The sequence below is a fragment of the Lygodium microphyllum genome, chromosome 16, assembly GCF_053477565.2.
Source record: "Lygodium microphyllum isolate KBCC chromosome 16, Lygodium_microphyllum_v1.1.10, whole genome shotgun sequence".
Taxonomy (NCBI): Eukaryota; Viridiplantae; Streptophyta; class Polypodiopsida; order Schizaeales; family Lygodiaceae; genus Lygodium; species Lygodium microphyllum.
Genome location: NC_141150.1, coordinates 144522050 through 144666228, shown reverse-complemented (window position 1 = coordinate 144666228; position 144179 = coordinate 144522050). Strand labels below are relative to the sequence as shown.

Sequence of the window (144179 nt, the reverse complement as noted above, 5' to 3'; positions counted from 1 at the left end):
GAAAATATTATCACCCGTTTTGGCAGCCCCCTTGAGCTGGTAAGTGACAGAGGTACTCATTTCCTTAACAAAATCATGGAGGAGCTGACATAGCTGTATAAGATCCGCTATCGCAAGTCCACTCCTTATGACCCCAGAGCCAACGGCCAAGTTGAAATCACCAATTGCATCCTTTGCTTGATACTGACAAGAACGATTGCCGCATATCATCGCAACTGGGATGATCAACTTAAGAGGCCATCTTGGCATACAAAACCTCCCATAAGGCAGCTACAGGATAGACCCCTTTCTAGCAGTGTATGGTACAGAAGCCGTCTTCCCCTGCTGAACTGGAATTTCCCTCTTTAAGAGTGGTAGTTAAAGAACGCTTGGGAGATGATGAGTCACTGCAATGCTGCCTCCTACACTTGGAATGTTTGGATGAGATTCGGCGGATGGCCCTATAGTGTATGAAAACCACTCAAGCGCGACACAAGGCCTATCATGACAGTTTCATCAAGCACAAGGAGTTCAAAGAAGGTGATCTTGTCCTGGCCTATGGTTCAAGATTTGGCAAGTTTCCTGGCAAGCTTCAACAATGGTGGATGGGCCTGTATAAGGTACTTACGATCAATCCTAATGGCTCTGTTTAGGTGCAAATCATTGATGCCTCTGAGGATCCTTTTCTGATCAATGGCTATCTCTTGAAGGAGTACTTCCCTCTTTGGGGATCTTGACGATCACAATCGACCTACCCTCTCCCTTTTGGGCATCGCACTGTCATTCTCTTCATGCTTTTGATAGCCCTTATAATCTTCCTCATGAGGCGGTCTCGTTCTGCTAGCCCCTCACAGATACCTCTCAACCCTACCTTGTTCTCTTCTCGTGTGATCCAACAACGGTGGCGAGGTTGGTCCTGACACATGGTATTTCTACCATTCTCTTTATTAAAGAAAAAGAAAAAGAAAAAGAAAAGAGAGAAAAAAAAACAAACAAAACTATTATGGGAGAAAAGGAAGAAATTTCGTGTCATAACAGGCCTCTTTCCAAGAAAAGGTGGAAACACCCTTGGGCGAGAAGCTGACTAGGGAAAAGGTGGTAACACCATGTAGTTCAAGATAGCTGACTCACCAGCAGAACCTTTCCAGTAAGTAATTTGAAGCCACCTCCCTTGGTGCGCTGTCTCTGCAATATCAGTCAGTCTTCCCTTCTTAACAGACGACCTTTCTTACAAATCATTGAAGCACCAGACTTGTTGGCTGCCTCCCTGGGTATGCCTCGTCTTCAATATCCTGATGACAACAACAACCGATACGATCTTCATCACTAACCCCTTAAGTGATGTGAGCTTTCATCCTAACAGGATGGGGGACGTGAGTATGGGCTACCCTTTGTATCTCTCAGTGAGCATGAGACAGAGGGTGGGCTGAGTGACTAGTCTTTCCCTTCAAATCAAATGCGAGGTGAGATGTGCGACTTGAGTGTTGCACGCATGGGATGGGCCTCTCAATGCACAATGTACGATCTGTTCCTGTGCTGCACTACACCATAAGGCTCTTAGGCCTTCCTTTTTGCACTGTATGCCGGCATAGGGCGGGATGCACAGTTGTACCATCAAATGCACACAAGGCATACAACCTCTGCACAAGTGACAGTGAGGATTACATCAATGGATTTCAAGACCGGGTTGCCCTCCTGGATCTTGTTGAAATGTCTATTCCTGAAGCTATTGAGCTTAAGGAGCAACTGAGACAACTGATAGAGCCAAACCAGTATCAAATCGATCGTACAAAATGTCTATTCCTGAAGCTATTGAGCTTAAGGAGCAACTGAGACAATTGATAGAGCAAAGATTTATCCGCCCAAGTAATTCACCTTGGGGAGCGCCTGTTCTCTTCTAGAAAAAGAAGGATGGAACACTTAGACTCTGTATTGACTTTAGAGGACTAAACCAGGTTACGATCAAGAACAAGTATCCCATACCTAGGATAGATGAACTTTTAAATCGCCTACATGGGGTCAAGGTTTTTTCAAGATTGATCTAAGGTCTGGATACTATCAAATTTGAATCAAGGAACAAGATATCCCAAAGAGAGACTACCTTCAGCACTAGGTATGGTCATTATGAATTTTTGCTCATGCTATTCGGATTGACTAATGCCCCAGCCACATTCAACTGTCTAATGCAAGACATCTTTTGACCATATCTAGATGATTTTGTGCTAGTATTCTTTGACGATATACTAGTATACTCCAAATCAATAGAGGAACATGAAGGTCGCTTAAAGATTGCCCTAGTAACACTGAGTGAAAATCAACTCTATACCAAGATGAGTAAATGCATATTTCTTAGTGACAGGATTGAATATCTTGGATACATTGTTTCCGCTAATGGAATCTCAGTAGACCCTACCAAAGTAAAGGATATCCTATAATGGCCAATATCTAAGACTATAAAAGAAATCTGAGGATTTTTGGGATTGACAGGATGGTACCGAATCTTCATCAAAGATTATTCGCTCATTGCTGCACCCTTAAAAAATATTTTGAAGAAAAATACAGTAATCATTCATCGAGCATCAAGAAAGCTTTGATAAGCTTAAAGAAGCTGTAACCACTGCACCTGTACTAAAACTCCTTGATTTCAACCAACCATTTGAGGTGATCACTGATGCAAGTGGATTTGCAATTGGTGGGGTGCTAGTACAAGAAGGAAAACCAGTGGCCTATACTTCTAGAAAATTGAAGCCCTATGAGTCCAACTATGCCACTCATGACATTGAGTTGCTCATAGTAATCCATGCCTTGAAACTATGGAGACACTATCTATTGGGAAGGAAATTCACTTTAGTGACAGATCATAAAAGTTTTAAGTGGATCTTCACCCAAGCTAACCTAAACATTAGGCAAAGAAGATGGATAGAGATACTGCAAGAGTTTGATTTTGAAATTAAATATTGTCCAGGGAAGGACAACATTGTTGTAGATGCCTTAAGCTGAAAAGCCTTTCTTAATAGCTTTGTTGAAGTTCGAAGCTTAAGAAATGTATCCATTCCTAATAACCTTGTACTCGAGCTTGTACGCCAAGATATTTCTCAGGATAAGGAATATGAAGGACTCATGGCTAAGGTACTTCAAGGAGGAAGCTGTGACAAAGAAAGGTCTAAGATTAGGGATTATCGTGCTAGCAATGGTTGTCTATATTATCATGATCGCCTTTGTGTTCCAAAAGGACTAGAAGTGAAGGCCAAGATATTATGGGAAGCACATGACAACTCCATTGCAAGACATCTGGGGTATACCAAGACACTCAACGTAGTTCATAAGAGCTATCACTAGCTAGGATTGAAAAGGGATGTATTAAAGTATGTAACTTACTATTGCTTGACTTGTCAAATAGTCAAGGTAGAAAGGATCAAGATGCCTAGAGAGTTACAACCCTTGGACATTCCACAAATGAAATGGGAGTCAATAAGTATGGACTTTGTTATTGGATTACCTACTGTTCTTGGTGGATATGATTCCATCATGGTAGTGGTTGATAGATTGACAAAAGTTGCACACTTTCTTCCAGTCAAAACAACCTATAAGTCATCTGACATTGCTCAAGTCTTTATCAATGAAGTATTTAGGTTACATGGATTGCCAGAGAGCATAATCAGTGAACTGAGACTCCAAGTTCACCTCTAAGTTTTGGACTTGCCTATTCCAAGCATTTGGAACGTAGCTATGCTTCAGTACTGCTTATCATCCTCAAACTGATGGCCAAAGTGAGAGGGTGAACCAGACCATTGAAGATATTCTAAGGTCTTATTGTGATAAAGAACTGAGACAGTGGATTGAACGTCTACCTTTGGTGGAGTTTGCTTATAACACTGCCTTTCAACAAACAATCAAGATGTTGCCATTTCAATTCTTGTATGGGTAAGAATGTCCTACACCTCTAAACTTCTCAGATCCCACTCTCAATGTAGAGGCTTCTAAGGCTATGCTTAAAGAGATGGACTAACAAATCCAATTGATCCGACATGACATTCAAGCTGGTCAAGATAGGCAAAAGTCCTATGCAAATTTTGAAAGATCCATAAGGACATTCAAGGAAGGTGACATGGTGTTTCTAAGGGTAAGGCTAGAAAAGAGCTCATTATCCTTGGGGAAATACAAAAAGCTTAGTCCAAGGTATTGTTGACTATATGAAGTAATCAAAGTAATGGGAAGGCATGCCTACAAGCTTAAATTTCCACCTCATCTCAAGATTCACAATGTATTTCATATAACCCTACTGAAACCTTATGGACCAAACCCCAGTCATGTGCTTAATGACAAACAAATAGTCATGCCTACCCAAGGAGTTCTGGAAATGCAACCCAAGAAAATTCTAGATACAAGGGAGAAATCTCTAAGAAGTCAAATCCTAAGAGAATACCTAGTACAATGGAAGGATTATTCTGAAGAGGATGCCACTTGGATTGACGAGGCAACCCTTATGAAAGAATACCACCAGTTTCTCTCGAGATGAGAACATCTTAATTTCTCTAAGGAGGGAAGAATGTAATGTCCCCATTACTTAGTTTATTTTAATAAACAATGTGCATATACATTCCAAAAATTGATTTATGTTGAAAACAAAATGGTAAAGATTACACATTTTTAAAACTAGCTCTAACTATGAAGATAATTGTTATTATTAATGAGGTATTATATACCAGCTCATGGAAGGAAGGCTTGGGAAACCCTCCCAAGACAAGCTCATTAAAACTATGTTTGTAGTATAGAACAATAAAAAGAACTAGCCTAGTGGATAGTCACTTGGTAGTTAAGTGCACTTGGGTGACCACATTGCCGAGATGGGTGACCTCATGAAAAGCTTTTCCTACACAACTAGTGGAAGCTTCTCACGCGCAACCAATGGCGCCAATGAAGCCTTCATAGCATGTTGCCAAGTATGCCAAGGTCTATGCCTTGGTCACTGCCTTGGTCATTGCCTTGATCACTGCCTTGGTTGTGAGCCTTGAAGTGACGCCTACTCGACAACGTGCCGCATCTCCACACTACGTTCAAAAAATGGAGCCCTCTCTCTGATATCATCGAAAATGATAAAAGCAAGCGTTCCCTCTTTATCATTGATGATGTCATCAAAATGCTAAAAGCAAGTGTTGTCTCTCTCCCCCCTGTGATTACTATATAAACGGAGGTAGAGCGTCACGTCAGAACAACAAACCATGCAGAAGTCTCTCTACTGTTGACGTGACAAAGCTCTAATGCAATCAACTGAGTCTCTCTCTCTCTCTCTCTCTCTCTCTCTCCATACCTATGTGAAAGCGTTGCTCAAATCCATTAAACTTCTTTCACAGCTCCCAAGAGACGTTGAGATGCTGAGCGAGGTTATACTTGGAGAGCTCCCCAATGTGAGAAACTAGTCATTGTTGAGGAAACTCAACACGAAGCTAAAGCACAAGTGGAAGTTACCCCCGAATCCATTCAACCTAAAGGACCGGTTATTCCACAACAAACCGAGGTTGCGGCCATAAACCTTAATCACGATGGATGGCCGAACGAAGATAATTAGGTTTAGTACATAAGAAAAGGAATACTTTTAAGCTACCTACAACTTCCTAATTTTTCTATTGCTTTTTTGCATCTTACGATAAAATGAGAGATAAGTTAGTAATGTTAGAAAAGCCCATAGGATAAGTTTGTTACATAGATTACAATTAGTTAGAACGTACTTTAACTTATAAAAACATGTTAGTATTATCAATTTCTTTTTAGAAAAGAACACGGGAATTGACGAGGGGGATATATTCTATGTATCATATACATTGACAAGTGTGTTAAAAATGTTTTATGGTTATAACTATTTTTGGATTTGTGAATGATGAATTATGTCTCTTATGATTTCGTGCTTGCACAGCCGGACGAGTTGTGGATTGTGGTGGTTCAGGACATTGGGGTCCCCAACCCAATGCTCCCTAACACTTTACGGAGTGTGGAAAAACTCACTTGTAGGTGGGGGTCCTATGCTCCTAAGGGAGGTAGGTGTTTTTGGTTTTTAAGCACTCGAGTACCTGAGAGGGCAAAGGGCCAAGTGATAAGTGCCACTGCTATATAGGATGGATCTTGAGGCTCAAGGAAGCTTAGAGGGGCTATGAGCTAGTAAATTCCTTGTTCATTGCGGACGGAGTGCGATCACATACAACCCAATCCCGAGGGATTGGAAGGTCCTATCCTTGGACGGTGTCTGTCTATGGAAATACGGTTTTGTTGGTTCTACTTGTTATTATGAAATAAAGTACCCGATTTTTGAATTGTTTATTATGTGCTAAAGATTCAGTTTAATGAATCCAGTTTAATGGAGTAATAAAAGGAAGTTGTTTTTTGTATGTCCAAACAACGTGGTAGTATGCTTTGCTAATTAGAAAACTAAAGCAAACCTAATCAAGAAAAGTGGGAGGCTTCAATCCTGATGATTGAATGCCTGCAATGGCTCGGTGGACTCGATAAGTTGGGTAACTTTCCAATAGTAGATAGAGTTGATTAAATCATGACCCTCCCAATATTGGTAGGATTAGTTACAAGGTTTAACACTGTTTTAGGGGCTAGAGATGGGATTTTACCTCATGGATAGGGGGATTGAGTTATACTCTCCCCCATCTCTCACTTTCTTTGAACCAAGTGCGGTTTAAAACCTCACTCATGCCTTTGATTGATTACAAAGTGGTATTTCTTAAGTGGACGTTAGATTGCTATTAGGGGCGACTTGTCCTCCACACTTCCCCTGTGAAGTAGAATTGAGATTCCAATGTTTAACTAAGTCCTAGGTTTTCCATGGGGAGACTGGATGGTGATGTGCATGGATATGAATTTTGATCGACTACTAAGAGGACTCCTCCAAGTCTGTTGGAGGAGGCACCTCACAATTGACAATCATAGTAAATTTGGACACGAAAAGATAAAGTTGAATTCATAAACATCAAGCATTACATACAATTATGGCCACTTGACATGGACATTACATATAACTATGGCAATCATAGTAAATATGTTTCCATTACCACTTGAAGTTCAAAGTTACAATAGAGAACCCACTTAAACCCTTAAGAGTAAAAATATTAGATATTTATCTGATACATCTTATATGCTTTAATTATTTTTTATTTTGGATGGGCATTACTTGTTATTGCTCATCCATAAATATTTTTCCAAAAACTTTAGAGTTCCATATAGATCGACAAATTTTTAGGTTGAGAGTTTGATGAAAAGTTCCATGTTATTTTACCATTCTTACGATTAGTTGGAGACCCTTGGATTGGCTTTGCATCTTGAGTTGAACCTTGCTGTATAACCAATCGAATCTTTACTTCAGTATAATGACCCGAATCACAGACAATCAATCTATCTCAACGGTGCCTCGAGCTATACTATCTTAAAGCTTATCTCTATGAGCTAGCTCAGGAGAGGGTCCCATGAGAGCACGATTATCTTTGTTTTTACCGTGTTGATATTAGAGCCAGACAGGACAGAAAAGTCTTCATATGTTTGAAGGAGCTCTTTCACCAAGGGAGACATGGTCCTTGTTAGCTCGAAGCATATGTCACTACCCAAAAATATGAGCTCAAAGTCCAACCATTGATACTATGGACCATACCAAATGACCTAAGTTCTGAAACAATGTCATCTACAATGTATCCCTATCAGAGAGCATCTATGTGCACAATGCCTTTCATGCTCACCTTTTGTTACATAGGTTCTACCTAGATACACAGTGGGGGTGGCACATTCCATTACTCCATTCCAATGGCCCCCTTGAAGTCAAGGCAATCCTTTGGTTCTAGGAGCACAAGGGTTACCCCAAGTATATCCACAAGTGGAAAGGGCACCCTCTCAAGGAAGCCACTTGATTTTTAGAGATGAACATGCTTGAAATTGTAAGCCCATGCCCCAAAGCCCTAGTGCTCTACTAATGGTAGCCCCTCTTTATTCAAAGCTATCCCCTAGAAGGTCTTTATGAGACCCCTTTCTAGAAACTCTACTAATGAGAGAGAGAGAGAGAGAGAGAGAGAGAGAGAGAGAGAGAGAGAGAGAGAGAGAGAGAGAGAGAGAGAGAGAGAGAGAGAGAGAGAGAGAGAGAGAGAGAGAGAGAGAGAGAGAGAGAGAGAGAGAGAGAGAGAGAGAGAGAGAGAAAATATAAGCCTTTGGTACCTCAAAACCTCCTCACTAAAATCCCAATCCCCTAAATCCTCATTCACTCCCCTAAAACTTAGCCCTTCCCTCTCCTCAAAACTTGATGAAAACTCTCATCCCCTAAAACTCATCTACTCCCCTCAAATTCAATTCCCATCCCCCCAATCTAGTCTACCTCTATCAAAACCTAACCCCCTTGGGTCTTGTTGTTAAAAACCTCCTCTACAAATCCTAATCCTAGAAACCCTCATCTATTTCCCTAAATCTCAGTCCACTTCTCCCCAAAATCCTAACATCCTCTCTATCTCTGTCTCTGTCTTTGTCTCTCTCTAAAAATGAACCTTATGGAGCCAATTTGTACATGGCGTCCACCAATATATATATGCGTATGTACATACATACATACATACATACATACATACATACATACATACATACATACATACATACATACATACATACATACATACATACATACATACATACATACATGTATGCATGTATGTGCGCGCGCACACACACATATCTTCCACCCCCCTCTCGCACTAGGTAGGTGAAGAAGGGATGGCTTGGATATATTTGGTATGGCATGTATCAGCTTTTGGCTATGCAAGTGTTGAGGTGGAGATTGTGAACTCTCTCTCTCTCTCTCTCTCTATCTCATAGTGGTTGTTAAGAGGAGGAATAGGCCTAGAAATCTTTGGTAGGGTCCATAAGAGTCGTAAGATCTTTTAATTGTGTGCGAGCTTGAAGTGGTGGATGATCTCTCTCTCTCTCTCTCTCTATTAAGAGAGAGAGAGAGAGAGAGAGAGAGAGAGAGAGAGAGAGAGAGAGAGAGAGGCTTATAGAGAACATTAATGTCCTCCATTTTTTGACATGGTGGAAGCAAATCCCTCTCAATGCTACTTCTTATTTACACATTTTAATATTAAAATAGCTTCTTGACCTACCGTTTTGAACTTTTTATTTCCCTTTCTTTAGCTTTGGTAGCATCATATACATTCATTTGGCTTTTGACTACCCAATGGTACTTGTAAGTCAAAATTGTGCCATCCTTGAAATAGTTGGGGAATTGTAAGAAGTCATCCTTCAAGCAATAACCCTGTATTAAAAACCTGGAAAGTGCAAGAGGTAAGCCTTCAACGAATGTCTACAATAACCAAATTAACATTTTTTAGTTATCTAGGTTGAAGTTCATATCTTTGTTTTCACCTTGACTTTGGTGACTCTATATTTGAATAAATGCACATGATCATCATGTGAGCACTCCCTTTTTGCTGAGAGGAGATGGACTAAGTGTACATTGGAGATTTGGTTGTGACATGCTTATTTTTGCATTGCTCTAGTTAATTTGGACTTTATGCAGTACACAATCAAATTTACAACCAAATTCCAACCAATGGCTATAAGACAAACAATAATAAAAGTCAATGATTGGAGAAACATGAAGCAAAAACTCACCAATAAGTGCATACAAGTACTACTTCTGATGAGCCTCATATATGGAGCAAGAAATAGCTCCATAGCCAACCATGATCACAAAACATGAATGCTCAATGGCACCTTGAAGGGGATAAGCATTCTCAATTGTCTCTTTGTATTGGTCCCCACCACATGAAAGATGTGGAAAAATCTTCCATTAACATGTATATAGCTCTAACTTATAAACGATCTTAACAAGATAATGCTACATGTGATTATTGAAAATGTACTTGACTACTCTTGAAGAAATAAGTTTCTTTATGAAAATATTGTGCTTAGTTAACAATCATTTAGATGTTGTGCTATTTCTTACTTGCGATAGTTAACAACCATTTAGATGTTGTGTTATTTATTACTTGCGATTTCATTAAATTAAGCTTCTATACTAGATTGTGCATTGTTTAATAGTTCATCAAAAGCAAAACTTATAAGCGACCTTAGGAAGATAATGATACATGTGATGGTAGAATATATGCTTGACTACACTTGAAAATATAAGTTTCTTTATGAGCATTCTTGTGCTCAATTTAACAATGATATAGATGTCTCATAGATGTTGCATCATTTCTTGCTATATCATCATTAATATAAGTTGATATTTCATCATAAATAATTTGTAAGTGATCCTAAGAAGATGTATAAGTGATGTTAAGAAGATAATGGCCCATGTGATGGTAGAAGACATATTTGACCAACTACTCTAGGAAATATTTTCTTTAAGAATTATTGTGCTCAATTTAGTGCCCATTTGAATTCTTTCTTACTTATTGTAATAGCATTAATCTAAAATTCTATTTCATTATGCATAGTTCATAAGTGATCTTAGGAAGATATATTAGGTGATCTTGAGAAGATAATACTACCTAAGAGATACTTGATTACACTTGAAAGGTAAGTTTCTTTGTATGAATTCTTGTGATCACTTAGTTATTTATTGCTTGTAACATCATTGATTTAAGTTTTCATTTCTTAATGCATAATCTAAGAATTCATCAAAATTAGTCTCATGTACCTTTGATTTAGGGTGTCTTTTTAATTCTGTGATTCCTATTTGTCCATAGCTTATGTTAATTCCATGGCTTAGGTTTGTAACTTATGTCAAAGAATTTATGAGAATTTTATAGATGAAGAATTCAAAGAATTAACATTCAATGGAATTGTACTATGGGAAATCAAGAAATGTATGTTTTGTTATTCTATGGTATAAGAACCATTAGAATGGTCATATGTTAAAGAATTTATGCCTCTTTAATGATTTGTAAGTAATGATAACATGTAAATAAGATGCATGCACAATGAGTTTTGTGTCTTTTCTTGTAATGGATATTTAAAATTATGAGTAATCACAGTAGGTGATAAAGATCTATGTGTAATAACTATACTATGTTTGCTCTTTGCTCATAATGGATACCTAAGACTAGTTGTTCCTACAACGCTTATAGCTAGCCATTTAAATTACACTCCATGGATCATTTTGGGCATCATATTTCTGGGAGAGGAAGTATTTTCCCTCAATAGGTTTCATCATATACTGGCAACAATGGGGGAATAGCAAAATGGGAAGAACCCTATAGGGTTACTTATAGTATGACAATTACATGCCCTCCTCATAGCTAGATATGGAAGGCCTTTCTTCATATACAAACATGATGGATGGGACACTAAATGATTTTCAAGAAAATACATCTTTATAGGACCATTCTATTGTTGAATTAACTACCTCAACTAGGAAAATGGGCTCAATGGAGTCCCTATTGTTAGTTCTAGTTCATCTAGGTTGGAAAATGTGCGAGGGTCCAATGTTATGATAATATTACACACATATTATGAAATACTATGAGAAGATGTACACCTATGTTAAGAAAGGGGGGGGGGGGGGGGGGTTTGTGCCATAAGCCATAAAAACACTAACTTTTGTACTTAATCATGAGATTCAAGGGACATATTATGTTGATCAGGTTCATAATAAAAGAGAGACCCCCCAAAGAAACAAGATAGAAAGAGAACAAACTCGTTGACAAAGTTGTCTTAGTGCCATCATCATGGCAATTGTCTATCTCTAAGGATGCCATTTTTATTCTATGCCCAAAGTGGTTCCAAGGCCTGTTGATGCTGATATAGGGAAAGCAACTATTTGTGAGGACATAGATAATGATTTGGTATTAAGGAGCATCTCAAATGGAAGGGAAGGAGAAGCCAATCAAGATAATGGGCTAAAGGGGCAAAAGATAAAGGAGACAATTAAACTAGAGATAGAGAACTTGAAACTTGTGTTCTCATGGAGTAGTAGCCAAGGGTTTCAGCCTGCTGACGTGCAACATAATGGAATTTTTTGAAGGGAAATGGATCATGTTTGAAAAGGAACATTTCAAAAATAAATAAAAAAAGTAGAAAAAATGTTAGAGGTCTTTGCAAATGTGCAACTTTGCATAGTGCAGATGTTCTCTAGACTTTCACCATAAGAGTAAATAAGTACTTTTTGGCTGATTGTCATCAAACAAGGTAACATTACTATTTTTTGAAATTATTTTTAAATTTGATTTGCAATCTTTTTGATAGACATTGAATGAATAGAAAGAGAGAAGTAGTGAGAGGAGAGAGATGGTAAAAGATAGTTCTAAGTTTGCATGTTTACTCATATAGTATGGATGATGTTATGCTTTTCTTCTACTTGAACATGTGCATCCAAAATTCCTTTTGATAGGAAATGGTGAAATAGGGAGTACAAGATGGATTAATCTATGCTTTAGAATATTTTTTGGCTTTACCATGCATTTTTGCTTACAAATACTACAAGAGACTCTCCTAACTATGGGTCTTTCTTGTGGTGGTGTTCCTTTGGCAAGTAATGCTATGGTAAGGACCTCATTTAGGCCTATGGTGTTGGACAATATTGAAAAATTGGCATATGTACTATAAAATATCTAACAATAGCTTCTATCTATTGCATATTTGCTCACATAGGATGGGTCATAGGGTGCTTTTCTTCCACTTGAACATGTGCATCCAATTGCTTCTGGTAGGAGATGATAAAATGGGGTATATAGGATAGATGACTCTATGCTTTAGAATGTTTTTTGTATGTATCATGTACTCATCCTTGCAATTACTACAATAGGCTCTCTTGAATATGGATCATTTTTGTGGTAGTGTCCCTTTGGCAAGTAATGTTATGGCAATGACCTCATGTAGACCTATGGTGTGAAATAATCTTAGAAATTTGACATAAGTATCAAATACTTTATGAAATGGGATATATGATAGCTTCCATCTGTTGTAGTCCCAAATAGAGATCTCTCTAATGATCATTAGATACAACTTATTTCATGAGAAGCCCAATCTCTAAAGATTTAGCACTTGCATGTGTCTTTTGATGCTTTGCTTATGGATACTTAGCCAAAGTGATTGGATGCACATTAATCTTCTAAATAAAGGCTCACTACACCTTTGCACTCAATGGCATCATCTTGAAACTCACTTGCAACTTGGGGTGCACATTATTAATCTTTTAGATAAAGGCCCAGGACACCTTTGCACTAAATGGCCATCATCTTGAAACTCACTTGCAACTTGGATAGCTCCACTTTCTCATTGATCCCAACCATGGAAAACAAGCCAAAGTTTTTTGCCCATTGAGTGTCACCTAGTTTTTCTTAGAATACCAACCATTTGCACAAATCAAAGGGTTCTCTTTTGATTGCGAATAAGAAAATCAATTTGATTCTATTAATACCACGGGTTGCCTTGAATAGATATAATTTTTGAATGTGGTTAGCTATGACAGGTAATGAGTTCAAATGTGTAATGAGCCTTTGTCCAAAGGATCCATGTTATTAGATTTGAAAAATCTTATTGTGAGGGTTGGTAAATTCAAGGAGTGGCATCCTACGCAAACATATTGAGGCACATAAACTTGCTTTCCCCATGTGGCACGATGGTCCCTTGAGGCCGTAATTGCGGACGACAGTAAAAGACTTGTAACTTACAAAAGGAAATGCAATCATGGCAACTTGCCAAGCTTACTCTCCCCTTTCTAGTTTTTTCCCATATCCACATGCATATGTTCCTTTCTCATTTCTAACTCAATCCCTTTGAAGCGGAGGAGGGGGAATGCGATGAGATGCATTAACTCATGGTTGGCCAAGTGGACAAAATGTTGAGTGCCTCATCTCAATTTGATGATGTGCCATGCATCAAAAAAGTTGCCAAACCATGCTTCAAGGGGAAGGCATGCAATTGTGGGTGAGGACATGACTTGGGTGCATTTCCAATCTATTGTTTGGAACTTGTTTGTGATCAAATTGAGAACTTTCACAAGTTATTTGACTTGGACATGGGGAATGAGTCCTTGCACACATGCTTATAGAAATTCAAGCATATTTTGTGCACAAGATGAGGCCCTTGGACCAACTTGTAGATATTGCTTTATATACTTTGAAATTTTTAGGTTGGCATCATAGACAATGAGGTACCCTGCAATCCTCTTGACTTATTGGCAAGTGTCTACCGGTATGCAAAGAATTTCAACAAATACTTTGGCTATGAGGAAGGGTGGCCAACAATCCGTGAGTAGTTCCATAGGGTGTGCCCATCCTCGCTTTAAAAAAGGATGGCAAGGTAACAATGAATGCTTGAAAGGTCACAACTTTTTGCACACCATTGGATGTCACTTTCTTGGGAGCAAGGATTATCCATGAAATGAAAAGGCAAAGATGAGATCCAATGCATTAGTAAGTATTGTGGAAGCTCTAGGTATGGCTTTTGAAGTTTAGCAAAGGATTGCTTTGGTAATATAAGTAGTTTTCCAAGTTGTTTAGTGAACGAAGCCATGCTTGGTCCACATGATTGTTTTTAGGTCATTATTTTTGTTAACCCTTAGATGAACAAGGTGGAAAATCTAGAAAATATAAAGTGGAAGATAGGGCCAAGGCAAAAGTGAAACGGAAGATGAAGGCGCGCCAATAAAAATATGGAAACACAAGAAGTGCAGAAAAGTCCTAAATCAAGGAGAAAGGTGCACAAGAAAAAGCGCAAGTCAATACTTTTGTAAAAGAGCACAAGGCGCATCGTGATTTATTTTAAGAGCGTCAGGCTCTCACCCGTGTCAAGATTGTGGGAGAGAAGGAAGGAGTCTCACTTGTAGCTTTCTTGCTTGCACAATGGGGGAATACACATAGAGGTGGAGGCTGAAAACAGTTTTTCCTCTTCTTAGTTGTGTAAGCCAAAAGAACTCTAATACAAAGAAATAGAAGAACCCTATATATGGGTCTCAAACCAAACTCAACTAACTAAGGTGGCATACTAAGTGAGCCACGAACTAGAGTAGATAAGGATAGCTATCATGTAGCTATTATTCATGGGCGGTGTACCAATCGCATCTACAATTGACAAGTCGGTGACATAAATGCACAACGGTCACCCTGGCATATCACGAGTGGAGCTCGATATCTCAACAACCCGTGCAAATTATAAAAGTAGATGGGGCGGTAGGAAGGAAGCTAAGAAGATAGGAGGACAATGGGAAAAAGGGCCTAGGCCATAGCTGGCCATGTAAAAGAGGGGATAAGGGGATGACCACCCAAAAGGGATTTAGGGCTTTGTATATAAATTTGAAAAGTGAATGAGAAGCTTATTCTTGTGTGTGGCTAAAAGTAGCTCTCTTCTTCTTCTTTTTCTTCTTCTTGTTCTTGCTTGCTTGAGCTTGAGCTTGAGAGAGGGAGTGTGAGAGTGTGAGGAAATGAGTGTGTGAGGGTGAGGGACCATGGTGGAGAAGCTCTCCATCTTCTCTTCTCTTCTCTTCTCTTCTCTTGCTCACGACAATGGAGCTTGGAGCGTGGACCTTGAGGATGGAGCTTGCTTGAAGCTTGCACTTGGATCGTGGAGCTATTAGAGTGCTCGGGAGAGGAGGCAACTTGATCAGACATGGAGGTAAGCTCACTACACTCGTAGAGATGGATAGCACGTCGGTTATGTGAGAGGTAGCTATTAGTGCTTAGCTTGGAATGCTCGAACAATAAGCGGTCTATGGGTCTTGGCAGTTGAGAGCTTGAGCTCACCTCTACAGCTTTAATTAATGGCTAAGATGTTATAGTGTTGTTCAACATCAGTTCTACTCATAATTTTCTTTCTTGTTGATTAGTATAAGAACTTCACCTACACATAGCACCCACTAATGGTGTATATTGTGTGCATAATGCAAGGCAGTCATGTAGCTATCTTCTAGCTATCTCATCGTCCACTTTTAGACTAAACTTGTGTGGCTACTAAGGCATCACATAGCTATTAGAAAACACCTCAACCATATGATCTAATGTTCTATGAGAAGAGGGAAGTCAGGTATATCAAATAAAATGACATAAGCGAGTTCATGTTATATTTGGATTAAATAATTCCAATGTTAGTGCACATGTAGATTAGTTATAACATGAACTTGCTTATGTCATTTTATTTGATATACTTGACAAAATTCCATCGTCTCATAGAACATTAGATCATATGGATTAAATAATTCCAATGTTAGTGCACATGTAGATTAGTTATAACATGAACTTTCTTATGTCATTTTATTTGATATACTTGACAAAATTCCATCGTCTCATAGAACATTAGATCATATGGTAGAGGTGTTTCCTAATAGCTATGCGATGCCTTAGTAGCCACATAGGTTTAGTCTACAAGTGGAAAATGAGATAGCTACAAGACAACTACATGACTATCTTGCAAATGAATTTGTGGATGCATCTATCCTTATCACCCAAAACGATGGCACAATGCACTTTTGTAGTGACTATTAAGGTCTCAAGAAGGTGATAATAAAAAATAAGTATTTGATGTCTTGGAAAAATGACCTTATTGATCAACTTTATGGCACAATTATTCCACCAAGAACATGGGTAATATCACATACAAATAGTTCCTAAGGATGTCTTGGAAATTGTGTTTTATATGTGATATGAACATTAGCAAAATTGTTGGTCCTACCTTTAGGACTAACAAATGCTAACACAACTTTCTAGCACACGATGAACAATTTATTTTGTCCATATCTCAAAAAATAGGTAATTGTTCCCTTGATGATATACTTGTCGATAGTAATTGATTGGAGGAAAACACAAACCATTGGCATATCATGTTACCTCTCTTAAGGTGAGAGTGTTTATTTGCAAGGCTATCCAAGTGCAAATTTTTTCGTGCGGAGAATTTATACCATAGACATGTTATCTTGATATATGAACTTAGGATCATTTTTGACTAATTTCTATATTTCTTTCAAGTCTTGTTGTCAAACCAATCCTCATGTTGGTAGGACTTGGAAATTAGTCCAAGATGGACCTAGTATCCTAGCAAGATGTGGTGGTCCAAATGCTAGAAGGTTGGCTACTAAGAGAAAGATGATGGAGAAAGATATCCCATCAGAAATGATTATTGTTTAACTAAGCCAAAGTGTGTATGCTCGATATATGGAGGAAAATTCTATATGAATGTCATGGTGTACAAAGTGCAAGACACCTGTTAACCCTCAAATGAACAGAGGTGGAAAATCCAAAAAATCTGAAGCAGAAGACAAGGCCAAGGCAAAAGCGAAACAGAAGGTGAAGGCATGCAAAGAAGAATTCGGAAGCGCAAGAAGTGTAGAAAAGTCTTAAATCAAGGAGAAAGGCGCACAAGAGAAGTGCAAGTTAATACTCGTGTAAAAGAGTGCAAGGCGCACTAGGATTTATTTTAAAGAGCGCTGGGCTCTCACTTGTGCAAATTGTGAAGGTAGATGAGCGGTAAGGAGGAAGCTAGGAAGATAGGAGGACAATGGAAGAAAGGGCCTAGGCCACGACCGGCCATGTAAAAAAGGGGATGACCGCCCAAAAGGGATTTAGGAGTTTGTATATAAAGTTGAAAAGTGAACGAGAAGCTCTCTTCTTCTTTTTCTTCTTCTTCTTCTTCTTCTTGCTTGCTTGCTTGATTTGTGCTTGAGAGAGGAAGTGTGAGAGTGTGAGGGAGTGAGTGTGTGAGAGTGTGAGGGTGAGGGACCGGGGAGGAGAAGCTCTCCATATTCTCCTCTCTTCTTCTCTTCTCCTCTCTTCTCTTGTCTTACTCATGGCAATGGAGCTTGGAGTGCGGAGCTTGAGGATGGAGCTTTCTTGAAGCTTGCACTTGGATCGTGGAGCTACCGGAGTGCTCGGGAGAGGAGGTAACTCAATCTGGCATGGAGGTAAGCTCACTACACCCGTAGAGATGGAAGGCGGGTCGGCTATGTGAGAGGTAGCCATTAGTTCTTGGCTTGGAATGCTTGAAACAAGAAGCGGTCCGTGGGTCTCGGCGGCTGATCGCCTCTACATTTTAGTTCTGTTGCCGGGACCAACGGATTCAAGCCTTGAGCACTTGCAGCTTTGAATCGAGCATTAAAGTAGGGTTTTCCCCAAACTGGTACATAAAGTAGGTAGGTAGGAAGTGAGGGAGTTTGAAGAGGTATTCGATCTCCTTAGCAAGTAGGTTTTTGGTTTTTGGACTTGGGAAAGCATGATGGAGTAGTGTAGGTATTTCCCTTATGATTTTTTCTTACATTTAGGAAGGATAGGAGCAAAACATTGGAGCACACAGTAGGGTTTTCTGTTGCTGTATAATGGGCTGAAACAGGAAAAAGAAGGGCAAAAAATAAAAATTTGGGCTAAATATTAGTAAGGGAAGCAAGATTAAGGTGAGTACAAGCTTGGGCAGGGTGATGAGGGGCCAGGAGTGGCAAGAAATGCCACATTTTGCATTGCAGGGTTTCAGGAGAGATAGAGAGGGAGAGAGCTTCATTGCGTGGACCTGCTTCGATCTTGTCATCTAGGAGTTATTTGCCCAACACAGGTAATTCCACACCTTCCTCTACATGAGTAGCTTGGATTTGGAGATGCTCAACAGGCAGGAAGGCCTCGATCGCTCCATGTGACAAATTCTTGGAAGTTCGATGAAAAAACGCTTCGCGCTCGGCCCGTCCGAGTGATGGCGATTCTGGCTGAGTCCCAGAATCGGCCCTCGGACCACTCGGCCATTCGGTCCTTGGACCACTCAATCCATTTGGCCCTTTAGTATTCGGCCCTTGGCCAACTACACTTGGACACCTTTCACTCGGCTCGTCCGAGTGAAGCATTCAGACCACTTGATACTTGGCCCACATGACTCGGCCATTCGACCCTCGGCCAACTTGGCCAATCCCATTCGGACAAGCTATCATTTGGCCCTCGGTCCACTCAGCCAATCCCATTCGGACAAGTTATCATTCGGCCCTCGGCCCACTTGGCCACCGGGCCTTCAGTCCACTCAGGCACTCAGCCCTCGGAAAAACGCACTTGGACAGATCAAATTTAACATTCGAACCAATTACATTTGGCCCTCGGCCATTCGAATGGGCCGAATCGGGCATTCGGCCCCTGCAATTCGGACTTGTTGGGTTGAATTTGGATTTGTTCAAAATTCTAACCTGTAGATTGTGAAACCAACCAGAGACCATGCAGAGCCAAAAGCACATCATAGATCTATTACTAAACTGAAATCTAGAGGAAGTAGTTCAAAACTTGGCTAGGAATGGTCCTTCAAATCGCACATGGTGGTTATTGTAACAGCCCTGTGGGTTGGGGGGGACTGCCCCCCCGAACCCCCACAGAGGGGGCTCTACCTGTCAAGATTGTGGGAGAGAAGGAAGGAGTCTCACTTGTAGCTATCTTGCCTGCACAATGGGGGAATACACACAAGGGTGGAGGCTGAAAACAGTTTTCCTCTTCTTAGTTGTGGAAGCCAAAATGAACTCTCTTACAAAGAAATAGAAGAACCCTGTATATATGGGTCTCAAACCAAACTCAACTAACTAAGGTGGCATGCTAACTGAGCCACAAACTAGAGTAGATAAGGATAGCTATCGTGTAGCTATTATTCAGGGGCGGTGTACCAACCGCGTCTGCAACTAACACGTCGGTGACATAAATGCACAACGGTCACCCTGGCGTATCACGAGTGGAGCTCTATATCTCAACACTCCCCCTCGAGCTCAATCCCAATTCCTGCACACCAAGCAGGTCTCTGAACTTGCGCAGCTTCTCTGCGCCCAATGCCTTCGTGAATATGTCAGCTACCTGATCCTCTGTGCTGACATAAACTAGATCAATAAGACCTAGTAAAACCCTCTCTCGCACATAGTGATAATGCACCTCAATGTGCTTTGTTCTAGCATGATAGACTGGGTTATTTGCCAAGTGTATACTACTCATGTTGTCACAATAAATGACAACTGGCCCATCTGTAGACTGATGCATATCATAAAGTAGCTTATGCAACCAAGCTACCTCACATGCAGCCATTGCTGCACCCCTGTACTCAGCCTTTGTGCTCGACAAGGCAACTGTAGGCTGTTTCTTGCTGCTCCAAGTGACTGCAGCACTCCCAAAAGAGAACACATATCCATTGGTAGATCGTCTATCAAAAATACTACCAGCCCAATCAGCATCAGTGTATCCATGCAACTGTATCTGAACCCCAGTCTCATAAAATAGTCCATACTGCAATGTGGACTTCACATACCTGAGTATGCGTCTAGCCGCATCCAAATGTGGTTTCCTTGGAGCCTGCATAAACTGACTTACCAATCCAACAGCATAGCTCAAATCTGGCCTGGTAATAGTCATATAAATCAAGCTTCCTACTATGCGTCTGTACATAGTAGGGTCTTCCAGAAGCTCACCTACATCTGTGCTCAGCTTCACATTCTGCTCCAAAGGAACTGAAATAGGCTTACAGCCTGTCATCCCATATTTGGACAGCATGTCCAATCCATACTGCCTTTGCAAGAGCTGTATCCCACTTGGTGATCTAATCACCTCAATGCCCAAGAAATAACGCAGCTCTCCCAAATCCTTCATCTCAAACTTCTGCTTCAATAGCATTTTCACATGAAGGATATCTTCATCACTGTCACCTGTCATAATCAAATCATCAACATAAATGACAAGTAGCATAATACCTTTCTTTGTTTTTCTCACATAAAGTGAGAAATCTGCCTTGGAAATCTGAAAGCCAATAGTGACAAGATACTGTCCTATCTTGTCAGACCATGCTCTAGGTGCTTGCTTCAAGCCATACAAAGCTTTCTTCAACCTGCAAACAAACTCAGGATGAACAGCATGCACATAACCTGGTGGCTGCTCCATATAGACCTCTTCTTGCAACTCACCATGCAAGAAGGCATTCTTTACATCCATCTGATGTAAATACCATCCCTTTGATGCAGCCATAGCAATGATTGCTCTTACGGTTGCCATCCTTGCAACTGGACTGAATGTTTCTTCATAGTCAATGCCATATGTTTGTGCATACCCCTTGACTACTAATCTTGCCTTGTATCTGTTCACAGAACCATCAGCATTGTGCTTCACCTTATAAACCCACTTACAGCCAATTGCATTCTTACCTTTAGGCAAAGGCACCAATTCCCATGTAGTGTTTGCTTCCAAGGCATCCATTTCTTCATCCATGGCTTTCTCCCATTTTTCTTTTCCCATGGCTTGCTCAAAAGAAGTGGGTTCTGGTTCCTGTATCACCTTGACCATATATGCATAGTGAATGGCTGTAAATCCATCATATTTCAGCCTATCCACAGGATACCTAACTCTGGTAGACCTGCGCAAAGTGGGTTCACTCCCAGGTGCTCTCAAAACATCCCTAGTCTTCCTTACTCCAGGTGTAACAATAGAAGGAATACCCAACTCATCATCAATGCTCTGTTCTGAGCCACTGGATTCTCCATCCACATAAGAGTGACTTGCATTCACATCAAACATGGGCTGATCAACCTTCTCTTTTCCTTTTTGTGATACCTGCATACCACTATCTGCATTACTTTGAGAAGATTCTCCTGATCTCAATCTGCCTGTCCATGGCGAAGAATGTGAATCACTGCTAGAGGACGCTCCAGGTCCACTAATATTTTGTGACTGCTGCTGTGAATTCTGTGCAGCATTACCATTTTGTGCATCTACATCATCAATCACATTTACTGGTTTATACCAGCTACTCATCTCATCAAAAACAACATCTCTGCTCACTGTAAACTTACGAGTAGAAGGGTTATAGCATCTATACCCTTTTTGCTGCAGAGAGTAACCAATAAAGATGCACTTCTCAGCTTTTGGATCCAACTTGGATCTCAACTCATCTGGCACATGTACATAGGCAATGCAACAAAAAATTTTCAAATGAGAAATATCTGGTTTCCTACCAGTATACCTCTCCTCTGGAGTCATTCCATGTATTGCTGCAGTGGGAGTCCTGTTCATTATGTAGACTGCTGTAGCAACTGCTTCAGCCCAATAAAAATCTGGCAGGTCTTTTTCATTGAGCATGGCACGAGACACCTCTCCAATATGTCTGTTTTTTCTTTCTGCAATTCCATTTTGCTGTGGGTTATGACTGCATGAATATTGCTGCTTTATGCCATGCTCCTGCAAGAACCTTGCAAACTCATTTGAGAGGTACTCTCCCCCTCCATCTGACCTTAGGCATTTTATTTGCAGACCTGTTTCTTTTTCAACCATAGCTTTAAGAGTTTTGAAATGCCCAAAAACTTCACTTTTCTTTTTCATAAAATACACCCAAACTTTTCTGCTATAGTCATCAATAAAACTGACAAAATAATGACAGCCTCCAAGAGATGCAGCTTTAGTAGTCCACACATCAGAGTGGATTAATTCCAATGGCTTATTACTCTCTTGAACATGTCTAGGAAATGGTTTCCTTGCCTGTTTTCCAAACTGACAGGCTTCACATACCTTATGCATTTCTGCAACCTTGAATTTTGGCAAACCTGCAACAATATTTTGGGCCTGCATTGATTTAAGTCGCTGTACATTAACATGACCAATGCGTTTATGCCAGATATCAATATCTGCAACTACACCGGTCCCATGTGCAAACATTGCTGCACTCAATTCAGGCATGTCTGCATCCAACGTAAACATTCTGCCCTTCTTCTTTCCTTTTGCTATCAAGCGACCTTTATTTTTCATATCCTCAACAAAGCATCCATGAGGATTAAATCTGACCTGCAAGCCCTGCTCAACCATTTGACCAACAGAAACCAGATTCTTGGTGATATTCGGGACATGAAATACATCGGACAGGTATTTCTTTTTCCCATCCTGCATAGACAAGGGAATTTTTCCAATCTGCACAATAGGATGTGCAGTATCATCACCAGTCTCCACAAATCCTGGTTTTTCCATTTTCCTTGCATCCTCCATCCATTCTGCATGACCTGTCATGTGGTTTGATGCACCTGAGTCAACATACCATACATCATTGCTTTCTTCTGCACTTGTCATAGAATTGTTCATGTGCTGCACCATGAACAAATGCTCATTTCTGTCATCACCTTGTCTGCTAGAAGATGCATAATTCCCTTGTTGCAGTTTTCCATTCATGATGTCATTCTGCTTTTTATAGCAGTATTTAGCCATATGACCCATTTTACCACAGTAGTAGCATTCAACATTACTGTTTGCATTTTGACCTCTTTGCCATCCACCACGACCTCTTTGGCTCCCCCTGCCTCTAGAGTTACCACGTCCTCCTCCGTAGGACTGGTTTTCTTGAGTTTGCTGCATATTTTGATTTCTACCACGGCCTCCAAATCGGCCTCCTCTACCTCTGCCTCTACCTCTTCCAGCATTTGAGTAGAAGACAGCTTCTTTTGAAGTTCCTCCTGAAGAAGATGCACCACCATTTCTCTGCTCCTCAGAAATTAGAAGAGCAATCAACTCTTCAAAATCAGGAAATCTTTCACGGACGGAAATGGATGTCCGAAACTGCGCATAATCCTTTCCTAGACCATTCAAGGTCACAGAAACTAAATCATCATCTTCCACTGGCGACCCAATGGAAGCAAGTGCATCTGCAATCTTCTTCACCTTCATGTGGTAGTCATTGATGCTCATATTTTCTCTTTGCACATTGTGCAACTCTTGCTTGAGCTGCATTTTCCTGGCTTGCGTATTTGTGCTATACATCTTTGACAGAGTATCCCATGCCTCCTTTGGCGTACTTGCATCCTGAATATGCACAATCATAGAGTCGGAAATGCTGATAAACAGCCAATACATAACTTTCCTGGCTCTCTCATGCCATGCTTTAAATGCCTGCATTTGCTGTTGATTGGGAACATCAGGAAGAACTGGTTCTTCTTCATTTCCTGCAACAAATTCCCAACATCCTTTTCCCATAAGGAAATTCGTCATTCTAAACTTCCATGCTTGGAAGTTGTTCTTGTCAAGCTTTTCAGTGACAATCTATGAAAGAGAATCAGATGCCATTACAGAAGACTGCAAAAAATTCTGTCACTGCAAAAACCACAGCTTCACCCTCACAAGGGAAAATCTGCAAAACTGGCGGAAGTGGTATTTGACCACACAGTCACTTCCTAGTGACGATTTTGCATCAACAGGCAACAGGGATGATTTTGTAGCTCCCAATGTCTTTGCGCACAAGCATACAATGCAATGTTTATAGTAACTATTCACCGACTTGTAGAACAGTGGCTTCACAGCATAAAACTGGGCCTTTTCCTGACTGCGTGCAGAAAACTTCGGCCTCCAAAACAGGCCCCGAAATGGCCTCAAATCAAAAAAACAGGGTCGCCCCGAAATGGCCCCGCAGCATATATTGCCCTCTTGCTTCACCGCGAAGGGCGTCTCAACCTGAGACAATGCACTCCTGCAATTTCCGGCTGTGCTACCTGCAGAGATCTGCTCCCAAAACAGAAAATGAAAGCAACACTGCTCCTCTTACCAGAACACCGCGAGCTTGGCTTGCTTTCTTGGGCTCCTTACCACGAACAAGGCTCTGATACCATGTCAAGATTGTGGGAGAGAAGGAAGGAGTCTCACTTGTAGCTATCTTGCCTGCACAATGGGGGAATACACACAAGGGTGGAGGCTGAAAACAATTTTCCTCTTCTTAGTTGTGGAAGCCAAAATGAACTCTCTTACAAAGAAATAGAAGAACCCTGTATATATGGGTCTCAAACCAAACTCAACTAACTAAGGTGGCATGCTAACTGAGCCACAAACTAGAGTAGATAAGGATACCTATCGTGTAGCTATTATTCAGGGGCGGTGTACCAACCGCGTCTGCAACTAACACGTCAGTGACATAAATGCACAACGGTCACCCTGGCGTATCACGAGTGGAGCTCGATATCTCAACACTACCCCCTCCACACCTCCCCCAAGTAGGCTTGAGAGAAAATGCACACCGTGATAGGTCCTCCAAATTAGATCTCAGTGTGGTAATGGCTCTATACAAGCACAAATTCTCACTTGCAAAACAACAACCAAAAGCCCATACCCAAACAAAGACAAACAAAGACCCTAGAACCTCAATGGGCCAATCTAGCCAACAAGGGCAAAAAGGCCACACCACAAAAACACGTCTAGGTTACATTCAGACTGCATCTAGTCAAAGCGGAATGGAACAACATCAAGCTACAACTGCAAGGAAGAAGTTAGACATGACAGTCCTAACAATAGATGCACCTTGAGTAGCACTGCATTGACGATCCAAGACATCAGTGGAGAGTCCACATCTGGTCGTGTAGCTGGGGACTCAAGGGCATTTGTTAGAAGGCTTAAATTTATAAGCCAATACCTCAAAGATGAAGACATAGTACCGCCTGCTTATCTTAGGTTCAAACTCATCGCAAAAAGAGAGCATAGTATCGATGCTCTCATTGATGAAGGGGCAGATTTTAATATCCTGACCTATGAAGCATGGACTTTGCTAGGCCAACCAGAGCTCACACTGACTAATGCAACTATTAGTCCATACGGGGGACACCCACAAGCACTCATAGGAAAGTGCAAAATCCTTGTAACTATTGAAATTGAAAGCTTGCCTATCCTATTCCATGTCCCTCCAAATAGTGCTAGTTGTGGAAAGGAAACCCTCCTTGGACGACCCTTCAAAAGGGCAACCAAGTGTGAGACTGACTATGTAGCACAGAGGATACACTTGACACTACCAGGAGTGAGGATAATCACAACCTTTAGTAAGGGTGACCTCATCAAACCTCAAGGGAAAGATAATGAACATTTTGACATAGCAGGCAAGTCTAGTAACAAGAGCAAGGACTTGTTGGAGGAGTTGATACAAGCACATGTTGAAAAACGAGAACCAGTGAGTGAGGCCATGCTTGAAACAAGAAGGCCAGGAGACAATGCCAAGGATGGTCTTTGGACTTACAAATATCGTAGAAGACCCTAAAAGAAGCCCAAGCCTTATAGACAAAGGTATCGATGGAGAGCCATCACAATGCCAAGATGGATATCCAAAGCGTTGCTACGTGCTCAAGGGTATTACGTAGGTAACCGATGGATTTGGATACCAAAACCCCCTGCTAAACCTCCTCTATCAATTGAAGGCCAGATCGTATCAAGAGCAAAGAAGCCTAGGAGGAAATCTAAACGAAAAGCCAAGTCTCAAGTCAAAAACATTGGAGTGACCGAACCCCTTACGATCAAAATCAAGAAACCAAATGGGACTATGGGAAGGGTAGATCCTCAGCCTAGCATGCTTGACAAGCAGATATTAGATGTAATTGTTGAGGGTAAGAAAAATCCACTAGTGCCTAAGGAGCCTTTGATTTCCCAAGAGGATAACAGACAACATAGGCACAACATTGCTCATGGCAAGGTTAAATGCTCAACAAAGCAAATGGCAAAATCATCTGACAGCCACGAGCAAATCTTCTAGCCAGTGTCAAAGCCACGTAGGAGTCCCAAGTCTCCTACACCCTCTTTCCCGAAATGGACACAGGAAGCACAACAACAGTCGTCAAGTGCAGTTGCTCAATCCCAATCTCTATCTCCATTTAAGCTTCTAAATGTCCAAGAGGTGGGACATGACACCATGTGTAGCTCTCGGCCCAAGGATATACCTATGCAATCTAATGTGACTAGATCAACTGAGGCTCGATCTGCATAAGTGAATGCTCAAAGGGCAACAAAAGACACACCCACTTTCGATCTACCTGAGGACCTGACACCGCAATCTACTAAGAGTAGCAAGTCCACTGAACTAGCCGTTACTACTTCCAATTAGGAATCACAGTAGTCACAGCCTTTGGCCATGACGATGCCCCTTGCGGAATGTGTCCTTAGCAATTCAACCATGGAAGAGGTTCGCAACCAACATCCTTGGCACCTTCAGCACTACCAAAGTACCTAAAGCCTAGGCTTGAGGAGAAACCTCTCAAAGATGTGGCCAAGGAGATGGCGCATCTAACCAATCAACCTCGCAAGACTGTTCAGCACGTCGTAGCTAAGTCCCATGAGAACACACCAGAGAAAGAGAGTGCTAAGGCCCAACCAAGCACACCAATGGTTGACCTAGTTCAGGGTCCTGAGTCTTTGAGAAAGACACCTTTATTGCCCATGAATAAGAGGAGAACACAATGAACACAACGACAGTTACAAGTGGTTGTGAATGCCAAGAAGATTGAGATCAAGACCACGGAAGAACTTGGGAATAAAGCATTGAGTCCACCCACCCCATTGCCATCTCCCCTAACAGTGGTGAAACCTTAGAAATGTCAATGTGTTCTGATAAGTCAAAGCAACCATCACCATCAGCGGGGCAGATGCTTGCAACACTCAATCCACCGACAACAGAACTTGCATTGACCAATCAAGAGTGGATACAACACTGTCACAACAGGGTGACAAATCTATACCAGTCGTATCCAAGGAGAACCATGACGCAATAACAACAAAGCTTCAAGAGACACATGGAAACCCTGAGGACATAAGCAATCCTAGAGTTGATTAATCTTGCTCATCTAGGGATGAGCCCCCAGCTATGCTAAAGCCTAGGAAAACTCCTAGAAACTTGCATGAGATAGCAACCGAGCAAGCCCTCATTGAACATAGAAGTGCCACATAATGCTTAATGGAGTTGGATGCTAAACTCAAAGTATTCACACGTGTCTACGTCCTTGCAAATATGGGTGCATTCCCCAGGAAGCAGCTTGGGAAATACTTGCCATTTCCCCTATCCTGGGAATAGTAAGAACATCTTGATGAGCATTATGATAGGCTCCTACATGAACGCATGCAACTCATCTCTGATGAGGAAGCCGATGAACTATGCTTAACTGTGACATTCAATGATGTACTCTGCCAACCAAATCTCTTAGAGATAGAGCAACTAAAGCAAAAATCAGAGGGTCGAAGTCAATTTGAAAAATGTTGGTTTGAAAACTGTGTTATAATGGCCGAATTGGGAGCCCAAATTATGACGGTGGTCTCAGAGGAGTGATTGGCCAAAATGGCAGTCTCAAAGAGACCCAACATATGTGGCACCGACTTCCTTTCGAGTACTGATTGCCATTCAGGGTATGGACTTAGCCGGAACTAGCCAAGAGAACTCTCTGGTTGATAAGGTTCTCACTGAGGAGGAGTTACATGTTGCCAGTAGCCTCGGACAAGGTACCATGCTACTCGATGTTGCAAAATATCTATTTTTATTGAGTAAGTTGCCACGAGTACTGGATGCGTGTGCCACACTCCAATACAATCCTGAGTTCTACAATTGGTTTTTATCCCCACGGTGACATGGATTCGTAAATATGTATATAAATAAACAATGATTTTTGTGACCCTGTATAGATAATATCAACACACACAAGCAATGATAGTCAAGCGCAGGGAGAAGAGTTGGGTTTGACAAGCTGAGCTCCTCAGGTCCTCCTCTCACCACACATCTAGAAGTCATGTGACCATTCTCGCCTCCAGGTGGAGGGCATGTTACCCTCATTATTGCCATAGGAAGCCCTGACCAACATCTATGATGGCGTAGACGGGGCACCATCCCCTTCTATATACCTTTTCCCTTTTCGGTCTATCCTTTCGAGGACGAGCCCTGCTCCACTCCATGACAACCAGTCCATGCAACTTAGCATAAGCCAAGATCTGTTAATGGCTGGAATACGCCCCACAGTCCAGGCAGGAGGAATATCATCACGGGGGCCGTCCCTCTACAACAAACACTGCATGCCTCAACTCGCCCCTCCTCATATGCGCTTGATAATCCACGGTTTACTCCCTTTCATGCAAATAATTCTATCCTGCCTCAAAGCCTAACCTTGATTCACATTTTGCAGATTTTCCCATAGTAGCCATCATGGAGCACACAATGCAACTGGCATGCAAGGAAGCTCTCCTCTGTAGAAGGGAGCATAAGGCACAAGTGCCTCCACCAGAGCGATATGTGCCTACCCTTAAGAGGTACACACCAAAAAGAGACCCTAAGCGACATTGCCCCAGATGCATGCCAAAGACTTCCCAGGCCAGGAGAACAAAGGCTCAAGGGCATGCCCGGGGGGTGGCAACCTTAGCCGTGCAGGCCCTCACCAGATGCTCAAGCACTAGGTGCTCGAAAGAGGAGAAGGTAGCTAGAAACAAGAGGAAATTCGACAAATTATTAAAAAACATTCTTGAAATAGCTGCGGCCCAGGGACTACATTCGGGTCCCGATCGATAGCTTCCCTGCCCAGCCTGATAGGAGCCCACCACTAGCACATCCCCAGTCATTTGATCACCCAAATTCACCCCGCCTCATACAAATAGAATAGGCCCTATGTTGTATAAGCTACTTGACAAATGCCATCTTGTCATAACTTTTTGTCCTTAAGTGGTTAAATGGATAGGCCCCCCAACTGTACAAACCTCCCTTACTACTAATCCATGGCATGTCTTTAACAAGCGCCAATGATATGTATCACAACCAACACCATAGGATTTTGATAAAGTAATATCTTTTTGATAAGTCACATGCATCACAGCACAAAACCTAGGGGTCCTCAAATTAGGTACGCCCATTGACCTTGGTCGACTGGCTCCATCCCTAGTCCCCTAGCCCTCTACACATCCCCCACAATTGTTCAGGGAACATCAAGGGTAGGACATACCTAGGGAGCTTGTCTCGCCTATGGTTAGACCTGTCACCCAGACCCATTTACACGATTCCTTTTTGCAATCCGCCTTCGTATCATTGCAATCGATCGTGGTAAGCACCACACGAAGGGCTATGAAAAGTACACCGTGCTTGTCGAGCAAACCCAATAGCTACCAGCTATTGAAAGTTCGGTGTCAATGTGTTCAATTATGCTACATCGTGCTGTCACAATGCAAAGGATGTCTCATACATCTTCATGTGTACTTCTCCTCAACATGGACAACTTTGCTTCATCCACACATTGTTATGAGGAACCAGATCCGCGGTCTTTTAACTACGTAATATCTAAGTATGCACGAGCACTCACATCATATCTGCACCGAAATATATACATAGTTTGGGTCCTCAAGTGCAGAACAATACTCTTAGCTTGCTTAGAGTTTGACATGTCTCCCAAACTAATCAAACTACGTCTTGTGCACGATAAGAAGACTAGCACTACCCTTAGGGAGAGACCACATATGAGAGGTTTTCAATCGGAGGTACTAAAGACTCCATCAAATACATCGTCAGCTCTTCATCATCACTCAATTCTGACCTCTTGACCATTCCTGTCATGCAAGCCCATCAAACAATCAGCCTGTGTAGAATCCCACAAACCACCACCTGTGCCAGTCCCCAACGCAATTCCCAACAACGAACATCCCTACCCCAACTCCAGCCACCCTACCACCAGCCACCCACGCCAACAATGTGGCCCCAACAACCTTCACCTTCCCACCACCAGAAATCCTCTAAGGCAACCATAGATGTCCTTACCACCCAGTCTTCGGTGCATACTAAAGCTTGCTACACCTAGGGCTGTGAGTGCCATGGGACTGGTACTCGTCTAGGGGGGGTAATGTTAACCCTCAAACGAACAAAGGTGGAAAATCCAAAAAATCTGAAACAGAAGATAAGGCCAAGGCAAAAGCGAAACGGAAGGTGAAGGTGCACCAAGAAGAATTCGAAAACGCAAGAAGTGCATAGAAGTCCTAAATCAAGGAGAAAGGCGCACAAGAGAAGCGCAAGTTAATACTCGTGTAGTAAAAGAGTGCAAGGCGTGACATGATTTATTTTAAAGAGCGTTGGGCTCTCACCTGTGCAAATTATAAAGGTAGATGAGCGGTAGGGAGGAAGCTAGGAAGATAGGAGGACAATGGGAAAAAGGGCCTAGGCCACGGCCGGCCATGTAAAAAAGGGGATAAGGGGATGATCGCCCAAAAGGGATTTAGGGTTTTGTATATAAAGTTGAAAAGTGAATGAGAAGCTCATTCTTGTGTGTGGCCAAAAGGAGCTCTCTTCTTCTTCTTCTTCTTCTTCTTGCTTGCTTGCTTGCTTGAGCTTGTGCTTGAGAGAGGGAGTGTGAGAGTGTGAGGGAGTGAGTGTGTGAGGGTGAGGGACCGGGGAGGAGAAGCTCTCCATCTTCTCCTCTCTTCTTCTCTTCTCTTCTCTTCTCTTCTCTTGCTCACGAAAATGGAGCTTGGAGTGCGGAGCTTGAGGATGGAGCTTGCTTGAAGCTTGCACTTGGATCGTGGAGCTACTGGAGTGCTTGGGAGAGGAGGTAACTAGATTGGGCATGGAGGTAAGCTCACTACACCCGTAAAGATGGAAGGTGCGTCGGCTATGTGAGAGGTAGCCATTAATGCTCAGCTTGGAATGCTTAAAACAATAAGCGGTCCATGGGTCTCGGCGGTTGATCGCCTCTACAACACCCTAGCATATACCCAACTTTGGTCTTGGTTAATTGACACTTCTATTGGCTACATATGAAGTCTTTGGTGGAGTCTTGCATGTGTTAATGCTTGCAATCAACTTGACAAAGTGAATGTCACAATTGAGGGGAGATGTTGTGTCCTTTATAAATTTTGATAAGAAGTGATATAGTATCTTCATGGATTTTGTAGTAGGATTACTTTATATGAGTTGAGGTCATGATATAATTGGGGTCGAAGTTGACTAATTGATAAAGAATGTTTTGACTCATTCCACTAAAGATGTCATTAAAAGCCATTAGTTGGTTGTCTATTTGTCAAGCATCTTTATGAACATTATGTTTTGCTAGAAGAGATAATAAATGACCATGATCTTGAGTTCATTGGCCATTTAGGATGAACATGCTTTCAAAAATTGGAGAAACAACAAGTACCCATGTCATCTTCAAAGCACCTTGAGACTAATAGATAGATTGTAATAGCAAATGAAATTATGGCGGATATATTGTATGCATGGCTTTGTTAGAGAATCTAATCAGAAGCACTACCTTCCATAAATTGAGCTCTCTTATAACAATGCTACATAATCACAACTAGTTATAGCCATTAATACTAATATGTATAGTTATGAGTTGAAACCATCAAGTATTGTTGAGCTCAAGGGAGTCAAAATGCAATTTGTAGTTGATGTCTTGCATCACATGCAGAAAATATTACTAATTGCAAAGGAAAGAATTAAATAATCCCTCAAAGTTGTACCATGTTTTATACTAATTGTTATGAGGGAGACAATAACTTTTGCAAGGAAAAGGATTCGTTGCCTCATAACTTTCAAGGAATTAACAATAAGAACTTGATTCTTTCTTGTAAGAAGATACAATACAATAATATATTTCTCAATACAAGATTCATATAATGATGTTTCCAACAAGACTAGGTTTACAATATGAGACAAGGCAAGATCTTGATACAAGACTAGACTAAATACAAGACAAGACAAAAAAAATGGAGATATAAGTCTTAGAGAAAGTTGGAGAGGACTTGCCTAAAAAGAGGCTAGTATGGCTATTGCAAATACCTCTCCTTCCAAGTCACAATCTATAAATGTTGTGTAGGATACAAAGTGGCCATTTAGTGCACAATGCAATTATGACCCTTCCTTACATGATTCTTATATATTTTTTGCAAATTCAAATGTATGTTACTTTGACACTGGTGCCACTAAGCATATTACTTCTCTATACGATTTGTTCACTTCGGTTGACCTTTCCCTAAGGGTGGTACTACCATATGTGCCAATAACTCCTCTTATTCTTTTAACAAATCTAGAAAATTTGTGTCAATAATCACTATTAATGGCTACATTTCTAGACTTATAGATACTTTTTATATACCATAAATTAAGAAGAATTTGTTGTTAATTTTTGCACTTGTCAAGATTGGCTTGATTGTAAAGTTTGTTGTTGATGATTGATAGATGTATAGTTCATGATCTCTCTTGTGGTGATACAATTATTGGTTCTAGTTCCCTATCATGGACAAGCTCAAGAATTATAGCAAATGTGTGGAACACATGGAATTTGCAATTGTAGATTCCCAAGCAATTTTAGATGCAAAACTTTGGCATGCATGTTTTGGTCATGTGAATGTTGCTAGTTTGTTATGCTTGTAGAAGTATGGTATTTTTTCTTCATTAGCTACTCTTTAAGGACCTAGAAGATACATTTGTGAATGCCACATATTGGATAAAATGCAACATGCTTCATTTTCTAAAGTTCACAAACTACAACTTGTAGAGAATGATGTTTGTCGTCTAATACAAATACCATATTTTGTTAACACATGTACTTCATGACCATTCATGATTACTCCAGGCATGCATTGATATATAGTTTGAATGCTAAGTTTGAAGTATTTTTGTGCTTTAAGTAGTGTGTTAGTATGGCTAAAAATTCAGTAGGATGTAAAGTGGGCACTCTCCATTCTAATCGAGGGGGAGAGTATATATCTAAGGAATTTAATGTATATCTAGTTGAATGTGGGATAAAACACCAATGTAGAATATTGTATACACCACAAAAAAATGGTGTATTTGAGAGAAAAGATAGTTCTCTCATGGAGATGGCATGATGCATGTTTAAGGGTCAAGCTTTGCCACATTGTTTCTATCTTGAAGCTATTGTGTATGCAACCCATGTACTTAATAGTACATGTCCCACTAAGGCAATGTAGCCCATCACTTCGTATGAGGCTTGACATAGAAGGAAGCCATTTGTTTCTCAGTTATATGTTTTTGGTTCCTTTGCTTGTCCTTTACTACCAGTGCAATAACACAAGAAATTCGATGATAAGGCTATGAAATGCATTTTTGTTAGGTACAATAATGAAAGAAATAGTTAACCATAAATGTACATCCCATGTTTTCATGCAAACGAGGCCAAAAGGGGGGTGAAAAAACTAAAAGTATTAGCCTAAGAATCACCTATCATAAACATAAATTGTTGATAAAAGTGCGGCCACCCTTACTCAGACTCCCATATGTCATCCATGTCATCAAGTACACTAATCATAATATCCATATCAACTTGAGACATAAATTTCATCAACTACCTCATTAACGTGACTTTATACCGCCCCAAAGTGCTATCGAGTCATGGTGCCATGATTGTTATGCATTTTTGTTAGGTGCAATAATGAAAGAAATAGTTATAAATGATACAACCACAAATGTACATCCCATGGTTTCATGCAAATGAGGCCAAAAGGGGGTGAAAAAACTAAAAGTATTAACCTAAGAATCACCTATCATAAACATAATTTGTTGATAAAAGTGCAGCCACCCTTACTCAAACTCCCACATGTCATCCATGCCATCAAGTACACTAATCATAATCTCCATATCAGCTTGAGACATTGATTTCGTCAACTACCTCATCAATGTGACTTTCAACTGCTGCAAACTTGGAAGGTTGATACTTAGAATACATTCCTAATGCATTTAGATTGTATCTCAAGGAATGTTTGATTTATTAGAAGGGAATGTTTATGATTGTGTTTTGTTATTAGAGTTTGTACCAATCAGGTTGAACTTGCATACATCTTAAGTCTCCCTCAAGGCTAGTTGCAAGAGCCCTTCACCAAGGGGATGTTCTTTGTCTGTCTAGGATGCTAATATCAGCAAGACACGAGAGGTTTTTCCTATAGGGATTAGATGATAGCTAGAAGACGAAGAGGGTCGAGGGGGCTCTAGCTAACGTAAATCCCTTGGGAGTTTAGACTAACCCCTTGCAAGCCTGAGACAATTCTCTCGAAAGGCCCTAATGCAACTAGGATTGGTGATTTCACATTGGGGAGAAGTCCTATATTGACAATTGATCTAATTTGATAAAACAAAGCTATCCAATTGAAATAAAAGAATTGGCCTTTTGAAAGGATTGGCTTCAAATTGTTTTTATGTCATATGACTAAATTATGTGAATGACCCTTTTGCCTAGCATGTTAATTAAGAAACCTATTTCTATGTGTCAAAGTAAATGTGATGGGTAATTATATAACTAAGCAAACCCATCATAAAAAGGGAAGCAAGAGGATGAATCCCTAATGGATCCATGCTATGGTAGGGTGATATCGATGAGCCAAGAAGTTTCCCTGAAAGCAACAAATTAGGAGAAATTAAGAAAGATTGAAAGTTGACCATCAAAGTAAGATTATCATAGATCTTGACATTGTGTCCTTTTAGGGGACTAGGATGATACTTTGAATTATAGGTAGGGGGTTGATGCATTAACTCCTGCTTATTTCTCACCCTCTTTGAACTAAGTGTGTACAAGTCTACTTTGATTTGGGTGGATTTGCACAAGTAGATACCTATGATTGATGCTACATAAACTATTAGAAGACCTTAATATTATCTAGGAACCTTTTTTTCAGGTTGGTCCTCGTGGGAATGGAGCGAAACTTCCCTTGTGAGGTAGAGTTGAGTGATCCTAGGTAGGAAAGTTCATGATATTCCAAGAGAATTTTAGATGGCATCACCTAGGTCTGTCTCTTGATGGTGGGCTACTAAAATTGTGGCATCAAGGGTGCATTAGATAGACATGTCACATGTGGTATCAAAGCAAAAAAAAAAAAAGCTATAAAAATTAGATAAAACTATTTGCAAACCTAAATATGGTGCAATTGATGAACTGATCTCTTGTGAAAAAAATTGATTTGTAGCTAATTAATGATGGGATTTTTCATATGATGAAGCTTGGCAAGGTTCCTATTGTTCCAAGCTATGTTTACTTATATTATCCACTCCCCATACTTCAATTGGCACGATCATTTTATATGGATCATAGAGCACATGTACGATTATTCTCCTTTGTACTAATAGAAGCATTGGATGTGAAGCGACGTATACTGCTTTATAAATGATGACTGCCTCACCTATATGTAAAAAAAAATCTTAACAAAATAAAATGGATGGAAGATCTCAAGATTGTCAAAAGAAGAAGAAGAGCCCATGATGGAGAGTGAGATGGAAGGAGAAACATCCCATGCTACCCTCAACAAGAAAGGACTGAATCACCAATTTTTGATGATGCAAACCTTGCAAACCTTGCAAACCTTTAATAAACTATGAAATCACACACTCTTTTATTTCACCAAAATGTTCAAGGAAGTTAGGAAAAGAAACTACACATGCATCCAAACTTTTAGTAGAGCTAGCCAATGGAAAAGAAGTCATTTCTTCACAGTAGTCTAAAAAGGTGGAATTTGATTCCTAGTGTGACAAGCCCACCAACATGAGGTTTTGTGTCATGAACTCAAGTGCTTATGAATGTCTTATTGGGATGAAAAAGAAGTCATTTCTTCACAATAATCTAGAAGGTTGGAATTAGATTACAAGTGACAAGCCTACCAACATGAGGTTTTGTGTCATGAACTTAGGTACTTTACAAGTGCCTTCTTGGGATGGATTGGCTAATCCCCAATGATGCCCACATCCATTTCAACAAAGGCTAAGTCTCATTCTCAAATTTTAAGGGAAGCCAAGTAACTACATAGGGTGAAGCTACAAAGTTGAAGATTGTGTTGGCTAAAGCCTCACATATTGTTGAAGGCCTAATGAAAGGTTTGCCAGTTTACTTAGTTAATCTCAACAAAATTAATCACAATAAGGAGTTTGAAGTATAACCTTCTTAGATGAAGGAATATGTAGACATCTTTCTTATAAAGTTGACTGAACTTCCTCATAGGGAAGTTGACCACAAGATCAAGCTTATGTTAATAGCTGGACCAATGGGGTGAAGATGCCTTATCCTTGAGGACATTGATTTGAAGGAGTAGCTTAAATAGTTGTTAGACCAAGGCTATATCCAGCCAAGTAACTTGCCATGGAGATCCCTGTTCTTATCATAAAAGAAAAAGGACAATACCTTCTATCTTTACATAGATTACCATTGAACTAGGTGACAATTACTGATAAATATCCAATTTCTAGGATCGACAAGCTCCTTGATAGGCTTCAAGGGCCAAAATCTAAGAAGAGAATTGTAGTAGAGCCATAGCTAAGGTCAAAGATGTACAGAAATGGCCACCTTCAAAATTATTCAAGTATGAAGCTTTGTAGGCCTAACTAGGTAGTATGGAGTTTTCATTATCAAGGGCTATGCCTTAATAGTTGCATCCCTCACTAACTTGCTTAAGAAGAAAACTTATATTTTGTGGATCCCAATTGAGTATTCCAACTTTGAGAAACTCAAGAAAAGTCTTGAGACAACTTCTATTTTAAAGCTTCTTAACCTAAACCAAGAGTTCGAGGTCCTGAGGCAGATGCTAGCTTTGTAGTAGCATTGGTTTTGTATGCTCATGTAGAAATGCCATTGGGGAAGTTTTGAGGTCTCGAAAATGCCTTTTAGGGGATATAGAGAGAGTGCTTTAGACCGATAGGAGCAAATCCTCTGTAAAATGGAACTTTATTTAAAAAAGATAAAAATTTATTTTAAAAAAGATATATGCATAATAATATTACAAATTTGTATTATCAATATTTACTTTTAGCCTCTTATATTTGTGATTATAACATTCTTTGCATTAATGGCATACAGTCTCAGCCACTTTTATTTAATGATATATCAAGATTAATTATAATGATATTTTTAATCTAAATTCAAATGAGTAAAAAGCTTGGCACTCATTTTTTTCCCTCCTTTATTTCATCTCTCTCGTGTTTTTCCCTCCTTTGTGGTAGCCTAGTTCTCTCTCTCTCTCTCTCTCTCTCTCTCTCTCTCTCTCTCTCTCTCTCTCTCTCTCTCTCTATGCCATGGATACAGAAATTCAACCTTCAATAAGGTCTCCAAGCTCCCAAATCACATCCATATCAATGTTTAACTCATTCCAAATAGATGGAAGATGGATTCCTACTATCATTAGCAAAGGCAATTGGATCACCACGCAACATGAAAAACATGGGAAAAGACGAAGATACGATAGCTCGTTCATCTCTGCTTGTAAGGGTAGAATCCCAAATTTCAAGCTTGAAGTAAATAAGAATGGCATAAAAGAGGTACTGGTGCAACATGTGTTTATGTATAGAGAGCTATATTTGGAACCTAGAACTTCAAATATTCCAATGCATGGACCAAATTGTAAGAATTTCTTAAAGTCATTATTAAACTTAGTTTAAGGTTTTGTATTTTAACATTTGTTTATCTTGTAAATATCTATCCCTCTAATCTTGAGGAATGGCAACCGGTCAAGTCTATTGTTAATGTTATTGTTGTTATGCATGGTTTGATTGGAGAAGAAATATACATGTTAAAACGAAGATAGAACTTGCAGAGAATGGAATATTCTTTATGACCATTCTTATATTGTCCCCATGTAGCACAGCTAATGGGGATCAATATTCCCCTTTCTTTTGCAAGATTTTTCAAGCTTTGAGTGGCCTTTGCCAAGTCCCAGCTACTAGTGAGGGCTATATATGTAAAATATTTTCTAAGATACAGAGATCATTAAAGCCTAATATCCCAAGTAGACTAAGCAAAGTTACTTTTTTAATGTCTGTTAATATATTTATTGATTTCTTTTCTAATGCTGAGATAAGAAGATCAAAGGCCATGATTTCAGTAAGGAGACTAACATATGATCATGTCATATAATTTGTTGATGAAGGATGGGACACTAAGAAGAAGGAAAATTTATATGTAAGATAGGCTAAGACTCTATAGCTTGTAAATATATGGTTGCTACTCAAAATTTCATCCTTAGCTCTTATTATAGTAGATGGCATTATGTTGGTGGTAGTCTAGTTGCTTTAGACCAAAATTTGGATCCTATAGTGGATCTTGATGTTTGGTTCAATGAGGACATTATTGCAATCCTAAAGGTTAGACTGTCATGTATGCTACATCAAGTGAGGATGGATTTATACAATGAAGATGTTGAACTACCATGCTCATTTGTGTTCAAACTTAATAACAAACAATTAAGTTTTTCTATTATACTATATTCACTTAGATATATATTTAATTCCACTTTCTTGATTTACTAACATTTGAAACATATTTTTTACAGATATCAATGAGGAGAGAGAATAATATACAATGCAAAGATATTGAAGAAAAAATCACTTTACTATCAATATAAAGTACATGTACAAATTTTGTGACAAATTTTTGTCAACTATCTCCATGACTTATACATACAAGGGCTTACAAGTAATGAGGCAAATCTACTTCTTTTTTCGAGGAATTTTCTTAGGAGAAGGGGCATCCTTTCTAGGAGTCCTTTTGCCTTTCTTTGATGCTTTGGTTGCCTTAGGCGTTGAAGGCATAGCTTCACTTACTATAGTTACATGCACCTCCTCTCCGTTATTGTCCAAGCTCCCACTCCTATTCGTTCTTGGTTTCATACAATTGACCATTATGTTCTTCATGACTTTTTTCCTTATATACCAAACATGCTCACTTGTATAGCAATCCCTTGAAAACTATCATATATTTGTAAGAAAAGATTTTCAATTCATTACTATTTTCTACAATGGACTATATTATTATCATTAATGGACTATTTTGCAATGAGCCTCTATCTTAAAGTTTAGTATCTTTCCCATTACCTTTAGCATTACCTTTACAAGTTTATCATCATTGAGATAAATAAACTAACCAATGGCATTTGTAATTACTCTCCAACCACGAGTGAGTATCACCTTGATGAGGACATTGCAACCAATAATATAAAGTAAAACTATGAAACTTGTTTATGGTAGTTTATAGAATAAATTTTATTATTATGTTCTAACCATATTAATCAAGACCTTATCACAACTTGTCTATATTGCATTGCTGCAAGTAATTAGAAGGCATGGGAGGCTTTTTCTTTAGAGCTTCAATCAATCTTTTTAGAGCTATGTACCAAAAAGACAATAAAATTTAGAGTACTTGCAAAAAAAAAGTCAATATCAAGGAGACCCTAGATTATATAACTTACAACTTAGCATTTCCATGGCTTCCTTTCAAAGAATTGACGAGGAAACATTGCTTGTCCACACAATTTATTCCAATTAGGCTCCAATGAGAACTGAAAACAATAGTACTTCAATAATTTATCACAACAAAATCTCATAAAATCTAACAGAATATCAAATTACTTACTTTTCATTGTATGGAACTAAAAGGAGCTCCAAAGTATCAAAGTCAATTAGATTGAACCAATGATCAAATGCACTTATATCAAGCTCACTCCTCATATAATATGAGATAGATGGATCAACAACCTCAATTTTTTGTTGTATAATAAAGGGGAGCTCATGCATTACACACTTAGCAAAGGAATGGAGATAATGAGAATAAACATGAAAAACTTATTACTAGAAAAATATTGTAAGTAAAATTTTTTGGATATATTATACCTCATCTCGACAAGAATAATAGAGTTATTTACTTATCTCATTTTATTCTTGAGGATTTGAATACCTGAGAGTAAAAAAATATCATATCAAATATTATGTTAATATCAATTAGATAAAAAGTAACAGATATTAAAGCCCTCATGATCAGCCCTTTCAAGAAGGGTAGAGAGCTCTTTTTCAAAAGATGGTAGCTGCTATGCTTCCTTTTCTACCTACTCTTTTGTGGCATTTCCCTCTTTCTCATATTGCCTTGTGTATTTTTCATGGGTGACATCTTCAACCTTAGGATTGAGATCATCTTTCTTTTTTCTATATGGAGGCACATTTAAAATATTGAAAGTCTTCTCATCAGTAAAGGGGGACTAGCTCAAGGACCTTTGAAAATTTGTATCTCAATCTCCTAAGAATTATCATGTCTTTGATAAGCCTTTGAAAGGACAGTTTTGAAATTGCACTATTGAGAGCCTTCATTGCACTTCTAATCTCCTTCAGGAATCTAACTCGCTATGAAAACTTTCTCCTTGGCTTTGATATCCTTGGAAGTTTAGAAGGCTTGGAGGATTGATGGATCTTTGAAGCATGGCCTCTAGGATCAACTCTCTACTTTCTTGTAGTAGACTTAGTTCTAGCCATCTGAAATCTCCTAAAAAAACAGAAAAAAAACTTAAAATTAGGACAAACCCCAGTCAAATAAGTAAAAGGTTGACATAGCCAAAGATCTTATGTTTTCATAGTTGTTAGCTTGATGTATGCCATAGTTGCTATACGTCTTTACATTGCCTATGCAATGGAAGTGATTAACATGTATTTGACAAACCTTGGTGAAAAGCATAAGAAGACAATATAGAGTATTGTGAGATACTTGAATGACACTAGTGTTTTGCTTCAAAGTGCATGATAACACTTGCATAAGCAGAGTTGACGTATGAAACATGAAATGTAGATCTATCCATGAGAGAGAGCCATTGTTTTTGCATTTCATACGTCGAAAAATAAAAAATTCGTAAATGAAAAATGATATAAGACTAGCTAGGATTTGTCAAAGAAAATTACATCACTATAGAGAAATAACAACTAGCTAGGATTTGTCAAAGAGAAATATACATTACTATAGAGAAATGTCTTTTTTTAGACTATAGAAAATAGTGTGCATTATGGGACCTTGTATGTGATAAAATCTCACCTTGTGTATTGGGTATTGGAAAATTGTGAGTTGTGATGAAGCTGCTTCATGCTAGTGAAGTTGGAGCAAAAAAGGAGCTTAATGGTTTGAGAATTCTTTTTAAAAGGACCTTTCCTCGAAGTATAATGTGAAATTTACTCCACACACATGGCAGGTATACCGTTGTCACCTTGAAACTTGTGTCACACATCACTGACCTTTTCGAACATTATAGCACTTTTATGGCATTATTTTTCGAGTGAAAGGGAAGATTTTTTAGCTTATAAATAATACATGTTGTGAAGCCAAGTTAGGTTGTTGTTTACCAAAAAAAAAATTCTATACATTTTTTCTCTCTCCTACAACTATACTTCGTATGCCAAGAATACTTGTGCTCTTGACAAAACTAGTTTATGATCACAAATCAATACATTTCCAAGGTAATAAACTTCTATTGGTTCTCTTGTACACGTGTTGTAATTTATTCTTAATTCTGTCTTTACTTTGTGTTGATTTTTCCCATTGTTGAATGGTATATTTTGTCGGATGAAACATGATAAGACTCCAAAAATCTCATCTGACCTCTATAATCACATTTCATAAGCCATCAACTCATAAATCACAGATGCTGGATTAAATGCGAAAGATGATGCCACGATTTGCTGCTTGGCTACTAAACTTGCATTTCATAAGTCTTAAACTCATAAATCTCCATATTAAGAGCATATTTAAAGTGGTGTAGATTGAAAAATATATTGCCACTTTTTATTGAGCCATTTTGAAGGCAATTAGGACGTATACAAATCTAAATTGCTTATTTGGATGTAAGCAAATATGGATTGGTTCTTTGTATTTCTAAACTTGTCTCATTGTTTCAGACTTTGGTTCTATGAGTAATCAAGATGACTAAAAGGAAGATTTCTCTAGAGGAAATGGAGGATCCATGTGATGAGAAGCTCATTGATTTCCTCCATGCAACTAGAAATTCATCTAGATTCAACTACATCAGTGATATGCTGAATGTTTCCTTTGATTTGTAAAAGCTCTTGAAGAATCTTGAAGAAAATTTGAAGGATTATAGGGAGTGTTATGATAGACGTGCAAGGCCTAGAGATTGAGGGATTTGTCCATACCGTGATGTAGTGGAAGCTACCAATGCAACTAGAACAACTTTGCAAACAAGGTTTAGCCTCATTGATGAGGAATTCGAGAAGTGGGAAGTAGATTGCCCTTTTCATCAGAATCAACATCAATGTCTTCTTGTCCACAAGGATGTTGGATTTCTTGTATAGCTTCAGTATATGGACAATTCTTCTTTAGATACAATACAAGAGAAGAAGACAGAGGATATTGTAAGTAAAGATAACCAGGTTGAAGAGAAGGGGGAAATGTTTTAGGAGGATGTCGAGAACCAGCTAGTGCAGGGATTTGATGTTGCTTTGTTTAAAAGTGAGGATATTACACAAGTGGAAGAAAATGAGATATAGTTGAGTGTAGAGATTGAAGAAGGTCCTCTTGATTGTGTCCCAACATTTCCCACTTACCTCATAAAAAGAGATATGCATTGCTAAGTGCTATTTAATTCCTTTTTAATCTTAGAGAAGATTACTGCTTAGCAATCCTTATAGGATGGGGCCAAAATTATAAGAATTTTATAGATTATGAACATGAATTGCTAGCAAGTCTTGATGTTGAGGGAGGGGATTTTCAAGACAGCTCTATAGCCTTGCACTCATGTATTAATTAGATTGTGAAATATGAAAAGGAGGGGCTACCTACTATAGAAGAAGAGTTCTCACACGTTCAACAGAGACTTGGTATTGATGATATAGGGTATGAAGAGAAACTGAAGTCTCCATCAGAGGAGAAATCAAAAAGTTCAATAAACCTTTATGATGATAGTCTTCTTGAAGAAGATGAAAACCCTAAGGTATAGAAGATAATTTTAAGATATCCATTGAAGTTTATATTAGAGTTTGTTATACATTATAGACAAATATTATAGGATATTTATCTATTGATATCTTACACTATTGTGGTTTATTGTGCAGATAGAAATTGAAGATCCATACAACTTTCTTGGAAGAGCCAAGGGCTCAAGGCCATTGAAGCTTGACAAAAGTTGAGACCTTGGTCATTAGATTGGAAAATTAAATAATCAAACAATTGTAATTTATCATAGCAGGCTATCAAGTTCTCCAAGCTTGTCAATGATGGCTTTGAAAGCTATCTCTAAGGTGATTGGATCCCAAGTTGTCAACAGAGGATCAAACAAGATAATTTTGGTGGAGAAGAAAGAAGTAAGGGTTTTTGGCTTTATGCTTGGGTATAGTGGATCTAGGGCAAGATACTTTGGAGTTCTTGGCTCTTATTTTCTCTCCCATATAAGAGAAGCCAAGAATTTGAAGCTCCTTCTAGGCTATAGGAAACAAGAGTTCTTAATATGTAGAGGTCTTATTGAGTGGGATGAAACAAAAGATTCCTCTAGAGGCCCTAGTGTGTTGCTTGAAGCTAAAGACTCTTCTACAACAGAGTCAAACTAAAAGATGTCAAGGGTTTCTTGAAACCCATCTTTTTCCATCTCTTTGTCTAGTTTGTAATCATTGTGAAAATCTTTGCTTTGCACAAGAGTTTAAATATTCCTCTTTTCTTCTTTGGGTGAAAATTTGTATAGTCCTTGCCAAAGATGATGTATTACATGATGTGGTTGTGTCTTTGAGCTTGAATTTGTGCCAAATTTGTCTATAGAACCATAGGAAAACCTCTAATAAACTAGTTTCCTTGTATCTTCCACCTCCATGTCTTGTGTGTCTAAAATATTTTGTTCTTGCTTGATAATGTGATTTTTTCATACCTTGGATTGACCAAATAAATAGAGATCCATATTTCTTGATAAAATATAGATCATGGTTGTGTAAAATAAAGAAAGTTAATAAAAAAACTTATATAAGTTAGATAATGAAGAGACATACATATACAAGCTTCTTACCATATAGTGAGTGAAGTGTTGATCACCCCAAGCTTCTGTTTTCGATTTGAAGTTTTGAAGTTCAAGTCATGTTTTCTTTTCCACCTTACCCTCTCCCCCCTAGGAATGATGAAAATCCTTCTTAGGATTGGAGGATGAAGGGTTAAGGAGGACATGAAGCACTTGATTATCGTGCTTTATTTTTTCATGAGCCAAGCATAAAACTGTGGATTATACTTTAAGTGGGTGTAATTGTCCATGTTTCGAGGCCTAATGCCTATTTGCGTAATGTGGGTTAGGACATCGCTTAGGAAGTCTCCAGAGTTCATTCTACTAATAATGTGTAATTCTTCGTGAGTAAGGAGTCGATCCAAATAGGGATGGGCCATGACATGTGCCTCTAAAGGTTGCTTGTGCTTGATGGCCAAGACTTTGAATGAGGTAAGAGCCACATAGGTAGGGTTGTACTCAGTGGTTTTGATTGCGTATCTTTGCTCGTCAGAGTCAGCTAACCGCTCCAGCTCTTCTAACTCCTAGCTTGTCGTAGAGACTTTGCTCCTGCTATAGGATGTGAGTAACCTCTGTTTAAGAGCTTACTCTTGAGAAATCTCACTGTAAATCAAGGCTTTGGTCACCTCATGAATCTTGACGAACACGAGCTCATATTTCTCCCAAGTGCATGCCAAGGATCGCACTTTCGTTGCTAATGTCTCATCGAGTAGGTCTAAATCCAACCGTTCATAGCTCCTAGCTAGCATGGTGAAGGTGGCATCCAAGCATCATGCAAGTGATTAGGTCCTCCCTTGTGTTCATGGTGAGGTTCGAGGCCAAGGAAATGATAGATCTACGCTCATAGGAGGGTCTGAGGCCTACAGGAGATTGGGGTTTGGCTAGACTGCATAACTTAGAAACTAATGCCCGCATCATGAATTGGTCAGTAGGGTATTCAGCGGCCACTTATGCAATGGGTTGGTCTTGGGGATCAGACAATGCACCACCTTCTGCTCATGGAGCAGTTGGGACACTCGGAGTGTCGGGTTGAGTTGGTCTAGGGGGTAGCTGGTTTTGGTTTTGGTCTATAGACTCGTTGAGGTTCTATGGATTTGGTGCTTTTTTAGTCAATTGGTTTCTCATTCTTGGCTACCTTATCCTTTTGTGGAGATGGACTGGAGGGCCTGGGTGGAGGGACATGTGTGTCGCTCATAGTCTTGGACAACCAAATTCAGTTGTTGCCTTCATAGTAGCCTTGGGCATGCAATAGGTCTTTGGGTACCCATCGCGGCTTGACCGTTCGTCTACTTCTGTAACGCCAACTTTGTCTCCCCTAGGCCTAGGGCATGATGTTCTGTGGTTATGAGTTTGTACGATTTGGCTTCTAGACGACTACGGTTTAGCGTTTGGACACCCATTTGAGTTGTTGCTTAATGGTCTTGGGTGTGGCTCCCTTGGGTTGCGGCTAGTTTATTTTGGTAGGGTGGAACAAGTCACAAAACCCCCCCCCCCCCTTTCCCTTAGACCTTGTACTTGGTTCCTCTACCAATGGCACTGCAAGATGCGATGAAGCCACACTACCCTTGTTGAAAGTCGTCACTTTCCGAACATTTGCAATGGCGAGGTGAATGCGCTACGAGTCATAGTCGACATTACAGTATGCATTTTTTTAAAATGTTTGTCCTAGCAGTAATTCCTTACTAGTGGCCTTGGTGTTAGGCATTATATAGAAGATCATAGGTAGGCTTTTAGACTTGATAGAGACCGCTATTTTGCATTTTCCTAATAGTTGGTAGGACTATCCCCCAAATGGGTTGAGTTTGGTGTTAGTAGGTTGCAATTGTTGGGGCTGACCAATGAGGGTCCAATGATCGTGTGCAAGGGTATTAAAGTCAACTCCCTCATCAATACGTGCATCAAAGGCATGTGTCTTTTGGGTAGTCACTGATATGCGTAGGTAGGCAGGTTCTACCATTTCCTCATCCTCGTCCTCTATCTTAGTGATGGTGGCTACTCTTACGTTAACAGGGGGTTCTAGCATTAGACGCTCATTGGTGGGTGCATTGGTATTGGTCGATTGCTAGAGCTCATGGCCATCATACAGAGCCGCACTGATGGTGGGATCCTACTCTTCAGCTGTGGCAATTGAGATTATATGACTTTTTGGGACTCACCTGCTACCCTGGCAGCTTGCTTATAATCCTCCCCTTCATTTGAGAACAGTAGATTGATGGTGGCTAACACATGCATCCAATCCTACTCGTCGGGGCATGGGATATACTTTGTTAGTGGACCATAATAATTCCTAACTTTTGAGTCTCCTTTTTCAAGATAGTGGAGATGGTGTCTAGGTCGATCACCATGGTTTTCCAAGTATCCATCTTGACTCTTACAACCTCCACTCTATTGTCCAAGAACATGAGACCGTTGTTCCAATCTTCTATCACTCGTGCATTTTGTATCCAAGGTTGGTCTAGCAGGATGTCGTAGTCCACTCTCCTCATGACTATGAAGTTCACTAAGAACTGGACTTCCACTATCTTTAAGGGCTAGTCTTTTAGCATAAATGGTCTGACCTTCATTTCGTTAGCCAACGAGATATTAAACCTTGCAGTCTCCATAGGTGGGTTATCCCAAGCTTGTAGGACTACATGGATGAACACACTGACTCAAGCTCCCGTATCTACAATTCCCTTCCTTGTAATATCTCCTAATACATGCAAGACTGCATGCATCTCTATGCCTTCCAAAAGGCATTTACATGCAAAGACTTAGGCCTTGAGTTCAAGGTTAAGCTTGGTATGTGTGTTACTATGTCATGGTCATGCAAGTCCGTTACTCCAAGCTCGTCATGTCATTCTATCCACTGCTTCAACCCTTGCCATAGCATCGGGTTCTGCCTGAGCAGCTCTCCCAGAGAGGTAGGGTCATAAGGGCTGATATCAATGTCATGAGTAAGTTGCCATGTCGCCTACTTTTCATTAGGCTCTACGCTCTTTTGCCAGTGTTCTTGGGCAGTCTACCCACATGTGGCATCTAGGGTTTGTCCACCATGCGATGCTACATGGGGTGCCGATGCATCTCTTGATTTGAACTGAGTAGGCAAGACTAGTGTGCTCACACTAGAGAGCTCATCAATCTCATATTTGATAATGGGTTTTGCATCTTTTAGGTGCGCTTGGGCTTCTCTCACCTACTCCTTAACCTTATCCACTACCAATTGGTACCTCAGATCAGGATATTCTCCAACCTTAACACTTTTCTTTTTTGTTGTCTTAGGAGCAGATGTCTCTACTTTTGCGTTTGTGACTTGCTTCCCCTTTGGTAATGTGGTGACACTGTCCGTCTTAAGTGTAATCTTCGTCTTAGCCCTCTTTTTCCTTCTACGACTTTTCTTCCCTATTGAAGCTGTATCGAGGTTGCTAGGTCCTGGTAATAAAATACCAGTCCTTGCTTATGCTCGGGTCATGACATTCAGTGGAATTGGTGTGGCTTCACCAGCAAGTGTTTCAACTCCGAACAATCCCAATCGTACGGATATCACGATAGCCAAACTAGTGGAAGATTTCTGTCTGGGGCGCACTTGGCGAACAAGTGGGTGATCCTACACTTAAGGCATCTCAGGTCAGCCTTCGCTCGATCATCTTGCTCCCTTTCAGGGCATCAAGATGAGATCTGTCTTGGGTGATTGCAAGTTCAACATGCGATGGGTTCCTGGTTCTATCCTCCTAGACCTCCACCTCTTCCCCTACCCAACATCATCACCTGCACTGGTTTGAAATTCATCAAGATGGGATTTTCCTCTTCGTTGTACGAGACATAAGGTTTTACATATGCTTCGTCCTTGTTCAGCTCCTCTACATAATGTATCAAAGTATTGCTCAATGGATGGATCACGATGGGTCTAGGTATCCCTATGGGGTTGATGTCCATCCTAGGAACAACTAGCTTTGAATCATTGGATGCTGGGAGAGCTAGTGGAGCTTCCCTTCCAAAATATAGCGGTCTACTTCCTAGGTAGTAAGGCTGATGGTATGGTTGTGAGTACGGCAATTGCCTCAGTAATTGGCAATGCATTGCATTATAGCCAAACCTATGGCAATTGACACATGGTCTAGATCTAGGATCCATGCACTTGACCAGAAGGGTGGTTTCCTCCGCAATGCATGCACTACACATGAGGTTGTGCAGACCTTCTCATCATCTCTTAAAGCCTAGCCAACTCTAGCTTCACATTTGCCAACTCCTAGTTGACACTCTTTCCATTGTCTTGGGTGCTTTGATTGAATCTTTCACCAATGGTCATAGCCCTTTTTGAGATTCTAGAGATAGTGTTATCTCGAGTTATGGGTCTCGAGCTCCTCTCCTTAAGTAAGTCATCCACTCGTATGGCTTCTTCGAAGACCCTAGCTAGCACATCCCTTTGCAGGGTTAAGTTGCCCACCAAGGCCTTGTAAAGATCTTCGCTTCAGATCCTGCTTATGAATACCATGGAGACCGCTTGTTCACTAGGTCACTCTGCGACTGTGATTGTCTGAAAGAGACTCTGCAAGTAGGTGACGTAGTCTCGGGTATCCTCCTTGTCCTTTTGACTAACGTTCATCAACCTGATGATAAGGTTATCAAAGTATCCCGCCTCAAAGAATCCCTTGATAAAGAGACTCTTGAGGTTATTAAAGTCATTGCATTCGGCATTGTCTAGACTATTGTACCATGTCTGTCCTTTGTCTCCTAGGTAAAGTTTGAAAGCTTGTGCGCATTGAGCAACGTTCGTGAGGTCGTAAGCCTTGCATACTTGCTCAAAGTGCTCCACAAAGCTATATGATCATTATGGGGATGATACTTATTGAGTTGATTGCATTCTTGGATAACATATGATATTAAATGCTATATTTGTTACAAAGTCTATTGATATTAATTTTATAGAATGAGTTTCGTACTTGATATCTCTTCAAGTAAGAGAATAGCCTCTATGACTTCTATAAGATCTAGACTAGATTTCTCTACGATTGTGATATTGCATCGCCTTCCAAGCTTCTTATCCATATAACATACAAAGAGTCTAGAGTCAAAGTGTCTCAATGTGATGCATAAATTCTTACTAACAACATAAAACTTAAAGTAGTCTCATACAAGGAGGAGCCTTTAAAGAACTCTTGATTTTCATCTAGCCACATGATCCCTACTGTGGTTTGGGCGTACATGTTTCTTGAAGATAAAGCACTATAGAGCTTTGGACTTGTAGCTTCTTGTTAAGACAACACTAAACAATCCACCCAACTCCTCCACAATACAAGCATAATCCATGAGAGCATTGCTATTACTTAAGCTAACAATGGTTTGAATCAAATCAAATCAATCTCTATAGGCTAGGTACCATTTTGTTGTTTACCTCAAGAAATCATTTTTATTATGATATCTTAACTTAATGAAGTCTCACGATGCCTTTCTTGGCATCTCTCAAATAGCCAATTACCACATTCTATCGCTTGAGAAATAAAGTTACTTACTGCATGATACTATAGCATTGTTAGCAAGACATCCTTCACATTATCATTCAATCCCTAACAAAATTGGCCCTGTACGCTTTGATTTGGCCCGGTCATTCAATCCTGCCACATAAAACATTATCATTCAATCCTGCCACACAAAACATGTACGCTTTGATTTGGCCCGGTCAAAATTTTTAGGTGGACTAACCTTTTGCTCCGTCCTATAGCTAGAAGGGCGGCTATACAATGTCAAAGGGCCATAACCTTTGGACTTCACAATTTGAGTTATAAATGACAAATCATGCACTATTGTTTGGGTATTGAAGTCTAGCTGGAGATGAGAAAGACCTTCATTTCTCAGCAAAAGTATAGGGGAGATCTTGAAAGCATTTGACACATTCAATTTCAAGGAGATAGCTACATGTATGCAGATCATTAGAAAGTTATCCATTGAGGTACTTCGTACTCTCATCTATTTGTGCAAGAACATGGCCGATATCAATTTTGCTGTTTGGCCTTTTGAGTAGGTTCTCAAACAAGTCATGTGAGAACATTGGAACGTTGAGATGTGGGTGCTCCAGTTCCTGAAGGAAATTGAGACTGCAAGCCTCTCCCACTCCCCTTACCCTATAACTTTTGATTTGGAAGCCAAGTTCAAAGTTTACACCTGCAAAGAAATAGAAATTTCTGTAAAGGACTGTATGACAATGGGGAATTAATAGCTGTGCTAAGTGATTGTGATCGAGTTCATGCACCTTTGTATCATCTCTTGTTGTTCAGCTGAGTGTGTTTCTGCTGTCTGATGTTGCATCTGAAATCACATAATCTGACGTGTTTCAATTTAGCCAGTTGTGATTCACAATGACAGCCACCTCTGACCCTGTCTAGGCTGTTGGAAGAGAATGAGGCCGCTATTCCTAGGCAAAGCAGTCACATAGAAATGGTACTCACTTTGCCAGGAAACTGTCTCCAAGCAAGACTCCCAACACCCCCCGCCGCGCGCCCCCACCCCACTTTTTTTACTGCACAACAAGGTCTCCAGTCTTCTAAAAAAGACCACTATGTTGAGGACTTAACCCCTTGACTCCACAATCGACATCAAGGTCTACAGCATTTGCATTTCCCAGATTTGCATCTTACATCAGTTTCACATTTGGGACATCATGAGATCTGCCTACAGAGCTACTGCATTTTCAAAAGCCCTCTATCCTGCTTGGTTTTGAGCTTTCCAGTCTACATGTAACCCACGAAATATGTGTTTTAGCAGTTCTAGTCAGCACACAGCCCAAGTACACTTGCAATTTCTGCAGCAGAAAAAACTGCTTGCTCCAACTGTATAAGATCTTGGTCTATTGTCCTGTTCACTAAAACCACTTCATAACCAAGAGCACATTTTCGTCATGATTGAGCAGATTGTAATTCCAATAATAATGTGAACTGGGTTTCCCAAGGGATGGTGGACTGCCGAGGCTAATCCTTTTCATTGCTGTGATCTGCAATGCTTCAAGATTGTCCTTTTTCTTTTGGGTTAAACCTTGCTGCTTCTGCTGATCTGCTGTGATAATTACCAGGTCTGCATATGCTTTCATGCATTCTGCATTGAAAAACTACTAGTCAAACCAAAATCTTTATGTGTGACAAAGGTACTAGGATATTGCTTAGCCCCATCTTCTTCTGTACCTTGTGGGTCAAAATCAACACAAGATATCATGTTGATGCAAACAGTCTGAACGTGGATACAATCCATCTTATAGTGGAATATCTGATCTCTCTGACTGAGGCTCATGAGAAAGCTCATAGAATGATGGGAAAACTATTTGAACTGCTTAACTATTACAATGGGTGGAACCACTCTTCTGCCTGTAGCTCTTAGCTAGCCCCCTTGAAGAGATTAATATGGCTGGACTACTTATGTGGAGGGGCTGATTACCAGAGTTTGGGGTACTACCCCTTTAGCCAGAGTAATTTCCTTTAATGGTGGCTTGCCGCTCAAAAGCTCCCATCTAGGGATTGACTATCCAATTGGCCAGCTATCTCTTCTGTCCACATTTCTATTTAGAAGTTGAATCAGTGTTTTATTTGCTGTGGAACTGGCAAAAGATTGGGCCAATCTGGAGAAAGGTGCAGAATGGATTTTCAGAAATGCATTTGAAAGGATTCTATGGGTTTTTACCAATATAAGTAAAGTCAACAAGACGAATTTTTAAACCTTTCAGGGGAAAATGAGCCCTGCCTTTCTGAAGCCATTTGTGATGCTAGGAATTGAGAAGCTTTCAGATCTGTGCCATGCTTTGTGGCTAGTGCTCTTTGGCATATATGCAAATCGTTTCATGAGGTGGCCAAAATTTATGGGTTCATTTTGTGCCAATGCTTGTGGGAAGGTTGTGATTCTCAAGCTATCTAGCTCAGTCTGAGCTGTATTTTGCTGCTTGGTACGGCATTGTAAATGTAACTATTTAATATATGTAAGAAGCTGGGAATAGTTAGAATGCTAATAATATGCCATGTCACATAGACACTGGTATATAAGGAGAGAAGTTGTAATTTTTCATATCTTTTGGCAAATCAATACATCTTACAATCTTTCTCTCCCTTCTTGTTCCAAGCTTCCATGGCTTCTTCATCTTTCTTGTCTTTCTCTCTAATTTCTAGTCTTTCTCTCTCCTCGTCACTCTATTTCTCTCTCTCCCTGCACTCTTTCTCTCTCCTCTGCAGTCTTTCTCTCTCCTCTTTCTCTCTCCCTAGTTCTCTCTCTGACAAGTGGTATCAGAGCTTCAGTCTTTGATCCATTATTTTCTTCCATTTTCAGTCCTATTTTCCTATTTCAAAACCAATTTCAGACAAAAATGGTACAAGACAGTGACTAGTGGAGTGCTGCAGGACAACTACAGTTAGCAAGTGACTACATCTGGAGATATCCAAGGTCAGATATGGCAGATAAAGGCTTAAATGGCTGGACATCACCAAATTTTATGCAAAATTGAAGGTAACTAGGGTAAAGGATGGTTAACCGGGTTTAGTTACAGACTAAACTACAGTTACTTTTCAAAAGAGAGCTTCTCTTCTCTCTCCTTCAAGCTTTTGGCTGAAGCTTTCATGGTGGATGCCAAGATTTTCACAAATATCTCTCTCTATGCTGAACATCTCACTACTAAACCATGGGGCAAGGATTCTTTGTGTTCTAAGCTACAGGAGGAATACCAGGCTTGAGGATTACTGAGGAATATTGGCCAGGAAGCAGCCCGAAAAATGCCCCGAAAAATGCGCTGAATTCCCTGCTCAGCCTGCTCCACATTCTCAGTCATTGATCTCAGCTCTTAAAGGACTCATCAAGCACTTGATTGGCAACAATCTTCAGCCTCTGAAGCATCCTGATCAGTCATTCTCTTGCTCAAACCCTAATACACAGCAGGGCAGCCATAGCCACAGACATGGAAGCTCAAATTTCTCAAAATTTTGGACTTCCCCGACCTTCAAGGCTTCTCTAAAGCTGAATACAAGCTGGATAGACTTCAAGATTGAAGACATTGAAGAGATTTCAGCCCATGCATGTCAATGAAGCTCAAATGGAAGGATTATTTTGAGGCTTTTCATGAAGGAGCTTGAATCTTTGAGGTTCAAGTGTTCAAGCAAGGCTGGAGTATTGATTTTTCAAGGATTCCATTATATTGAAGCATGTATGGACTGATTTCATGGAGATTTCAAGCTTTATGATGGATTTATGATGGAGTATGAAGAACTTTTGCATCAACGGGGTTGAAGCTGACATCCATCATAATTTTCAAGCTTAATGGAGGTATTTTCCTTTTACTAATATCTGAAATCTCTCAATAATCCTATTGCTAATGGCTTTCCACTTGTTGATGAGAGGTTATTGATCAATTAATTCACTGGATTGATCAATAGATCAGAGAATAGTATTAATTTTCTTCAATCTCAGCCTATTTCATTGAATTCCTTTTGATTCAAACCATTACTCATCATAGGTATCATTTGATCAGCTTGATGCATAACCTTGATCTGTTTTGTTGAAATTTTTTCTTATCCAAGCTGAAATATTGTAAAAGGGTAAGTACTAGCAATCAGTGAGTCACTGAATTGCATAGGTGAACCCTTCTCCCATCTCAAGTTCTTTTATCTCAATCAATTGCATCTCATGAAAGGATGAATGAATATTTTTGGAATTGCATATCATGCTGCTTGCTTAGCACACTAGCCTTTGCCATGTTGATATTCCCACCGAGGAAAAAGGTGGATGCCGGGGGAGATAGTGGGACAAAAGAGAGGTGACCCTCCCTCACTATCGAAGATCCCGAAGGGGTGCAACCAACCGACCCGGGGGGAACTTTGCCCACCTCCCGGTGATTCGGAGCCCGTGTAGGGAGCCCGTCCTGCCGTTTTATCCCTCACACAGGTACAGCGAGTGGAGAATTGAAGATTGAAGACTTTCCAACGACTCAAGTACCTACTGGACTAAAACAGGGTAAAACAGGGAATTTACAGGTTACCCACAGGGTATTTACAGGTGGATAGAGGTACACCCTTTGTTACTGAAGCACAGGTGCAGGTACTACAGGGTACCCACAGGTCCTATATACCCCTTTGCAGGGTTTGGTAGCCATTTGAGGTTACTCTCTTACATTACAAGGTCAAAACAGGGCACTTACAGGTCTAAACAGGGTGCAGGACTGGACAGTTCAGACTCTGAAATTCAGTTACAGAATTTTCTGTCCTAAACCTGTTATAGCGTGCTATAGCTCATCTCGATGAGGGCATTGTTAGCTTCGATTCGCACAAAAAAGTTTTGCAATCGGAGTTTTCTAGCCAAAGTTATAGCCGTTTTACTGACAGGGGGTACTGCAGGACTGCACTAGTATGGCAGGACATAAAGGCAAAAATAAGGTCCAGGAGGACTATGCACAGCAAATCAGGGATTCCATGATGGATAGCGCACTTCAAGAGAACCCTGAAGAGCCTCAACAACAAGGAGAAATCAGTATACTCACTGATACCTTGTGTGCCCATGAATTGAGACATAGGGAACGACATGAGGCCATCTTGTCAAGAATGGAGCAGATGGTTCAATTTACTGATCAGACCAAGGCTTCTATTGATAAGTTGGTAGAATCCGACGAACAACTCATGGCACAAATTGCAAAATTTATGCAGTTGCAAATGGCATCAAAGGAAGTTAATGAGAAAGCTTGTTCAAACAGTGGCCCTTCAGTCTCACTTCAGCCATCTAACCAGAATGGTCATGGAAATGGGATCATTGGAAGAAGAGGCATTCCAAATAGTCAGTATGAAGTAGGAGAGGCTTCACAAAGGCATGATGACTATTTGGGCACTTTGAATGGAGCTAATACTCAAGCTTTTGGACTGCATACTCAGAATTCTAGGGGTGCTTTACCAACAGGAAGATTACATGGTAATTCTCAGCCACCTGTTGGAAGATTTCAGTCCCAATATGGAGGTTCTGTACTTGGAAATCCTGATCAGCCAGTTTTGGGACAGCAACCCTTCCATGATAGAGAATTCAAGGACAAAATTGTTTTATCCAAATTCAATGGCCAGTCATCTTCACCATCAGAATTAGAGGAATGGACCTCTAAGATGGAGTCTTATTTTGACATATTCCCTAAAACTGATGATATGAAGATACACTTTGCCTCCTTGCACTTAGAAGGATTTGCCCACACTTGGTGGAGGTATATCAAAAAAGAGAATGTACTTATTGAGAATTGGGAAGCTTTCAAGGCACTTATGGCTGAAGTCTTTGTTTCACCTCTTAAAAAAGAGAAGTTAGAATGAAGATGGTATGGTTTGGAACAAAGGGGCCTAAGTGTAAGAGAATATACAAACCAATTCCTCAACTTGATCATGTATGTGGAAAACATCAGTGATGAGGCCAAGTTACATAAGTTTATGTATGGTTTAGAACCATCCTTGTCAGCTGATGTTATGGCGCAAAATCCTACTTCACTTTTCAAGGCTATTGAGCTTGCAGAGCGCTATGGAAGAAAGTATAGGAAAGAGTCTTCATTTCAGCCAAGTTATGGACAGCCAAGGACTGTTTTAAAGCAAGGGCAAGTTGGTAACAATTATGGTAGCGCAATCATATGCCTAGTGGGAGCTTACGGATACCAACTTATCCTCCATTTAATACTTCTAGGCTTCAAAGCAATTTCAGGACAGCAAACAGTCCAAAGGTTGAATTTAAGCAAGGTGACAATAAGCCTAAGTCCACTTCAGCCATTACAAATTCCAAATCTATTCCCATGGATCTTTACAAGGAAAGAAAGGACAAGGGCTTATGCTTCAAATGCGGAGAAAAGTATACTCCTGACCATGCTTCAAAGTGTGTATATAAGAATGTCAAGCCAAAGCTTCAGAGTATGCTAGTCTTTGAGGACTTTGAAGATGACATAAATGAGGCTAATGTAGTGATAGACAATGCTGAAAATGAAGATTTTGAGGATGATGGTGGACAGGAGTACTTTTATGATCCATCTGACTCTTTTCCTTTTGATCCAAGCGGTGATATCCCATTTGATCCTGGTGGATTTTGTAATGAGTTGCCTGCTGCCACTAATTGTTCTATCTCTATGGATGCTTGGACGGGATCTAAGAACCCTAATACACTTCGTATGAAGGGAAGCATATGTGGAAAGCCAGTGTTCATCCTGATAGATAGTGGCAGTACCCACAGTTTTGTCAATAAATCCATTATGTACAAGTTGAATTGTCTTCCCACCGACTTACAACAGCCCATTAGAGTACAAGTGGCTAATGGTGAAGAGGAAATCAGCACTCAGATTTGCCCACAGGTTTCTTTGCAAATGGCTGAAAATTTTGAAGTCAAAGTAAACCTGATCACTTTGGAAATGGGGCCCATAGATATTGTACTTGGTTGTGATTGGTTGATGACCTTAGGCAGGATTACTATGGATTTCTCACAGTTATATATGGAGTTTTTCTCCAATGGACAGCTCATTCGTTTACAGGGAATCCCTAGTAGATCTCATTTTCAGCTTATCACCATTCAACAACTCAAGAAAGAGTACAAGAAGCGCTCACAGATATTTGTATTGCATTTGAACAAAGAAACACAGGATCAGCCCAATAATTCAGCAAACCATCCAGCCTTGACAGCTCTTCTTGAGGAGTATAGAGATTTATTTGAAGTACCTACTTCATTGCCTCCTAAGAGAGCGGTGGATCACCCCATTGATTTGGAACCCAACTCAAAGACAATCAATAAGCCACCTTACAAACTATCAAAATGTGAACGAGAGGAAGTAGCCAAGCAAATCAAAGAGCTTCTTGAAATGGGATTCATTGAACCCAGTTCTTCACCTTATGCATCCCCAGTCCTGTTAGTCAAAAAGAAAGATGGATCTTTCAGAATATGCATTGACTACAGGGATCTCAATAAGATAACAGTGAAGAACAGGTATCCTATACCCAGGATAGATGATTTGCTTGATGAGCTTAAGGGGGCTCGATTCTTCACGAAGATTGATTTGAGATCAGGGTATCATCAGATTCGCATGAGAGAGGGTGATGAAGTCAAGACTGCTTTTAGGACTGATCGTGGGCTCTACCATTTCTTGGGGATGCCATTCGGCCTTACAAATGCTCCAGCTACCTTTCAAAGCTTGATGAATAAGATTCTGCAACCTTTCCTCTTTCAGTTTGTCCTGGTGTTCTTTGACGACATTTTGATCTATAGCAAGACTTTACAGGATCATTTGTCGCATATGAGGAAGGTTTTTGATGTGTTGAGATATCATAGGCTTTTTGCTAAGGAGAAGAAGTGTTCTTTCATGCAGACTGAAGTGGAATACTTGGGACATATAGTTAGTGAAAAAGGAATACAGGCTGATCCCAAGAAGGTGCAATGCATAAAAGATTGGCCAACGCCTACTACTACTACCTCTCTTAGAGGATTTCTTGGTCTATCTTCATTCTATCGCAGATTTATAAAGCATTATGCGACAATTGCAGCCCCTTTAACTGACAGGTTGAAGAAAGAGGCTTTCTTTTGGGATGCTCTTGCAGATAGCAGCTTCAACCAGTTAAAGGAATTACTTACCTCTGCTCCTATTCTTGTATGCCCGGATTTCTCTAAAGAGTTTACTATACAGTGTGATACTAGTGGCCGTGGCATTGGGGCTGTTTTGCTTCAGGAGCATGGAGTAATTGCATTTGAAAGCCGTAAGCTTACTGATAAGGAGATGGCCATGAATGTTTATGACCAGAAAATGTTGGCTATTCTGCATGCAATTAAGAAATGGCACCATTACTTATATGGCAGCCGGTTCAGAGTACATAGTGATCATCGGGTACTCAAGTATTTCCTTACTCAGTCAAATCTCACTCCAAAGCAAAGACGATGGGTAGCAACATTACAAAATTATGATTTTGATATCACTCATACAAGGGGCAAAGATAACATAGTGGCTGATTCTCTTTCTCGTATGTGGGCCTGCAAAGTATCAGCCATGACAGAATTACATAGTGATTGGATTGAAGAGCTACAAGAAGCATATCTCTTAGATGAGGAATTCAGCCAAATCTTTCAGAAATTACAGCAAGGTCTTATGGAAGAAAACTCACATTACCAGCTTAAAAATGGTCTTATTTGGTGGAAGGGCAAGATTGTTATTCCCTCTACTTCTTCTTTCAAGCGAAAAATTATGGAGGAGTTGCATTCTTCACCTTTAGCTGGACATTTGGGAGTTTTCAAGACTTATGACAGGATTAGCAAGAGCTTTTATTGGAAAGGACTGTGGAAAGATGTCAAGGACTTCGTTATGAAGTTTATGCCTTGTCAGCAAAATAAGGATAGCACCCATAAGCCAGGAGGTTTGTTGCAGCCATTGCCTATTCCTACGGGTAAATGGACTCATATTACTATGGACTTTATCACTTGCTTACCTACTACCAAGAAGGGGTGGAATAGTATTTATGTGGTGGTTGACAGACTCACTAAAGCAGCTTATTTTATCCCAACAAAAATTTAGTTTACTGCTTCTCAAGTGGCCAACCAGTTTATGGAGCATATTTTCAGATTACATGGATTACCGCAGGTGATTGTCCATGATAGGGACTCAAAGTTTATGAGTAACTTTTGGCAAGCGGTATTTACATCTATGGGTACTAAGTTGGCTTCATCTACGGCTTATCATCCCCAAACTGATGGACAGACAGAGAGAGTTAATAAATGGTTGGAGACTTATCTTCGTCATTTTTGCTATGATGTCCAAACTTCATGGGATTCTTGGTTACACTTGGCTGAGTTTGCTTATAACAATTCCACTCATGAGAGCATAGGAGTTTCACCCTTTGAGGCTTTGTATGGTTACAAGGTGCCCTTGCCCACAGTCATTTTTAATGACAAGATCAACCCTCATGGGAAGGAAGAGTTGGAAAGAATGCAAACCCTTCTTCAGCAATGCAAGGTGAATCTAAGGAAGGCTCAAGATCAGATGAAGATGTATGCTGATGAGAAGAGGAGGCCTTTAGAGTTCCAGGAAGGAGAGCTAGTTTTATTGAAGGTGCCCAAATCTAAATACTCTCCAATCCCTATTATGGTGATCTAGTGGATTTAGTTGATGAGCTGCCACCTATTGATGAAGATGGTCTTGTTCAGTACATCCCAGAGGCTGTTATAGGTCAGCGCGAAAAGAAGCTTCGATCACGTTCTATTGTGGAATATTTGATTAAATGGAGAGGTTTACCCTCTGAAGAGGCTTCTTGGAGACCTGATTCAATATTGGATGAGTATCCATACTTGAGGGATACATTGGTGGCTGAAGCCTATTGCTTATGGAGCTAGTATTGATGCAGACTGGTTCAGGACAGCACGCTGTTTTAGAACAGTTTTTGTCGTACTTCATTTTCAGAATTGAGCTATCTACATGAGCTTAAAGTACTCTTCAAGAGCTTCGTTTTGATATGTGGTACATCTCATTTGGACACTTCTATCAAAAGTTATGGCAGATTTAGTCCAGCAGGGACTGTTATTTCAGCAAGCTGTCTACTTTCTTCTGGAACTATTTGTTGAAGATTCTATCGCTCCATTTGCTTCTGAAGTTCTTCAAATCATGTATATATTTGGGTCCTCTTTCTGTTCTTCAAATTCAGCCCTTGTAATGATAATTTTTCATTCATTTCCCATTTGTAAAGCTGTAAAACAGAGTAGTACTCTGTTCTATCCATCTCTTCTTTAGTTCTTTCTAGATTTGTTTTTTAGGGCAAAAACTTTTGGGAAGGGATGGATTGTAAGAAGCTGGGAATAGTTAGAATGCTAATAATATGCCATGTCACATAGACACTGGTATATAATGAGAGAAGTTGTAATTTTTCATATCTTTTGGCAAATCAATACATCTTACAATCTTTCTCTCCCTTCTTGTTCCAAGCTTCCATGGCTTCTTCATCTTTCTTGTCTTTCTCTCTCCAATTCTAGTCTTTCTCTCTCCTCGTCACTCTATTTCTCTCTCTCCCTGCAGTCTTTCTCTCTCCTCTGCAGTCTTTCTCTCTCCTCTTTCTCTCTCCCTAGTTCTCTCTCTGACAATATATCATTAACCCGTTACAAAAAATAAATGCAAAACCATATGTAAGAGGAATATATACCCCCTAACTTTCTAAACGATGGGGCACTCTTCTAAATTTTCATTTGCAAACTAGGGAGGTTGCTCAAGCATCAAACAAACAATTCTAACAAACTTCACAAACACAATGATCGGGCATATGAACCCGCATCATATGTTGTGTGGTAGTGGATGGCCATGTGGAATTTTCTAGAATGGATTTAGAAGTCGTGATCATATCTCTCTTTTACATGACATCCACAACCCCTCACGTGTACCAAGAGAGCAAGTGCTTAAGTGGTGAACAATTTTCCACAACAGATTCAGAAATTGTGACCATATGTGTTTTACTTTGGCATCCACATTGACAATGTTGCTTGAATGTCTACTACATGTAAACTCAAGTATCTATCAAGAACACATTATCCAAGTAACCTTTGCAAGATTGTATAGGTCCTTTAGGTGATAATATGTTATATTGTCCTCATAGAAATGTACAAAGACAATGGGCATTCACATCGACAATGTTTCTCAAATGTTTTACTACACAAACTCAATTTACGTTTTTCTACCATAGTTTTTTGGATAAGAAATAACCTTCACAAGACTGTGAAGATCCTTTAAGTATGTGAATACCTCATAATGTCCTTATAAGAATGTACAAGTACTATGTTTCCGCACTATCTTCTCAATTACATGCAATATAAGAATGTTACACTATACAATTGCCATGTTATGAATGCTACAATTATTTAAGCATTGACTTGTGGATGGAGCTTCTATTAGTTGATAAGTCAACATTTGGCACAACAGCAACGCCACCATCAATGCCATTTGACAAAATGTGCTGCTTAATGCCACCACCACTTGTAGGTCTGCAAAACCAACATAGAGAGGAAAAAGTGTTCAATCTGAAAGGCATCCAACAATTAGTGCAAGACCACACAAAAACACTAGCTTAGAGCAATAGATATAACATGTGGAAAGAAATGTAGTTATGAGTCCGTGTACAATTCATCAAACACTGCTACATTAGACTTTCTTATAGAGCAAATTTGTGTACATATTATATACTTGTCTAGAGGGAAAGGCTACATGGTTTTGACCAATCTAGAGAGTTTTCCAAACAAGAATATGCCACCTTGCCCATTCCTCAAAGAGATTGCCACAACTTTCTTTGGTGGACACACATACACACATTCATGGAAAACTTGAAATTGCAAAAGAAAAAAAAGATATTGAACTTACATGCCGACAAGAACCTTAATTGAGTCATATGCAAACCATTGCATTGCGACCACTGGACCAACCAACATGATCCGAAGTGGCAAACTTCTTGTGAAGAGCCCTCGCAACCCAATGCCCTTAATAGCCTATGGAAAAAACACAAAACAACCACTAAAGCCACTTTCTTGTTTCAGTGAAACGTGTATGAAAGCTGAATACCTATCACAATTATTTCAATGGAAAAAGAGTTTATTGGGTCTTGATTCTCTTATTCGAGGTCTAAAGGAGATTATACTATACTCATGTAAAAGAGTTTATTGGGTCTTTATTCTCTTATTCAAGGTTTAAAGGAGATATTACTATACTCATGTTTGCACTTAAAAGTAGTAGAGTAAACCATACTCTGTTTATTTGAAGGCCATCTCAAGTATTTAAAGGTCTTTGCTTGCTTGGTCATGGCTACGAGTGCCTTGCGCACACAGATTTAAATCCACAAAGCTTGAAGGGAAAAGCAACGACATTCTTAAATGACATCATGTTAACTGCACAAAACACAACAGTTCTCAAAAAAATCTCTACTTGGAGTAAGATATTAGCTACTGCTCCTACCATTGTGTTTGAGTTAGCTTCAGACCAAAAATGTTTTGGCATATAATTTTCAACCATCAACGCTTGTGCAACTTCTACAATATGCCTATTTTTTCTTTCCGCGACCCCATTTTGCTGTGGGATATGCCTGCAAGTAAACTGTCCCTTTATCCCACGAGACATCAAGAAGCAACTAGACTCATTAGAGCGGTATACTCCCTCTCCATCTAATCTCAAGCACTTAACTTTTAAGCCTGTTTCTGTTTCAACAACAATCTCGAAAGTTTTGAAGTGCTCAAATACATCACTCTTTTCCCTTATGAAAATATCCCCAGCTTCCTTCAACAATCATCGATAAATGTGACAAAATATTTATTACCACCAAGAGATACGTTATATGTAGACCCCAAAATATTTATATGCACAACATCAAGTATATTTCTTCTCATATCTTTGTTAAGCGAAAAAGGTTGTCTGGCCTACTTACCAAACTAACATGCTTTACACACTTTGTGAAATTCTACAACTCTAGAAGCATACAATCTTGTAACTAATCCTTTGGATTGCATTAATTTTATACTTTACACATTGACAAGTCCGATACGTTTATGTCATATTTCAATGTCTGCGATCACTCCTTTCTCTGTAGGATACATAGCAACATTCATAGCAAAAATTCCAACATCTAAAGTGAACGTACGGCCAACTCTACTTCCTTTTACGACCAACTTATACTTATCATTAAAGTCTTCTACAAAACAACCTTTTGCATTAAATTGAACCTACAGCCCTTGCTCTACCATTTGAGTAATACATCTGATAGACTCTTTGTCTGGCCATCGTGCAAGGACAAGAAAACCTTTTCAATGTGTAAAATTGGGTGGCATGAATCATCATCCGTTTGCACATAACATGGGTTCTATAAGTTCCGCATCTCTTCAAACCATTCAGCATGACTGGTCATATGATTAGATGCACCTGAATCGACGTACCATATATCATCATGTGTCCCCTTTCCTGTAACAACATTCATCATATGTTGCATAGTAAACAAATGCTCATTTTTGTCTTCATTCTGTTGTGAAGACGATACATAGTTTCATTGTTGCAATTTACCACTATGGATATCATCCTTCTTAGCATAACAATGAAATAAGGACAAACAATAGCAAAATTTTTAGAACTTATATTCTGCCATCCACCTCTTCCTCTAGGGCTCCCCCTGCCTCTAAAGTTTTCACGGCCTCCTGAAACTTGCATTTCACCAAATTGTTGATTTAACGTGTTTTGTTGGTTATCACCAATATGTCCCATACCATGGCCTCTTGAAGAGGATCTACCACATCCCCTTTCTAAACTTGAGTAAAATGCTTGGACTTGTTCACCATTTCTTTTAGGTGAGTCACCCGGCATATTGATCTCTTTGATAATCATGAGAGATACCAACTCATCAAAATTAGGAAATCGCTTTCATATATATACACAAGTGATAAATTATTTTCAAGCCTTCTCATTATTAAGGCCACCCAAAGTAGATGAAATGAAATCATCATTATCAAACATTGCATCAATTGCTACCAAAGCATCTGCAATGCTCCCCACCTTCAAAACATACTCATTGACAGATACTTTCTCTTTCTTCAAAGTATTTAACTCTTACTTGAGTTGAATATTCTGTGCCTTTGTATTTGATGAAAACATGTTCTAAAAAATTATCCAAGCTGCATGTGAAGTTTTTGCATTCTTGATATGCCCTAGCATAATATTATCAATGATTGCAAATAGCCAATATATCACATTTTTGTCCTTTGTATTCCATTCTTTTCACACCTTTAATTCATCTACAATTACACGGTTACTCAGCTCTAGCTCATTTTCTTCACCTAAAACAAACTCATAAAGGCTCTTTCCAATAAGGAAGTGCATCACACTGAACTTTCATGATGGGTAGTTATTATTGTCCAGCTTCTCAATAATGGAATTTCCACTGTTTTTTACTATTATCACAAAAATAATATAAAATAGCAAACAAGTCTTCTGCAATCTTTCACAACAAGTGCACAACAATACACAAAGCAACCTTTTTCATTGATCGCTCAACAACATATATAATCTACAACCTGTTTGCAAACAAAACTTATGTTTGCTTCTTGGCAAATCCCTTAAGACTTACAGAGTTGAAATCTATAACCTCTGGACCCACTTTCTGCCGACACAACTGAAATTGCAGTATGCTCTAAAACTATTGTCCACAACCTTGCGTATCTAAAACGGGGCTCGAAACGGTCTCACATGACCAAAAAGCCTGTAAGACAGTCCTAAAGGGCTAATCTGCAAAATATACATTGCTCTACTCACACACCAAATCTCACAACATTCTAAGATTTTCACTCTGCCATGCTTCCAGTGCCTCCATAGGCACTATCCAAAAGAAAGAGTGGAAGAATGAAAAAGTTTATTACCTGTTGCTTGCTTGCTTGAATCCTTGCTTCTTCTCCTTCACTTCAATCTTCAAAACCAGCCTCTGGAGCTAAATTTGTTTTGCAAGGATCAAGGTGAAGGCCGATTCCCCAAGCAAACCAAGGGGCAAATTGGTTTGAAGGCTTGCTGGTCATTTTGATAGCAAGTACCACTTGGACTAGTGGAGGAGATTGTTGAATCTCAGTTTTACTCCATCCATTTGCAATTTAAAAATACCAAAAGGGGCACCAATTTTGGGGTCAACAAGCTATCCAATGTCCAATTTACGTGAATTATTTACTTGCTGTAATTATTGTTAAGCTAGGTCATTACCACCCTATCCGAGGAGGAAGGCTGATTTCACTTACTAGATAGGCGACATATTTCAGATCTAGGCATGGCACATGCACATTACCAAGTAGGATGGATACTTTCCATGCATTTCACAGCAGGTTGGCCACTATTTTATCCAGGCAACACCTTTTATTGGCAAGTTGGCTGCATTGCAGAATTTGTCTAGTCCAAGCGGTATTACTGCTGGTTGGCAAGTCTTGGGCATTGTTGGCTCTATATAACCTCACTCTCCACCTTTCCCACTATCATGCTTTCAGTCTTCTTGCAACCGATCATGATTGTATCATCCTGTTGATCATAGCTCTTTCTCTTCCCAACCTCAACATGATTCAATGCTATCCTCCTTTGCATGCGAAGCTAGTAGAGAAGAAGAGAAATGCAAGAAGACAATAAAGAGCTTGTTCCCTTAGTCCCTCACTCAACACACCTCTCACACACTCTCTCTCTCTCATTCACCTTCAATAATGGAAGCAAGATGATAGAATAGAAGAAGTGAATAAAAAACTTCAATAGTTGCACTGATAGAGCTTCCACAACATGGATGTACCAAAAGGGTAATTATAATTGAGACCTCCTACCCTTATACAGATACAAATTAGGGTTAGGTTGCTTCTCTAGGACAGTGCACCGTTTTAGGGTTAGGATTTGTGCCCCACTTTGTGTTTTAGGGTTTCCACCACTATAAATTAGGATTTGCGCCCTCTTTTGGGTATCCTACCTCCTTTGTGGGATCCAGGCTGGTTAAACCAGATCGTGTTCCAACCTGCATTTATCCTCTTCCTACTATTGTCGGCTATTGGCGTCATCAGCAGACCCTGCTGCATTCGCTGTACCAGCACTGCCATGACTCAGCCAGATCTGCGTTTTGTTGTTCCAGCCTGTTGCCCAATTGCCATGTCATCATATGATCAGCATTTTGCTGATTCTACCCCTGACTACTTCATTAAACACTGATCTAGCCTCTATTGAGCTGCATTTTCTGCCTAACATCTCCAAAGGCTGTCTACTATGTTTTGAGATCTATCAAAGTCCAACACTCTCTCCTGCTCATGTTGTCTGCCTTGGCCCTTGAGACATGAGAGTTCGAGGGTGAATATTTCACCTTTGCATAGTGTATTTGCTGCATTCAGCATTGTACATATATTCATTCATCATTCATTCACTATCTTCTTCAGTGTTCATTGTCCGTGAGTTACCATAACCCTAACTATGTTCTTTATCAATTTGTGCTTTGTCATATGATTGTGTTTATTATCTAGAGACAACATTTCTTTACATGGGATTAGAGCAAGGTCCTTAGAGAGCTGAAGATCCTCTTCATCAATGAAGACAAAGAAATGTTGCGCTATCAATAACACACTCAGATTCCAAAAACTTTATTTTTGGTTGTGCCATCCGAAGGACACCACTATCTTCTCCCTCCCTTTCCAAGTTTTCCACATCGATGCTATGGCTTCTCCAAAGACAAAAGCGCGGACCAGTGGGTGCTCCTACTATGGCAAGAATGGTCACTCTACCAAAGATTGTCATTATCAACCTTTGCTCCCTCCAGTTTCAGAGAGGGTCCCTACTCATCGTGCCGTCCTTCGCACATCTTGACAAAAAACCTTTGCCTTCTTCCTCTTACCTTGTAAGGGGTGGTTGACATCATGCTATCATCTCACTTATTGATCTCACCTATTGTCAACCACCCCTTTCTCTTCCCTCGGAAGGGGTGGTTGACATCACACTGCCATCTCGCCTATTGATATCCAAGAATTGCAATTTTTACCTCATTCAAGGCCTTCGATGTTTCAACCATAACTTAGGGGTTAGGTCCTCATATTCTCACCAGAATAGAATGTGGACCTAGTGGGTTCTCTCTCGAGGTCAAGCTTAAGGCATGCCTATGCAACTTGGTCAACATTGGAGTCCTCTCCCGAGATTGAGTTCCAAGCACTACGAGCTCATCTTGTTTGTTGTTCTTTTTTACACGTTTCCTTTTAGGTGGATTACTTGGATTACTGAGTACCAAGTCTCTCTCTCACTTCTATCAAGGCACCTTTTCTAGGCTTTAGAGGGGGTGTCAAGAAACCCAGGTCATTAATTTTATTATTTCCTATTTAGGTTTCCATTTACAGCCGCCAAAAGGCTTTATTTGTATCATGTATTAGTGTTTGGCTGCCACCTGAGAGAGTGGAGGTGCCATCCTAAACACTTTAATGACTCATGTGCCCATAAATAAGACATGGGCATCCATCACTCTATACCTCATTCTTCAGCCAGCCTCCCTTGTCATCAACTGTTGATCTCCATCTCTGCAATGCCTAGGTGGATGCTCCCTAGTGGGAGTGGCCCGTGGTGCCTTCTAGACCTATTTGTGTTGAGAAACCACTTCTTCCATTCACACAGTTCATTTAGGGTTTCACACAAACAGCCCCAAAAAGAGCTGGTGTCCACATTTTGGTCACTTTTTTAGTGGGTACCCACATAGTGGTGCGCCACCCTAGACAGTTTATTCCTATAAATAGGCAATCACTTCATTCACTCTTCACTCGTTCTTCACTCCTCTTCCTCCGTCATCAGACACCCTTCACTTTTCTCACCAACCCCTTCCACTACCCTCACACCCCTTCAAGAGGACATTGCGGTTCGTAGCTCGTGGCTACTTTCATCCTTCTTCTGCTCCAAGCACCATATTCTAGTATCATGCCTTGCATTTGGGGCATCTTCCACCTGGCATCACTATCATCTGATTGGCATTAGCACCCTTCATCAAGATCCACCTTCACCTGCGTTTTTCAATGTGGAGATCTTCTCCTTGCCTGGCGTCGTCATCTCCAGCTTGGCGTCAACATCCTAGCCTTTGGCAACAGTCTACATCACCGAGCCTCAAACATTTCATCACTTGTCTATCATAAGGGCTGTTGGGATTTTCTTTTTGCAGCCTCGCTTCTCCTCCATCACTTAACATTATTCATCTATCACAGGGGTTGTTGGGACCTACTTTTTTGCAGCCTGGCTCCTCTTCCATTACTTGCCGTTACACGTATCTCACAAAGGCTGCTCGGATCTACGTTTTTGCAGCCTCGCTCATCCTCCATCATTTGGCCTCATCATTATTCACTTGGCATCAATATCTGGGCTGCTCTTGCGTTTGACGATTCCGACACTTTGGGATTTGCGTTTTGCCGCCTGGTTCACTCCTCGGCATTAGAGGACTGCCATTCGCTCCCTCGACAAATGGTGATCATCTTCCACATCTCCGATGGCATCAGAGGACTGCGGTTCGCTCCCTCAATAGCTTCCCTTCACCTTTGAGTGATTAACTTGGTAGCCCACTACCCGAAGGACTGCACTTCACTCCCTTCACTGTGCAGATTTCCCACAGGTGCTACTGCTGCCTGATTCAAACAAGACAATGCAGTTATCTTTTGAGCTTCAGCTCTGCTGTATCAACTTTTCTTCTCATAGCATGATTCAATGCATCATTGCCGTGTTCTTGTGTTTCTGAGTTTCTCTTCTCTCTCTATGTTTGCCGTATACGTGTTGTGTTACTCTCTACAAACCCTACTATCTCTCTGCACTATCGTTTATTTTGGCATAGTGTCAAAGCATACCTATTATTTTTGACATGGTATCAAAGCGCAGGAGCTCAGAGAGCTAAAGACCTTTTCATTAGAGAAGACAAAGACAGGTTGCAAGTTTGGCATCATCTACTGAGTTCCCCCTTCATTTCCAATGCACTGCTAGGAGACAAAGATACCATTCTCTTCCTCTCCCACCCATCCTCTCTTTTATAGATTGATACTTCGGTGCTATGACTTCTTTCCAGGAAAATGGACAGACCATTGGGTGCCCCTTTTCTGGCATCATCAGAACCCCCACTAATACTTGCCGCAATGAACCTTTGCTTTCCACCCCGCCGGGGTATATGCATCTTCCCCTCGACACTCGTTGTGCCACCTCTCTCTTTTGGGCCACAAAGTCCTATTCTACATCCGCTTTCAAAATTTTATGCTCAAGGCAATAAGACGCAATCGATGTGCTCTAAGCACTTTTGAGCCACAGGAGAATCAACTGGTACCACGGCCTTCTCGCGACCACCGCAATGCGCTACAGAGATTGCTTCTAATTCTTCTAGGTTTTCAAAAATGACACCTCAACAACCCGTGGTTGTGCAGTCCGCTCCCCCAAGAGATAGTGACTATTGGCTACTGTCCCCTCCGCAATGCGCTCCTTTGCGAGATAGTGGTTGTTTGACCCCTTCTATTACTTCGACTCCGCAATACGCTCCACTGAGAGACCATGATTGTTGCCCACTCTTGGCTCCAACCTGAGCCTCCCTTTTCCCCACCCTCGACTACTCAGGTTCGAGGAGCTCTTCAATATCTTTGACACCCCAGATACCTTCTTTTACATGACCAACGGCACTTCCTTTGTCACTAGATGATTCGGAGTCCGTGATCCACGAGTTTTTAGATTCCCTCTCTCTCATAGAGGGGGATTTAGAGGGGGCTGGCTAGACTCTCTTCGCCCTCAAAGGGGGCGCTTTCACCTCCACCCTCAGGGGAAGCACCTCCTCATCATGCAATTCATCACCTACCACTTACTCTTTTGGGATGGCTGTCCTCGGGCAATCATTTCTCCTCCTAATACCCAGGATCTTTAGGTACCGCCTAGATCGGGGCCTTGGAGATTTAGCCGCCCACAACTTGGTGACGAGGCCTTTGACTTCCTTCTAGCATGGAGTTACAGAGCTAGTGGCTTCTCTCTTGAGGTGGAGTTAGGGTCTACAAGTCATCCCATCTACTATTTCTTACTATAGGTTACCTTTCAGGTGGAAATCTTGGATCTCCGAGATCCTGTTCTTCTTCGTCGTATCTATCTATCTTCACTCCTCTTTCTTCATCCCTTTTTGGGCCTTAGAGGGGGTGTTGAGAAACCACTTTTTCAATTCACACACTTCATTTAGGGTTTCGCACAGACAGCCCCAAAAAGAGCCGGTGTCCACATTTTGGCCACTTTTTCAGTGGGCACCCACACAGCAGTGCACCACCCTAGACAGTTTATGCCTATAAATAGGTAGTTGCTTCATTCATTTTTCACTCCAAACACCCCATCACTCTTTCTTCAATCATTCTTCACCCCTCTTTCTCTATCATCAAACACCCTTCACTTCTCTTGCAAACATCTTCTATTATCCTCATACCCCTTCAAGAGGACATTGCAGTTCGTGGCTCGTGGTTGCTTTCATCCTTCTTCTGCTTCAGGTGCATTGTTCTAGCATCAGGCCTTGCCTTTGGGGCATCTTCTACCTAGCGTCACCATCATCTGCTTGGTGTTCATACCCTTTTCCATCACGCTCCACCTTCACCTGCGTTTTTCAATGTGGAGATATTCTCCTTGCCTGGCATCATCATCTCCAACCGGTGTCAACATCCTAGCCTTTGGCAACAGTCTACATCACCGAGCGTCAGTGATTTCATCACTCATCTATCACAAGGGATATTAAAACTTGCATTTTTGCAACTTGGCTTCTCCTCTATCACCTAGCATCATTCGTCTACACAAGGGCTATTGGGACCTGCGTTTTTGCAACCTAGCTTCTCCTCCATCACCTGGTATCACGCGTTTATCATAAAGACTATTGGGACCTACGTTTTTGCAACTCAGCTCATCCTCCATCTGGTGTCATCATTATTCACGTGGTGTCAGCATCTAGGCTGCTCTCCCTGCGTTTGATAGCTCCGACACTCTAGGATTTGCATTTTGCTACCCAAGTCACTCCCCGACATCAAAGGACTCCCGTTCACTCCCTCGACAACAACAATTGGTGATCATCTTCCACATCTTTGATGGCATCAAAGGACTGCAATTCACTTCCTTGACAGCTAATCTTCACCTTCGAGTGACTACTTCAATAGCCCACTACCCAAAGGACTGCGTTCCACTCCCTTCACTATGTAGATTTTCCACAAGTGCTGCCACTCGATTCAAACAGGACAGTGCACTTATCTTTTGAGCTTCAGCTCCGCTGTATCAGCTTTTCTTCTCATAGCATATTCAATGCATCATCATTGTGTTCTTCTTGTGTTTCTACTCTTTGTATTAGCCATATACACTCTATGTTACTCTCTACAAATTCTACTGTCTCTATACAGAGTTGCTTATTTTGACATGGTATTAGAGCATACCTGTTATTTTTGACAGTTTGTTGTTGTCCATGCCATCTAGAGTTGCACCAAGTCAGCTGGATGGCAGGTTCACCATGTTTGGAGATTACTGCCCACCTGCGTTTTCCTCACCATCAACTATCCATCCCCTATTGATTGCAACCTCAACCTATGTAAACGTCCCAAACAACACAGTATACTCAACAATTACAATATTCATTTGTCTTCAAGAGTTTATATGTCAAGAAATGAAGAAAATAAACACTCAAAGCTGAATACAACAATTTGCAACCATGAAAATGTAAAAGTAATGGATAATCCAAGGAAATGAGTCCATCTCCATCAAGGAGACAAATCCATAGCCCTAAAAGTAGTTGATAAAAAAGCCCAACGCCTTCCCAGGGCGTAGTGGAACAAAAGAAAAGTCTTGTTCTACTTAAAGACAAAGAAAAAGATCCCATCAAAGCCCATCCTCTTTTTCAAAGTCATTTGGTGCCTTTTTTGATGGACCCTCATCAAGCAATGAAGAGTCATACCCTCCTCGAGCCCTTTTTCTATTTTAAGGACAAGAACCAAGCCATATCAATGTAAAGCTGATCAACAGTAGAGAAGGGTTGATTTTTTCTCTTTCTATTCTCATCTTGTAAAGAAATTAGTTTTCTTTTTTATTTGCATAGTAAGTGATGCATGTGTACATGTACATCTTTTCATCATCTTGTGAGACTAAGAACTACTCCTCGCTCTCATTGATTGTAACTGAGCTATTACCTAAAGGGCTTGGGTTGAGGAGGTATAAATTCCTTTGACAGGGCCTTTTTTTTTTGGGGCGGGGGGATTTTCCCATCTTTAATTCTCAATCTTGTCTCTCAAGCACAATAGGCTAGGGCCCTTTAGTGCCACCTCCACAGTTGAGAGGGGGTCATTCTCCACCCCAATGGAGTAGATCCACTATTCATATGGCGGCACGACCGTCTACCCCCACTTCACTAGAGGAGTCATTCAATTGGTCCGCCCATGCCACTACTTTGAACTTCGGTCCTCAAGTACTCCTTGTCTCCCTTGAGGATAGACTTGATGAATCCGCTTCTATTTCTAAGTTATCCTCTACATTGAACATGCGACCAAAAATAGTTGAGTCCAATAAATAGACACAAAATATGCTATATATAACAGTTGGTCAACCAACATTAAATGCTGCTAGCCAACTAGCATAAAAATGCTATAAATGCCACACAAATAACCACAATAAAATGCCTAAAATAATGACAAGTGTGCCCATCCCATCAAGCATGCACAGAATCACACATGAGCTAACAATCTTGCTAATATCCTCTCTCAGATCATGGGTGATCTAGTACAATACAATGATACAATGATAATGACTCATCACAGTCCATATAACATATAACCACCACAGTAAATTTGATACCCAAAGCAGTGGGTGATCAAGCCACCACCAAGGTGCCTCGGAGAGAACTTGAGGTCGATGTCGATCGTATTGGCTCCTGAAAATAGAGAAGATCCATAGCATATCTCTGCGTCTATCATCAATGTCGTTTAGTAGCATACAAGACCATTCGATCAAAAATGCCTCCGAACATACGTGACCATGGATTCCCCACCTTTGGCTAGACTGCCAAAATGTCCCCTCAAGTGAGCTCAAAAGTAGAAGCTAAGCCCCCTCTTTGTCAAATAACAACCCATCAAGAACCTGGATGTCAGCAGTGGAAGCATAGACAAGAGTTGAAATAAATTATTGAACACAAGACAAAAGAGAAGGATAATAGAAAAACACTACAAAGAAAGAGAACTCAGAGATGTGCTCAAGAAAAGGAATCCATATACCAAACACGAGAGAGTCGTGTACAACAGTAAGTCACTAGCTGCGTGGGCACTAGCACCGGCTCCTCTCTTACAGAAGTCCACCTGAAGAATGATGATGACTATATGTATGGAGGATAGTACCATTCCAACAAGATGTGCCTCTGGAAGGGAAAATTGCATGTGTCAAAGCTAGTCCTGTACTTGTGTAACATGGAGCCAAAAGGATTAAGTGGTGTCCTTAGACTCAAACTTCATCTGCTAAAGCTGGCCATGAAGGGTCACTACACACATGGTGGAAAGTGCCTTGTACAACATCTGAAGCTTCGACCATACTTCTAGAGATATCTTGCAAAAGGTAACCACCAATAGGACTTCTTTAGAAATACATCCAAATCCCATGTAAGCAGAGTTTCCTCATGGTTGCCCTCATCAAAATCTTCAAGAAGAGAAAAAAGACGCTAAGGCTGAGGCAGAATTGTCCACCTCCAACGGACGGATCAACTCGTTCGACCCATCCGCCACGTCCCGGTCCTGTTTGGACCTGTCCGGTTTGGTCCCCATCAAACTACCTGACTGCGCCCTATCTCCCCATACGCTTGCGGCCAATAAATGGTCACTTTTTTTGACCGTTTTTCCCCTTTTTTTTCAGCGCTTTCTTTTCTTCTTTTCTTTCTTCTTTCTCTCTTGAATCTTCTCTATTCTTCTTTTCTTTCTCTATTCTTTCCTTTCTCTCACACAAAGACTCCAGAGAAAAGTTCAAAGATCAAACTAACAAGTTTAAAAACTCTCTCTCCTTCCCTCTCCCTCTCTCATGATTCATCTCTCTCTCTCTCTCTCATATATACACAATGGCACAATGGACCACCATTCAAATTTCAGAATTTGAAATCTCTCTCTCTCTCAACCCTAAACCCCAAAGCACTCTCCATTTCTATAAAAATCCCCCCCCCCCCCCTTCCATCTCATTCATCCTTTCAAGTTCTCCACCCCTCCTACCCCTTTCAAGCTTTCCATCCTTCCTACTCTCTCAACCTCTCTCCTCCCTTAATCTCTCAACCCTTCCAACCTCCTCCCTTTTTTCAATGGCTTCCACAAGGTATCCTTCTCATTCTATAAACTCTTGCACCATCTTTAATAGAAGTGTAAATTCCAATTGCAAGTAAGGATCTCTCTAATATGAACACACCATTGAGATTAGTGTGCAGATGTGTACTTTATCATAGGAAGCAATGAATTTTGTTGCTCACATGATGAATGCAATGAATAAAGTAATTTGGGATTACATAACATATCATTTTATGCCTTTTCCAGATGATGTGCCTCTTACACCAATCACATTCCATGTAGTTATCAAGCAAGTCAAGTTACTTGGATACGACTAGAACCTCAACTTGTAATAAGTTAGCCTCCTTTCTAAAATCAGGGACGCCAACTAGTGAACTAAAGGATCTCTTGCAAGGAAGCATTCTTCTTAGCTTCCTTCTTGGTGGCATGGTAAGTGTGGCATCTTGAGTGACTTTCCAATCAATGTGCCATCCTCAGACAGAGAGAGCTCTGTGTGCAGGGTTCAATGGTGTTCCATGGAAATTCTGATTCTGCAGTCCAGCTTTTGTGGTGCGTTAAGGACCATACTGCATTAAGTACCAAATTTTGTCGATACGTTAAGGACCATGTGGCAGAAAACAACACTTTGGTCCAAGATAGCACCTACCACCCGTTGTGCTACAAGGCTGGGCTCTGGGATCTGACGGATAAAGTAAGCAGAGTTCTCATGAAATGACCAAAATAACAGGATGGCCATTAGGCAGCCACAAGGCTACACCTCAAAAACAAACTGTATGAAGCTGGGGGACCGGCCCCTCCCTTAACCAACCATCAATCATCTATATGACGGGGAACACTATTAGGAGAATCCTTTTGAATATAAACAAAGGAAATATGTTCAGGGCTACCATGCATGTGAGATCACATACCATTCACATTGAAATTATTTCTATGAAAGTAATGGAGTACACTTGTCATATCAATGTACTGGATAAAAGTCCTGCACTTGTGTCCCCTTCATCACCAAGGTAGAACATTATTTGAGGATGAATTATGATCACACTCTTTCCTCACAAATTACTTTTGATTTGCTACGGGATAGCAAGAAGGTGGCTTTCTGTGTTTGATGTCCCTAAGGAATTCAATGTCATCATACCCCTGTAAGGACTTTAAGATTCAATGTATGGTAAATCACTATTCTGCTATACAACATGATATGAGATAATAGATTCCTTGACATGAGTTTTGGAAATTAAAGTCTTTTAGGCACAATCGAACTGTCATGTGAAGTCCTCCAGTTGAACCATGGTGTTAGAGGTTCAACATGCAAAAAAGGTTCGTCTCCTCCTTTAAGAATTCAAGCTTGTACATCATGATTTGGCAGTATGAAAACGACGGTTTTCTGTGAAAAAACAACAGCTTCTTTTCAACCCCCTAAAATTCAAGACTATATTTTTAAACAGTTCACAGAAATCCTTTTTTAAAAACATACAAAAGCCTTAAATGTGACATTACAAGTTTTACTAATACTTTTATGCGGATAGAATGTAAACCGAAAACATAATTATTGTCTTTTGGAGACACTAAACCACCTTCCCCCAATAAGAATTAACCAGCATGTTGGAATCCACAGGATGGATAGGAACTAACCTGCAATAAGGTTTGAGATTTGTTGTTATAAAGAGATGCCACTACATTGTCAGAAGGATTTGAAATGATAGTGCCAAGTGTCCCAGCCATATAGCCAGCAGCACAGGTCACACCTAGTTGCAGCCCCTTAGAGCAGTCATTCTTTTGCCTTTGAACGAGATGCTTGTATAGGAATTCAACTGAGTGCTCAAAAGAGGAGAACATTATCATGCTGACTGCAAGCAACATCAGGTGTTAGTGCTAATCTATTGCAGATTATATAGAGCAGGTATGCTCTTCCTTGCCAAGTTAACATGTTGACTGATCCAGATTGATCAAGACTCCCCATGCAGTGTGTCTTGTGGTGGTCCTTAAAATTATCATTAGACAGAAAACATCGGCCATCACTTTTGAAATTGCATATAAATGTAATGAATTACAATTTAATAGGACTTGCAAAACCCTAGGAATCAAACGACATCTTGCAACATAAATCACCAGTGATAAAAATAAACTATTTTCAAGAATCTATTACCCCCCTATGATATGTATACAATGTCTGCAGGCTACAAAGATTCTAAAAGGATATAGAAGCAAGTGAAGGAAGGGGAGCACAGTACTGCCAGGCTGGCAGCTCTACTGAATATCCTACAACCAATGATGGAGAGGAAGGATGACACACACACATGGCATATTATGCGAGTGAATCTTGACTCATCGTCTAAGGAGATGGGACCCAAACACCTCTAAGCTCCCCTCTTTGAAACCCTCTTAGGTAGTAATGTCAAGCCATATGGTTGTGCTGGAGGAGTCTCATGCTGCTCACTACCATCCACATCTGCCTTCTAAACATGCCCTGCTACAATGCTCTTGCAATTACCTACGCAAAACTCCTAAGTTTTGATAGTGATCTGGACAGATGTTGTATTGAAAGACAATGACTATGAAGGTGTGAGTGCCTAATAGCATTCGATACTCTAGCAGCTAGTGGCAAAGCAGGTTTTTGGCTACCATGTGGTATTATCATCTCTCATTGGGCTTCTTTGAATCTTGCATTGGCCAGGTGATCTGATCAGCTCAAAGCAGCAAGAGAAGAAGTCACCCCTCTCACCATCACACAATGGAAGGGATGTAGCTGAGAGTACAGTTAACAGTGAAGAGAGAGAGAGTGTGTGTGTGTGAGTGTGTGAGATAGCACGACACCCACTGCAATTATTTGAAGAGTTTAAAATGCAAGTACAAAGTACAACTCTTAAACCTTAGGGTTGCTAGTGTGTGTTCACACCCCAAAGGTGTAACACACGATAAGTGCCCAAACTGTGTAACACAGGCACACTGAATAAAAGAGAATAAATCTAGGGGAAAAAACCTCTTGTAAGGAGAGTAAAAAGTGCCCTAGTGTCCTACCGAGGATCACCAAAACTCCTCTGTGAGCGTAGGCATGAGTGAAACCCAACAAACCCCCTTGGAGTGAAGAGTGATCAATATACAAGGGTCATCCACCAAAGGAGATCAAATTTAAAGCATTGTGGAATGCTTCGAATTTGTTACGAGGAAGAGCTTTGGTGAATATGTCTACCACATTACTGGTGGTAGGATAGTAAACAAGGCTAATATCACCCACATGTAGTCTATCTCTTACAAAGTGATAGTAGATCTTTATGTGTTTCATGCGTGCATGAAATACTGGGTTCCGTGCCACTACAAAAGCACTCTGACTATCAGTGAACAAAGCAATAGGCTCCATGACAAATACATCCAAATCAGCCAACAAGCGTCTAGTGAAGATGTCTGCCACATTACTGGTGGTAGGATAGTAGACAAGGCTAATATCACCTACACTTAGCCTCTCTCTGACAAAGTGATAGTAGATCTCTATGTGTTTCATGCATACATGAAATACTGGATTCCGTGCCACTACAATAGCACTCTAACTATTAGTGAACAAAGCAGTAGGCTCCGTGATAAATACATCCAAATCAGCCAACAAGCGTTTAAGCCATACGCATTCAACTATGGTAGTGAAAGCTACCTTGTATTTAGCTTCATATGACAATGTGGCAACAGTGAATTGTTTCTTGCTAAGCCAAGAGATGCAAGATGAGCCAAGAAAGAAACAATTACCACTAGTGGAGTAACGAGAGTCAAAGTCACCAGCCCAATCTGAATCACTGTAAGCATGTAGGTGTAGTTATCCCCCCTTGGCATAAAGCGATCCAAGAGTCCCAATACCCTACAAGTAACGAAAAACACGCTTAACAACTTGCCAATGTGACATGCATGGCTGGTGCATATATCTGCTCATGGCTGAAACTGCAAATTGAATGTCTGGCCTTGTGTTGCATAAGTAAATGAGACATCCAACTGTTGGAGTATATATATAGATATCAAACAAATCACTGTTATCATGCAAGGACAGCTTGGGTCCAGTTTCCATTGGTGTACAAAATAGCTTACAGTCGTGTAAGCCAAACCTCTCAAGAAGTCTACCAATGTATCTAGACTGTGATAATCCAATGCCTCTAGCATCATGAATGAACTGAATGCCCAAATAATAGTGCAAAGGCCTCAAATCTGTCATCTCAAGAGTTTGCTGCAAATTTTGTTTGAATGCTGAAATCTGATCAACATGTGTCCTTGTAAGCAGAAGATCATCAACATAAAGTCATATGACGAGTAAGGATTCCACCTCTTTACATACGTAAAGTGTAGACTCTAATGAGCTGTTTATGAACCCCTGGCTGAGTAAAAAGGTATCAATCTTTGCATGCCGAGCTCAGGGAGCTTGCATCAAACCATATAGTCTTTTTCAGCTTGCACGCCAAGTATTCGGATCCCACAATTGCAAAACCGATGGGCTGTTGTACATACACTTCTTCTTGAAGTTCCACATGTAAAAATGCAATCTCTATATCAAGCTGGTACACAGTCCATCCATAATGGGCAACCAAAGCAACCATAGACCGAATGGTAGTGATGCGGGATGTAGGAGCAAAACTCTCCTCATAGTCAATGCCTTTCTTCTGTGCGTAGCCCTTGGCTACAAGCCTGGCCTTATATTTGTCAATGGATCCATCTGCATTCCTTTTCAGCTTATAAACCCACTTTGTAACAATGGCTTTCTTTCCAACAGGCAAAGACACTAAATCCCATGTTTGATTCTTTATGATAGAATCAAACTCAACTTGCATTGATGCCATCCAATGCACGCTATGTTATACATCCTCAAAACATTCAGGCTCCTCATCATCAAATGTATCTGCTGCCATAACAAACTCCATGTTATGTGCACCATCATGCATACGAGCTTGCCTTCTAGTATGACCAACAATAGGAGCATCCAAATGACTATCTTTTATAGTCTGCAAATACCATCTAGGCATCTGCCTAGCTTCCTCACTGTCTACAAGCTCTTACTAAACTTCCAATTCAGCACCTTGCTGAATATTCAGATCAGCCATAGGCTGATTTTATGCATTACCCAATAGAGCAGCCGGCTGAACATTAAGTTCACTTGTTGAAGCTCCAGCTGTATCACCGAAAGAAATGGGCAGCAACCCTTCAAATACATCATTGGCAGCCTGATATGTATCAAAACCAACAAGGGATAATTATGATTTTTCATCAAAAACCACATCCCTACTGACAAATACCTTCTTAGAGATAGGATCATGTAATCTATATCCTTTGCTCTCACTGCTGTACCCCATAAAAATGCATTTAACAGCTTTGTTATCCAACTTTTTTTTAAGTATCTTGGGAATGTGTGCATACGCAAGACACCCAAAAGTACGAAAATTTCCAATAGAAGGTTTTCAGCTGTTCCAAGCCTCAAAAGGCATGACATTCTTTAATGCCTTGGTGGGGCACCTGCTCAAAACATAGCAAGCACATATAATTGCTTCCATCCAAAAACTATGTGGCAAGCTCTTTGCTTTAAGCATACATCTGGCCATCTCCATGAGTGACCAATTCTTCCTCTCTGCAACCCCATTCTGTTGTGGAGTATAAGCAATAGTATACTAATGGACAATGCCTTTCTACTTCAAAAAAGAATTCAGCAAAGAAGACATGTATTCCCCCTCTCGGTTCGAACGAAGAGTCTTAATCTTGCAGCCAAATTGATTTTCAGCAAGAGCTACAAAAGCCAAAAATGCATCATACACTTCTGACTTTTTCACCAAAGAGTAGACCCAACTAAAAAAAGTAAAGTCATCAATGAAAGTGACAAAATAGTAACAGCCACCCAATGACTTTATCTACATAGGGCCATGTACATCTAAGTGCACAATCTGTAATCTGGAAGTTCCTCTAAAAGCAACATCACGAGGAAATGAGAAATGATGCAGGTAAACCATCAAGCATCTGTGTACGCTGCATAAGCATCAAGTTATCATAGTTTACGTGTCCAATGCGAGCATGCCATAACTCTGCCTGTGACATAGTATGAGTGAGAGTAGATGCTTGATAGACCAAGTGATCAACTGAATAAGCATCTAACTCATACAACCCATGACATAAAGTGTCAATCAAAACCAAAGTCATGTGTTCCTTATCTCTAACCATACATCTGTCACATCAAAGATGACTTGTAAAACACACTTTGCCAAAGAAGAAATAGGCAATAAGTTCTTATTTATGCCTAGCACAAATAGAGCATCCTGCAAACAGAGAATAGAGCCATCAATGGCTGTCAACACAATCTCCCCAATGCCTCTAATAGGATATGATGCATTCTTGGCATATTGCACAGACTTACCAATAGGACCTGCAATAACGGAGAAAAACAAATCCCCACGGGATGTAATATACCTAGAAGCACCACTGTCAAAGAACCATGTACTCACATCCTCAGTAGAGCTAAATGCTCTATTAGCCCAAAAAGAGCCATAACTGCATGTGTAAAAACAATAGTCCCAGTCTACAACAACAAAAGACGCGGACTCAGTAGCACTGGAAGGTGCATCAGAAACAAACATCCTTGACTTCTCCTTGGCTATGCACTTTCTACATTTTGTGATGTAGTGTCCTGGCTTCTTGCAATAGTGGCACTTGCCCTTCTTTGCTTGCGTGTTTCTTGTTGCTCTGTAAAGTACCTTATGTCTCAGAGCTCTACAAAGCATTTTTAGCTTGGCCACCCTTGCCCTTCTACCTTGCCATAAAATCCTGCTCAAAAGCTATAACATCCACCCCACTAGTCTTTCTTGTTTGCTCCTTCTCTGAGAGCAAGGTAACCAACTAAAGAAAAGTAAGTGACTGTGGGGAAATTCTCATGGTGAGGTTTAAGGCCATATGAAAGGCCAAATACGAGGGTGGCCATGAATTCAAAGTAGTAGATATTAACTGCACATTTGAGTAATACTCATCTACATTCATAAGCTGCTCATGCAAGTCTTGAATTTTATTTAGATAATCCTACATAGAATCACCCTCATTCATCTTCACAGTCTCAAGCTCTTAATTTAAGAAAGAGATACGTGGCTCATTCTTTCCAATAAATATCTACTCTAGGGTCAGCCATGCTTCTTGTGAAGAAGCTGTGAACCGAATGTATGGAATGATGGACCACTCAATTGCTAATGCAATCAGCGACAAAGCCTGAGCATCCCGTGTGTCCCATGCCTTTTGTGCTGCTGATCTCTAGGGAAGTGACTAAGCTAGAGCGGGCTGAAAAGGCTGAGTGGGCTGAGTTGCCCATTGTCCACATCCTCCTAGAGGAGGTATAGCAGGAGCCACAACCCTACGCCGAACTTCTTCACCGTTGACATAATCCCAAAGATTCTTTGCAATCAACACATTTTTCATCATAAAAGACCATAGAGAATAGTTGTTGCCATCCAACCTATTCTCCTTGGACACATGTGAATACATCACCCCCCTGATTTCCCATGATAAGTGTCAATGATCAAGGAGCAAAAGAACAATAATTAGCAATTTTAATCACACTGTCAAAAATTGTCTGAAGTACACGTTGACCAAGATGCAAACAATGCTCAGTGTCACTAAAAATGCAAAAGCCCCAATATTTCTTGTCCCAAGATGCACAAATTCAGGCTATTCTAGACTATCACTCATGTACATTTGCCAATCTCTGAGCTGACAACAAAAGCACCAAAATTCTGACCTAAAATTTCACAAAATCTCTGCTAGAAATGTCTCCCAGACACTTGCAAGAGTGGAGAGATGCTGCCCAAGCACAAACCCTTTCAAGTAAATTAAACCTGAATTAAAAAATAAGAAAAAAAAAATCTTTTACCTCCTTGAACTTCACAGTTGGAGGTCAAGCTAGATTGGCAGGCAGATCAGGCGGACTTGGCAGGCGTTGGTGGAGCTCGGCTCATGGGACAAGGGCAAAGCTGGCCGTGCTGGTGGCGCTCAGCCAGAGTAGGTGGAGGCATAGTCAAGCAGACCAAGGGCCAGGCAGGTGGTGTCGCAACTGGAGGCAAGCACAAGGATCAGGCACAAGGGGCAGGTGCCTATAGTGCTCTGGGCCCTAGTGGCCGCCTATGGTGGCAGCGCATAGGATAGAGGCACTGCCCACACTGGCGGCGCACGCAAGGAACTGGGGGAGCTGTCACACAGGCAACTGGCAGACAAGATTTGGTGGGCACTAGTGGCGCTAGCTAGAATGGTTAGCACTGGCTAGTTGAGGACGGGTAGGAGCTGCCTATAGACACCTAGGGACTATGGAGAGATGATAGCTAAGAGGTGGCAGCTTAGCTGGCGGTTGCCACAAGCTGAGCTGAGCAAAGGGCCAGCTTTGATACCAAATGTGAGAGGTGAGAGAATGCACAAAGATCGAAGCTCCAGCTCAGTTGAGAGTACAGTTGACAGTGAAATGTGTGTGTGTGTGTGTGTGTGTGTGTGTGTGTGTGTGTGTGTGACAGAGATATAGCCCAACACCCAATGCAATTATCTAAAGAGTGTAAAATGAAAGTACAAAGTACAACCATTAAATCTTTAGGGTTGCTAGAGTGTGTTCACACCCGAAAGGTGTAAAACACGATAAGTGCCCAAATTGTGTAACACAGGCACATAAAATAAACGAGAATAAATCTGGGGGGAAAAACCTGTCCTAAGAAGAGTAAAAAGTGCCCCAGTGTCCTACCAAGGATCATCGACACTACTCTGTGGACGTAGGCATAAGTCAAACCCAACAAGGTAGAGCTATGGGGCCCCCTCTCCCCATCATGCTAATAACCTAGAGAAGGGTGGATTGAACCGAATCCAATGTTGAAGATACTCAAGTGTCAGTTAGTTGACCAAATTGGTCAGAAGATGAGCATTGTTGTTAGATGAAGAAACAAACTCAAGGCGAATGTTGCCTTCTCCACTTGCTCTCTAGTAAAGTGGTGGACTCCAACATGCTTTATCTTGTTACTCAAAATGGGGTTGCAAGAAAGTGTGATGGCACTCTAGCTATCACAATATAGCATTGTAGAAGCCTCACATAGAAACTCGAGCTCCACCAATAAAATTCTCAAGTAGATGGCCTTTATGGTACCATCACACAAGCCCAATATTTAGCCTTAGTTGAAGATGCCAGCCTACTATTTTCAACTTGACCAAGAGATAGGAGGAAAGCCCAAGGAGAAGACGTAACCACAAAGGGAACAACAGGTATCTAAGTCTCCAACCTATTTGGTACTACTATAGCCCTGCAAGGTTGGTCCATGACTAAAATGCAAGCCATAAAATACCCTGATGCACACAAACATGAATTCTAGAGAGATCGCTTTGGTGTATCAAAATATTGGCTAAGAATAGAAGCTAGATATGGAGATCGGGGCGAGTGTGGATGAGCCATAATAGTTTCCCAACTATCTATCAATAGTTATGCTTGTCAAAAGTATCCAAGTCCTTAAATTGCTTCATGGTGGGATCTAGTGGAGGAGCCACTAGCCATGCACCATGTCGGAGAAACTAATCTGCTAACTAAAGAGTGAGCTTTTGTTGTGAAACAAAATTTCCCTCAAAAGTGTTGAACCACATCCATACCCAAGAAATATGAGAGAAGACCAAGGTTAGTCATCTTGAAAGTGGAGCTAAGATGTGCTAGTGGAGGAGCCACTGGCCATGCACCATGTAGGAGAAATTGATCAACTAAATGAAGAGTGAACTTTTGCTATGACACAAAAATACCCTCAAAAGTTTTGAATCAGCTCCATGCCCAAGAAATATGAGAGAAGACCAAGGTTTGTTATCTAAAAAGTGGAGCTAAGATGTATCATGTGCTTCAATGTATGTAACCCATGATAAAAAGATCATCAACATATATAAGCTTGTAGCTGATACCCTTTGAAGTAGATAATATGTATAAAACTTAGATGATAAGGGAATAACTAGAGACTATGAGTTTGAAGAAAAATTCATTATATGAAACTAAGATTTAGGAGCTTGCTTCAGCCTGTAAAGAGCTTTCCACAAGTGGAGGATCTTCTCTTTAATGGCCTGAAATCAAGAACCCAATGGCTGAGCCACAGACTTCCTCATCCAAATATCCATTCAAGAAGGCACACTTGATATCCATCTGATGAATGAGCCAACTGCAATGGGCAACCAAAGCAACTAATAGACAAAAAGATGTCAAGCATGTGCCACAGTGGGGGTACAGGTTTCCTCATAATCAATACCATGGTTTTGGCAAAACCCTTAAACCATGGAGTGTACCTTGTATATATCTAAAGTTCCATCAACTTTGAACTTCATATGAAAAATCTACTTTGCACCAATGACTTTTTGAGACTTGGGCATTCCACTAGCATCCAAGTCTCATTTTGGTCAATGCTTTTAATCTCCTCTCCATGGAACTATGACAACTGGGATGCATGAAAGTCTCCTACGGAATTTTTGGCTCAAAATGCCCATTGTAAAGATAGACATATGATGCAATAGCTGCAAGTCTAGCAAAGGTGTCTAGGACCATCTGAAATAGAGACTAGTGAAAGGACCCCCAAACCTTGTTAGCATTAGAGTCATCCCCTGGACAGGCTGTGTTAGGGTTTCTGCACAGTTAGGGTTTGGTACAGAAGACAGATTACAGAGCCACGTCAGCAGCAGACAGAGTACAGTGCCATGTCAGCAGCCAGCCACGTCAGCAGACTGCGCAGGTGCCACGTGGCAGCCTGCAGTGCAGTTGGACAGTATTTGGCATTATTTGATTGCAGTCGGCTGCATTTAATGCAGCCAACCTGTTGATTTTTCTGCCTTTTATTTCTGCTTTATATAGCAGTCCTCCAGCACATTGTTGACACATTATTCAGTGATTTCAAATTCTGATCTTGAGATCTGTTGGCTGCGACAGACTGTGCTCGGGCTGACAGAGATCGAGGTCATCGAGTCGGATACATACGCAGATATTTCCTCAGCCCCCTTGTATATTTCTGCACTCTTATACAGCATACTACACCGCAGATTTTCTGCATTTACACTGTCTTCTTTTCTCTCTCTCTGTTCACTCTCTCTTAGTCTTTGTCCTACGCTTCTGCATCGCTGCACTTTGACATAGTATCAGAGGGGTGAAGATGGACTGACTGAGGACTGAACCTATCTAAAGAGGAGATTTCAGCATGACACAAGGCTGTGTTTCCAAGATTCGAGGGCGAGCCGGAGGGCTGCGCATCGGATCAAGGCTAAAGCGAGCATGGGCATGCGGGAAAGGAGTCTAATCGGTGAATTTGCTGCAGGTTATTGCTGTTCGAAGGGGAGGAAGGTTGCGTTTTAGGCCTTCCATTGCAGATTTTACCTTTTCATTGCCCCAGACGGGTGAAGAAGGTTTGGGCAGCAGAGGAACCAAACCTAGAAGGCTGTGTTTTCACAGTCAGAGGGGGCTGCTTTTGCGTTTGTGTAGGTATTGCAAGTTAACATGTCTACAAAGACTGATTTGGAGTTCCAGGCGATCACGGACAGGAAGGTGCCTGTCCTACTAGCTCTTCCATTGGATCAAAAGCTTGATGGTGACAATTACCGCATCTGGCGGGTGATAATGTTAGCCATTTTGGAGTCTTATGATTTGGCGGAACTGGTGATGGAGGAGATTAACAAGCCCTCGATGAGGGATGAGTCCAAACTCTCTTCCAATGCTCGTGTAGAGTTGACCAAGGCCCAGTCTCATTGGGACAAACTGAATGCCAGGATTCGATCTTTTCTGTTTCTGTCTTGCACCACAACCATGATAGCTCACATCGAGCACTTGACAGTGGCTTGAGAGATATGGCTCATGCTCGATCAGATGTACAACCAGATGACCTTGACGAAGAGGGTTTCTTTGGAGGTGCAGATGTGGACCTTGTCCGTGAATAAGTCTTCTTCGCTTCGGGAACACATCAACAAGCTTCGGTAGTTTCAAATGCAGGTTCAAAATGCGGGAAAGCCTGTTTCCTCCGAAGACATGGCGATCACTTTACTATCCCAATTGCCGCCACGATTCGGTACTTTTTATTCTACTCTTATTGCATCAGGGCGGGAGTTGACTCTTCGGTGGGAAGAGTTGGTTCCTATGGTCTTAGACCAGGAGGAACAATTGAAGGGATAGAATGCTTCCAAATCGGAGGCATTGGTTGGTCAAGCCTCTCAGAAGAAGGGGAAGGACCAAAAGAAGAAGGAGGAGGACAAGAAATCCAAGAAGGAGAAGGAGAAGGAATTGACTTGCCATATTTGTGGAAAGACTGGTCATTGGAAGAAGGATTGCCCCAACAAAGACAAGAAGAACACCAAGAAGAAGGTCACGAAGGATTCTGGAGTGATGGCCGCATCCTCATCAGCTGCTTTTCTACACTTAGTAGTCGTCATTGAGGACTCTACACCAAAGACTGATACTGCAATGACAGCTCCTCAGGCTCATGAGTGGATCGTGGACAGTGGTGCCTCCCGGCATATGACTCCTTCTCTCGTTGGTGTTGCCCATTTGCGACCTTCGCATGGGCAAATTCTCATTGGAGACAGCTCTTCTGTGTCTATTGATGCGCGGAGTGAGATGCAGCTTATTCCAGATGGACGTGGTGGTACCCACACTTTTGAGGTGTTGCATGTGCCGGGTTTGGGGTATCATTTACTTTCAGTCCATAAGATTTGTGTTCTTGGTCTCTTGGTGGAGTTTGACAGTGATACTGTTCGAGTCCTTGATTGTGGATCGAGGAAGGTTCTCTCTACAGGGTATAAGAAGAATGGTGTCTACAAATTGAAGTCTTCTTCAGCTCTTACTTCTCTTCTTCTTACTTCTCAGACACAGTCCGAGTTATGGCATGCTCGGTTTGGCCGCCTAAACTACGAGTACCTTCAGAAGGCGTCGCAAGGGTCGTTTGTCCGAGGATTGCTGGACATAGTGGTGAGCCATCAGCCATGTGTCTCCTACATTCGTGGGAAACTGCATTGGGATGTGATTCCCAACAAAGCTTCTAGGCAGTCTACTTCACCCATGGAGCTTGTATCTACGGATCTTTGTGGCTCGATAAGGACAGAGTCCCTGAAGGGGAGCTTGTACTTCATGTTGATCGTAGATGACTACAACATGATGACTTGGGCCTATTTCTTGACTTTCAAGTCGGAGGCTTTTTCTCACTTCAAGGATTGACTTCTCTTTGAGAATAATTGTTCTGGCCAGCGACTGAAGACCTTGCGTTCAGACAAGGGCAGCGAATTTATGTCTAATGAGTTTGCTCGTTTTTGTGTAGATAGGGGCATTCACCAGGAGTTTGCTAACACCAACACTCCCCAAGAGAATGGCATTTTGGAGCGGAAGAACCGAAGTGTGATCGAGATGGCATGCACTATGATGGAGCACCGACAAACACCTCAGTTTCTATGGGCCGAGGCAGTAGCTACCGCAGTTCACATCCTCAATCGATCTCCCACTTCAGCCGTTGACAAGATGACACCTTTTGAGGCTTACTTCCGGACTAAGCTTGATGTCTTTTATTTCAGGATCTTTGGGTGTGACGCTTATGTGCACATTCCGAAGACGCAACGTGATAAGTTCGAGGCGGCTTCCTGACGGCAAGTTTTTGTTGGCTATAGCTCCCAGTCCCAAGGTTATCATTTGTTTGATCCCATCAAGCAGAATGTCTACACGAGCCGAGATGTGCGGTTCATGAAAGTACCAGCCATAGAGGGGGGGTGAGGAGCACCCCGTCCTTGGAGATCCAGGGGAGAGTTGGGCTCCCGAGACAATTCCTTTGGAGCCAGAGCCTCTTGATGGAGATTCTTCTTCTCATTCAGAGTCTTCTCTTCCACCGGCCACCCCCGAGGAGCTTCCGCCGGTGGATGTACCCGAGTCTTCAGCAAATGGAGAGCGACCGTCCTCCTCCTTATTGGGCCCGTGACACACTCCGAGATTCAGGGATAAAGGGGGTCCCTGAGGAGTGGGAACCGTAGGATGGACCGTGGAGGTCATGGAGGACCCAAGCCTATACTTCGGAGCTTGTTTGCTTTAACTATTGTTTGCTGACCTGTGTTATGCAGGATCGTGAGCCCACTTCAGTGAAGGAGGCTTTGCAGTCTGATCATTGGCGGAAGGCCATGGAAGCCGAGTTGGAGGCTATTGAGAGGAATGGCACTTGGTCTCTTATGCCTCGTCCCTCTCACAAGAAGGTGATTGATGTCAAGTGGGTCTTCAAGACCAAGTACCTTAGCGATGGTTCTTTGGACAAGCACAAGGCTCGCCTTGTTGCTAAAGGTTTTGCTCAATTCCCAGGCATTGATTTCCATGATACTTTTGCCCCCACTGCTCGTATGGCGACTATTCGAGTTGTTCTTGCCTTGGCTGGCCATAGGAGATGGCCTGTTTATCAATTGGATGTGAAGTCGGCCTTTCTGAATGGTGACTTGCAGAAGGAGATCTATGTTGAGCAGCCTCCTGGCTTTGGATCCTCGGATGGGAACGTTTACGGGTTGAAGAAGGCCTTGTATGGCCTCAAGCAGGTTCCACGTGCATGGAATGAGAAGATTGACTCGTTTCTTCAGTCGAAGTTGGGATATCGACGCTCCAAGGTCGATGATTTGCAGCTTTATGTGCACACTTCCGAGGTTGGTCATGTGTTGTTTGTGCTATATGTTGATGATTTGATTTTGACAAGGGATCATGCACAGAAGGTCCGAGAGACCAAGACAGCTTTACATTAGGCATTCGAGATGACGGATTTGGGGCTTCATTTCCTCTTGGGTCACGAGATTTATCAGTCTCAGAGTGGGATTTTCATCTCTCAGCAAAGGTACATTCATGAGCTCTTGGTGACTTTTGAGATGGAGACTTCTCGGCCCGTTACTACGCCTATGGATCCGAATTGGAAGGCCACTTCACACTCAGATTCTCCCATATGATGGATGTGTCACGCTATCGTCAGTTGATTGGATCCTTGATTTGGCTTCTCAACACTCATGTTGATCTTTGTTTTGCTCTGGGTCTTTTGGCAGGGTTCATGACGGAACCCAAACAAGTGCATTGGCAAGCTGCCCTGAGGATTCTTCGGTATTTGAGGGGGACCTCTGACTTAGGGATTTCTTATCCCGTAGGTACAGGTGCTTCAAATCTGGTTCTTGTAGGTTGGGGTGACTCGGATTAGGCTGGCGATGTGGACCACCGGCGATTTACTACAGGCTATTGTTTTATCTTGGGTACAGGTGTTATCTCTTGGAGTAGCAAGAAGCAACCCACGGTAGCCTTTTCTTCTACTGAGGTGGAGTATTGGGCTGCGTCTTCCACCACATGTGAGGTTGTGTGGCTTCGGAGATTGTTGGAGGAGCTTGGCTGCCCCCAAACTCGTCCTACTCTTCTGTGGTGCGACAATGAGAGTTGCATTGCCTTGGTATGGAATCGTGTATTCCATGCCTGGATGAAGCACATTGAGATCCAGTATCACTTCATTTGGGAGAAGCTTCTGGATGGGACCATTGATGTGGAGTACTGCAAGACGGAGGATAATCTTGCAGATTTGTTTACAAAGGCGCTTCCCCAGGCTCTTATTCGGTAGCATTCCAAATTCCTCAGTCTGATGCCTCGTCCAAGATCTGAGAGGGGGTGTTAGCATTAGAGTCATCCCCTGGACAGGGTGTGTTAGGGTTTCTGCACAATTAGGGTTTGGTACAGCAGACAGATTACAAAGCCACGTCAGCAAGCAGACAGAGTATAGTGCCATGTCAACAAACTGCGCAGGTGCCACGTGGCAGCCCGCAGTGCAGTCGGACACTATTTGGCATTATTTTATTGCAGTCGGCTGCATTCAATGCAGACGACCTGTTTATTTTTATGCCTTTTATTTCTACTTTATAAAGCAGTCCTCCAGCACATTGTTGACACATTATTCAATGATTTCAGATTTTGATCTTGAGATTTGTTGGCTGAGACAGAGATTGTGCTCGGACTAAAGGAGATCGAGGTCATCAAGTCACATACATACGCAGATATTTCCTCAGCCCCCTTGTGTATTTTTGTACTCTTATACAGCATACTACACCACAGATTTTCTGCGTTTACACTGTCTCCTTTTCTCTCTCTCTCTTCTTTCTGTGTTCACTCTCTCTCAGTCTTTGTCTACGCTTCGGCATCGCTGCACTCTGACAAACCTCGCATGGTCTGCTAGTACCCGAGAGGTAATGGTCCCCATGCGGTGGTCTAGGAGCAAATGTTTTTGAAAGAAGGTTAGGAGCAAGAAGTAGATTTGGCCTAGAAGGCACACTACAAACACTAGGCATAAAAGATGAAGGATTAGTAGGTGTAGACTCAAGTATCTAGACACTACCTCTCTAATCAAAAACCAAATCCCTCCTCACCAAAACTTTGTGACATGAGGATCATACAAACAATATGCTTCACCTAGGAAGAATAGGCCACAAATATTAGCTTTGCTCAGGACACAAGCTTTCTCCTCTTGTCACCCACTATGCATACACACGACATCCGAATATGTGAAGGTGGGAAATTGAAGGCCAAGTGCCATGAAATGCCTCAAAGGGGGTCCTTCTAGGGACCACCATATTCGGGCACTGATTCAAACGGTAGATATACCAAAGTATTGACTGCTTCTAACCACATGTGCTTAGGAAGCTCAACCTTGCAAACATCATGGCCTATATCATATTCATCATTGTCTGCTTCCTACACTCAACCACTCCATTTTAAGTAAGGGACTGGTCGAGGTGAGATAACACTTAATTCCATGCTCTTGTAAAAACTCAAAGAACTTGTGGGAGTTATTACTCCATGTTGTCTATGTACGGACACCCATCTAATTTGTCACTAACCGCACCCAAGCAATGAAGACATGAAAGTTGTAGAGTTCTCTTTAAGAAAGTGCATCCACATATATCAAGACTAGTCATCCACAATTAGAAAGTAATATTGTAAGCCAATGATGGATACTATAGATCATTTTCCATCGAGTCAAGATCAATCAACCTAAGTGATCCCTCAGCTTGATGAGTCAAAGGTTGTGGACATAGAGCTCGATGTTGCTTCTACAACTGACACTCGGAGCATCCTTGACTAGTTTGAGACATGCAAGGCCCTCAACTAACCAGTGAGACGTTACATGGATCTTGACAGAATACCTTCCATTTGAGGGAATATTGGGTTTGGGAAGGAGATTGAGGTTACCATTCCCTTAGAGCCTCCAAAGAGGGAGGTATGAGTGTCGAGGAGATTGGCTTTGAGAGGCAAGATAGATTCTGAGAGGGGGCTGCTTTGGTGATGAAAGCTGAGACATCTCTTTCTTGTGTTCTCGCATGCTCAAGTACCAAGCTTTCTTATCAAGGCTCAAGTGTCAGTTAAGAGCACCTAGAGTTTGATACCATGTAAAGTAATGCTACGGCAAACAAAGAGAAATGCACAATGCATGGCAACCTAAGGAACATGGTCTCTGGATGCTCAACAAAATGAATGAATATGAAAATGTGAAGATACGATATGGGGCCTCAAATCTTCATCTCAAGGACTGGGGATGGCATGAGCTGAGAGTGGTGTCATGGACACCCTAAATGGCACCAAGAGTGTGTCATACTAGTGATAGATCCTGAAACTGCACCAGTGCCAATCCACCACCAGTGATGATAATGTCATGGGCAGTAGTGGAGGGAGTAAATGCTATCCTCAGGCAAGAGGATGTCATAGGAGTTTTGCGCAGCACAAACACGTTCGGAACAAATAAAGGATGGCGACAGCAGGCTGCAGCTGAAAAATGCAAGCTGTGGGGGTTGTAAACACAGTCTGCAGCAATCCAGAAGAGGTAGTAGCAGCTTGCAAACCTCCTAAGCAATGGTGGTAGGTGGTAGGGCAGCAGTTCCCAAAGGCTGGTGGTGAATGCAGCAGCTGGGCAGCAGCAAGGAGAACCACCAAGATGACTAGATGGTAGACAGGCTGGGCAAACTTCCTCCAAGCTGGAGATTTTGAGCAGCAAAAACACGTCAGGAATAAAGAAATGATGCCAAAAGTAGGATGCCGAAATATGCTCTTTTATAGAGGATGCCCAAATATGCTGTTTTATGGTACTTTTTAGTGTTTTCTGGGGCAATTTTAAGGAGAATAAATTAGGCATTAATGCATGCTTAATTTTAGTGGCTCAATGACCTAGTGTGTTTACACCACCACCCCCGGCCAAAAAGGAAAAACTACCTTGGTTTCTTAACCCCATTTCCCTAGACGGGCCTAAGAGGCATTGTAATCAATCATGTAAGTTGGTTTTTAGTTTAGCTCCAGCCAGATGTTGTGCACTAATAATTCTTAAAGCTTCTTCTAAGCATATACTTAACCACAATTTATTGTGCAGCAAAAAAAGAAAGTGCAGGTCTTAGGAAGATGCACAAAACCATCAATCTTTGCGACTAATCCTTGAGATCCAAAGCTCATGGAATATATGATTGCCCATACAACTCCAAAAGGGACATAAAATCTCTAAGAGTCTTTAAAAAATATCCTAGATCACTCAAGAACGTCTTCAAGTCAAGACAATTTCTGGCAGCTCCAGACCAAAAAATCTGCACATGATAATGTGCAATCACTTTGTACTAAAGAAAACTTTTTCTGACAGTCCTTTTCTCTTCGGGAAAAGTTCAGAAGTTTCTGAAGCCTTGATGAGCATTGGCAGTTGGAAAGAACATTAATCATGCTGAAGCAATGGAAAAGGATGCAAGCTAAACAAAAGCCAATGCCTCCCTCAAATGATATGATTACACAACTGAAAGAAAAGCTGTAAATAGGCAGCTCAATTCCCAAAGCCAGATATGAGGAGATTCGGGCAGTTCAATATAAAGTCCAAAAAAGTGGATCTTAAAGGTTTACATGAAATTATCACTATGCTCACAAGTTCAAAAACACACTTGCAATTTACAAGGTTCTTCATGTACACACGATAAGCATGTTCTTTATCACACTTGCAATTTACAAGGTTCTTCATGTACACATGATAAGCATGTTCTTTATCAGAATATGTCATTAAACAAGGTCTCGATCCAGCCATGGTGAAGTCTCATAGTGACCACATAATTAATGTTTATCATCATGAAATAATTAAAAGGATCAGAATCAAGTTTGTGGCAGCCACTTTAAAAGAAGAATCATTGTAACTAATGCTTTGTTGAAAGCTCTCAACTCAGTCAAAGCATGCTGCAGCCTTCAAAACAAATAATTTCACAAGGCTCAAATTACTTATGCCGTGAAGAAGGGAGCTCTCACATGAAGGACATGAAAGCAAACATAAAGCTTGTAACTCAGATGATAAAGTTTATCACCTAGTATAAAGCATTTGCATGGTTTGGATAATCCAGGCAAGGAGTCACAAGAATAGTGCATCATGCACATGGCTAAGATACAGATGTATGGCTTTAGATAGAAAATTTCTCTCACTTTAACAGTAGGTATGGGATTCTGCTTGTGACTCCAAATGGATTATTAAAAAGAAAGAGCACTTGCATGACTTTATTGTGCTATTTGGCAAAGATGTATTGAACACAATGAGGGCATTATTTCATATGGACAGTTGTGGACCAACTAAGTAAGATAACAAAGTTTATTACAAATAATTCAGCTGTGAAAATTCATGACTTTGTAGCTTCAGTAATTGTGAGCTATTGCAAATTGTACCACTTTGCGACACATGATACAGCATGATGCATTTATTCACTTGAGATCCCATTGAGAGAAACTTGAGCACGTCTTCTTTCATTTTAAGTAATTTGAAATTACAAGAAGAAACTGCAAATCATATGGACGAATTGGACAATGGAAAGAGATATATTGAGTTTGTATGGAAGAGTGTATCATACAATTAGAGTTTCTCCATTGATGTACTGCATAATTTTACTCCATTCATGGTCATATATAGAGAAGGAAGACCACATTTTTTTATGCAGTTAAGCAGAAAAATAAAATTTAAATGAGTGATGAGTTATGTGCAAGTATTACTATACATGGTAAATTCCTAGTCCACAATGGCATGAGCCCTTTGTACATCCTGTAAAAAGGAAAACCAGAAATCAGAAAACACTCCAGGTATCATACAGAAAGCACACAATGAAACCACTCATCTGAATGGTACATTATTAGCAGGCATCATTTGCTAGCCTGTATTCAATCAGTTTCACTCACCCAGATAACCCACCAGAAGAATACATTCTTGGAAACCCATCCATCAAACCCTTTGCATAGCCAGGCTGGGCCTGAACCTTGACTTTAACAGCTTCAAATGGACACAGAGCGACATCAGCGAAAATCTGTGCTGAAGCACTGCTAGCAAGGTAGATGGAAGTCTTGTACTGCTCAGCATAGATGGGACCAGCAAAATCACAATAAGATTTCTTAAAGTACTCATATAAGCCAAATTTGCAAGCTCCTTGAGCTCCATACCCGTACAGCTTCCCACTCCAACCTTTCCAAAGGCCCCTCAATCCGTTTTCTGTCAATAGTATCCGAAATCCTCCAACAACACTTCCATACTTTATTGGGTCAACCTGGAAATTTTTTGTACATAAAGAATGAGCACTAGTAGAACATAATGTGGCAGATGAATAAGTTTACGAAAGACCCTTCATGCACCAACAGTAAAAGTTTGAGCAATGTCTCTATCTTAAAATTAGCAGAAACAAAATGTCAAGCACTGGCATCATGAATGCCTATAAATGTATACAATCATAGAAGACTCAACCTTCAATCTCTTGTATTGTGATTTTCCTGCATAATGCAAATTATGCATAATCCAGATTATGCAGGACTACCCAGATCCTGTTCTGCACAATCTGCCATTGTTGACTGGAGAGGGCCCACTACATGATCCTACAGGTCATCACTCCCAAGGAGACCTACTAGGTCTTTGGTCTTGTAGGATTCTGATTTATGCATTTTTGGTTGTGATGCCTATAGCATGTTCCAAACAGGAGATGGGACTCTCCAAGTCCAAACAGTGTATCTTCATTGACCATAGCAATGCTCGCAAGGCCTGCCAACTTTGAGATCCAAAGACATAGTCAGTGCTCGTCACTATGATGTGCTTTTGAAGACTACCCTTCAGAAAAGGTTGATCTCGAGCCCTCTACTTATGCATCATTACAACACAAGCTATCCATCTATTTGTAAAACATCATTTTGACTAAGCATGGCCACACACCATCTACTACTTGTGAAGATATGCTAGGGTTTGTGCGGAGAAAACACAAAATGTACAAACATAACTAAAACATAATAATTCACACAAAAACGCAAAATGCAAAATGCAAAAACACAAACAGAGAAGAAAGATAACTCTGAAACGAATGAGTGACTGTTGTAAATGAAGGAAAGAGTGTACAAAATACTCAAAAGCAGAGCTATCCAACAACCGATGACTCTTGTGGGAGCGAACCGAAGTAGTTGGAAAGTGGCATCCACCAAAGACAGATCTAGAGGGTTGTAACCATCATTCGGAGCTGAGATGGGATAATGGAGACCTCCGAGAACTAGGAGGCAGCAATAGAAACTGATCTGAATCAAAACACAATACCGTGGTTAAGGTGGCAAGCTGGAAAGACCAAATTAGCAGCTCCAGCAGTCGTGAAGTCTGATTGAGTCAATGAAGGTGTGCAAAAACCTGTCGCCTAACAACAAGGGGTAAACACCAGCTGAACAGGTGGAAGAGGTAGTGCGGCAGCTGATGTCAGCAGTAGGACTGCAAACACAGCTATAGATAGGGTGTCTAGGGCTGGTGCTGACATGGCAGTAGTCGCAGAGGTTGGACAGCCCCTCGATGGTGTGGGTTGATGGCAAGAACCTGCAAAAATTGGGATGAAAAGAGTGGCTGGGAAGCCTCCTATTTATAAATGTGGATCCTCCAAAAATTAGGGTTTTGGCCTATGGATGCAGAAACTTTGGTAATCAGTGAGTCTTGGGGCTGATTTAAAGAGCTAGTGAAGACTTAATGTGTAATGCATATTTTTTCGCTTAAAACTCCCACTCGGGCCCAACACTAGAATCAAAAGGGGACTGCAAGCATAGCTCACCCCATGTTTTTACCCCAAGATGTCCCACCCCAAAGCAGCTAGAGCTAGTCCAATGAGTGCACATCGGTGTTGGGTTTCACTCACGCTTACGCTCACAGAGGAGTGTCGGTTATCAGTAGGACACTAGGGCACTTTTTACTCTCCGTAAGAGAGGTTTTTCCCCTATATTCATTCTCTTTATTTTATGTGCCTATGTTACACATTTACAGGCACTTATCATGTTGCACACACTTTCGGGTGTGAACACCCTCTTACAACCCTAAGGTTTAAGGGTTGTACCTTGGACTTTCATCTTACACTCTTTCAGTCAATTGCATTGGTTGTCATGCTTTACTCTTCACACTATCTACCGCACTCTCAGCTGAGCTTCGATCCCCTCCACCTTCTCACATTTGGTATTAGAGCTGAGTTCAGCTCTCCTCCAAGAGTTCTCGCCAGGTCTACAACTGCTGCTCAGCGTCTCCGTCAGTCCCCTAATGCCCGCTGGTGCCGCTTGCCTGTGCCGCCTGCCACCCCCCCAACGCCTGCTGGCACTGCCTGACTGTGCCGCCCGCGCCCCTAGTCAGCGCCGCCCCTAATCTGCAGCGGCGCTACTCCACACTCACCCACCTGCACCCTGTGCCACAGCCGCCTATCCACCAGCAATCCGCCTCCAGTTCGCCAGCTGCGCCCGACTGCTTCCAGTCCTGCGCTTGCCTGCTCTACTCCTGTGCCGCCTCGGGTGTGCCGCCTTTGCCTGGCTCCAACAGCACCCCTGGCCTGTTACCTGCCTCCGCCACACCTCAGCAGTGCTTGTGTCGCCACGCCTGCTGCACACAACTGCAGCTGTGCCTGTATCCTGTGGCCAGCCACCTTGACCAGCGCCGCCTCCAGCTCAGCCAGAGCCGCCTGCCACCAGTACGGTTGTCACAGCTCTTGACAGTCCAGATCAGGGTATAGGAAACTTTTTAACCAACTTTTTATATCAAATCATTCACAGGAAAAGGCTTGTGCCTGGGCAGCATTTCTCTGCTTTTGCAAGTGTCTAGGACACATTTCACGCAGAGATTTTGTGAAATTTAGGGGCTTTTATTGTCAGTTCAGAGATTGGCAAATGTACAGCAGTTTCAGTCTGAAATAGACTGTTTTTGAGCATTTTGGGGCAAGAAATTTTGGGGCTTTTGCTACTACAGTGTTGCTGAGCATTAAATGTACCTTGGACTGCATGCATTACAGACAATTTTGACAGAGTGAACTTCAGTTTGCTAATTGCAGCAACCTGTTTGCTGTAATTTCTGGAAATTTTGAGATTTCCAGGTTGGTCCAGCCTGGACATTGCTCTTTTTGGCATTGATTATCATGGCAAATTAGGGAGGTGATGTATTTACCTATGTATCCAAGGAGGACATGTTGGATGGCAACAACTATTTACTCTGGTCCTTCATGATGAAGAATGTGATGATTATGAAGAATCTTTAGGACTACACAAGCGGAGAAGAAGTTAGGCCCGGAGTTGTGACTCCTGCTACTCCTCCAGGAGGACGTGGACAATGGGCACCATAGTTGCATTCGTACTACGTACGAACTAATTCGTTCTGTACAGTTCGTACTGTACCGTACGGTACGTATCTGTACCATTTTGTACCAAAAAACAGACTATTTTTGGCCTTTGAAGACTAGACCATACAATATCTTCCAACTCAGCCTTATGTTTATTATCATAATTCCAAGTCTCTCTCACACACACACTCTCTCTCTCTCTCCCAACTTCCAAGATGAGTATGCAATTCCAAGAGCATCCCTCCCCCCCCCCTCTCTCTCTCTCTCTCTCTCTCTCTCTCTCTCTCTCTCTCGTCTCACACACACACACACAAAAGAATGAAGAGCCTGTTTGTCCATCCACCCTAAACTTTGCTTTTTTCTTTGATGTATTACATATACACTCCCATCTGTCTTCTAGTAGCGCATTGCGCATGTTGTGTGTGACGTTTTTCCTTGTTATCCTCATGTATTCATCCTATTAACTCAAGTGACATTGGTATTTTAGCTCTAAACATGTGTTCTATTTATCTATAATCCAAAATAACCAAGTTTTTGTTTTTCTTTTCCGTACTAATATCGTACCGTACCTTATAAAATCATAAGATACCAATCAGTACCATATTTTATCGTACCGTACCGTATCATACCTTTTGTACCTGACAACCATGACGGGCACCTCAGCTTGTTCAGCCTACTCCACTTCAACCACTTTCCCAAAGATCAACAGCTCAAAAGGCATGGGATACACGGGATGCACACACTTTGTCGTTGATTGCATTGGCAGTTCAACCGTCTATCATCCCTCACATTTGGTCTGTAGTTTCTTCACGAGAAGCCTGGCTGACTTTGGAGTAGATGTTTGCTCGTAAAAATGAGACCCGCATCTCTTTCTTAAAGAAAGATCTTGAGACACTGAAGATGGATGAGGGTGATTCTATGTAGGATCACTTAAACAAAATTCAAGACTTGTGTGAGCAGCTTATGAATGTTGATGAGTATTACTCAGATGCACAACTGATATCTACTACATTGAGCTCATAGCCACCCTCGTACTTGGCCTTTCATACGGCCTTGAACCTCACCATGAGGATTGCCCCACAGCTGATTACTTATCTTCAGCTAGCCAGTTTGCTCTTAGAGGAGGAGCAGACAAGAAGAAACAGTGGTGTGGATGTCATAGCCTCTAAGCAAGCTTTTATGACACGACAGAAGGGCAAGGGCAGCCAAGCAAAGAATGCTCCGTAGAGCTCTGACAATTTAGGCACTTCATAGGTAATAAGAAACAAGAAGGCACGCAAGCCAAGAACAGCAAATGCCATTATTGCTAGAAGCCAGGTGAAACCGGTCTATGACTCACATAAAGCAGTAGTCCCTTCAATTAATACCTAGTCTTTTCGCATACACACACAAATAGAGACCTCACTCCCTCGCTCAACACTAGATTGGCCCCGAAGATCGGCGCCCCTCTTGGTATTTCTTTGTCAATTAAAAGATGGAAGGTTACCCAAAAAAAAAAGTTCCAAAGTACAAAACCTGTGAATAGTTGGCTTTCATCTTTTCTGAGTAAATTTCAGCTGCATAAGGACAGTATAGCATATCCAGAACAACATCCCTTTCAAGGTAAATTTCAGTTGTTTCTTGAGTGTTCTCAGCCTTATTCCATTCCACATCTGTTCCATACCAGCTGGACTACAAACCCTTTGACCTTGCCATCATTCCAGTAATAAAACACTCCCACAAACAGCACTAAATCAGAGGCGAAAACCTTGTTCCCGTGTGACGTGGTCATCACTTTCTTTAGTTCCTCCATTGGAGAATCAATCAGCTGCTCCTGAACCTGGATAGTGAGGCTCTTGCCTCAGCAGAAGTGCAAAGAAAATACAAAACTGTACATTTGATGGAATCAACCCATCTTCTAGAGCATTTCCTTTGAGAATAGAGAGAGAGTTGAACAGAGGAAGCAAGCTCTACCTCCATACATGAGTCAGAAACGAAGAAGTACTCTCCATAGCTGATGTACTTGCAACAATCTACCCTCAGCCCCTGAAAACTTCACGCTCAGATTTGCCTCTCCTTTCCTATTACATTTTATTTTAATGCTCTCTCTCTCTTTTGGAATTTTGTGCCCAAATTGTGACACATGGCATACATGTAACAATTTTCCTGTTTAAACCTTCCGGTCTAAAATTCTCCATGATCGGTGCAAAATTTGACCTTAGCACAAACCAGAGAATTAATCCTTGTGCAAAAACAAAGATAATGATGTGAACAGAATCTGGGGTCCAAAAATAGTAACTCCCTCAATTTTAGGGATGGTAACCCCTGCATTCCTCTAGTTGTTCTAAGCAACTTTTATCATTGCAATGACATCAAAAAGTGTAATGTGGCTCAATTACGGTGACTTTTATTCCATAAGCATTCTCACATGTGCATCTTCTGTCTTGGCTAGGCTCATTGTCCCGCACTATCTCCAGTGCACACTCCCAAACCACTGGCATTCTATTCTTCAGTACCCATTCAATATGGAACTGGTCCCAAGGCTCAGACAAACCATTAGTCCAATTTATCCCAATGGCTCCCTCTTCTGGCTGTGCAAAGATCCCGGCTTAATCCAAGAGAACTCTGAGGTAAAGAGCAACAACATCTGAAGAAAAGAAAAATAAAATATTTATATAAGTAAATAAGGAAAGCAACTGCAAAAAGTATCACCACCTGATGACACCACGCCAATACATCACTTAGTGTAGAAAGCGCATAGCCAAGGAGAAGAAGAAGGAGTTAGGAATGTCTGTTTCTGATGCTCCTTCCACTGCTACTGAGTCAGCATCCTTTGTTGCATATAGGGACTATTGTTTTTATACATGCAGTTATGACTCTTCTTGGGCTGATAGAGCATTTAGCTCTACTGAGGATGCAAGCACTTGGTTTTTTGACAATGGTGCTTCTAGGCACATCGCATCTCACAGAGATTTATTTGCTTCTGTTGGTGCAACTCCAGTTGGCAAGTCTATACAGTGTGCCAACAATGCATCATACCCTGTTAGAGGTATTGGGGGAAGATTATACTCACAGCCATTGATGGCTCTATTCTCCGTCTATAGGATGCTTTGTTTGTACTAGGTATAAAGAATATTTGCTATCTATTTCTTCTTTGGCACAGTGTGGAGTGCAGGTCACCTTTGATGATGACAGATGCATGGTGCGAGATAAGGAACACGACTTTGGTCTTGACTAACACTCTATATCATAGGTTATATGAGTTGGATGCTCTTCCAGTTGATCAGTTAGCATATTTAGCGTCCACTCTTACTCTTGCTATGTTACAGGCGGAGTTATGGAATGCTCGCATGGGGCATGTGAATTATGGTAGCTTGATGCTCCTACAACATACACAACTGCTAGATGGATTTCCTCTTTTGGAGAGACCTCTTGAGCACTTATGCGAGGAATATATTTTGGGAAAAATGCATCGGTTTTCGTTTCCCCATGATGTTGCTTTTAGAGCCATAGCCAAGTTACAGTTAGTGCACTCAAATATATGTGGCCCTATGCAGACAAAGTCATTGGGTGGATATTACTATTTTGTGACTTTTTTTGATGACTTTACTCACTTTTGCTAGGTCTATTCTTTAGTGAAAAAGTCAGAAGTGTCTGATGTATTTTTGTCTTTTGTAACACTTGTTGAGAACCAATCTGGCTGTAAAGTAAAGACTCTCAGTTCAGACCGAGGAGGGGAATATATGTCCTCTATGCTAAATTCTTTTTTGAAGCAGAAGGGCATTGTTCATCAATTCACTACTGCTTATACTCCAAAGTAAAATGGGGTTGCAGAGAGGAAAAATCGGTCACTCATGGAGATGGCCAGATGTATGCTGAAAGCAAAGAGCTTGCTACACAGTTTTTGGATGGAAGCTGTTATGTGTGCTTGCCATGTTTTGAACAAATGCCTCCCCAAAGCATTAAAGAATGTCACGCCTTTTGAGGCTTGGAACAACCGGAAACCTTTTGTTGGGCACTTTCATACCTTTGGTTGTCTTGCATATGCACACATTCCCCAAGTACTTAGAAAAAAGTTGGATAACAAGGCTGTCAAATGCATTTTTGTGGGCTATAGCAATGAGAGCAAAGAATACAGACTATATGATCTTGTCTCTAAAAAGGTATTTGTCAATAGGGATATACTTTTCGATGAAAAATCAGAATTATCCCTTGCTGGTTTTGACACATATCAGGCTGCCCGTGATGTATTTAAAGGGCTGCTGCCCATTTCATTTGGTGATTCAACTAGAGTTTCAGCAAGTGAACTTAATGTTCAGCCAGCTACTCCATTGGAAAATGCGGAAAATCAACCATTGGCTAATTTGAATATTTAGAAACTTAGTAAGAGCTTGTGCACAGTCCAGAGGCAAGACAAATGCCTAGATGGTATTTACAGACTATGAAAGATAGTCATTTGGCAAGAAAGCTACAAGTGAGACTCCTTCCTTCTCTCCCACAATCTTGACAAACATTAGGCTGCAATATGACCTATTTTGCCACAGTAGTGACACACAATACTAGAGTTTTTAGAACCTCTATTCTGTCATCCACCTCTTCCTCTAAAGCTCCCCCTGCCTCTAAAGTTACCACGACCTCCTGAAACCTGCATATTGCCAAATTGCTGATTCAATCTATTTTGTTGGTTGTCACACTGAGGACACATAGAGTATATGACCACGACAGAAACACAGAGATAGACACAAACACAGAGGACAAAACTCAAACTCTAAACGCAAAACTCAAAACTCAAACCCTAAATGCAAAATGCAAAACTCAAACATAAACAGAAGAAGAAAGAGAGAGAACACAACTCTGAAGTGAATGAATGATGTAAATGAATGTAAGAGTGTACAATGTGCTCAAGGTTAAAGCAATGCCGGAGTGTGACGTCCACCAGAGACGGATCCCAAGTCTATGACCACCACTTGGAGTGTGAAGATAGAGGAAACTAAAAAACGCTGACACCATGGGCTGCCAGAGACAGAGGAGACAAGTACAGAGGGGTGAGATGACACTAGGCAGCTCTAGAAGGATGCAAACACAAGCTATAGGATGTCGCCTGATGTTGGAGATGTCAAAAGATGACGTACCAGTGAGACAGTAGGGTTTGTGGGGAGAAACACGGAGTGAACTCGGCAAACATGGAGAAGAGAAGAGAAGAGAGAAGAAACTCTGATGAATGGAATGATGAAGATCTGAATCATGGAGTGAATGTGATACAAGGGAACAAGGATGCCATAGCACAAGGAAGATGATGATGACAGCCATGAACCACAAACTGCAATGTCCTCCTGAAGGGGTGTGAGGGTAGTGGAGAGGCTGGAGAGAAGAGGTGACGGACTGAAGGAATCAGCCGTGAGCAATGAATCAAAGAGTGGCCTATAAATAGGCACAGCCAATCTAGGATGGGGCTCCTTTTTGGGGCTGCAAACTCTAAACACAAACCCTAAACGCAAAACGCAGAAATGCAAAAATGAAAACTACGGGTAAAGGGTGAAGCGTTTCTCAACACCTCTTTTCAGGCCCAAAATGGGGAACAAGAGAAGAGTGAGGTGGAGATGCAATGCTACATACTGAAGAATGCTCATGCAGCAGGTGTCAATTGGACAATGTCTCTCGTAGGAAAATTGTTTACTTGCCCAAGCGCCTTAGTACAAAGATGATAAAAACATGCAATGCATAGGAGAAATGTCAGACTTTGTGTGGTGCCGAGAACCATAAAAATATGCCCATACTCGATCTCGGGAGGTAGCTCCATGCTGACCAAGGGACGAAGAAGATCCACCCTGTAATCTGAGAATACCACCTAAAAGGAGACCTTTGAAGATAATCGGGAGACAGGATGAGCTGTAGAACCCGAAACTCAACCTTGGAAGAGAAGCCACTAGCTCCGTGACTCCATGCTGAAAGGAATACGAAGGCCTAGCCACCAAGTCGTTGTTGAAGGCCCAAGGGCCCTGATCTAGGTAGATCCTCTAGATCCTAGATATGAGTAGAGGAAATAATTACTCAAAGGAGAGCCACTCCTGGAAAGTGAAAGGTGGTGGTGTGTGAAGAACTTCATGGTACATAGGGTCCCTCTCTAAATCAAAAGAAGTAGAAGTAGGAGCCCCCTTTGAAGCCGAAGAAGAACTGGAAGCCCCCTCTAAGGGCGAAGTAAGAAAATCCCCCTAAAGGGAATCCAACCACTCATGGCTCACAGACTGCAAAGCATCTGATGATGAAGGAAGTGCCCTTGGTTGTGCCAAAGAAGGTATCTGAGGCTCGGAAAAAGAAGCCAAAAAAGCACCCAGAAGTGGTCTCTCGAACCCAAGTGGAAGAGGGTGGAGAAGAAGGAGGCTCAGGATGAGTCATGAGTGATGAACAATCGCGGACTCTTAGGAGAGTGGACTGTAGAGGAGATGTGGGCCATGAAAGCCACTGTACCCGGAAGTACGTGGGAAAAACCTCTACGTAGTGGGATGGTCTCCAGAGGGCTTATCGCCTCATAAGGTCTTAGAGCCTCCATGTGCTCAAAAGGACTAAGTGTGCGTCGGGTGCAGCTTATTGCCTTGAGCATAATACTCTGATAGCCGATGTAGAACAATCTCTGTGGCCCAGAAAGAAGAGGTGGCACAAGGAGCGCCTGGTGGAAGACGCATATACTCCGGAGGGGTGGGGAGCAAAGGTCAATGTCAACAGTCTTCGGTGGGATGACCGTTCGTGCCGCAATAGGAGCACCTGGTAGAAGGGCAATCTGTCGGTGGAGACGCCATGGTACCGGTGTGGTAAATTGGGTAAGGGAGGGTGGGAGGGAGAAAAAGGATATCTCCCAATGCACAGCAGTAGAATGTGGTAGTAAAACGTTGCAGTAAAACACAGCAATAGAATGCCGTAGTAAAACGCCGCAGTAGAACGCAACAGTAGAATGCCGCAGTAAAACGTCGCAGTAGAACGTCGCAGTAGAACGTCGCAGTAGAACGTCGTAGTCAAACGCAACAGTAAAACGCGGCAGTAAAACACAGTAGCAGAAGAAGAGAAGCCGAACCCGCCACCGGTCTTTGCCTTCACTGGAGTGGAGAATCTTTGCCGTTGTTTGAGCAGATTCAGCTCTGATACCATGTCAAAAGATGACGTACCCGTGAGACAATAGGGTTTGCAAGAAGGAACACGGAGTGAACTTAGCAAACATGGAGAAGAGAAGAGAAGAGAGAAGAAACTCTAATGAATGGAATGATGAAGATCTGAATCGTGGAGTGAATGTGATACAAGAGAACAAGGGTGTCATAGCACAAGGAAAATAATAATGATATCCATGAACCAAGAACCGCAATGTCCTCTTGAAGGGGTGTGAGGATAGTGGAGAGACTGCAGAGAAGAGGTGACACACTGGATGAATCAGCCGTTAGTCATAGTCAATCTAGGATGGTGCCCCTTTTTGGGGCTGCAAACTCTAAACGCAAACTCTAAACGCAAAACGCAGAAACGCAAAAACGGAAACTACGAGTGAAGGGTTTCTCAACAAGAGATGCTGGCGATATAATATACTTGCAGGCCAAGTATATCATAGTTGCCACCACAGACTACCTCACAAAGTGGGTAGAAGCACGAGCCACTAGGAAAAACAACGCTAGGACCACGACCAAGTTTCTTTGGGAGCAATTGATCTCACAATTCGGCTGCCCCATTGAACTAGTTAGTGACCAAGGCATACACTTCATCACGAAGGGATTGTCCACCTCATGTCTATCTACCTTCCTGATCATCCATAAAAAATATTCTCCCTACTATCTTCATCTAAACGGCTAGGAGGAAGAGGTGGCAGCAGTCGCGAGGCTCGACAGCCATGTGGAGGTAGGCTGATGGCTGAAATTTGCACTGGAGAGAGTGAAACCTGCACAGACAGGATAAAGCTGAATGGGGGCAGTCTGTCTATTTATAGATGTGGAAGGGTGCCCCAAAAATTAGGGGTTTTGGGAGACAAAGTGCTGAAGCCTGTAGAATACCAAGAAGGGTAGGAACCCCCTTTCAACCTAGATGTGGATGCCAAAGAAGGAAGAGAAGCCTGATGTCGGTCTTCGTGTGGTGCCGAGAACCATAAGGAATGAAAGAAAATGAAGTGGATGAAGTGGATGAAGCACCCCGCTAGAAGAGCAAGGTAAAAGTCACCACCATGATAGCATCGAGAGAGATGTTGCACAATTCGCCTTGGGAGGGAAAGCCACCATGCTGGAAGAAGAGCAAGCACTCCTAGGATGATGAAACCATGAAAGGAATGGTGCGCATCCCCACGTCTCTAGCCCAGGTAAGACCAAAGCAATCTGCCAGTTAGCCCTACACTGAAAAACAAAACCCTGCAAAAGAGATGAGAATCTGCAAACACAGAGGTTAGTGGTGAGATGCTCCAAAGCAAAACAAAACAGAAAGAAAATCTGACTCAAAACAAATGCAATGAATGTGTATGTATGTGAGTAAATGCAGCGTAAGACAAAATAATGGAAAAGCTAAGGACAATGAATCCTATGGGCCCAACTCTAAGAGTGTGAAAAATGAATGCTAAATTGACCTAGGGTATCCGTAAGGACCTAGGGACATGCTAGTCTAAGAAGGTGGCCACCATCGCGTACGTCCAGTAGCAGGGCTCTACCAAGGGAACGCCTGACGAGGTGGAGAGGAAGGTGAGATAGATACATAAAGTGCAACGGGATCGAAACCTGCAGATCAATCAGCCAATCTCTCGAGGGTAGTGAATGAGATGGGTTGCTGAGGCTGTACTCATTCACATGTCCAGCAGCAACAACGGGTGCTAAAGGAGCAGATGAAGCAGGAGCAGAAGGCGTAGCCCCACTGGATTGTGCAGTCGCAGTGGTCTGCTGAGGCTTTTTAGGTGGAAGACCTTGGGCCTTGGAGCAACACTCCTCATCCACATGGTCTGCTCTCTAGCAGTGTGTGCAAAACCGGTTTGTCTTAGGGAGTTGCTGTCAAATAGGTCTAGATTCTTTGGTTCCATTTAAGGAAGAGGAGTCACCCTTTGATTGGCTTGCCTTCGCATCTTGCGAGTTCTTGCCACTGGTGGTTTTCCCTCCCGAAGAAGAGGCAACCAATCCCCCTCCGCTCTGAATAAGGTTGGGATGAGAATTTCTTATGGACTTGATCATGCAGCCTCGCGTAACGCAAGAATTGACACTCAAACTCGTAGAAGGTTGGCAATCGAGATTGGGAGATGATGTATTGAATGAAATTGAAGTACTTTTTAGGCAACTTAGGCAACTTATTTAAGAAGAATGTAACCTGATCGCCATCTGACTTTGGAGAGCCAATAGTGGCGAACTCGGCAAGTAACCCCCTATATTCAGCAAGCTTGACTTTCACATCATCCCCTTCCTTAATAGAGAACTCTTGAAGCTCAAAGTCGAGATTGATGCGCCGAGTACAATCTCAAGTTGTATAGCAATTGAGAAGGTGACTCCTGTAAGGACCGATTAAGCACGAAGATCGAGGCAGACTGTCGTATGCACAGTGAGAGACAGAGAGAGTGCGAAAGAGCAGAGTAGAGAGTGAGCACGTTTTTGGTACAATGATGAGTGTACCACTTTAGGTTTTTAGATAGATACATATACGAAAGTACAACACGTTCATTTACTACAGGTATCTGCTGCTGTACAACGGGCACATTTTGCTGTCCAAAAGGTATTTCTTCCCGGAATACAACCCTATGGACCTCCTCAGTCTTTTCGGGCTGTTTGTGCATGTGATCTTTCCGGAAGATAATGTCATTGTTGCGTACTACTTTCCTTCTCAGGATTCCACAATTTATACCCCATTTCACCCTCGTCACCATATCCTAGGAAAATATATTTACAGGACTTTGCCTCAAGTTTGCTGCGTTTTTCTTTACGAATGTGCACAAAAGCCTCGTAGCCAAACACTTTCAGATGAGCATATGAAGGTGGCTTGCCTAACAGCCTTTGCCCAAAAACCATGGGGTAATGCAACATGAGACAGCATCGTACGAACCTTATCCTCTATGGTCCGATTCATACGCTCTGCAACTCCATTTTGGGGTGGATTATGAGGGGCAGTGAGCTCCCTCTTTATTCTTTTGCTGTCACAAAATGCTTGAAAGGCCTTGGACACATATTCCCCACCATTGTCAGAGCGAAGACACTTAAATGTCTTATCTGTCTGATTTTTCAGCCAATGCCAAGATTTTTTTAAACTTATCAAGCACTTCATCCTTGCTACGAATAGGATAAATCCATACTTTCCATGTAGCATCATCGACAAAGGTGACAAAATATTTCTTTCCCCCTAAAGATAATCCTGGCATTTGACATACATCCGAATGTATTAACTCTAGAGAAGAAGATTTCAAAGAAAGAGACTTTTTGTGAGACGTCTATGCAGTTTGCCATAAATGCAATGATCATAATGCTCAAAATCAGCATAACGAAGACAAGGCAAGTAACCCAAACGAGAAAGCACTTTCATTCCTATTTGACTCATGTGTCCCAACCAGCCATGCCACAAAGAAACGCTTGACTGCTCGGTCACGGCAACAATATGGTCACGCACACTAGATACATGAAGTGGATACAAAGTATCACTCTTGCAACCTCTGGCAATAATCCTAGATCCCTTACAGATCTTCCATTTTCCATCACCAAAGGTGGTATGAAAGCCATCGTCATCTAGCTGCTCTGTGCTAATCAAGCTCTTCTTGAGCTGAGGTACATGCCGTACATGCTAAAGCGTAAAGATAGAGCCATGCTGAAACTGTAACCGCACACTGCCAATACCTGCAATCTCACATGCATAGTTGTCCCCAAGATGGACAACACCATGTCGACCCCCTATATAGGCGGAAAACCACTCACAATGAGGGGTGACATGAAAGGAAGCACCTGAATCAAGAATCCAGGTATGCATGTCATCATCTATACTTGCAAGTAAAGCATATGCACTAAAGTGTGAAGAGACAAAGAGTACATCACTCCCACTGTCACTATCATGAGTGACTACATTCACCTCTTCAATTTTTACACTGCTCTTCTTAGGCTGACTGTCCTTCTCTTCCTTGCTATCATCTGTCTTCTTGCCTTTTTCTTTCTCTTTCTTCCATTTGTAGCAGTCACGTTTAAAGTGACCCTTCTTTCCACAATGATGGCATTCAACATCTTTGCCACGTGATTTACTGCATCCCTTGCCATCATATTTGCCCTTTTGCTGTGATCTGCCCCTAGTATGCAAAGCACTGGAAGACTTACTAGATGTATTGTTTTGCCGATTCATCTCTTCCATAAGTAGAGCACTCTCTACATCAACATACAAAAGGATTACATTAGAATTGCTCATAGCAGTCCTGAATGTATCCTAACTCTCTGGTAGAGTGCAAAGCAAGAAAGTAGCCTTAAATTCCTCATCAATCATGAACTTCAAGGCAACCAGCTGGCTGAAAAGGGAGTTAAACTCACTCAAGTGAGTAGACATTGCTGCACCTTCTTTCATACGCAAATCCATAAGCTTTTTCAGCCAATACGCTTTGCTTGCAGCACTCTTCTGTGCATACAGTTCTTCCAATCTAGTCCATATAGCATATGCAGAATCCAAACCTTCAATGTTGAACAGCAAGGCATCAGAAATCGATAGCTCTATGGTTGAGCGTGCAAGCTCATTCAACTCGTCCCAATCAGCATGATCCATGTCCGTGGGCTTTGCCCCTTTGGTTTTGATCGGCTCTGCCTGCTTCTTTTGTAACAAGATATTGTAGCACTGCTTTTGCCAAACTACAAAATTGTGTGCGCCTTCAAGCTTCTTTATGTGTATCAGATTACTGTTGTCATTGCTACCAGCCATGATTTTCAGCCCAAATGTGACCAAAAAACCAGTAAATGCAGGCCCAAACTATCACCCAAGTGACCAAGGTACAAACAAGTACCAATCAGCAATAAATGACCACACAGAAGTACAGATTTCAGATCTGTAATTAAATTTTCAGAAGCGCCAAACCAAGTGCTACAGCATTATCCAACTGATTACAGCTGTTCCAAGGGCATGTGCATCACATTACATGAGAAATCCCAAAATTTCAGCTGCAATTTCTGTTGTACATGTACCCACGTGCATAAAATTCGACACGAACGGTCAAAAGCCCCAAATTTTTGTGCTCAAAGCGTCAAACACACATCTGCATTTCCTCTGTCATGCATAGGACTCTCCAATTGTGCCAAAATAAAGCAATTTCAGCAAAACCCCCAAATTTTACCAAGTGTTGATATCCAAATTGCGTGGAATTCAACCTGCATGTACATGAAGTGACCAAATGCTACATAAATTTTGCCCAAACTGCAAAAGCCCCAAATTGCACAGGATCCAATGTGCATCAATGTCGAGAAATTGGGTAAATTTCAACCCAATTTGTGCATGTACATGAAAAGCCCCAAATGTCGGGGACAAAATGTCACAAATTCTTGCAATTTCTAAGACAAATTTGCTTGTCCTGCATCAAATTTTCCAAATTTGGGAAAAGCCCCAAATTTCTGGGCCGAATCTTGAGAAATTTCACTCAAATGAGCAAAATTTCAACAATTTTGGCGAAATCCCCAATTCAAATGCGCACAATGTTTGCAATTCCAACGCAGATGCCTCAATTTTTCATGAACAGTGCTCAGTTTGGCGAAGCCCCAACTTTATAGGCCAAAATCGCACAAATTTTATGTTTTGTGCTTGCGCGCGCGAACCGTGGTTAGAGGAAGGAGTTCGAGAAAATGATTTTTTTGAAAAAAAAAAAGGTTTCGGATGACGGGTCCGTTGACCCGTCATGCCTATCTCCCATCCTCCTCGTCGCGCGCTTGCCTGCTGGTCCCGTCACTGTCGCACGCTCCACTGAAAACGCCTGCTGGTCGCTGTCCGTGAGCCCGTGAGCCCCACTAGTCTGTGCCTTGTCTGTTGCAGCACCACGCTGCCACACCTACTCCCTGCTCGACTACTGCTCCATTATGCGCTAGACCTATGTGGACTGGTCGGCGACTGCTGCCCGACACACTAGCGCCTCGTCGCTACTCCCTGCAGACGTCACACCCACTGATCCACGTTCGTCATGCCCACTGGTCTACGTTGGACCTGCTGCCGCCTGTTGGACCACGCTAGACCTACGTCTAATAGTCAGTCTGCTGCCCATCGAGAGCTCGCCTTTGAGCCGTCTCGTCACCACTCTAGTCTTGAGCCTCAGCCTGACGATCTCTGCAACACCTTACGCTCTAATACTAGTTTGTAGGGACCCATTAAGCACGAAGATCGAGGCAGACTGTCGTATGCACAATGAGAGAGAGAGAGAGTACGAAAGAGCAGAGTAGAGAGTGAGCACGTTTTCGGTACAATGACGAGTGTACCGCTTTAGGTTTTTAGATAGATATATATATATGAAAGTACAATGTGCTAAGGGTGTGTTCACACCCATGCACATATAAAAGGCACAATGGCCCTTTATTCCCAACTCCAATGCTCTGACGCGAGCGGAAAGTGCTACGACTGAGAGTGAAACTAAGGAAGCAATCCCTGCATCAATCCCTGCATCAACTCAACATTGGCTGTGGCATTGCGGGCTTTCCATTGACAGATATAGTCAGGGTGAGCTAGTCGAGGGTCCGGCATTGGCTCTAGACCAATGACAAGGTCCCAAAGACCCTGAGACTCAAGCACTTGTTGCATGAAATTAGACGAAGTGGTGAAATTTGACCCGTTAAAAAGTGTCTTGTCCGTGAAGGCATTCTTGGCCGTTGCAACAGGAGTGATAGTGCTCGAAGATGGATAGTGTAAAAAAGTGTAGTGTGGGTAGGATGGGGGAGTGGAGTACACTTGGGAATGGGCCCCAGAGTGCCCACCAGGCATGCCGGTAGTGTGCAAGGTGGATCCATAAGTAGGGATGGGCTAACTAGGCATGGGCATGGTAGCCACATGAGGAACCCAAGAAGGTGGGATGGGAACACGGGGAGCAGAAGATGGGAATCCCTGCTTAGGTGTAACCCAAGGAGAGTGTGAAGACGCACCATAAGCAAAGGATGGAAACCCCTGCGTTTGAGTGATCATGTGAGATGTAAAGCTAGGGATAGTGAGGGGGATGCCCATCACAGTCGACCCAAGAGTTATGGATGTGCTCCTTTGCTGAAAGGTGAGAGGCACTCTGTTAAAGGGTGGCATTCCCCTGAACGAAGTACCATGGTGCAAAGAGGTAGAGAATGGGGTGGAGAAGGAAAAGGTGCTAAGAGCGAAGATGGAAAATCCAACCCCTAGGCTGTGTGATGCAGATGTGGAGTGTAATCCAAGGTTTTGGAAAGATGATGAGAGGTGATCAAGGTGTGATATAGAAGAGGATGGCATGGGAGGGAAGTGAGAAGTGTGTGTGACATGCTTAAATGAAACAGAAGCTGTAGATGTACCTGAATTCCATCTGCTTCGTGAGCCCCCTCTATTGAAGTCCATATACAAAAAGCCATCCGGAACCTGTACCTCAAAAGAAGAAACAAGTGAGGTTTTTGATCCATGCAACACAAAAGAATTGTACAAACCTGACATTGGATCTGGCCAAGATGATGAAGATGGATCGCCAGACGTTCCAAATGCCCTATGTCCTCTGTGATAGGAGAGGTGGCCAGCCTCACCAACCAATCTGAATGTGGTAGCAAAACTGGTAGAAGGGGTGTAAACATTACCCTACTTGTTGTAGTGGTACTCCTCAAAGTCCTCTGTCATGTTAGTGAATTTTGGAATAGGAGTAGAAGAAGAAAGTAAAAGTGGAGTGTCGTCCTCCTCACGGAGTCCATAATGCTGTCTCAAGGTCTCCAATGAGGAAGAAGCCTAATAAGACATCATAGAAACTGGAGAAGAAGGTGTCTGGGACATTGTGATTCGGTTACGAGTCGTATTGTGTACCTCGCACAAAGACTAGCTCTCCACGATATCCGCAAGATACTGTTTACAAGAGCATCGGCTCTAATACCATGTGAAGAAAACTGCTAGGGTTTGCATTGAGGACACACAAAGTGTACGACCACGACAGAAACACAAAGAGACAGACACAGACACAAAGGGCAAAACTCAATCCCTAAACGTAAAACTCAAAACTCAAACCCTAAACGCAAAACGCAAAACTCAAAACTCAAACACAAAAGCTGAAACACAATTAGAAGAAGGGAGAGAGAGAACACAACTCTAAAGTGAATGAATGCTGTAAATGAATGTAAGGGTGTACAGTGTGCTCAAGGGCAAAGCAATGTCGCAATGTGACGTCCACCGGAGACGGATCCCAAGTCTATGACCACCAGTTGGAGTGTGAAAAGAGAGGAAACTGCAAAACGCTGACACTAGGGGCTGCCAGAGACAGAGGGGACAACTGCAGAGGGGCAAGATGACACCAGGCAGCTCCAAAAGGATGCAAACATAGGCTGTATGATGTCGCCTAATGTTAGAGATGTTGGCGATGGCAGTTGGAGGCCAAACGCAGCCTGGGAGATGGCGCCTGGCAGTGGGCGACAATTGGAAGAAGGCGCCAGGGTGCTGCGAGGCTGGAGGGAGAGGTGGCAGCAGTTGCGAGGCTGGACAGACACGTGGAGATAGACTAATGGCTGAAATCTGCACTAGAGAGTGTGAAACCTGCACAGACGGGATAAGGCTGAATGGGGGCAGCCTATCTATTTATAGATGTGAAAGGGTGCCCCAAAAATTAGGGTTTTTGGGAGACCACTGAAACTCTCTCGAACTACTCTCCTTTTTAGGGTTTTTCATTAATTAAGTGTGTTTTGGGGCTGTTTAAGAATGCTAATCAGCTGAAAAGCGTGTCTTAGCTCAACACCATGGAGTTTGTTATGGCAGCAAGTACAATTGATGATGAGGAGCCTGAATGTTTTGAGGATGCACAACATAGTGTGCATTGGATGGCAGCAATGCAAGCTAAGTTTGATTTTATCATTAAGAATCAAACATGGGATTTAGTATCTTTGCCTATTGGGAAGAAAGCCATTGGAACAAAATGGGTCTACAAGTTGAAAAGGAATGCAGATGGATCCATTGACAAATATAAGGCAAGGCTTGTAACCAAGGGCTATGCACAAAAGAAAGGCATTGACTATGAGCTCCTACCTCCCACATGACTACCATCAGGTCTATGGTTGCTTTGGCTGCCCATTATGGATGGACTGTGCATCAGTTAGATATTAAAACTGCATTTTTACATGGGGAACTTCATGGGATCCGAACACTTGGTTTGCAAGATGAAAAAGGCTTTATATGGCTTGAAACAAGCTCCTAGAGCTTGGTACACAAAGATTGATGCCTTTTTACTCAGCCAAGGGTTTATAAACAGCTCATCAGAGTCGACCCTTTACATATGTAAAGAGGGGGAATCCATCCTGATCAATTGTCTATATGCTGATGACCTTTTGCTTACAGGAACACACGCTGATCAGATTTCAGCATTTAAACAAAATTTGCAGTAAACTTTTGAGATGTCAGACTTGGCGTCTTTGCATTATTACTTGGCCATACAGTTCATACATAATGCTAGAGGTATTGGTTTATCACAGTCAAGATACATTGGTAAACTCCTTGAGAGGTTTGGCTTACAAGATTGCAAGCCAGTCTATATACGAATGGAACCTGGACAGAAGCTGTCATTGCATGATGACAGTGATTTGTTTGATATACACATATACGCTCCAGCAGCAAATGGATGCCTTATCTACCTATGCAACACTAGGCCGGACATACAATTTGCAATTTCAGCCCTGAGCAGATATATGCATCAGCCACGCATGTCACATTGGCAAGCTGTCAAGCGTGTTTTCCGTTACTTGTAGGATACTAGACTCCTTGGATTGCTTTATGCCCAGGGGGGACCACTGCACTTACATGCTTATAGTGATTCTGATTGGGCTGGTGATTATGATTCATGTCACTCTACTAGTGGCAATTGTTTCTTTCTAGGCTCATCTTGCATATCTTGGCTTAGCAAGAAACAGTCCACTGTTGCCACATCGTCATGTGAAGCTGAATACAAGGCAGCTTTCACTACCACAATTGAATGTATATGGCTTGGATGCTTGCTACATGATCTGGATGTATCTGTCACGGAGCCTACTCCCTTGTTCATTGACAGTCACAGTGCCATTGCAGTGGCACGGAACCCAGTGTTTCATACACGTACGAAACACATTGAGATACATTATCACTTTGTCAGAGAGAGGATACATGCAAAAGATATCAACCTTGTCTATTGCCCTACCACGAGTAATGTGGCATACATCTTCACCAAAGCTCTTCCTCATGTGACAAATTTGAAGCATTTCGCAATGCTTTAAATTTGATCTCCTTTGGTGGAGGATGACCCTTGTATCTTGTTCACTCTTCACTCCAGGGGGGTTTGCTGGGTTTCACTCACGCCTATGCTCACAGAGGAGTGTGATGATCAGTAGGACACTGGGGCACTTTTTACTCTTTGTAAGAGAGGAGATTCATTCCCTTTATTTTATGTGCCTATGTTACACATTTACGGGCACTTATCATGTTGCACATACTTTCGAGTGCGAACACCCTCTTACAACCCTAAGATTTAAGAGTTGTACCTTGTACTTTCATCTTACACTCTTTCAGTCAATTGCATTGGGTATCGTGCTTTATTCTCCACATTGTCTACTACACTCTTAGCTGAGCTTTGATCCTCTCCACCTTCTCACAATTGGCTGCCCAAAAACTACCAAGACTATGGAGGTATGGTTATCTAACATCAGGAGTCTAAAGGGCCACCCCAAAGATGCCAAGGTATCAGACAAAACATACTTGTTGGCTACCTAATGGCCTACCAAGACTTGCAAAAGTGATGTTAAACCACTTCGAACTTTACTTTTTCTTTTTTGGTGAAGTAACTCTCTTTGCTCTCTAACAACCTCCTCCTCTCTCACAATGGCTAGAATAGATTTCCACCAACCCCTAAAAACGTTTTTCCCACTTGCATGGGCAAGTTTTGCCAAGTGGCAACCTTCTAATCCCATTTTTCAGCATTATCCACCTTATTAAATAAGTTTTCAGAATATTAATTTTGAAAATTAATTTAATATTTATTCTAGTACTCAAAAAATTAATTTCACTAGCCATTAGTTAAATTGGCTATGCCAATTCGTCTTCCAAGTATCCTTGAGCAGTTACTAGCCCTTAGACTGGCATAAATTAATTTATTAATACCTAGTCTCTAACATCACTACCAACATTAGTGGCCAGTATATTGGTCTAGGCCAAAATCTGACACCGGGTACCACCTAGTACATGTCAAGCATAACTTATTACAACTTTTGTCTTTGGCACCAACTGATATATTGGGGTCCTAGGTCCCACAATGTGAAATAATTGACTTGCACCTCACATGTGCAAGTCAGATTAGCACATTTGATTAACTTTTAATTAAATGCTAAGCAAAGCAATAAAATTTCATATCCTCATGACAAATCTGTGTTCAAATCTGGTTGAGAGGAAACAATGACCAGCAATTCAAATGGGCTCCAAATGACTATCAAATAGCAGGGCAGCCTCTTGGGCTGTAAAAAAAAAGGTGTTACTGATGATGGCATCAACATCCAGATGATCCCTAAGAGCAAGGCAGCTGGTCTAGACAGCAAACACAAAAGAAAACTACACTAAAGATGAAAATGCACGTGGGCAGCAACCTTTGACAATGTGGCAAGCTAGGTGACAGTCAACTAATGATGACGACAAATCCAGAAGATGGTGGGCAGCAGCAAACGGCTTTAATTGGTAGCACTCAAGCCACTTCCACGAGAAGTATCACCTAGGCTTAGAAGAGATGGAGAGAGATGAGGATCTGATGGAGCGATGATGTGAAAAAGAATTATGATGATGAATGAAAAGGTGCCTAATGATGAATGTCTATGCCCTATTTATAGGAACTGGACAGTCCAAGGTAGCACCCTAAATATGGGAACCTAGCCTTTTTGGAGATGTAAGTGGAAACCAAATGGGAATTAAGAAAATGCAATGCACTTAATGACTAGGGTTTCTCAACACTCCAACTGTATTCAACATGATCCAAACTCTCCAAATCTACATTTGCTACTGTTGATCACATCCGAAGACTATCTGTTGTATTTCAGGATCTGTACATAGTACAACACACTCTCTAGCTCATACTTTCTATCGTGTTCCTTCAGAGACACGGGAGTTTGAGGATTGGTATTCACCTTGCATAGTGTGTTTGCTACATTGCGCATCATATTTATTCATTCATCTTCTATGTTCATTGTCTTTGAGTTACCCTAACCCTACTGAGCTATTTTATCAATTTGTAATTTGTCATATGATTGTGTTTATATTCTGTGTTTGAATATTTCTTTACATGGTATCAAAGCTAGCTATTCTCTGAGGAGATCTAGGCTTTTCATCAAACAAGATGACATCAAACACTACTTCATAGCTTTAGTCTTCAGGACGTCCTGTGCTGAGAACCAAGCAAGAGTTGGCTTCACAACTTGCCCAATGAGGTTCTGACACTGGTGGAGAGATATTTGACAATCATGGTGTCTACATATCCTATGAGATCTCATGAGCCAAGTACGATTTGATTCTCATGCATCAAGCCCAACAACAACCGAAGGGTAACATTGTTTATTTACCCTTAGATTCTGCACACAGACCTAATGATTTGCAGGAAGGACGAACCCTCCCTATGGAACATGCCATCTTATAGGAGAAGCTAGACACAAAAAACAAACCATCATATTCTTCCCCTCCTTCCACTTCGATGTCAAGTACACAAGTGTTTATTTTTGTTTCTATCCCTTATGTTTCTATTTCCATGTAAGATATTGCTAATATTCAATAAGGATGTACTCTCCAATCTATTCATAATAGTCTAAGTCTTGAAGAGGATAGATTCTTTTATGCAAACACAATCTGTTTATAACACTTGAAGAGAATGTTAAATATACTCAATGCCCCACCCTCGTAAGGTGCCACCAATAATCAATGGTACTCTAAGTTGTAAGGCCCCCATTATGAGGAGAAGCCATATGTGAGCACAAACATTGGTTGGGCCTGACTTGTATGTCAAATGTAATCTATATGACCACACAGCAAAAAGGTAACCTTTGTTAATCTAGCCTTTGAGTCAAATGGAGTAATTATGTTGGTAGCAATTCAAGGCACAATGCATTGAGTTGCGGGGTATGGGAGTTATCAGGGACCCCTATTTTAGAGTCCGGGGCCCCTTGCTGGGGGGTCTCAAGGGGACCCCCGGCCCCCCCTAACGAGGGTCTAGGGCAGCACACCCGGCCTGCCGACCATAAAGAGAATATTTCCTGAAATATTCGTTGGCTAATTAGGGAAGATTCATAGTATGGTCCGACATGCCGACCAAACTGCCTTCCCACACTATAAAAGGAAGACTCCTCTCAAGCCATCGTCAATCTATCTTTCACCCAATCAAAGTTCTTGCAGCTACCCTTAAGCTCTTCATCTATTATTTGTCTGGATCGCCATCTAAGCTTAATAGTGGAAGCACATGGGTTGACAGAGCCATCTTTGTATCAGTTCATTTGAAATTAAAGCAGTTTCTATTCTTCTTATATTTGTTGTGTGTTCTCTACTCCTTGCTCAAATTCTGTCCACTGTGCTATGTAATTTCTATAGAGGACAGATACTTTTATGCAAAGACAATCTATTCAAGAAAAATGTATTCTTCAATCTATTCATAACAGTCCAGGTCTTGAAGAAGGTACTCTCCAATCTATTCAAGAAGAAGGTACTCTCTAATCTATTCATAATAGTCTTAAGTCTTGAGAAGAGGGTAGATACTCTTATACAAACACAAAAAGAAATATGAATAAGAAAACCCCAAATTTTCCTTCTTTAAGTTTTCCTGTAAGTTTTGTTTCTCAAATTTAGAATCAATTTTCTAAAACAAATAAATCTATATTCACTTCAACTCCTTCCACACCGAATTTCCAATCCCGCCCTTCTATTCCATTGCCTCCATATCTACATTTACACCATTTTCCACATCACCATTCACCATTCCACCTATCCAACTACACACCACACTAAGGGCATCTTCAAACATAGGCACATCCTATCTCTTTAGGATCTCTACTTTAGCAGAGCCAGGTGGTGGAGGTGCACTGATGGTTGGGGTTAATCCCCCAACCCAATCATCCATAAGAACCTATATGCATCGGCTTCCCACCCACGCATCTCAAGCCCCACCTATTCTCCTACCTCCCAACTGGCTGTATAGTTTACCACCATGTCACTACTAGTGGGCCATCCTGCACCTCTTCAATAGTTGAACCACCCACAAGTCAATTACCTCCTTTGGGGCACACCTTTAGAGTCACCATGCCGTGCACTTTGATACCTCAAGTAACATCTAATTACCCCATTTCTATCTGATGCCACCCACCTATCCACCTCCTCCAACCATCCATCCATTTACATCAGGCAAGCATGCGTTTATAGATAAGACTCGTTTCAATGGCTCCAATTTTACCGCTTGGTCAAATCTCATGCAACATATCTTGGATTCCCAAGGCTTACGCAAACTTGTTCGTGGGTAGTAACCCCCAACGTGACTCCCCATTAGGTCTCATATGAGATACTTCACACTTGAAAATTTCACTCTTAACTCCAACACTTTGACCTTGCCTCTGAGCATTGGGCACATCTAGGTAGACCACTACATGGCTTGCGATTGTACCCAACATATGAATCTTGACCATGAGCTCCAAGAGTTTAAAATTATTAAGAGAGAGAATTTGACTATCAAGTTAGTTGAGTATCAGAGATTGCTCACTAAATTCATCAGCACTGGCTTACCCAAGTCAGCTGATGATCAAGTCACTTTGTTCATGAATAAATTACCATAAAAATATTTCAATTTCATCCAACAAGTTTATCTCACAATCATAGTTATCCACCTTCTATGAGTTTGAGTATCACTTATTGCATTACACTTTGTTATTTGGTCAATTTCATAAGAAACCTTGATATTCAAAAGAACACAACCAAGATTGAATCGAGTAGTAAGAAGCAAAGTAACTCTCCTTTAAAATTAAAACCAAATTCACAAAATGTCCCCAAAAACAATAGGTATTGTCATCATTGCCAAAAGACTAGTCATTTTGACAATGAATGTTGATCTAAGGCCAAGGTTAGTCCACCCAAGACTAACCTTGGCCCTCTTTCCCACCTAGGAAGTCAAGCATATCAAGTGAGGGTACTTCTACTACACCTCCACAGCTGAGAGAGAGGGTCATCCTCCAACCCAGTAAGGTAGATCCACTAGTCACATGGTAGTTGAACCATGTGCCTCCACTACACTTGAGAGGTTATCTAATTGATCCACCAACACCACTATTTTGGACTTTGGTCCTTAGGTACTCCTCATCTCCCTTGAGGATAAACTTGATGAGTCCCCATCTCTTTCTAATTGCCCACCACATCGAGTGCGCAACCAATAGCAATTGAGCCTACTTTTCATAGAGATTCTCCAATCCAACGAATCATGAACTAGTTTAGATGTTGGTGATACTGATCGCAAAACTATCACATCTTCCACCTGCATATCTATAAGCACGGGCAAGAGCGTGAGAATGACAACACCTTCAACTTAACCAACTCAATTAATTATCACCGTGAAAATTAGGAGAGAGAGAGAGAGAGAGGGGGGGAGTCAACACCACATTGAGAGAGGAACCGACCCCTTTCCCTTTACAAGAATTTATTTAATCAAAACCACGGGCACCAAGTGCTTCAACCATATACAAAACGACTGATTTGTTGCACTTCTAAAAATTAGAATTTTGAAACCCTAGTTTCTACAAACTTGGGCAACAAGCTGATTTTTTTCTTTAGTGCTTGGATTAGATCAAACTAAGTAGAAAGTGCTTCTTGGATGAGAGATAGATAGGACAATACAAAACATGCGGCTATAGAATGTGCTTTTTGGATGAGAGAGAGATAGAAGAATACAAAGCATATGGCTGAAATTTCAATACGAGAGTTTATTCCAAATGAAGAGAGAGATCTCCAATATGTAGGTGTAGGACTTGGATACTTAAAAGTAAAAAGTAGAGACTACAAATGACAAGTGTTTGTTGAAAATGACAAGTGTAGAAACACTTGTCTCTTCAAAATGACACGTCCTCTTCTAGATGCCACATGTCACTTTTCTACAGAAAAAAGTCACCAAACTTTCTGCTCTAAAAATCTCTCAAATGGTTAAGAATTTGAGATAGCTACTGAAGAAAAAATTGTTACTTGTGAAATTCCAAAGCCTTTGATGTGAATAGAAATTTCCATTTGAGTAACTTTCAAAAATAGTAACCTCCTAAATTTTAGGAGTCGCAAAATTTAGCTGCTAGAGAACTTTACTATATAGGTTGACCATTTCATGGTTTGTTATTTTTTTATTATGAGCATCTGGTTTTACTTTCTAAAACCACTTATTATATGGACTTCTAATCAATGTGACTCTCTGACTATAAAAGTCTCAATTATCTGAGCTTTTTAGTCAATTTGGCTGCCCAACTACACTTTTAATTTCTCTTAGGTATCTCATCAATGTGACGGCCCAAGTATAATTATAAGGCATTCTAGCCATTGACCACGCTTAAATAGAAAGATAAACATTTAATCATATTTTAAAACACCTAAACAATACAAATTGCCTTTCAAAGTACATGAGCATCAAATTAATTTGGAATCATTAAGCCAATATATCTTGGTAACAATCGATATACAAAAGGTTTTTTACAATATCTGTTGAATCTTGCAAGCACACTCTAGCCTCACTTCTCTCTTCTACTACACGTTCCTAGATCTTTGTGTCCCTACCAAGAGTGTGGCCATCTCAAAACCCAATACACTGCACTCACAAGCACTTTTTCATTGAAGTTTAAATATACATATTTTATGGTCTTATGTAGTATTTTTGCTTCTAACTTATCTTTTCAAGTTCACAAAAACCCTTAAGGACCTACCAGTTGATCAAACTGAAGACTTGGATCATTCGATAGTCTTGATTGTTCTTCCTTAATGAGGCTTCACATTCTAGACCAACATGGAGTCTGCTTCTCTCGAAGCCGAGTTCTTGCTTTCCTTGAGGCAACCTTGGAGGCCATTCGTTTCATAGGTTTTCAACTAGACATGCATCTCACTCTTTTTCTTTGGGTGCTACTCCTTTCCCCCCATCAACAATCGACATCTTAGAAAGAAAGGGTATATTTTTTCTTTCACCATCCAATGGTGAGAGGAGGTGGCTTTTTCTCTTGCTATTTATAGAATTTTGATTTCTCTTAGCTTCAAAGTCATTGTACTTTATATCAATATCCATATCATTATGATGTTTATGATTATAAAGGGACACTTGGACAAGTGAATAATTCCCCTACGAGAGCACTGTCCAAGTGGCACCATTACTGTCATAACTGCCCTTCCATTGGAAAACACAATGAACTATCTTGACTATTATCTAGTTTGATGCGTATTTGTGAATTTACGTGTTCATATAATAGTTGTACCAAAGCATGTGTATCAAAATGCATTTTCTTTACCTTTTTTTAACCATATGAACACAATCTTGTGGTCACAATTAGCAACCTAGATTAAAATTTGGATAGACTTTAAAATAACCTTCAAGTATACAAAACTATGAGACACTGTTCAAGTTGGATAGACCACTGCTAGCACTTGGTATACTTTGATTCATGAAAGTAATAATACTAGTGTTAGAATCGATATTGTGGGTGGCAACACTCGAGTACTTACTTTGATTAATGAAAGTAATAATACTAGTGTTAAAATCGATATTGTGGGTGGCAACACTCGAGTACTATAGGGGTTGCTCATAGACCCATCTTCAATGTTGTATAGGTAACAGTAATTGACTCAACCTGTGAGATGACAATCTACCTGGGCAATCTCTATGGCAGCATTTCATATATACTCCCTATACTTTTTTTATTTACCTACACACACAAGTTGTCAAAAGTGTCAGAGTGTAGCGATGCGGAAGCGTAGGACAAAGGCTGAGAGTGAACACAGAGAGGGGAGAGACAGAGAAAAGGAGACAGTGTAAACGCAGAAAATCTGCGATGTAGTATGCTGTATAAGAGTGCAGAAATACACAAGGGGGCAGAGGAAATATCTGCATATGTCTCCAACTTGATGTCCTCGATCTCCGTCAGCCCGAGCATAATTTGTCTCAGCCAATAGATCTCAAGATACAAATCTGAATAATGAATGCTGGAGTGTGGCACGAACTGGCTATAAATAGCCAAAAATAGGAAATCCCCAGCACCAGGTCAGCTCATTAAATGCAGCCAACTGCATTAAATCTGGCCGACTGTACTAGTGTCACGTGGCATCCTGCCGTACTACTGACATGGAACCTATTGTACTCTGCTGTCCACCAACTGTCCAGGAAATGACTGTCTAACACCCCCTCTCATATCCTGGACGGGTCAAAAGACTGAGGGATCTGGAATGCTGCCAAAGAAGAGCCTGGGGAAGCGCCTTCGTAAACAAATCTACAAGATTATCCTCCATCTTGCAGTACTCCACATCAATGGTCCCATCTAGAAGCTTCTCCCGAATGAAGTGATACTGGATCTCAATGTGCTTCGTCTGGGTATGGAATGCTGATTCCGTACCAAGGCAATGCAACTCTCATTGTCGCACTGCAAAAGAGTAGGACGAGTCTGGGGGTAGCCAAGCTCCTCCAACAATCTCCGAAGCCACACAACCTCACACGTGGTGGAAGACACAGCCCGATACTCCGCCTCAGTAGAAGAAAGCGCTACCGTGGGCTGCTTCTTGCTACTCTAAGACATTACACCTGTACCCAAGATAAAACAGTAGCCTGTAGTAGACCGTCAGTGGTCCACGTCTCTAGCCCAATCCGAGTCACTCCAACCTGCAAGAACCAGATCGGAAGCATCTGTACCTGCGGGATAAGAAATTCCTAAGTCAAAGGTCCCCCTCAAATACCGAAGAATCCTCAGGGCAGCCTGCCAATGCACCTGTTTGGGTTCCGCCATGAACCCTGCCAAAAGACCCATAGCAAAACAAAGATCAACACGAGCGTTGAGAAGCCAAATCAAGGATCCAATCAACTGACGGTAGCGTGAAGCATCCATCACGGGAGAATCTAAGTGTGAAGTGGCCTTCCAATTCGGATCCATAGGAGTAGTAATGGGCCGACAAGTCTCCATCTCAAAAGTCACCAAGAGCTCCTGAATGTACCTCTGCTGAGAGATGAAAATCCCCCTCTGAGACTGATAAATCTCATGACCCAAGAAGAAATGAAGAAGCCCCAAATCCGTCATCTCGAATGCCTGATATAAAGCTATCTTGGTCTCTCGAACCTTCTGTACATGATCCCCTGTTAAAATCAAATCATCAACATATAACATGAACAGTACACGAGCAACCTCGGAAGTGTGCACATAAAGCTACAGATCGGCCTTGGAGCGCCAATATCCCAACTTTGACTGAAGAAATGAGTCAATATTCTCGTTCCATGCACGCAGAGCCTGCTTGAGGCCATACAAGGCCTTCTTCAACCTGTAAACTTTCCCATCCAAGGATCCAAAGCCAAGAGGCTACTCAACATAGATCTCCTCCTGCAAGTCACCATTTAGAAAGGCCAACTTCACATCCAACTGAGAAACAGGCCATCTCTTATGGCCAGCCAAGGCAAGAACAGCTCGAATAGTCGCCATACAAGTAGTGGAGGCAAAAGTATTATGGAAATCAATGCCGGGGTGCTGAGCAAAACCTTTAGCAACAAGGCGAGCCTTGTGCTTGTCCAAAGAACCATCGCTAAGGTACTTGGTCTTGAAGACCCACTTGGCACCAATCACCTTCTTGTGAGAGAGACGAGGCACAAGAGACCAAGTGCCATTCCTCTCAATAGCCTCCAACTCGGCTTCCATGGCCTTCTGCCAATGATCAAACTGCAAAGCCTCCTTCACTGAAGTGGGCTCTCGATCCTGCATAACACGGGTCAGTAAACAATAGTTGGAGCAGACAAGCTCCGAAGAATGTGCATGATTCCTCCATGACCTCCGCAGTTCATCCTGGGGTTCCCACTCCTCGGGGGACCCCTCAATCCCTGAATCTCGGAGGGTGTCACGGGCCCAACAAGGAGGAGAACGAACCTCTCCCTGTCGCTCTCCATCTGCTAAAGACTCAGGAACATCCAACAGCAGAGGCTCCTCAAGGGTGGCCAGTGGAAGAGAAGACTCTGAATCCGAAGAAGAATCTCCATCAAGAGACTCTAGCTCCAAAGTACTGTCTTGGGAGCCCAACTCTCCCCTGGATCTCCAAGGACGGGGTGCTCCTCACCCCCCTCTGTGGTCGGTACTTCCACGAACCGCACATCTCGACTCGTGTAGACATCCCGCTTAACGGGATCAAACAAACGATAACCTTGGGATTGGGAGCTATAGCCAACAAAAACTTGACGTCAGGAAGCCGCCTCAAACTTATCACGCTGCGTCTTCGAAATGTGCACATAAGCGTCACACCCAAAGGTCCTGAAATAAGAGACATCAAGCTTAGTCCCGAACTAAGCCTCAAAAGGTGTCATCCTGTCAACGGCCAAAGTGGGAGATCGATTAAGGATATGAACTGCGGTAGCCACTGTCTCGGCCCACAGAAACTGAGGTGTCTTGCAGTGCTCATCATGGTGCGTGCCATCTCAATCACACTTCGGTTCTTCCACTCCAAAATGCCATTCTCTTGGGGAGTGTTGGTGTTAGCAAACTCCTGGTGAATGCCTCTATCTGCACAAAAACGAGTAAACTTATTAGACATAAATTCACCTCCCTTGTCTGAACGCAAGGTCCGGCCAGAACGGTTCTCTTCAAAAAGAAGCCAATCCTTGAAATAAGAGAAAGCCTCCGACTTCAAAGTCAAGAAATAGGCCCAAGTCATCCTGCTATAGTCATCTACGATCAACATGAAGTACAAGCTCCCCTTCAGGGACTCGGTCCTCATCAGGCCACAAAGATCCGTAGATACAAGCTCCATGGGTGAAGTAGACCGCCTAGAAGCTTTGTTGGGAATCGCATCCCGATGCAATTTCCCATGAATGCAGGAGACACATGGCTGATGGCTCACCACTATGTCTGGCAACTTGCAAGCCTCGGACAAATGACCCTTGCGACGCCTTCCGAAGATACTCATAGTTCAGGTGGCCAAACCGAGCATACCATAGCTCGGACTATGTCTAAGAAGTAAGAAGAAGAGAAGTAAGAACTGAAAAAGACTTCAATTTGTAGACTCCATTCTCCTCATACCCTGTAGAGAGAACCTTCCTCGATCCACGATCAAGGACTCGAACAGTATCACTATCAAACTCCACCAAGAGACCAAGAGCACAAATCTTATGAATCGAAAGTAAATGATATCCCAATCCTGGCAAATGCAACACCTCAGAGGTGTGGGTACCACCACGTCCGTCTGGAATAAGCTGCATCTCACCCCACGCAACAATAGACACAAAAGAGCTGTCTCCAATGAGAATCTGCCCACGTGAAGGTCGCAAATGGGCAACACCAACGAAAGAAGAAGTCATGTGCCGTGAGGCCCCACTGTCCACAATTCACTCTCGAGCCTGGAAAGCTATCATCGCAGCATCAGAAGTTGTCGGTGCAGAGTCCTCAATGACTACTAAGTGTAGAAAAGCAGCTGATGAGGGTGCAGCCATCGCTCCAAAGTCCTTCGTATCCTTCTTCTTGGTATCCTTCTTGTCTTTGTCGAGACAATCCTTCTTCCAATGACCGGTCTTTCCACAAATATGGCAAGTTGATTCCTTCTCCTTGTCCTTCTTGGATTTGTTGTCCTCCTTCTTCTTCTTTTGGTCATTCCCCTCCTTCTGAGAGGCTTGACCAACCAATGCCTCCGATTTGGAAGCATTCTATCCCTTCAATTGATCTTTGAATGTGACGCCTATATACACATCCCGAAGACGCAGTGTGACAAGTTCGAGGCGACTTCTCGACAATAAGTTTTTGTTGGCTACAGCTCCCAGTCCCAAGGCTATCATCTGTTTGATCCCGTCAAGCGAGATGTCTACACGAGCCGAGATGTGTGGTTCGTGGAAGTTCCGACTACAAAGGGGGGTGAGAAGCACCCCATCCTTGGAAATCCAAGGGAAAGTAAGGCTCCCAAGACAATTTCTTTGGAGCCAGCGCCTCTTTATGGAGACTCTTCTTCTAATTCAAAGTCTTCTCTTCCACCGGCGGAAGTGGAGGTTCCACCGGTGAATGTACCTGATTCTTCAACAAATGGAGAGAGACGAAGAGAGGTCCGGCCTCGTTGGGCCCGTGACACACTCCGAGATTCATGGATCGAGGGGGTCCCTGAGGAGTGGGAACTGCAGGATGGACCGCGGAGGTCACGGAGACACCAGGCACATTCTATGGAGCTTGTTTGCTCTAACTATTATTTGATGACCCGTGTTATGCTATTATTTGATGACCCATGTTATGCAGGATCGAGAGCCCACTTCCGTAAAGGAAGCTTTGCAGTCTCTGATCATTGGCGGAAGGCTGTGGAAGCCGAGTTGGAGGCTATTGAGAGGAATGGCACTTGGTCTTTTGTGCCTCGTCCCTCTCACAAAAAGATGATTGGCATCAAGTGGATCTTCAAGACCAAGTAAGTACCGAATCGTGGCGGCAACTGGGATAGTAAAGTGATCGCTATGTCTTCGGAGGAAATAGGCTTCCCCGCATTTTGAACCTGTATCTGAAGTTGCCGAAGCTTGTTGATGTGTTCTCGAAGTGAAGAAGACTTATTCACGGATAAAGTCCGCATCTGCACCTCCAAAGAAACCCTCTTCATCAGGGTCATCCGGTTGTACATCTGGTCGAGCTCCAGTCATATCTCACGAGCCACCATCAAGTGCTCGATGGGAGCTATCACAGCTGTGGTGCAAGATAGAAAAAGAAAAGATCAAATCCTGGCATTCAGTTTGTCCCAATGAGACTGGGCCTTGGTCAACTCCGCACGAGCATTGGAAGAGAGTTTGGATTCATCCCTCACTGAGGGCCTGTTAATCTCCTCCATCAGCAGTTCCACCAAATCATAAGACTCTAAAATGGCCAACATCATCACCCGCCAAATGCGGTAATGGTCACCATCAAGCTTTTGATCCGTTGGAAGAGCCAATAGGACAGGCACCTTCTTGTCCATGATCGCCTGGAACTCCAATCAGTCTCTATAGACATGTTAACATGCAATACCTGCACAGACACAAAAGGAGCCCCCTTTGACTATGAAAACGCAGCCTTCCTCCCCTTCAAATAGCAATAACCTGCAGCTAATTCACCAATTAGACTCCTTTCCCGCACACCAGCGCTCGCTTCAGCCTTGATCCGATGCGCAACCCTCTCGCTCGCCCTCGAAACCTGGAAATGCAGCCTTGTGTCACGTTGAAATCTCCTCTTCAGATAGGTTCAGCCCTCAGTCAGCCCATCTTCACCGCTCTGATACCATGTCAAAGTGCAGCGATGCAGAAGCATAGGACAAAGACTGAGAGAGAGTGAACACAGAGAGGAGAGAGAGAGAGAGAGAAAAGGAGACAATGTAAACGCAAAAAATGTGCGGTGTAGTATGCTGTATAAGAGTGCAGAAATACACAAGGGGGCAGAGGAAATATCTGCGTATATCTCCGACCTAATGGCCTCGATCTCCGTCAGCTTGAGCACAGTCTGTCGTGTGAAGGTCCGGCCCCCAAAGACCCACGCGGGACCCCCTTGGGACCCCATCTAGGCCCCGGAGCAGCTCTAGACCCATCTCTCAACTCTGCCATCTTGACCCCTCAACACGTCACGAAACGCGACACGGAGCATAACACGACATGAGATTTGCACAAGGGCCCATCTTGAGAGCATCACGTCATATTCATAGATAGAAAGCATTTACAAGATCGTCGGCGCTCGGCAAGGGACTTTGTCACGGTGGGTGGGTGGAGCTATCAACGCGCTGCGACACGACGCCAACATCGTGGGTGCGGGAGCGTCTCAGCCAACAAATCTCAAGATCTGAATCTGAATAATGAATGCAGGAGTGTGCCACGAACTAGCTATAAATAGCCAAAAATAGGAAATCCCCAGCACCAGGTATAAATACAGCCGATTACGGTAAATATGGCCAATTGTGCAGTAAATCTGGCTGACTATACTAGTGCCACGTGGCATCCTGCCGTACTGCTGACGTGTCCTACCGTACTACTGACGTGGAACCTACTGTACTCTTTTGTCCACCAACTGTCCAGGAAATGACTATCTAACAAGAATAGCTTATCTATTTTGTGGTGTGTTGGATTCGAAAATCCCTTTTATTTTTCCCAAGGACATGAATACTCAATATGATCAAAACAATTTGCAATTTTTTAAACCGAAAAAAAAAAGGTTCAAAGTAGTTCCATCGCCTTTGCAAGTCTTGATAGGTCATTGGTCAGCCAACAGAGCACCCTTTGAGTAATGCTTTGGTCTCTCAAGGGTAACCCTTTGGGCTCCCTTGGAAAGATAATCATCGTCTCTATAGTGTTGGTAGGTTGTTGGGCAGCCAACATACGCCCTTGGTCCAAAGCCCTCGCTACTTTGGGATGGGATGCTTTTGGATAATTACGGACTGATATGTGCTTTGCAGTCCCTTCCTAGTTCCAATTTTGGGCATAAGAGGGGGTTTTGAGCTTTAAAATGCGTTATATACTAATTAACTCTCTGTTACAGCCCCTATTACTAGATGTTTCATTAAATGACCACTTTCCTAGAAAGTGTCAATGTCCCACATGTCAAACCCTAATTTGGGAGGATCCACTCATCTATAAATAGATAGGTTGCTCATCACTCAGCCCAATCTCGTTTACACATTGTCCTCCAAATGGTGTCTACTTTCCCACTACTATCTATACCCCTCCTTGGTGGATATCCCGATTCCTGGTGGTAATTAGCATCCACCAGCCCCTGGCGTCAGCCTACAGCCCTCCAAGCCTACGTTTATAGTTAGCGACTATGTTTCAGCCTCAAGCGCTATTTTTCAGCCATTGCCTTCAGCCCAAAAGCCATCTGCAGCTCGTATTTGCTGCTGCCACATCCTTCCAGCCTACATTTACAGCCTTCTTGCTGTCCCAACCTTCCAAGAGCACTTTTATGGCTGCATTTACTGTTTTCAGCAATCGCCTGCATCATTCCAACAGTCTTCCGCTTGCTAGCCACTCTTTCATGTTGCTCTAGCCATGTGTGTTAAGTTTGATCCAAGCTCTCCAAATCTGCATTTGTTGCTGTTGATCACATCCGAAGATTGTCTACTTTGTTTCAGAATCTATATAGAGTATAGCACACTCTCTAGCTCATACCCTCTAACTTGACCCTTTAGAGATGCGATAGTTTGAGGATCCATATTCACCTTGGATACTGAGTTTGCAGCATTGAGTGTTGTCTTTACTCATTCATCTTCTAAGTTCATTGTCTTTGAGTTACCTAACCCTATTTGAGTTCTTTTATCACTCTATGCTTTGTTCTATGATTGTGATTGTATTCTATGTTCAAGTATTTCTTTAAGCATGTTGTAAACCACCAATTCTCAATGCCGAAGTTTGATGTATATAGCTTTAGCAACAACAATGGAAGAGATGGTCATACAAAAATGGTATTAGAGTGTGTAAAGGATGCAAAGGCTACACATGGCTATGCAACACGCGACATGAAGCAAAACATTGATACCTAGCAGCTAGGTGCGGCAACGGTAGAAGAGGCTAAAAGCAAAATGTAGCATAGGAAGCCAGAGATGCCCACTAAAACATTTTGAGGCTTGTGTTAATTTACAAGTCAGACAATCTTGTCATGCAAAGTTCCACACGCAACTAGATCCACACCTATTTTTATGGCAATCTCTTCTCAACGTTTGGGCAGCCAGCCTTTACCCACTTTCTTTGGGAGCATCACATGTAAGCACCACATGAACCTAATATTATAACTTGGGACTTAAGGTTGAGTAGAGTAACACTTTCTGGATTTGGGCACCATGCGTATTTCATTGAATATGGAGCATGAGAGTGTATAGGGTTGCATTCAGGATAGACTACAGTATGGATCTGTTTGATGGCAAACTTTACGCTTGCATACATCATGTTACTCATGTAATTTATGAATAGGAGAAAATAGGAAAATCATTGTTGCCTTTCTATTATCTTCTCTAACTTGTGTCTCTTAGGAGGCCTCTCTTTTTTTCGTAAAGAGTATGTATATTAATTGCAAAAGAAGTACAAAAATCACAACAAGGTCACTGAAGAAACCACCCAATGCCAAGGAACTAAATCATCTCTCATCAAGATATCAACATGCTGAATAAGATCAAGTTGCCACTAGAGAAGTCCCATTAAGCTTTGCAACATAACGCTAGATGCCCATGGTGGCATCAAAAATGAACACATTACAAGTAGCCCAACAACCCAAAATCTAAGAAAGTGAAACAAAAACTTATTATGAGATTACGTGGACCATGATATTTAGCCTTGCCAAAGATGCAATCAAAAGAACGCATCCTAGTCCCCACCACAGGATGCCAAATGTTAGAAAGAAGGGCCCAAATCTTCCTGGCAAAAGGACATGAGATGATTTTGTTAACCATATTGGTACAAAAGAAACAATTCCCATGATTGGAAATACCCCTGCGATGTATAGCCGATGCAAAGGAAAGACCACCCACCAAAATTCTTCAAATGAATACCTTATATTTAAACGATGTCTTTTTGATCCATTCCTCATCACTATCAATTTCCACCAAGCTTTAGATTTGTGCAATCCCCAAAGACATTGACTTTGGTTGTCAACTATGAGCGATCTTGGATCGTGAGATGATAAATCTAATTAACCGGAGAAGACTCAAAAGTCGAATGCTTGGCAAGGTCCCAATCTTGCCAGTCCTACAAAAGTCTAGAGACCTTGCCCCAAAGCTTAAGGTAGCCATGAGGGATCTGAAAGACCCGTCTGATGGTGTGAAAAGACATCAGTGTGCCTCAAGGCAAGAACCAATCCAAGGCGAGCCATACAATTAAACTTAGGTCTCTCCTCTGATTTGCTCTCCTAAGAAAGGAGACAAGACACTACTAGAATTTCCATTTGCAATGAATTGGCAACTAGTATTATACCATTGGACCTCGCAAAGCACCATTTTCCATGAGCACACCTAAGGTTGAGAGAAACTAAATTAGATGTAGAGAACTGAACCTTAGCATTGAGTACATGCCACCTTGAAACTTGAATAGGAGGCCTCTCTCTCTCTCTCTCTCTCTCTCTCTCTCTCTCTCTCTCTCAATGGGTAATTGTATTGATAACTGCGAACTTAAAATACAAGAGTCACAAGAGTACTTTATGTACAACAAAAAGACTTAAGAGACCACATCATACCAAGATGCCAAAACATCCCAGGAAATGAGGCCCGCATATCATCTGGTGCTAAACTGCCAAGTGTGGGCGTCTCTCTCTCTCTCTCTCAAACCAAGTTAGACTGTGAGTTTAGTTGTACCTGCATATTCACTTTGAGGACGTCCAGTGGCGTGATGAGCAGGTGAGTCGTTCCAGCGGAGAGCATGCCACCCATCGCGCAAGTAGCATAGTAGGATCCGCTGAACAGCCCAATCCCAGCTCCCCCATCACCATCGCCACCATGCAGTGAAGCCGCCATGCGCAGCAGCGTCTCTCTTTCACCTTTTAATGAGTCTTCTTAAGTCTCGAGTTATAACAAATAAAGCACGACGCCGCCATCGTGCCGTAGTGCTGTTCCGAAACTCGTGGACATTGGAATGCCTACGTCCCTCGTACAGAGCCACACGCGTCATTTTCTTGATACTCCACGACTCATGAGTCCACCTCCACCGAAATAAAGGAACGCTTTTTGTGGACCGGCAATTACAAGTTACGTTTCTGGCCGTGCTTGTGGACTTTTGATTCAGTGAACCCAAGTCGAATGGGGCGGGGCTAGGCTAGTTAGGCTGAATTCACACACGGTTCAACATTGCAGGGCTGTGCAGCTGATGTGTCAAACACAGGAAGTTGCAAAAGCTGTTGCCAAGAAAAAATAAAACCATCCATGCCGAAACCCCAGGGTTAAAAGTAGGTTCCAAATGCATGCAAGCTGAGAATTGGTCTCTCGCTAGGGTAAAGGCGCCAATAGATTGTCATCTAACAATCTTCCATTATAACTTTTTTTTCCCAAGTGAGTTGCATAAATGTTTTTTAATGGTCAAACTATTTATATTATATAGAGCTCAAAGAAAAAATATTAGGACATTTTGATATTTTTATCAAGTAGCCTTAGTTACAAATGAAGGTTCATAAAAGATGGACACTGAAGGGCCAATAGAGTGACACTCGAGGATGCATTACTTTAGGGTTTTACAAAATCTAAAATATAAAAAAATTTACATGGCTTAATTGTTTGACTTAAGTTAAGCTCATTTGTAATTTTAAAAAATTCATATTATATTGTTAAGTAGTTAAAAAAGCTACATCTTTTTTGTAAAATTATCACTCAATTGGGGTGGGATGTGTTTTCCTTTTGGAGGGCGCTACTTTATTGTAATGTCAGACTGGTCTATCTAGATGAGTCTGAAACAACCCTCGAGGACACACTGCCCTAGTCACACAAGGCAATACACAAAATGAAAGGGCATCACAATAACAAGTCAATTTTTGTTGTATCCACTTTTCTCAGGTGATGGATAGATTTGGATGAGGGATCTCCCCCGACCAAAGCTCACACCCCCGTGCAAGTTATAAAAGGACAAATATATTTGTTCAAAAATGTATAGCATGACTAACAAGATTTGATCTACTTCTAATCTCCTCCTAGTCCCCAAGAGATATACCAATGGAGCAACATTGTTTAGATGTCACTTTTGAGCAAGCGTTGTGTATAAAGAAAAGCATGAACAAATTTCCCATTGCCCCAGTTATCCAAGGCATTGTGTAACTTGCCTAACATACCTTTTTATGTTAAAATGGTGAACAAGCTTTAATCAATCAATGTTCACAAAAACATTTTTAGTAGCTAAAGAAAACCTTTCTGGATTTTAGAATCAAGTTACACATATTTGCCTTTTTTATAACTAAATATCTATAAATCTCAAGGTGTCAAACCTCTTCCTCCAAAATTTGAAGGTGTTTTGAAAGTTTTATATTTCATTTTGTATTAAACCTCAATTTCATGAACACTAGTATTGACTATACTCTGCACATTAGTCACTTATCAAAGTATATCCTAGCCCTTCTTTATTGATTGGTAGAAATCATACAAGAGCTTCACGAAAGAAAAGGCGCAAAAGAAGGCAATAGTTGTATTTAAGGAAGCCAATGCAGCTTGTATGTGTGTGTAAAAGGTGTTGTGTTTACTACGTTAAAGTAAGGTTTTCATTGATTTTAACTATAATCACACGCAAACCCCCACCGTACATGTGAACATCCTAATAGTGACCACATAGGAGTTGTTCTAATTAGGTGGTTTCTTATAAAAAAATTTCAAGGGTTTTCAATAAAAAGAAGGGACCAATGTAGGGCATCTAACCAATTTTTTATTTTTGGAGGAAACTAAGAAAAGGGTCACGACATGGTGGGAGCAATATTCCAAGTGACAAACCAACACAAAATTCACACACACACACATTTGAAATAAGCAAGATAGCTTCACCCTCATAACCTACAATGGGAAGTTGTTTGCTTCTCTTAGCCTATTCCTCTTATTATTACCACAGAATGTATAACCTGTTGAATTTGTCATCCTTGTTATCCTTAATAGTGTGGTAAGGTGCTTCCAAAATTTGCATTGTGTGTTTGAAACTTTCATGTTCTTTTCATGCCATTTTTCAAACTCACTATGGAAAAGCCCTCTTAAACATGAAGAGAGATATGACAAAGATAAATCATGGTGATACAAATTGATAATAAAAGGGTACTAATCATAGAACTCGTGACTTTAAAGATGACTCTTATTGGAATCAACCACATTCCATGCACACTTTGCATGTGAGGAACCTTAGAGGCAAAGTTCGTTTCAAATCCACAATAGCTTAGGAGCAAGCGAGCGTGGAAAATTCTTTTTCCTATTGGGATTCCATTTTCTTATGGTCTTGCATATTTGTAGGCAAAACTTCATATCTTCTCCTCTACTTCACCAGCTAACCTATAGAGTGGAAGAAGATATTTTAGATTGCATCACGCATGCACAAAATGTCGAGATATTAAATTTACTTTTCTCCATCGCTTTCAAGTCATGCAAAGTTTGCTACTTTTCTCCATTGTTGAAACTTGACATGTAAATTTTCTATGTTCTCAAACATCAATGCTTCAATTCAAGTCTACAATTTACATCTCTTTGCCTATCCATTATGGTAATGCATTTATTTTGTTGCTATGAAAATGAGACGTTACTTATTCTGTAGATTTTTGTTTGTTTATTTTTAACATAATATTAGTATATAATGCATAGTGCTATGTGTGGCACTAGTTGCATTGTTCCTAGTTGGATAGATGGCAAGGAATTAATATATTTTGTGCTTTCCATGAGCATATTATTAGATGGAGTTATGTTAACACAAAGATTACAAGAAGTAAAAAGACAGCAACAAGAAATATAAGAAGACCAGGCAAGTCAAAGAGATCAGGCAAGAAAAGAAAATCAAACAGTATAAATTTTGATATAAAATTTGGAAACAACCATTATTTTTTGTAACAGTTGATGTCATTATTTAATGGGAATTAGACTCCCTCTTGCAAATTGTACTTAGCAGAGCTAGCATTTTGTGACTAGTTTATTCTTTTGACAAGACCAAAGTTGACTTGCATGTAAATAAAGCCATGATGTTTAAAAAAGAGCACAAAGGGGGCAAGATGCCCAAGGGGAATGGGGAAAACCTAACCCTAATCTTTTTGTATTTAAAGGATGGGAAAGGATAGAATAGGCTATTCATGTTTGTGCAAACTTGATATACTTGCTTTCTTTCTTTCATATTGAGAGAGAGAGAGAGAGAGAGAGAGAGAGAGAGAGAGAGAGTGTGTGTGTGTGTGTGTGTGTGTGTGTGTGATAGTGAGGGACTAAGTGAGTAAAGCTCTTCATCTTCTCTCCACACGCTCTCTTGCCATATCCATGCTCCTCTCATGCATGTGGAAGCTGTAGAGGGTTGAGAATTGAAGGGCACTCACTAGGATTTTGGAATTTGCCATGTGCTACCATTGCGCTTGATGGCTCACAAGCTCACTACAAGCGAATTGTTGTGTTCGTGAATCATGTGAGAGGCTAGGTAAGAGATAGTCATTATACTTCATAGATCGAGCTTCTTGAACAAATAAGAGGGTGTCTAAAGTCATATATGAAACACTATGATTTTGTATTGAATAAATTTTATTAAGATTTATATTGCTTGAATATTCTATACTAAAGTGCAATGTCAAAGAATCATGAGTTATGGGTGAAAAATGAAGGATAGCGTAGACTTCCATACATTTGATTTTCTTGTTTAAATATCCATGAGATCATCGATGAAGAGATTGAAAGGAATGTACATGTGATATGCTTGAAAAGAAGAAAGTAAATATATATAGAATAAATCAATAGTGCATTGCATACATGAACTTGTGTGTATACTCCCGCATGTGAATGGCTGCAAAAGGGAGGTCAAAGAGAGAAAGTCCCGAGGGTGAATGGAATGTTGCAGTGGGAAAGGACGTGCGATAATCCGGCCCACTGAATCCCACGTCCGCACAATGCAGCGCCTTGAGTCTAGTGCTCGTTTGGAGTGGAGAGAGTGCCCCGCGTGAGATGGCCCTTGGGTCTAGTGCTTGTTTGGAGGCTCGACGGGGTCGAGACTCGAGAGAGTGCCCCGCGTGGAATTCCGAGGGCCTCGTGCTTTTCAGCGGCACGATCATCAACACTTGGGTACTGCTATCGACCTCCTCATCCTACACCTCCTTTTCTTCCCGCCAATACCCATCTGTGCCTCCAACCTCCAAACCACCAATCGTCAAAAAAGGAACAGTAACAACCGAAAGGAGGAGAAGGGAACCACCACTCTACGCCCCGCATCACTATAGGAGAGACAAGCCACCACATAGAGGCAAAGCATCGCCAATAGAAACTATTAGAAAGGAGGAGCCACCGTGGGGGCACGGCCAAGGGAGTAACTTCAACACATGATCCAGCAAGGCAAGGATTTATGGATGTCCCTCCTCTAGGCATTGAAGTGTGACTTTTTGAGAATATTGAAGTGGGGGGAGAGGACTCCATTTGAGAGAGAGAGAGAGAGTGAGAGTGAGAGAGTAAGTGAGTGTGTGAGTGTGCGCGCATCTTGTTCGCAAGGGAGGGAATATGAGGAGGATTAACGAGGGAGGGGGGTGACCCTTAATGCATTTGCGTGCACATGCAACATTGATTATGGCCAAATTGTGTGGTTCCTATGTTTAATTCCCTGTGAGTTTAAGTTCTTTATGTTGTCTCCATGTGCACTGCATAATGCACATAGGCGCACTAGTGCTGACACATGCATTGATACAGGAGTGCATTGACACTTCCATTGACACACACACTATGTGTACTCATGTGCCTATATACTTGCATTGCACTATAATCTCTTGAAATTTGCATAACCTCATCACACTACCACTATGCACATGCACAATCTTAGGCACCCACTACAAAGGGGCCTCACGATTGGTCCCTCTTTCCTTTCCTCTGTTTGGTCAAGTGTTTGCCCTGTTCACAAGAGAGGATTGATGAGTCAAAAGAGCAAGGAACGAGGCACCTCGTAGTGGCCACATGCCACTCTATCACTCACTAGGAAAGTAGTAAGTCAACCTTGATTCTAATGTACTAATGTACACCTATGTGCACTCATGTGCACCTGTGTGTACTAGTGTGCACTTGTGTACACTTCTGTGCACTCTAGCGCATTGGCACTTGCACGGGTGCATGACTCACACTTGCACTAGTATTGAGACATGCACTTGTGTGCACCAGAACCTTGCATTAGCACTAGATCCATCCATTGACATAATTCATAGCACCCTTGCATATCATGGTGCACTAGTCTCACTCTAATGCACTAGGCTTAGTGCAATGCTCTAGCACAGTTGTACTTTCACACACGAGTCTTCAACTCTAGTGCACTATTGCGTGCTAAGCCTTACCCATGTGCATTAATGCACTACCCTAGTGCACATACACTTGTGCACAATCCCACTGTTGTGCACAATCTTGCATAACCACTTGCACTAATCTCACATGCACCTCGTGCACTCATTTGTTGGCATAAATACATTTAAGATCCCAGGTGCATAGGTGCATAGACAAGTGCATAGTAGTGTGCCGCTCCTGCATGCACTCACAAGAGTCTCTTTCATCTCAATACCAACCGACTCCCAGCTTGTTCGCAAGGGAGGTTTGAAGGGAAGGAAGATTGAACAAGCTAACAACTTGCAATGCACTAGTATGCATCCATGTGCTTGCATGCACTACTATGCAGCACTGGCACTTGCATGTGCACTTGAGTATCCTTGAGTGCACTAGTATCCACACCCACCTACTCTAGGTCCATTGCTATAAACCTTGTACCTAGCCTCACCTAGTTCACTTGTGTGCATTATGCGCACTTGAGTGCACTTGAACTGCCATTGATACACATTGGCACTGACACACACTGACACTAGCACAAACACACACACATACACTTGTGACACACGTGCTAGCAATTCTAGGTATCCTAACCTAGTGTACTCATGTGCATTTGAATATGCTCAAGAATACTTGTGTGTACTCATGTGCACTTGTATATGCTCAAGAATACTTGTGTGTGCTTGTGTGCACTTGAGATCACTTGAGTGCACTTAGGTGTGTGTGCATTAAGGAAAACTTGCACTTTAACTTAGGTGCACGTATACTCAAACTTAGGTGCACTTGCACTTAAGTGCATTCACACTTGCATGCACTTGTGCACACTTGAGTTCATGTGCACTTGCACTAACACATAGTTGCACCTTAATGCACTACCCTTAGAGCTATCAACACACAAAAACCTAACCTTCCATCCTAAGCGCACCACACAAGTGCACCAGCATACCACACTTGTGCATAGTGCACATGTATAAGCACACGGACACTAGTGCATAGACGTACCAGTGCACTTGAGGTGAGGTGGGGTGGGTTGAGCGGGGTTTTTTGAGGTGCGGTGGGGTGGTGTGGATGGAGCGGGGTTTTTCGAGGTGGGGTACCGGGGGGGGGGGGGGGGGGGGTGTGGGTGGGGATGCGCCGTGTCGTGGGAGGGGGGGGTGTGCCGTGTCGTGGGGGGGGTGGGGTGGGGGGGGGGGGTGCGCCATGTCGTGGGAGGGGGATGGATGGAGCGAGGTTTTTCGAGGTGGGTGCGGGGGGGATGCGCCGTGTCGTGGGGGGGTGAGGTGGGGGGGGTGAGGTGAGGTGACATGGGGTGGGGTGGGTTGAGCGGGGTTTTTTGAGGTGGGGTGGGGGGGGGGGGGGGGGCGGATGCACCGTGTCGTGGGGGGGGGGGGGGGGAGGTGGCTTGCTTGACCACTCTTCCTGAGGGACTCTCCCCCCCAAATACCTATTCGATGACGTATTGATCAAATGAATGACTATCATAATAGCATTTTCCCAAAAGTCATGGGGCAATGCAGCATGAGACAACATCGTACAGACCTTATCCTAGATGGTCCAATTCATGTGCTCAGCAACTTCGTTTTGGGGTGGATTATGAGGGGCAAGCAATGAGCTCCCTCTTTATCCCCTTACTGTCACAAAATACCTAAAGGGCTTTGGACAAATACTCCCCACCATTGTCAAAGCGAAGAAACTTAAGTGTCTTATCATTCTAGTTCTCAACCAATGCCATGAATTTTTGAAACTTGTCAAGCACTTCATCCTTACTATGAATAGGGTAAACCCATACCTTTTGAGTAGCATCATCGACAAATGTGACAAAATATTTCTTTCCCCCTGGAGATAATCATGGCATCTGATAGACATCGGAATGTACTAACTCTAGAGGCAAATATTTCAATGAAAGAGACTTCTTATGAGACGTCTGTGCATGCTTACCATAAACACAATGATCATAAGTGCTCAAAATCAACATAACAAAGACAAGGCAAGTAACCCAAACGAGAAAGTACTTTCATTCTTGTCTGACTCATGTGTCCCAACCGGCCATGCCACAAGGAAACACTTGGCTACTAGCATGTTAGTGTAACATGTGCATATCAACCTTGACGCACTAGCCTTATGCATATAGCACTTGCACTTGTGTGAATGCATAGTGCACTCCCCCACATGCACTAGTGCACTACACTAGCGTATGCGCACATACACTAGCCTTCCTAGTGCACCTACACTCGCCCGTAACATACCACACACACACATGCACTAGAATGCTACTAGTGCACTCACCTTACATACTTATTGCACAAACACACTAATGCACTATGATGATTGCACACTAGCGCACCCTCATTATACCTAGTGCACTCATGCACTAGAACAAACATTACTCCTCACATGTTGGATGGTGTACATATTTCTTAAGGACCATTGCACCATTGCACACACTTGCACCCACTCTAAGCACGCTACTTTGTCTTAGTGCAATGTATTGGAGCACCCATCCTTCATCTTAAGGGCACTCTTCCTTGCACAATCCATGAGTAGGTCACCACACATAGAGTATACCACTTCACCCTAGTTCACACAAGTTACCACATGCTCTAAAGAACTTACTTTGTACCACCTTGACTTAAGCATCATGCATAACTTCTTGCATAAGTCCTCCCCAGAATCCTACTTTGTATCCCTAACTGCACTTTAATACCCACCCTTTGCAACCTAGTGCACTAGCACATTGCATATGTGCATACCTTTTGCGCTAGTGCATCATCTCCGCTCTTTTTCCACATAGACAAGTGCACACCTAGTGCACACTTGTCCACCCTCACTCAATATAGACACATATTTGTGCACATATAGTCAACCCCTTTTGTGCACTATCCCTCACACACATAGGCACGATATGAAAACCGTAAAGAGCCTCCTTCTTTGAAACCCTTGAGCCTCATCTTGTTCAAAGGAGGGGAGCTCATAGTGTCGAGGATAAGGGATGTATATTGCCAAACACATAGAATAACCATGCTGGCACACACTTAGTCACACCATTTTTGCATGACATCCTAGGAGCATTGCAAACACATTCACTATCGGATCATGTGTACCTTGTGACCACAATAGCTAGACCAAGTACACTACATGTCACATATGCGCACTAGGGCACACCTATTGTGCATCACTTATTATTGCTCACACATTGTAAAACATTGTATCTTGTGTCACTTCCATCTCTTCTTCCTAGCAAACCTATGCATCTAGCACCATAGTTAGGCACTCTAACTACTACTGAGGGCTGCACACATTAACACCCCCCCCACATACATAACCAAGGGCGACATGCGGTAATGCACCCCCACGCAATCGTTGCATTCCATCTTCAGCACATAATTGCATCGGCATATAGGCATAGTGAATGGAAAAAGTAATTGCAATAATGGGGAAAGGGGACTCACAAGGGAAAGAAGCAAACTCAATAGACCAAACCACCACAAAAACCAAAATAAACCACGCTCCATCTAACACAATCATATTTGTTCACAAAGTTAAAGTGCTACATGTAAGTATTTTTCACACATTGTTCGACGAAAGAAGGAAGCATGTTTTTGCACAGATCACACACACATGCCAAATTGTAACAAGGGAAGGTTTGCTTGCTCAATATTCAATAATCTAAATAAAGATAGGAGACTCAAAAACAAGAATCAAGATAATGAATAGAGAAATACCTAGGACTTAAAAAGTTTACAACATAGGCACATGCACTTGCACAATGGATGTGACCTTCCAACACCCATATCAAGTAGAGATCCCGTCCTAGCACATCCATAGATGTTGAAAAAAGTCCTATTCGCAACCTAATTTATTAAGCTATCTAGTTAGACCACCTAGAAGAAGTGAGAGAAACCACAAGGATGACACCAAGCACAATGGAGAGAATTGAGGGACCAAGTGCTTTGAGAGTTGCAAGGCTGGGGGACAAACATTCTCAATCGATTGTTAGATGTTAATAATGATACTAGATATTGGCTTGCAACCATGCAAGTAGAGATGGAAAATATGTTTAGAATGTTGTTGAATGCAAGAGCAATGCTCATCACATGATTCCCTCTTGGATCTCATGCAACGATACCTATCTGACCACTTTGATATATGATGTAAGTGGTGATCCACATCACACAAACCATCCTAATTGGAATGGGAAACACTCCAGGTGCTAGAGACCAAGAAAAAATCCCCTTAGTTTTATTAATAAATTTGAACAAGTCAATGAGGCCAATAACCTCCTTGGTGACACCAAGCAAGTGCAAGCCTTTAGACTTTGATAAGGAGAAAAGGGATGAACCTAGTTTACTGGTCTTGATGATGTTGAGAAGGCCTCTTTCGTACTACTTAGGGACTTGTTCATTGAATGGTTTTCCAAAGGCAGCTATGGGGATAACCTCATTATTCGAGTCACGAATGTTGAGTAGGCGGGGGATTAGAGTAGGAGAGATTACATCTCTAAGGTTCACAATCTATACAAATGGATCCCTGCCACAAAGAGACTCACAACCAAGGCAATCATAAAATCCTTTATCAATGCTATCCATGATGAAAGGATCTACGAGACTTTGGCTACGAACTTTGAACTTGATCACTCTAACATCAATAATGTTCTGAATGAGACTATCCATATGGATGACCTCCACTATGAATGCAATAGAGATAAATGCCACATGGATCCCATTAGGATATACATGTATGACCAAATATATGGAAACCTACAATTTAATTGCAAATATTAGGAAGCAACAAGAAGAAGATGGTAGAATCACTCAAAATTTCTAGACCGTACTACCAAAATGAGCAATGCCTTTACTACAAGGGGGACCACCTACCTTCGAAATGTCTTGGACCACCTCAACCATGCACAAATTGTGGATGATTTGGCCATAAGTAGCATATTGTAGAGCCCCGCATAGGCTCCCTACTTCTAACTTTGCCTACCAACAATTTAATAGTAGCCTAATAGTAGACAACTTGCACTTGCCCCAAATTGGCATTGTCGGCCCATCTAGTACCAATTGTGCAATGATTTGAGATTAATCTCTCAGGAATCCCTAGATCGCCAGTGCTAATTACTACACACCCACCTAGTGAGGCCCCTATCCATTTCATTAATGAATGAGTGGAAGAAGAGGAATACATGAATCCTTTTGTTTGTTACGATGACAAAGGACATCTGATCCTCATGGACTACCATCTTGTATCCATCATGATGTGGGGACAAGGCTGTGGGTGAGGCATTCTTGCTAATCAAAACCCCATTTTGTGGGCATCCTGGCCATGTTTCCTCAAGGTGTCCATAGAAACAAGAGTAGTCTAAGATAGGCTATGTTGACTAGCATTGCCCTGAATGCGGAATTGCATACACGTATCCAAACTGTCTACAATGTAAGGCAAGGAGTGATAGCAAGGCAATAGTGCCATATGTTCCTTTGCCTATTCATAGTGGAAATGATCAATGACAAGGAGACTAGTATTTATGTAAAGTAATTACTACCTTCCTTTTCTTGAAAATATAAACTTTCAATATTAGGTAGCATGGATGCACTTATTTTGTAGGTTTGATAACACTTCTACCTGAATTGTGATGTCAATTCATATCATATATTTTCCAAGAGCTAGGAATAAATATGCACTTATTTTCTAGGTTTGACAACACTTCTACTTGAACCGTGTTGTCAATTCATATCATATATTTGCAAAGAGCTAGGAATAAATTCACATGTTGGGGACTCTAGTAGTGACTCTACTTTACAACAAGTTCAAGTCTATTCTACCTCAGTTAGATACATGCCATCATGCTAAGATCCCCATGGTCATGAACAAGTCAATAATCATGATGAGCAGGCTCAACACATCATGATGTTGTTACATCGATTTGCACTTATTTTGCAAGTTTGACAACACTTCTACCTAAACCATGCTATCAATTCATATAATATATTTGCCAAGAGCTAAGAATAAAGTTACACTTATTCTGTAGGTTTGACAAAAATTCTACTTGAACTGTGCTATCAATTCATATAATATATTTTCCAAGAGCTAGGAATAAATTCACATGCTAGTGACATTTAGAGGAGATAGAAGATAATGGCGACAACAACCAGCTGATGGCGACAGCAACCAATTGTAGGCGACAACACC

The 144179-nt window shown here is 41.7% G+C and overlaps 1 protein-coding gene across 2 annotated transcripts; it reads right to left on the bottom strand.

Annotated features, from left to right (window-relative positions):
• Window positions 1-60924: 60924 nt before the first annotated feature.
• LOC148023542 (mitochondrial phosphate carrier protein 1, mitochondrial-like) lies at window positions 60925-132752 on the bottom strand. Of its 2 annotated transcripts, XM_087696524.1 has the most exons (6): window positions 132360-132751; window positions 94339-94700; window positions 94161-94204; window positions 75786-76000; window positions 61732-61856; window positions 60927-61358 (listed from the first exon to the last, which is right to left on the bottom strand). In XM_087696524.1, exons 1-6 carry the CDS (start codon window positions 132516-132518, stop codon window positions 61232-61234), a joined length of 1032 nt encoding a protein of 343 aa, XP_087552650.1. In that variant the 5' UTR covers window positions 132519-132751; the 3' UTR covers window positions 60927-61231. The 2 variants fall into 2 exon arrangements, with proteins under 2 accessions (XP_087552651.1, XP_087552650.1); XM_087696525.1 differs by lacking the exon at window positions 61732-61856 and having other exon boundaries at window positions 60925-61358; window positions 132360-132752.
• Window positions 132753-144179: the final 11427 nt, after the last annotated feature.

Excerpts from the sequence above, each read along its gene's own strand:
- LOC148023542 (XM_087696524.1), bottom strand. The coding sequence starts at position 132,518 with ATGGCGGCTTCACTGCATGGTGGCGATGGTGATGGGGGAGCTGGGATT. Across the intron at positions 94,701-132,359 it reads TCCTCAAAGTGAATATGCAG|GTTGACCCAATAAAGTATGG; the intron begins GTACAACTAAAC and ends AAAAATTTCCAG. Across the intron at positions 76,001-94,160 it reads GTGGACTAGGAATTTACCAT|TCAGCATGATAATGTTCTCC; the intron begins GTATAGTAATAC and ends TGTTGCTTGCAG.